At 46.1% G+C, this 104,182-nt stretch overlaps 5 protein-coding genes and 1 long non-coding RNA gene across 6 annotated transcripts; 4 read left to right on the top strand and 2 right to left on the bottom strand.

Annotated features, from left to right (window-relative positions):
* The first annotated feature begins 3,640 nt into the window (after window positions 1-3,640).
* On the top strand, window positions 3,641-16,421 carry TDRD6 (tudor domain containing 6). Its single transcript, XM_074989005.1, has 5 exons — window positions 3,641-10,385; window positions 10,875-11,014; window positions 11,578-11,667; window positions 13,076-13,136; window positions 16,110-16,421. The coding sequence occupies exons 1-5, from the start codon at window positions 3,641-3,643 to the stop codon at window positions 16,184-16,186; spliced, it is 7,113 nt and encodes a 2,370-aa protein (XP_074845106.1). The 3' UTR covers window positions 16,187-16,421.
* Window positions 16,422-19,687: 3,266 nt separating this feature from the next.
* On the bottom strand, window positions 19,688-51,599 carry PLA2G7 (phospholipase A2 group VII). The gene is made up of 11 exons (XM_074989004.1): window positions 51,471-51,599; window positions 32,780-32,904; window positions 30,530-30,686; window positions 29,300-29,393; window positions 27,323-27,391; window positions 26,569-26,716; window positions 24,779-24,892; window positions 24,439-24,530; window positions 23,801-23,971; window positions 21,349-21,497; window positions 19,688-20,869 (listed from the first exon to the last, which is right to left on the bottom strand). The coding sequence occupies exons 2-11, from the start codon at window positions 32,876-32,878 to the stop codon at window positions 20,757-20,759; spliced, it is 1,206 nt and encodes a 401-aa protein (XP_074845105.1). The 5' UTR covers window positions 32,879-32,904; window positions 51,471-51,599; the 3' UTR covers window positions 19,688-20,756.
* On the top strand, window positions 37,612-40,306 carry IMP3 (IMP U3 small nucleolar ribonucleoprotein 3). The gene has a single exon (XM_074989003.1). The coding sequence runs from the start codon at window positions 37,717-37,719 to the stop codon at window positions 38,272-38,274; it is 558 nt and encodes a 185-aa protein (XP_074845104.1). The 5' UTR covers window positions 37,612-37,716; the 3' UTR covers window positions 38,275-40,306.
* A 100-nt stretch (window positions 51,600-51,699) lies between the features above and the next one.
* LOC142010609 (uncharacterized) lies at window positions 51,700-60,118 on the top strand. The gene is made up of 3 exons (XR_012644844.1): window positions 51,700-52,702; window positions 55,183-55,327; window positions 59,326-60,118. It is a non-coding gene; the product is annotated as an uncharacterized LOC142010609 (long non-coding RNA).
* Window positions 60,119-75,905: 15,787 nt separating this feature from the next.
* On the top strand, window positions 75,906-82,610 carry ANKRD66 (ankyrin repeat domain 66). Its single transcript, XM_074989002.1, has 3 exons — window positions 75,906-76,305; window positions 78,808-79,036; window positions 82,378-82,610. The coding sequence occupies exons 1-3, from the start codon at window positions 76,167-76,169 to the stop codon at window positions 82,553-82,555; spliced, it is 546 nt and encodes a 181-aa protein (XP_074845103.1). The 5' UTR covers window positions 75,906-76,166; the 3' UTR covers window positions 82,556-82,610.
* A 12,849-nt stretch (window positions 82,611-95,459) lies between these two features.
* On the bottom strand, window positions 95,460-97,548 carry LOC142010604 (taste receptor type 2 member 40-like). The gene has a single exon (XM_074989001.1). It carries the CDS (start codon window positions 96,414-96,416, stop codon window positions 95,460-95,462), a length of 957 nt encoding a protein of 318 aa, XP_074845102.1. The 5' UTR covers window positions 96,417-97,548.
* Between the last annotated feature and the right edge of the window lie 6,634 nt (window positions 97,549-104,182).

Here is a 104,182-nt window from a genome sequence, read left to right as displayed (position 1 = left end):
ACTTCTGGCTGTTTTTGTGGATACAGACTAACACGGCTACCCTTCTAATACTTTTCACAAAGGAAAATACATCTTCATAAAGGTCTGTCATTTCTTAGCAAAACAAGCATTAGGTGCTGTAGTAAGTTAATACAGTAGACTCAGTTGTGCAGACTTAGCCTTAGATATGTTTGATATAACGTGAAAGAAGTTGATAGACTCAACTTATTTCTCATTGGATGTATACCCACTTCACACTACCACTTCCTGTAAAGCAGGAATCACAATGATTATAGATGGCATAAGTGCCACAGCAGGTCTTTTGAGAAATCCCAATGGTAAGTTAGCAGGTCAGGACTAATTTATAGTACCCGAAATGCATGTAAAAACATGTATAGTCCCTGCCCAAAATGTTTTCAAGCTACAAATTTTAAATGATATGAACATTTTGAGTATCTTTATCAGGATGGATGGAAACTGAACAACAGCTTGCAATGGGAAGATCAAAACTGTATCTTGTCTAACCAACCCTCTACCAAATGCTACTTGTATTGCAGAGGAGGTGTGAGGATACAACCACCTGATACTGTGACTGCCAGCATTTGGATACTGTGCTGGAACACAAAGCACAGTCCTGCTCTCTAAAAAATGTAGGGTCCCATGTTCATGTCTCAGTGACTTTCATGTCAAATATTTTCTGCTGATAAGTAGAAATTTCTTCTAACGGTTCTGAAAAATCAGTCCAGGTTTCTTATTTCTCACACATCATAATTAATAATAAATCTGCAGGCAAATTCTGCCCTCAACTTTAGGGGCTCTGCAAGTCTTGCGATCCAAGTAGACACCACAGTGGATACTCATAGGTAGCTATCTTTTCAGAGGCTATTTTTACAGTCACTTTTCAGTGTATTGCAGCATTTGGATGAAAGACGAGATTTGGATTTGTAGTAAGATGGAAGGCCTAAGCGCATAAAGCACATGCCTGGTTTGAGGCCTAAGGCCTAGCAACAATGGACCAGACATGGCTAAAAGCAAAACTAAGCTGTGAACAGGAGGCAGGCCTCACCTAACAGAACTTAGCACAGACAAGGCTGAGAGTACAAAACACTAACTGGTAATTGGTCCAGGTGCAGAATGATAATTGGTATAGTTCATAAGCTGAAATCACAGAATACCATCAGCTCATTAAAAAAGACCTACTCCTCACAGATACAGACCTCAATTAAGGAAAGGATCTAAAATGACAGCACGGTGGAAGAGATGATCTAACCAAACCATGAGGTACAGGGTGATGAGTGCTATCTAAGAAGTGTCAAAAGGTAGTAACCTGACAACATCAAAGGGTAGCAACTTGATATGTCAGCAGTAAATTGTGCTTTGTTTGTATCTCTATATAATGTGATGTCTTGAGGGGTCTTGTCTGACCTAGGGGAGCAGTGGAATTCCCACTGGCTGTGTCAGTCAGTTGTGGCAGGTGCATATATACAGTGTATCAGTACAGTATACTACACTTGCTAACTGTTATTTCTGCCTTGCTTGACGATAAATCCTGGCTGGGTGCCTTCAGTCCTTTCCTGGTCTTTGGTCCTTGGGGAACCTCTGCTGTGGTCACTGGGCCCGCATCATTGAAAACATACACATGCACACAGCCTTCTGGTTATCATCACTGATGGAGCCAAAGAGCCATGAGGACACCACAGCAGTAAATCCGCTGGACTACAGGATTTTACTAGAGCTCTTACCTGAGCAAGAAATATTATTTAATATTAAATAGCAGGAGTCTGACATGCTTTATGTTTACAAATAAATTAAAATGTATGTATTAAAAATTGTAAGAACATTAAGTGCCAAATACACTAACATTCAGTAATCAAAACACTAGGCCACTATGTACAAACACTGGTGCTCAGAATTAGACACCCAAATCCATTGGCAATCTGAATAAATTGCCAGATGTTCAGCCACATTAAGTGATCATAATTTTTGTTAACTTCAGTGGAAAACTAAGTAGCTGTGAAAACCAGCCCGTCTCATTTAGATGCTTTGTTTTAAACACCACATTTGATCATTTATTGTAAATTTATATGTAAACCTACAATTTTTTTTCACAGAAGTGACAGAATCTATGACTTCCAGGGCTTTATGAAACTGTAGCCTGCAACAGGCAGGAGCTCCTGGCCACCAAGCATAACGGGTCCCCCAGAGCTCCAGGATGCTATGGGCAGTGGGAAGACACTGGAGCTCCAAGCCTGCATAGGTGCCTAGCTCGTCCCCACTGCTACCTAACGACTGCTGGTGCTCTGGGGACCCTGCAACTGAGCTCCCCACAAGTCACAAACAGGTAATGGGTATCCATGATTTTATTACCCATGTACTGTTCATGACTTTTATTAAAAATGGCCCTGAAAAAAATCTTAAACTTGATTATACACATTGTTTGGTTGACACTTCCAATTACGCCGTGTATAAAATTGCTTGAAAGTATATTTTAAAACATGTTTAGACAAGCTGGCTTCATTTCTGAGCTGCATCTTTCCTCTGTGCCACGGGAATACAGATGGACTATGAGAGATCACAGAAGTGGTGTAATACCTTAAAACTCACTTGCTCCAGTTCAGCCCTGCTGCAGGGGTGTATCAGGACAGCTCTGGGGTACAGTTTGTTCTTCTATAATGACTATTCTGGGTTGGTGAAGTGGTCCACAGACAGGTGTAGGCAGCTGTTTAAGTTCTAGCTGTCTCCAACCTCCTAATTTGCAAAACTGTACTTTGGACACCTAATGGCTAATTTTAACTTTGTTTTGGGAGAGCTGCGTTTACCACCCACTCCTGGCCTTATATGCCTTAAAGAGATTTCACATGCAAACTGTAGGATCCCCTAATAGAGGTGTAACACAGATTCCACCCACACAGAAATGCACTTCTCAGCAGAGGCAACCCAGGATGTAACCCTTGACCCTAAGTCCAAACTCCCACTTGCTGAGCCAGGTCCCAGCATGAAATGCTCCTCCCCAAGCTTGACTAGTGACAAGTCCCAGCATGCAACACTTCACCTTGTCCTTCAGCAGCCTGTATGCAGAGGGGAATCCTGCGCCTGGAGCAGGTCCCAGCAGGCACTGCTTCCCCCCAGGCCAGATGCCAGCCCACGTGGCTTGCCTCAGGCCCCAAGAGCCCCGGACGCCTCTCACCAAACAGCTTCCCCTACAGCTGACTGGCCTGTGGAGACAGCTCGCACAAGCCACGCGTCACCCTGCGCAAGGCCGAGGGGCAGCGTCCACCTCCCAAGAACAGGCCTCGCACACACCTTGCGACGGGCCCCACCAATGGAGTGAGGGGTGTTTCCTGCCCTCCCACCCTTCTTTTCCCGCTGACTGCGCCCTCCAACCTCTGTGTCCCTCCCTCCCCCAGCACAAAATGGACTGGACCGACGCTTCCTCTCCCCCGCCCTAGCCCAACCGTCCGGCCTTTAGCGGCTTCTCTTTCTAGGGAGTTCTCAGGGACCTCCCGTCAGAAGCGGCGGGAAGGATCACGTGAGCAGGAACAGCCTATGGCCGCGCAGCTCCAGGGGCATAGCTGGCCAGCCTCGTGTGGGACTGTTTGGGGGTGGTCACGTGCTCCGCAGGACAGGAACGGCAGCTAGCGCGTGCGGTCGGAGCTGTGCGATGTGCTCGGTGCAGGGCATTCCCAGCCCCGGCACCACCGTCAGCCTGCGGGTCTCCTTCGTGGACGTCCATCCGGAGGTGCCGCTGGTGCGGTTGTGGGGCCTGCTGGGCGAGCGCCGGGAGGAGTATGCGCGGCTGCACCAGGACATCCAGGCTAAGGCCGGGCCACGCCTGGGCGGCGCCCCGGGAACCAGCTGGCCGGCGGCGGGAGGCGGGCTGTGCACTGGGGACCTCTGCCTGGTGGAGGTGGGAGACCGCTGGCACCGCTGCCGGGTGGTGAGCCGCCAGAGCCAGCACTACCGAGTCTTCCTGCTGGACGAGGGGCGCACGGTGGTGGCCGGCGCCTACTACCTGGCCCGGGGCAGGGACGAATTCTTCCACTTGCCTTCCGAGGTGCTGGGCTGCGTACTAGCTGACCTGGTGCCGCCGGGAGCTGGATTAGCCGTGGGAGGCAGCGGGGAGCAGCCAGCCTCAGGCTGGACGGTGGGCGCCCTGGAGTTCCTTGGCTATTTGCATGCCAAGGAGGCGTCTGGGCTAGTGCGGGAGGTGCTGATGCCGCAGCGCCTGGTCCTGCTTGAGCTGCCTTGGCTGCTGGCCCAGATGCACCACCTGGGCCTGGCCAAGCAGGTCACCCCAAGTTGCTTCCGAGCCCTGCTCAAACACTGCCTGACAGCACCCCGCCTGCACACTCAGTTCAAGCCCGAGCCTCCTGCCTGTGCTCTGGCTCCACAACTGCCTTTTCCCACTGCCCCACAGACCAGTCTGGCCACCCTGGATTTCTTCTACCCACGGCTGCAGCTGGGGGTGACTGAGCCTGTGCTAGTGACCCAGATCTCCGACCCACACCGCATCTATTGCCAGCTGCAGAGCATGTCGCAGGAGATTCAGTGCCTCTCAGACTCCTTGCACCAGATGTATGAGGCAGTGACTGGGCGGGAGGAGGATCCACTACCCACACCGGGCTCTCCGTGCGCCGCACGCGGCATAGACGGCCGCTGGTACCGCGCGCTGTTGCTGGAGATCTTTCCTGGGGCACAGGGTCGGCTCGTGGCCCAGGTGATCTGCGTGGACTATGGCAGGAAGGAATTCGTAACTGGGGCTAACCTGCGCCGCTTGCCCATGGAGTGTTTCCGTATGCCTGTAGTGACTTACCCCTGTGCCCTGCAGGGCATCTCGGACGGGGGCTGTGGCTGGTCCCGCTCCCAGCTCAGCGGGCTCAAGGCACTGCTGCTGGGGAAGGCAGTGGGTGCTCGTATTGAAGCCTATAGCCCCTTCGAGCACCTCTATTACGTGAACCTCTACGGTGACAATGGCCTCAACCTGAACTGCCTCTATGGGGTGCAGGCCAGCTGCCTGGCCCACAGCCTCCTAAAGGGGGCCCAGGGAGCTGCGCAGGAGCAGCTGGAAGAGCAGGATGCTGCCCCTGCTAAAGCGCTAGAACCGCTGCCAGCCACACTCCCTGCAATGGCAGCCAAGAGGCACGCAGCGGCTGCCCCTCTGCCGGGCATACGGCTGAAGGTGGGAGTGTGCTACGATGCCCAGGTGTCCTTCCTCCGAGATCCGGACGAGTTCTGGCTGCGTCTCAAGGAGCACCAGCTGCCCTTCAGCCAGCTGATGCAGAGCATGAGTGACTTTTACTCTCAAGCCCAGAAACTAGAGGGCATCATCCTGGAGCCCCAGCCGGGGTCCCTGTGCTGCGCTAAGTGGAAGGAGAATGCTTACTATCGAGCTGTGATCACCAGGGTGCTGGGGAATGGTGTGAAAGTGCACCTCGTGGACAGAGGCAATACTGAGATTGTGGACTGGTACGAGGTGAAGGAGCTGCTGCCTCAGTTCAAGGAGCTGCCTGTTGTTGCTCTGAAGTGCTGTTTGGCAGATGTTTCTCCCCTAGGAGAGACTTGGAGTAAAGAGTCTGTGGCTCACTTTAAAAGGATAGTACAAAGCAAAGAGTTGTCAATCCAGGTTTTGGGCCTGCAGGGTGACAAACAAGTGATTGAAGTTCTTGACCACTCTCAGTCAGGGGAAAAAAATATAAGCAAAATCTTGTCTCAAGCAGGCTATGCAAAATTCCAGGGTGCTGAGATTCTAGAGACGCATCATAAAGTATATACTCAGCCTCTGGGGCAGGGTGCCAAAGAAAGTATGGAAGAGGGGAAGATAGTGAGTTCAGCAGCCAGGAAGAGGGGAGTGGAACCTAGGGCAGTAAGAGACAATATAGTGCTGAATCCCTCTGTGCCTTTGAAAGTCAAAGGCCAGCCTACTGCAGAAATTTGCCACTTACGAAGTGACTCTACTCCTGATGAGAGAAAAAATAATAGAAATGTAAATCTGCCTTCCTGTGTTATGCAGAACTACTTGGAAATAAAGCCAGGATTTACTTGTGAAGGTCAGCTGGAAGTTGGCAGTACAGTTCAGGTGGTAATATCCTATATTGAAAGCCCTGGCTACTTTTGGTGTCAGTTGAGTGAAAACAGTCAGCAACTTAAGACATTAATGGCTGAAATTCAGGATTATTGCAAGACTTTAGCACAACCATATAGTTGGTCAAATCCAGTGTGTTTAGCTAAGTATTCAGAGGATGAGAAATGGTACAGAGCTTTAATTATTAGTGAAGAGCATTCTGAAGAACAGGTTGAAGTAGTATATGTTGACTATGGGAACAAAGAACTTGTTTCTGTAAAGAATCTGTGCTCAATTAATGCTAACTTTCTGAAACTAAAGGCTCAGGCTTTCAGATGCAGCCTTTACAACTTAATTCAACCAAAGGGTCAAGATCCTTTTATTTGGGATGAAAAAGCAATCCTAGCTTTTCAGGAGTTTGTTGAAGCCACAGCATATCATTTGGAACTGAAGTGTACAATATTTGCTTTAGCTGCCATAAACAATAAAGAGCTATTTAATATTGTGGACTTAATTACACCTTTTCAGAGCGTGTGCCATTTCTTAACTGAGAAAGGGTTGGCCAGATCTGTACCACCTCAGAAACCTCTAGCGTCCTCTGTTCAGCTACATTCTTACTATTATTCTACACATGATATCAAAATTGGAAGTGAAGAAGAGATTTATGTAACACATGTTGACAACCCCTGGAAATTTTACTGCCAACTGGCCAGAAGTGCAAATGTCCTAGAACAGCTCACAAATAACATTAGTCAAATTAGCAAAGTACTGCACAGTTTAAAAACATCACAAAACCCTGGAAACCTATTTCTTGCAAGATATACTGACAATCACTGGTACAGAGGAGTAATTTCAAAAGGCAAACCTAATAAGGAAATCTTCTTTGTAGACTTTGGGAATACACAATTGGTGAATAAAGAAGACTTGATTCCTGTACCCAGTGAGGCATATGATATCTTGCTTTTGCCAATGCAAGCCATAAAATGTTCACTGTCTGATATCTCTAATGTACCAAAAGAAGCTACTATGTGGTTTGAAAGAGCTGTTTTGGTTAAGCCTCTAAAGATGATTGTGGTAGCAAAAGAACCTGATGGAAAACTGATAGTTGAACTATATGATGGTAATATTCAAATTAATGCAAAAATGAAAGCGGGTTTAAGCTTACCAAAAGATAGAGGGTCTAATAAATACGTAGAAAATGAAATTCTACATTTGGAAAACATAAATGCTAAAGACATGAAGAATGAAAACATGAAGTCCTCAGAAACATATGCCTGTGAGTCTCAGAATAAAACTTGGAGATCTGAAATCCAAAGAGAAGAGTGCAATACTAAAAGCAATAATACTACAACCAATGTTGTATGTAAGGATGCAAAACATTTTCAGCCTGCTGCAAAAAGAGAGTTGTCAGTTAAGCGTCTAGACTCTGTGGAAAGGTTTAACAATGATAAAGCCTTATCCTCAGTAAGTAGTGTCTTAGAAGGTGGTAAAATATGTAAGAAGGAATCTTTACCCTTTATAAAGAAAGACACAAAATCTGATATTGTTCAATCTGCTACTGTTAAAAGTAGATATCAGGGAGAAAATAGTTCACTCTTTTCCCTTAAAAGCATATATGATCTGCCTCCAAAGAACTTAGTGCCTGGTTTGAAAACTTTAGTATACGTTTCTCATGTAAATAATCCTTCAGATTTTTATATTCAATTAGCAAGTGATGAGCCTCTACTTAACAGTATTTCGGAAGAATTAAACAGTAAAACAGAAACAGAGGGTCTCAGTCAAGAACAATTGCAAGTAGATGATTTAATTCGTGCAGTTTTTTCAGAAGACAGCTTGTGGTATCGAGCTGTAGTAAAAGAGAAGCTATCTGATAAATTGATCAGTGTACAATATGTAGATTATGGCAATACTTCTGTAGTTAATGTATGCGAAACAAATAGACTGCTTGAAAAACACTCATCAATTCCAATGATGAGTATTCATTCCTCCCTGGCTGGAGATGAGTCGAAACAGCTTAAAAATTGGACACAGGAAGCGGTGAGTTACTTTTCAGAAAGAACAAGTGAAGTTCAAATAAACTGTGAATTTGTAGAGAAAATCAAAGATAGATGGGCAATTCATCTTTATGATGAGCAAGGTATGATAGCCAGGGATTTGATTAATGAAACCTTTGCAGTGAGAAAAGACTCTCATTCAACAGAAGCACTTAAAGGAAGAGAGTGTGGTGCTGATGTGGCAGATTGGTGTGACCCTCTGCCTTTTGATGAGAAGAATAAAGCTGCTAGTGTAACTGACATTAAATCATTTTTCTGGAAGGCTCCAGAGGTAGCTCAGACTGTAGGAACTTATGTCACTGTTGTAAAAGGTCCAGAATACTTCTGGTGTCAACTAGCTGACTCAGAAAATATAAACTATGTAGAAAAAAAGCTAGAGGAAACTGGAGAGCTTGACATTAGCAATGTGAATGACTTCAGATCTAGTGTTACAGTTGGTGATATTTGCATAGCAAAGTATAGTGAAGATGGGAAACTTTACAGAGCAGAAGTTAGAAGCATAGCAGGTAACAACCTAACAGTCAGACATGTGGATTATGGATCTGAGGAACTTGTTGGCAGAGAGATGATTAGACAAATTCCTGATCAGCTGCTTAGAATACCTATGCAAGCATTTCCATGCTGTCTGTCTGGATTTAATTCTGCAAAGGGCTCATGGAGTAGTGAAGCAAAAGATAAGTTCTATGACATGATTGCAGAATATTTACTAGAGGTGACAGTAGCAGAAATACAAAAGGATAACTCTTCTGAAATTCCCTTATCTATTGTTAAACTTCAATGTAATGGAAAAAACATTAACGAGGAAATGAAACATTTTTGGATGTATAACACAGATACTGACGTGTGTTTGGCACACATTGAGAACGCTTTCAGTGAAAAGCATGAAGGTCCAGGGAAAGGTAACGCAGATGATTTTTGCCTTGAAAAAGCTGCTGCTTCTAGTGGAGATGCTGAACAAGAAAACAGCATTCTGCAGGATGTTTTGCTCTGTGCAGAACCATTACATGTGACAGGGAATGGATATATAAATACTGCAGAAGTCAAAGAAAAGATGGTACTCAGAAATGCTAATAAGCATCAGACCAATTCTGAAATACTAAATGAAGTAGAGAATCCTTTATTGGGAAAGAAGAATAACAAAACAAAGGTACCTGAACCACAGCTTCTTGCCAAAAGCAAGGTAAAGAAATTAGATCTTGAGCCGTTTGAAACACAGTTCTTGGAGGAGGCTGAACTGAAATCAGAGATGTTAGAATTATCACTTGAAGTACAGCCTTTCGTGGGTGAAGAAAGAGAGGAGCTGTTGGAACTGCCATCACCTCAGGTGCAGTCTTCCATGGATGAAAATGTGAAGCTGTTGGAAATGGAGCAGTTACAAACACACTCTTCAGGTGATGAACTAGAGGTGAAACTAGAGTCACTTGAAGAGTGCCCTTCCTTGGGTGACAAAACAAAAGAAAAGGTGCTGGAACTAATGTCCCTAGAAATGCAGACGGGCTTGGATGAAACAAAGGGAAAGTTGTCAGAACTGGAATCTCTCAAAGCACAGCTTTTAGGTGATGAAACGGGGGAGCTAATGAACCAAAAATCACTTGAGGTGTCATCTTCATTTAGTGAGACTGAGAATTGGTTGGAAATGGAGTCATCACTTGAAACACAGCCCATATGCAGTGATGAAAAAGGGGAACTACTGGAACTGACACCATGTGAGGCACAGCTTTCCTTGGGTGAAGAAACAAAGGAGAGATTGGATTTGGACTTACTCAAACTTCATCAAATGAAAGCTGAACCAACTGATTTGGAAGTGGAGTCATCTCTAGTAAGAACTTTACTTGGTAATGGAGACAGGAAGGAACTGGAGACAGAGATACAGAAAGTACAATCTTTGTTTCTTGTTGAAAGACAAGAGGTATTGGAACTGTTGCAGTCTGACGTGCAGTCTTCTCTGGGTGGTGAGACAAGGAAGGACCTGCCAGAGTTGGAGCCATCTATTTTAGAGCTTTCTGCAGGCTCTGCAGTTCAGCTTTCATTCCCCAAAACTGACTTAAAACAAGCGTCTCGTTGCCCTGTAGAGCTGGGAGGTGTAGAAGAAGATGACAGTAGAGGTGAAAAATTTAAGAAATGGCTAACTCTGCAAGAGAAGAGTTGTACAGAACCGACTAGACCAGACTTTGATGAAGTATTCGGAGAGTATAAAAACACTCTTGTGAGTGGGGAGTCCTTCAGTTTTAAACCTACAGATGAGGAAGGAAGAGAAAAGGAAGACACAACTTTAGCTGGTCATGGTGCAAGTATGTACTTTAATTATTTTAAAGAGCTTGAGGCTCAAGCATAGTAATGCTTTGTTTTAAAAATCAGTAGTTACAAATGCAAAATTTAGCTTAAATGTTTTAAAAGTACCTGAACTGGGGCATATTTTTGGAGAGGAATTGTAAAGCTTACATGTTAAGCTGAGCCTTGTGGCGAAGGGTTGGGGGAGTGAGGACTGTGAGGTAAGGTGCATAACGTGGTGGAGTTGCCAGAAGAATGATACATGAACAGAGAGTTTGTGGTACATGCGATGCTCTTGATTTAGATCTGTTCCACCCTTTAAACCTCTTAAATTCTGGGACTCTAGTAATAAACTAGCATTTTACAGGAACGTCTCCTGTAAAACTTATTGATTACTAACTTGTAGCAAATAGGATTAGTTGCTTACCTGCAAATGGAGACATGAAAAGCAGCAAACGCGGGCAGTTAAATAACTTGACAGCTTTCAATAAAGTGTAAACCTGTTACAGCAAATTCTGGTGACCTCTCAAATCTTGTAGAGCATGCCTATAATCTAGAAGGTTTTGCTGTCGGCTCCAAATGTATGGTGTGGACATGTCTGAAATGGTGTGAGGCTCAGATTTTGGAGATATCTGATGAAGGCACTAGGGTAAGTAAACATGGAAAAAGCTCTCAAGTCCTAAAATTCTATATTTCATGTACATTAGAAATGCTTTGGTTGCTCCACGTGCATCCCACAGTCTCCTGAGGTGGGTCAATCTTGGGGATGCGGGGGGCACATTTGGGGCTGAGAAAGGTTTACACCTGGGGATGGAGGGCAGGCTTGTGGGATAGTGTGGTAAATCTTGAAGATATGGGGGTGAATTTGGGGGCTGAGGGTTGAGGGTGGGTGAAGTCTGTAGATGGGGGCAGGTTTGGGGATTAAGAGGGGTAGAGCCTGGGAATGATGTGCCGCAAAAATCTTTCAAGTTCAAAAGGGGTTCGTTGGCCAAAGAAAATTGGGAAACACTGGTGTGGACAAATAAATGCCTAAACTAGAAACTGAACACTATTACCTGTACTTTTTCTTCCTTCTTTCATTTTAGAGGCATTATAAATTTAGTGTTCTACATGACACACCAGTTGTAGACTTTTTCAATAAATGTGTTAATTTATGCATTCTGTATAAATGATAGTGCCTGCTAGATTACAGTTAATATTTTATCTATACAGGTTTTGAACCTATCTAATGGTACTGAGGAAGTGGTGAGTCCTGAGAATGTTTGGAACGGTATTCCTGATGTGACTAAGAGTCCATATGAGGTACAGTGTGTAAGTCTTTGTGAATATTTAGGGGAACCTAATGGAAATGTACTGTTAAGTATCTGGAATTGTAAATTGTAAACTTTTGTGTGACATCAAGGGGTGTTTAATATACTTAGAACTTTATCTGCAAAATCTGAATGTTGAAGTTTATCAACTGCTTTTCCTTCTTTAAAAACTGAAGAGTGGTGTCTAACTGTCTAACACAGCAAATTAGTTGAATGAGGAATGTTTTGGTTTGTGGGAAAAACAGTTCTAGAGAAAGTACTATTGAAAATTGAGCCAACACAATGTTAAGCTGAAGGAAATAAAAGCAGGTGTAGAAAGCTGCTTATTGCTGCTGGATTTGGCAGGTTTGAATGATGTTATTGGTCCATCAGTTCTGAAAATATAATGCTAATAAGGAGTTTGCGCAAGGAAGAACAATGTAAAATATTTCATGACTATTTAGTAACTGAAATGATCTTAAAAAGGTCCAACATTTGTATTTTGCTTTGTAGGCAGTGCTGTTATGGTAAGACATATGTCCAGGAACCTAATATTGAATTATGCCAGAGTAATTTCTAACATGTTGATTATTATGAAGATGGAGGAATCAATTTTCAGCTTCTTCATCCCTGGAACACAAGATTCATTTGAATCATAGAACACTAGAACTGGAAGGGACTTCAAGAGTTCATTGAGTCCAGTTCCCTGCTGTTTCAGCAGGACCAAGCACTGTCTAGATCATCCCTGATAGATATCTATCTAACATGCTCTTAAAAATCTCCAGTGATTGGAGAATCTATGACCTCCCTAGGTAATTTATTCTAGTGTTTTACCACCCTGACAGTTAGGGAGTTTTTCTTAATGTCCAACCTAAGCCACCTTGCTGCAGTTTAAGCCCATTGCTCCTTGTCCTAGTCTCAGAAGTCAATGAAAACAATTTTTCTCCCTCCTCCTTGTAACCCTTTTTAAGGTACTTGAAAACTGCTATCTTGTACCATCTAAGTCTTCTCTTATCTAAACTAAACAAGTCCAGTTCTTTCAGGCTTCTCTGATAGCTCATGTTCTCTAGACCTTTAATCATTCTTGTTGCTCTTCTCTGGACCTTCTCCAGTTTCTCCACATCTTTCTTGAAATGTGATGCCCAGAACTGGACACAGTACTCTAGTGGAGGCCTAATCAGTGCAGAGCAGAGCAGAAGAATGACCTCTTGTGTCTTGCTCACCACACTCCTGTTAGAATCGTGAAGGAATAAGAGGGATACAAAACCATTTTGTGGTTAAGACTGGAAAATAATTCTCATACCTGAGTATGAGTGGATACCTGAGTTTTAATGTAACAGTCTACTTTTAAATCTGATGCAGATGCTCTCTGGGTAGTGTCTTTGTGCTTTTCAACAAACTTGGTTTTGTTTCTGCTTCAGAAAGCATTCCATGTGACACGTAATGTTCACTCGTTCCAAGAAGAGGACTCAGAGGTGAAAGGTAGAATTTCAGTTTTACTTTCTAAGCTTTGTATGGCAGGAGAGTTCACTGCTGGATGGATAAGTACCTGTCCTATTCTTCACAAGTTTCTGAAGCAAGATATTCTAGTATATTATAAACAGTAACTTCCAGCTGTGAAATGCAGTTTGAATAACTGGTAATTGTAGAATAATTTTGGGGTTTAGGTGGGGTGCAGCACAGGCAGTAACATTGCAAGCCTCCACATATTGCTTTGTCTAGAAAGACCATTCCTAAGGGGAAATAATAATAATTCTATTTCATGCCTGGTCAAAGCCTTGGCCTTTCTGCTTAAGGTGCCAATTGTGGTGGAGTGACTGACTTACTTGGATACTTTTCCACTTGGAGAATTGAATCATGATCACCAAGTCTGGTCTTGTAGGCCCCCAGTCTTTCTAACGTGATGGTGTCTGTCACATTGAAGTCTTTGTATCCCTTCCTGAGCTCTTCCTTTATTTTTGTTTTTTTCCTTACCAAAAAGTATAAGAAACTTTGTGGTGGTCTGTTTATTCTCTGAAATGACAGAGTTTAGCTTGCCAACCGGAAAACTGATGCGAGGAATAAAAGGTTAGCTAGGGATACTTTCTTCCTGCTTCTTTACCGTGTTTGAGAAATCTAATCTATTTTTCTCATTTGAGTCATGGATGTATAGACCTTCCTATTATCAAAAACAATAAGTTCTGTGGCACCGTATAGACTGACAGATATTTTGGAGCATAGGATTTTGTGGGCAAAGACCAGATCTGACTAAGTGGGTCTTTGCCCACGAAAGCCTATGCTCCAAAATATATGTTAGTCTATCAGGTGCCATAGTCTGTATTTTCAAAAAACAAGAAGTTCTAACTCAGCTACCTCTCCGATAACCTTGTTTTCCTATTATCATTGTTTTACTTTAGTTTGGTGTATTGCCAGGCTTCTTTATTTTTTCAGTAATATAAAATATTGTCACAAGTTTGGGAATTAACTTTTAAAGATCTGGTCCAGTAAATTCTTTGCAGAGTTGTGGTGTTTTGAAAGGTCACACTTGTCAATTTATGATAGATAGGAATGGTAGCCCCAGGGAAGTGGCAGCTGCCTGTGCTCCCCCCCCCCCACAGGGAAGTGGCAGCTGCCCCGCCCCCTCACCCACCCACCCAGAGCCCCAGGGAAGCAGCACTGACGTGGCAGCCAAGTTCTCTGGCCAGCAGTTGCTGGTGGGTAAAGTTCAGTAGGTTGGGGGGTTCAAATATGGGACAGTTAAGCCCTTTGAAAAGATAAGTAGGGATGCCTTTTTGGCATCCCAAATACAGGACGGATGATCACCCTGTCAAGAGGTGATTGAAAGTCTCTAACTGTTTGTGTTGCACGTAAATGTGAGTGTCCTGTATGAAGGAATTTATCTTTTTCCCCCTACTCATTTTTCTGAAAAGCAAAGAAATTACACCCACATCTACATTTGGAAGAGGACAAAAGGCTGTAATGTCAAGCCCTCAGAAGAGAAGAAATGCCACCGTTGAAGTGCAGTCTTAATTTGGCCCCCTTGGGCACATGCGTTTTGATGGTCTTTAATTACATGATATATTACTTGTTCCTGCAGGCCTTTTGCCTCATTCATTGTACGGCGTGGTCCTGGCTTGTGGTAGGGGAGACTGTTGTCTACAGCAAATTATCAAGACTTCACAGAAGTTGAAAGGAGTGCAGTGAATGAGGCAACATATTGTAGGAAGATAAACTAGGTCTGGGGAAACAGGGAGCTGAATGCTACCCTGGAGAACTGGATTCTGTCCTTGCATGTGCTGCAGAGTTCTTGTGTGATGCTAATGGTATATTGGAATGCTCTTAAACTAAAATTTCTACAGGCGGTTGCTAATTGTGTTCCTCATTTTCTGAGTGTTCAAACTGAAGCCCTGGCTTCTGACGTTGAGCATTCATATTTCCTAGTGAAATCAATGGGAACTATGCTTTGAACTTGTAGAGCACCATAGAATGCTAAGTACTCTGACAAATCAGATCCTAAGTGGCTTTGTACTCAAAACTAGGTGATACTTTGAACATATTCTCTGTCTCAATTCCCCATCAGTAAAATTGGGATATCACCCACAGAAAATGCCTCTCTTGAGAGTAGGTATGAATAACGTGCAGTATATGAAGTATGACCAAACAGTGAGAATAAAACAAAATATTAGATATGTCATCATTGAGCACCATGAATCTTGTGCATAGAAGGATGCTTCTGTGGAAACAATAGTATGTAGTCTTGTAATTACTGTTGGTATGTGCATACATAAGTGCAGAGATCAGTAAGCTTCATGCTTGCGTTTCCTAACTTTTGAGTGACTTTGCAATGTTCTTTTAATAGTTTTTCTGTGTGCACGCATGTCAGTGAGCTCTAATTGGAATATCTCAGTTGTGCATAAGTGTGCAAATGGTAGCCTGTTCCACTTCACTCAATCCTATTTGTGACTGTCTTTTTACTGATGTAACGTCACAAATGGATCTGTCCACAGAAACTGTATCTGAATGTCAGATACAAACTGTATAAGTTAATGGATTCAGTGTTCTATCGATTTTTAAAACATTACGGAAACTACTTGGTAAAGTATCTGCTGTGACTGTCATTCCCCCTGAAGGTGGAATGGGTTAACTCTCAAACTGAACAGTACAATACAACTGCAAACTGTCTTATAAATGTTGCACACTTGTATCCAAATGAATAACTTGACCCTTGAGTAAAGTTCCAGTTTGCCTTAGTTTAATAGTTATACATGTTTGGAAGGCCATTGTGTACAATGAAATCTTTGGGGTAAACTTATACAGGACTATAATGTAGACACTTGGTCTGAAAATGTCCTGCAATCTTTCAGACGAAAAAAAAAAAAATGCTGGTCACACTCTTCGGTGACCATTATTGCATAATTTTGTTTTTGGGTCTTCGTGTTCCTACTCTCACCTCTCTTTCTTTTTTTTTTGTCCTAGAAAAAGCTAGTTGTGGCTCAGATGTAATGGTTGATCCATATATGCTGTCCAGCAGTCCTGCAAATGCCACAGAATAAGACTTGTAGTTCATTAGCATCCCATTTTTGGAGAAGTGAAGTTTTGGGAAAGTACATGTTCATAAAAACTTGATATTAGCGAATTATACTTTGTAGAGGTACTCTGAGCATGGTTTTCAAGCACCTGAGCAAGTAATGTCTAACTCATATGCCATATTTCTGTAGTAGTTCTTCAGATTTGTGATAAGACTACAAAATGCCTATATGGAATGCTTTGATATATGCCAGCACTAACTTCTTCAAATTGTGCTGCCTTCTTTTGAGTGAGACTTTGGGTAGTCCATGATCAGTAGAGTTTCAGCTATTAAATGTTTTAGTCTGTTGCACCAATAGTTGCAATAACTACATTGTTAAACTTTTTGCATCTGTAGATTGCTGAAGCTCTGTAGTTCTTTTGGAACTATACTTGCTTTAAGTTTGAATTTGCTTAAATGAAGGTTACTCAGATGTATACCTGCCACTGTACATTATGCAACACTACTTTCTTATGAGCACTGAAAATATTTTTGTTAGAATACCTCTCTTAAAAATGGAGGTTATTTTGCCCCAGTTACTATGAATGTTTTCCTCCTTTATGGTAAACAATATTTACTTCAGCTTGTATGTGTACTACTATACAAACAGTGGAACAAGAAGAATAAAGCTGATAGTGGTACATTATCTGGTCTTCATCTTTCCTATATCTCTGCTACTTTAGTTAGTTTATAAGGGATACATTCTTTAGCTATAACTAAATCTGTTGGATGAAAAGTCTTTATTTTTAAAATAGGACCAATACAGGTGGAGGACTCCAGGCATATTAAACATAAGAGCATAGGAATGGTCATAGGAGGTCAGAGCAATAGGTCCAGCTACATTCTTTGGATAGTTTGCCACTACATGCTTCCAGAATTCATGTCTCCTGCAGATTTCTTAGCTTCCCCACAGAAAATGATGGGGAAGCAAAGGAAAGCTAATTGAGTGGTCTTGTAATTCTCCCCAACAGAGTGAGTATGTTGTTGCAGGCACTTGGAGCAGTTGGTGGACAAGTAAATCACTGAGGTAGAGGTTTTTACCCTACACTGGACTTGCTGCTAGTCCTGGCTGGGCTGAGGCAGGGAAGAACTTTCTCCTCCATTACAGGGCATAGCTGGTGCCAAATGAAACCCACCACCCAGAGGCCTCCTTGGGTTGCAGGAAGCTCCACACATTGCTGCTTGGCCCTTCACTCATCCTACATGCATCTAGACTGCCCCCATACCTAGAGTGCTGCTACAGAGTTTCCGGCACCCAGCCCACTGAGCTTAAGCATCCAGAGTTTTCCTGCAGCTGGATCCTGTCCTCAAGGCCCTCCTCCTCCCCTGTCTTTCCTTTATACCCAACCTCCCCCCAACCCACCTCCCACACAGCCTTTAATCTTCTGCAGGTGGACAAACCCAGTGTGCTATGTGCCTACACCACTGAGCCTAACCAGCTGCAGGTGGACCTCCACCCCACTAAGCCCCCCTCCCTCAGCACCTGGATCCTCCTGCAGAGTCCCATTCTCTTCACCTTGTACCCCTCAAACAACCCTCCATGGCAAGATCCCACCCCTGCAAGTCACCCACACCTAGGTTATCTCATACAGGAAAACCTCACCCTGCACCTGCATCCCCTCATACTAAGTCCCTCCACATTTGGATCCTCCTGGGCTGAGCCATCTTGCCCTACACCTGGGCCAGGGGACTGTGGGACTGTCCCTCTTGCTTACTATTTTGGCACACCTGGCAGGGAGAGGCAAGGCCCTGGAGCGTTTGTAGAGCAGGAATGGCCCTTGCACAGTGTCAGTTGAGTAAAACCTCATGGCCAAGTGCAGGGCAAGAGGGAGAGGAGGAGCACTGCGGGGTGATCTTCCACTCCTGTGTAGCGGGTGGATTATGCTCTTTCCTGGGACAGGGCAGGAATGCTTAAGCACGTGCACCGTGGCTTCTGAAAAACAGAATTGTTCATTAAAGTATAGGTGGGGTGACAGTCGGTCCTGTTCCTAACCAGATTGTCCCTTATTTAAAGCCTCTTTCAACTGCCCTAACTCCTTCAAAAAAAACCCACCACCATATTTTCAGCTTCCCCCACTACCCCAGCTGGGCAGCTGTGATCAGGGCAGCTACAGCAGCCTCCTCTTTGGGAGGCAGGGTGTGGCCAGCCAGTGATGCTCTCAAGCAGGGCTAAGACACAGCCAGACCGGAAGCTGGGGGCAGGGGGGTGTCAGGGGCAGCCTGTGTTGGTAGCGTTAAGGTGTGTCACCCCCCCATGTGCACCTTCTTGCAGGGTTTCTCGGGGGGTGGGGGATGGAGTCTGTCAGCCCTTTTAAAAGGCTGGGGGGCTGAAGACCTGATCCCTGGCTTCCCCTTGTCCCCTATTGAAGGTGGGAGCAGTGGAGTTGAATGCCCAAGTTGATGACCCTGCAGGGCTGAAGTCAGAAACAGTGTGCCTGGCCCCAGTGCACTATGAACTCCCCTGCCTGAGGCTGGATCCCCAGGCCCTAGCATGCTGCTGCTCCTAGCCCTGGTCCCTGTTTCCTCTCTCTCCTGCCAACAGAGCTGGGAGCTGCAGGGCTGAATGCCCAAGCTCTGGTGACCCCTAGGGGGCAGAAAGCAGGAGGCAAGGGGCTGAAGTTCCAATTCCCCCAAATTGAAGGCAGGAGCAGCAGGGCGGAAGCCAGGATCCCTGGTGCTCCACATGCAGCAGGAACCCAGCCCATGGGCAGAGCTTGGGGATACTAGAGCCATGTCCTTCCCAACAATTTATTTAAAAAAAGTGTAGGGTGGTCCCAAGGACAGATCCACCCTTCCCCTCTCCCTGCCTCTGGCCAGCTCCCAGACCCCCTTTTCACATAGCCAGTTAGAGCAACAGGAGTGAGAGATCCAGCTCTGTAACTGGCAGAGCCTTCTGCTAACAGGTGCTGCAGGGGAGCCCTCCTGGCACAGCCTACACGTACCTCATCCCTGCCCCCTGAGCTATCCCCTGCCCACACATAGGCCAGGAAACAGAGGGCAGCGTGGGGCTGTACACAGGGAGGGGGTCGTGACAGGCTATCTCCTGCCTGCAGTCTGAGCTAGCTGCCTGTACACACACAGCCCCTAGCTACCCTTCCCTGCGACTTTGAGCTGAGCCTCCCTTCCAACCCCCCACCGCCACAGCCAAGATAGGCTGGGTGGCCTGCTGGCATGAATGTGGTGGAGGTGGCGCTGCCTCCCTGGTCCTGCCATACAGGCCCTGCACCCAAAACAGAAATCATACTACACCTGTACCTGAGCCATTCTCCCATGCCCCCATCTTCCTCTGCCCAGACACCCATGACCTCACTGGCCCCTGAAGTGTTTAAAGCATGTTGGGGGCAGGGCTTCTCACAGGTCTAGAGATACCTGGGCCACTCCTAGCTTCTGAGTCCCTTCACCATCATACACAAAATAAATGATGCAGGAAAACAAAGTTCCAAAAAACCAAACCAAAACCAAAACAAAACACCACCACCAAATTGGAATACTTTATTATTTAACGAATGCTTTCTAGCCAATCAAATGCCAACAAATTAACAAGTGTCTAAATTTAAGGCCGCCTTTGAGCTTGAGGCGAAGGTCAAATGGCCCTCCTGGTCTCCATTCTGATTGACTCTGTATGCAAGAAGGATATCACATAGTTCTGATTGATGGCATTGAACTCACTTGAATTTGAGCAATTTTACCAGGTATCGCATATTCACCATAGGGAAATATGGTCACCCTAAGTATACAGCTACTAAAATTACATTCCATGTGGCACCTGCAATCCAAATTGGTGTAAATGTTAGGAGGCAAGAGTGTGATTAAAGTCCCTAGAAGCCAGTCTGTCGTTGCACTCCTTGGTTCTGGCTCAAATCCAAAACTAGAAGGAGCCTTCCTTCAGTTTGCAGCTCAGATGAACCTTCACAACAAGAGTCAAATTTCCAGAAATCTTACAGGGAATCTCCTAAGAACAACTGTTCCAAAGGGGCTTCCAGTGTTGCTGGTGGGCAGTGTAATGGGTTTTACAAAATATCTTCATTTGGGATCAGAATCTTAAACTGAATCAGGGCTTCCTGTTGGCTATTCTTGAAGTCAAGCCATCTTAGGCTTAGTAATAAAGAAAAAAATTAGCACTTATGTGGCACTTTGTATACATTGTCTGATAATGCTGGGTAGGTATCTCCAGGTTAAAGAGAGAGCTGCTGAAGAGCACAGAAGGTAGACATTTTGCATAAGCTCTTGTCAGAACAAAAGTCTCTTGGTTTAAACATTAGCCAGTATTGTTTCTTTCCTAATTTAGAACCAGACCTCCATTTATAGATGATTTAATATTTAATTATTAGAACAAGTTATTACAATATTTAAAGAATAAGTTTATTTGTTGGTATGAATTTCAACTTCTGCAAACTCTTATCAGTGTGCAATGAAGCTAACAGTCACATGTCTTGATGAGTAAGTTAAAAAACAGCACCTGTAGCTGTGGGTAGTAGCTGGCCAGCAGTATTGTACTTCTACTTCAACTTGTTGAAGACTTAAGTATTTTAATATACATGGTATTATCAGTTTTGTCAGTCTGATGCTTCTAGTGATCTTGATGGTAGATCAATGTTGGTGTCACGAATGATGTTAGGTCCTTCGCCATCTACAAGAGTGTTCCACTGGTCAAAATCTTTCTCCAGTCCTGCGAAACATGGGAGCAAAACAAATGTGACCAACTACTCTTTGAAGGAGTTCAATGTACAAGCTAATTACTTGCCATTCTTTTAAATCAATGTGGTTTGGAAGATTTTGGGAGTGGGGAAATGCTAAATTGTTTATACTGCTAATGAATCAGAAATTAACAAAATTGAGAAAATGTAAGTGTTCTTCACTTGAGATGCTTTAAGCTGATCTTGCAGTTGGGAGAAACTTTTTACAGTCTGGTTACAAACCAAAAAAAATAAATTATTAAATTATTCATACATTTTCAGCAAGAGGCAGGTCAGCAGACACTGACATAATTCACATTTTAATTTATGTTCTAAGTAAAATAGTTGGCTAATTTGAATAAGGGATATAAAGGGCTGCATGGAAATAAAGTGTTGATTAACGCTCATTCATATAGGACGTGAGTCACCTGAGCCTTATAAACAAAACTAGTTTTTTAGTACTGCTACTTACCTAAATGTTTCTGTAAGAAGGCTAATGAAGCTTTGTTGCTAATGTCTATAGCTGTGTTTGGGTTTATTTCTCCCTTTAATTTGAAGATCTTTCCAACAAAGTTATCAGCCAGGAAAGTAAAATCAGGAAAACTCTGATGAACTGATCCCCTGTAAATAGAAAAGAGACAATTTTAAGCAAGTTCCTAGGAAGGCAGTTTTGCAGTAAAAGGCAGTGCAATGTAGAGTCATTTACAAATATAACCATAGAGTACATACTTAATTGGGTTAGGAGACTTGTATTCATCTCTTTGTTATTGCTACCTTGGGACTTGTCTATACCCATGTTATTTGGGAATGGATAATGTGTGTTAAATTCAAATCCTTCCTTAATCAGAAGAACTTCCAAGTGCAGAAGAACCTTAAAGGGGTCGATTCTACATGACTATCCTTGTAGTCAAGGACAGCACTTTTGTCTACAAGTCAGAGATCCTTAGAGCTGAAATAGTCCTCTATCCCTAAAAGTTCTTGCCCAGTTGGTTGGGACACATTTACTGCATCTGTTCCCCATACCCTCCAAATGCCCTTGAAGGACCCTTGAAATTCACAGAGTGATAGATTCATGGTCCAGAAGGGATCATGTGATCGTCCAGTCTGCCCAATATAACACAGGCCATAGAACTCCCCTCGCACACCCAAAAAAATTTCCTAGTGTGTATATCATAGAAAAAACATTCAGTCTTGATTTAAGTGCTAGTGGCGAAATATCCATGACCCTTGGTAAATTATTCCAATAGTTAATTGCCTTTCTTGAAAAATTATCCTCTATTTCCAGTCTATATTTGTGTAGGTTCAACTTTCAGGCACTGAATGAGGTTGTACCTTTTTCTGCTGAAATGAAGATCTTTTTATCAAATATTTGTTCTACATGTAGATATTTATTATAGACTTGGATCAAGTTACCTCTTCTCCTTTGTAAAGCTAAATAGATTGAGCTTCTTGGGTTTATATCTGTATGTCACTATTTTCTAATCTAATCTGTTCAGGTCTCTGAACCTACTTCTCTTTACTGACATCCTTGTTTTCTGTGTCACTCAAAGATAGCCCCTTTCTTTGGGTTTCTTATGTTCTCATCCCCATCCTTTTGTGCCAATGGATGTGTCATGAATTTCTCCTCTGTACTGCCTACAGAAGTGCTTACTGCTTTGGCAAGATGAAGCTCTCAAAAAAGGCTCCTTTTAATGGCCTTGGGCAAGTCACATGGCCCAGCTCAACAAACATATGTAAGCACCTAACTTCACTTGAAAGGATATGTGAGTAGGCCAGGAAAATGGCTGAAGTTCCCTCTAAGCAGTGTTGCTGGGTGGCTTTCCATCAGGCTATCAAGGACTGTACGCTTCAGATGTACCTCACCTCAATGTCAGATTTCTTCTGCCCTCTGCTTCAGACACCCTGGTCAGCTGCTTCTGGGAGACTCTCACTTTCTGTGTAGAGCAGGGAAGGATGTCAGGATTGCCCCCCGCCCTTCCCAGAATCCCATCTCCATTTTGTGTGTGTGTGTGTGTGTGTGTGTGTGTGTGTGTGTGTGTGTGTGTGTGTGTGTGTAAAACGGGGTTCAGGAATGGTCAAACAGCTGGCAGCTACTGCTGTGTTTAAACAAACAGACTTCAGACTGCTGATTGTCAATGTACTAGAAAGGGGAAGGTTCAAAAACAGAGCATAGTACTTAACATGTCTCTCACACACATGCAGACACATCTTTCACACTCATCTTCAACACATACTTGTGGTGTTGTTACTTCTTGGTGCTGCTTTCAAAGTATGTTATTTTAGGTTATTGACTGGTCTATGCATTTCAACATTTTTATTTCTCTATTATGCTTAATTTAATTCTTTGAGTACAGAATTCTAAGATGCCTATCCTGCCCTGGCTGTAGTAATTGTCCATCTGGTAACTTTTAAAAAACGTACCTAGTTTTTCATTCCTATTAGTGGCATACGTTTGCACATTACCTTGATACAGTTCATATAACACAATTCATTTTGCATGGATGGAAAAATTAGAGGGGACCCTAGAGGTAGCTGGGGTCTGCAGATCCACTGGTCACAAATTCCATCTGGGTGTTGCACAATTGGCTGCATTTGTTACTCAGGCCCATAGTCTCATGGTCAGATTACACAGATACTGTGGTGATGGACACAGCATAAGAACTTGAACACAGTAGAATAGGTATCTTGCATTTTTGGGTGGATGCTGTGAGAAGTTTGTGTTGTTTCTGTGTATAAAACCCTTTACTATGACACCAAATTGTAAGGTGAAAATGCACTGTCTGCTTAATACTTCTCTTGTGAGGTTGTAATAACTGGAGAAACACTCCTAAATTCCTACAGGTAACCACCAACTCTGGTTAGAGCCCTGTAATTTTCCCTACTGTCTAGAGAGGAAAACAAGACTAACGTGCTGCAATACTTACTTGATAGTGATCATTTTTCTTTCTGTGGAAGTGGAGTCAAGTTTCTTCATTTTTAGAACGTTTGAAGCCCACTGGAATTTTTCTGAGTTGATAAACAGCAATGGCTGGTGGACTCTGGGATAAACTTCATCATCTAGAGGAAGCATCCATGCATCCAAGGCAATGCCACATCTGTAGAAAAGGAACTTTGTGATCATACCTCAGTTGTCGAATGGTGCATACGGTTGTCTCAGTAAGCTTTCAGTTACAATGGATGTGGATAAGGGCTCTGTGAGAGAATTCCTGAAGGCATAGCTTGCTTTTATTTTAGACTAGAAATCCATTTGGTATGGCAATGGGCAGGCTCTTGTTCTACTCAGTCCTGTCTCTGCCCTACAAAGTGTCTGCAGAGATGCATCCACAAGGTACCAACAAATGAGGAAGTGCAAGACTCTGCTCCAGATGTGGGCTCCCTGGAGCTCACAGAAGAAGGAGTAAATACAGGAAAAATCTCCGTGCAGGCAAAGCCATTTTGTTTACAATTGCTGTAATAATTACAATTAGTACTAGTTAAATGAGATCTCAGCATAGCCAAGAAAAGCAAAAAGCTTAAATGCAGAAAGATGTCCTTGGGCTTGCCTTTGCTTTTTGATACTTACTTGAATCTGGTGTCTTTGCTAAGTGTCTCAATGGCTGTGGCAGCACCAAAAGAGTGTCCCATCACTGCTATTCTGTCATTATCAATAGAGTTCTGTAAAAGAAATAAAGACACCATAAGGAACATTTCTTTCCCAACTTTTAATCTTTACTGAACTTCTATTTTAAAAGCTAGAGATTACTGAAATGGAAATAACAGCAGCTATAAAACCACAGGTTCAGGATCACATGAGATGAAAATGTCATACAACTAGTATACTTAGCTGATGTGAGGATCACAGAAAGAGAATACAGAAGGATGATCAGGCTATTATTAAAACGAGTCTAGATCTCTTCACTCACCTCCAAGAGAGTCCAATCAAAGTCTAAAGGCAGTACATTCACTACACGTTTTCCAGAATTAATATCAAGAATGACATCAAGAGCTTCGATGCACTCCTCTCTTCGCTGTTGCACCTAGACATAGATAATAGACAACCATTATCCTGCTGAACAGAAAGAACAAGCTTCCAGGCATTCTTTTAAAATACTTAGGAACAAATCTTAGAAACAGCTAGAGCTTCAAGTCAATGGTATTTCCCTTACTTTCAAAAATAAGCACTTTGCAAAATGTGAGTTTGGATCCATAAATGGGAAAAAAACCCAATGTAGCTGTATCGTTTTTACATCAGTAGAGAATATGGTCCTTAGGACTAAAATGATGTGGTGGCCTTGAGGTCACTCTCTGCACAAGACTTTTCAGGAGCAGGCTTGTCTCAGGACTTGAATAAAAGGTGTACTTAAAACTTGGCGGTTTGGATGACCCTTTGCCTCTTGTGGGGTTTGCCTGAATGATCTACTGTGTTACAGTACAACTTGCCCTATTTCTACTAGAGCTTTAAAGTGTGTTAATGTGCTTGTTTGTCTTCATATAGACAAGCCTGCAATGGAAAATTGTCAGAGAGCCCTTCTTGTGTTGTATTCACATTACGAAATGACAGCCCTGAGAAAGTTTTGCATTCCTTTTATGTTTATATTGTAACAAACAGGAAAAATAGTATTTCTGTCTCTTTGGAACTAGATTTCTATATGACAGTGAAATTCACTGCAGTGCAGATGCCCAGGACAAGGCCATGTGCCACTGACATCCTTGTGAATCCCTGAAAGAAACATCTGTTGAGCTTCTCCAGAGAGATTGTTCCAATGGGCAATAACTCTGCAGGTTACTCTGAACATTTCTTTAATTGTCATGAATTTAGGCTCATAAAGAGGATGTTAGGTACGTCTGTGACATGTCAGTTGTTGCCTTATTTATGTGTACACTGTCACCAGAGACTCACTAACCACCTCACCCAAAGCCTGTGGAAGTCAGTGGAAAGACTTCTACTGACTTAACTCAGGACTGGATTAAGAGAAGAAATTGCTGGCAGGCTTCTGAGGCTAGGTCTGCACTTGGAAGGCTTTGTGGGTGTAGCTGTATAGGTGCACCATACCAATTAAACATCCCTAGTTTGGACACAGCTTCTACCAGCAAATCTCACTCTTTTGCTGGTATAACTTATTGCAGGCTTCCCTTTTTCTCCTACCTCTGAACAAAATAAGCTACACTGCCAAAAGCAGTTTTGCTGGTATACGTACATCCATGTGAAAGGCTTTTGCAGGCACACCTGTCAGTCACAAATCATAACTCATCACACACCTGAGCCACATAGAATAGTCTGTAATGAAGACCTGATGGGTTATTGGCCTTGCAAATACACCAGCCACAATCAGTCCCTTAACACATATTGGTTGCTTCTTCCCGATTTGGTAGATCATCATTCCAAAATATATACAGGTTGAACCTCTCTAGTCTGGCACCCTCGGGACCTGAGTGGTGCCAAACCAGAGAATTCATTGAACCACGGGAGGTCAATATTGTCTAACAGGATTACTAACACTTCTACTGCTAACTGGGCTCTAAGAAGACATTTGGGGTAAATTACAGCTAAATAACAGCACAGAACACTCAAAGCCAGTACTGGGGGCTCTAAACAAACTTTATGGGACCACAGAAAACTTGCATGATAAGTGAACACCTGGTTAACTAAAATCATGCTAGACCGTGGACTTTACTGGACCAGAGTGCCGCACTTGAGATGTTCATCTTGTACCTGTTGGTGGCGTAGAGGAAATTCCTCTTCACCTCGTTTTAGTTGTCTATAATAGATCCATTCCTCTTCCAGATCTCCTGTAGCCTCTTCTCGTGCTTCAGAAGCAAGATTCTTTTTATAGTAATAAGTTGCAGAAGAAGATTTATCTCTGTAATACAGAAAAAAAAAGTTATTTCTGAAAGCTAGTTCACACTCATGCCACAGTAGTCAACTAATATGAACTTTTGCAGTGAAATTGTGGATCCATTGAATTTAATGGGGCTGGGATTTCCCCCTATATCAAAAAAGACTGGCTCCTGGCACCAAGAAAATAACTGGAGTAGCATTATAACTAAATGCATATAATAAAGGATAAATGAAAAAGAAACAGATCTTGTTTTTCCAGAGTAAAATATTAAATGACCACAAATAGTGTGTTTTTAAAAATGCATGGAAAACTGACAGAATTCAGAAAACTTCCTCTTTGTTTAGCTTGACCTTTGAGCTACGAGAATTACTGCGTTTTAAAGAAAATTAATACTATTTTAGTCTTTTAAAATAAATCTAAGTTATTCTGTGCAATAAACACTAAATTCTTTTTGTATCTTTTAGACTCAGAATGTTGTTGAGAAAAATAATCTCTCACAGTCATATGTGTTTTTTTCAAGTTTAAGGTCTTAGGTTTTGCCCATATCACCTTGCATGATCAAATCATAAGCTTTGTGAAATAACTCTTTGCCTCTTGTAAGCCAAAAATCAGATGTATTGTATTTACCTGTGCTCTACAGCAGCAACAATAAAACCCTGAGATGCCATCTCAATGCAGATAGCAGAATATAAAGTCCTGAAATAAAAAGCATACAAAGGTTAATACACACAGTTTCACTATCTTGCTCCTGAAATAACACATAGGCCATATTTCTACTGCACCTAATTTAATAATATACTTTGTATATCAATGCCTCCTTTCTTTCTAAAGTTACTAGTGGACTGATTTTTACATGGAAGTCTGTAAACCACATTTAAAGTCCTACATGAATAATAATACCTAGCTCTTATATGGTGCTTTCATGAATAGAACTTAGTATTTGAGAAAGGATGTCACTAGCATTATTTCTGTTTTGTAGATGGAGAAACTTAGGTATGTGTCAAGGAAACAACTTGCTTAAGGTCATCTAGCAAGCCAATGGCACAGCCAGGAATCCACCCAAGGCCCCCTGAGTCCCAGTCCAGTGTTCTATCCACTAAGCCAGAGTCTCCTCCCTTCACTTCCTCCCCCGGCCCTCCCGCCTGCCAACTTCTGTTGCCTTCCTGGCTGCCACTCTGCTCAGGTTATGCTGATCTCAGCATAGAGTTGTCTCCTGGCAGTTCCCACTGGGTGTGTCTCCTGGGAGGAGGGTGTGGCCTTGCTGCAAGACAGCCATGTGATTAATGACCCTCCCTGCTGGGCTGGGAAGTGGGCTGTGGCTGAATGTTCAGATGAACTCTGACTGAGCTTCTGACTGCACACAGCCTGGCCCAGCCTTACAAAAGGCTCTGGTTGCAGCTGCCAGCAAGAGAGGCTGGGGAACAATGTAGTTACAGAAGCAGGAATGCTTCACGTTCTATGCAGACTAGACAGTTTGGTTCCAAGCCACGGTGGATCAGCATCTGCTGGCTACTCACTCTCTGCTCCCACCAGGCAGGGACAGCAGGAAAAATAAGTCCCCCTTCAGAAGCGTATTGGAGCACAGGCTCTGGGCTCAAGCTTCACCCAGGGCTTTGCTTTACAAATGCTAATTCTAAATCGTATTTAGACTTAATTCATTGAGATACCCTAAGCTGGTGCTTCTGAGAAGCTTCTGAGAGTCTGACTATAAAGAGAGAGGAACGTATTTTGTTTCAAGTTTCATTGGTACTGAGAATCCCTTGCAGTAAGAAGCAGCGTGAGTTACAAAACTAGCACAATTACTATCATCCTCTTTTTATTTCGTGCCAGGGTCAAAGAACTGATCCTGTGGGTCCAATTGATAAAAGAGGAAATTTTACAAATTGCTGGTCTCTTTTCTTTGAATGAGCTAAAAATAAAAGTCAAGCTTTTTGAAGGAGTAAGTGGCATTCAGAAAGATGATTCTTCTGTTGCCTATCCTCCTTGCCCCCGTGGCCACTGTTGCTGAGGGAGTGCACAATGTCAGTTTCGGGAGAACATGGCTCACTTCCACAGCCATGTGGGGTGCAGATGATGGGGTTGCTAATTTTCAGGAACAGAAAGTGGGGCCCGATGTAAAAAGTTTGTTCACCCCTGCACTAAGCCACAGCCTCTCTACCTTTTTCTATCAATGCCCAATTTAAAGAGGATTTTTTGAGGAAGGAAATTACACATATAATAACAGCTGCATAATACTTTATATCTCAAAGTGCTTTAAAAACATTAATCGATTCTTACAACACTTGAGGAGCAGTTATTTTCAAATAAGGAAACATAAAGGTAAATTGGAGCAGGCTCTCAGTTTTTATAAAATTGGCATTGATTTCAGTGGAGACCGAGCCTACACCCGCTGAGGATCTCACCCATTGTTTTTAAAAACCAGTTTTAAATAATACTTTGATGAATCCAAAACAACCTTACTGAAATAGTCTTCAAAATCATTCTCAAGAACTGTCAATTTCCTGGGCTAAATTCTTCCCTAGCATAACTTCACTGATTTTAATGGAGTCATATTGGAGAGTCACTTGTTCCCATGTGGTCTGAGGCCATAAACTGCAGAATTACCTGAAAGCTCCAAGTCCATGGGAAAAAATAATGAGGGGGTATTTTTCTCCAGGCTTGAAAGCAGCATTCCATTTTGCAGGGCATGTCACTGAGCCTAAATAAAACAGAAAATCAGCAATTAGCATGGCTTCTCATGTAACCACTTCTTTGAAACACTTCCTTATGCCTTCTCTTGCTTTATTTCTTGGCTTGTCCCACTGATTCCAATAGACTGAGTGATATACGCAAGAAGAGAAAGAGAAAAGGCCTTAGCTGGTATTCCGCACTATAAGGCCTGATCTTGTAAACACACATTACCAGACAAGAGGTGGAATTCTCCCATACAGAGAGCTGGCATAAGGGCTGTGAATAGAGCCCTGGAAATCCATCAATATCCACTTTATGTCCATAGGTACCTACATCCCTGGATATGGATGCAAATAGCCACAATTAATTTTTGTAGATGCAGATACAAATGTATCGTCATGGGCCCCTACCTATGTTCCATTTAAATTATGTAGAGAAAGATTTTCAAGAGCACAAAGACACACAGCCAGCTCTTTCTTACTTTCAACAAAAAGCTTCCCTGGAGGGCTTAAGTGATGACCCTTCGCACAAGGATGAATTTTACCCATAGTGTTTACTACTGGGAATGTTCCCAGACACCCCTCACAGTGGCATTTGTACACATGGGCTGTGCCTACACTTGGCCAAAACTTTGAAATGGCCATGCTAATGACCAAATTGGAGAATACTAATGAGTGAATATTCAGTGCCTCATTAGCATGCTTCCCACTATGGCACTTCAAAAGTGCCGCATTTTGCTCATGCACAGCTCATCTACATCAGGGTCCTTTTCGAAAGGACCCTGCAAACATCGAAATCCAAAAAGGACCCCATATATATGAGTCGTGCGTGAGCGAAATGTGGCACTTTTGAAGTGCTGTGGCTGGCAGCATGCTAATGAGGCACTGAATATTCATTTCAGCGCCTCATTAGTATTCTCCGATTTGCATTAACATGACCTTTCGAAGTTTTGGCCAAGTGTAAATGTAGCCATGGTGCAGTGAAGCACAGTCACCTGAATGGCACCACCCCACAGGAAAAGGAGGAGTAGCATAGTTCTACAAAGGAAATTCCTTTGAACTCCTGCAGTATTAATACATTCCACACATGTAGGTGTCATAACTAAATTGACCATAGCCACACAATCTCTCACCAGTAATGTTATAAGAAATAAAGTTGTCCTACCAACATAGTACTGCAAAACTCTCTCTCCTAACATCCGGTACATGTTGAGGAAGTCAGAAAGTCCACGATAATATTCCTTCCTGGGGATCCATTTGGTGTCTTCACTACTGGTGCCATTTTGTGAAGGATAATACAGACGAAAGAAGCTTCCCTGTGACTGAATCAGAAAAAGAAATAGATTTTATCATGGAAGCTGCTAAAAAGTCACTTTGCGTTTCCAGATCTTATCCATCACCTTCAAATTCACACTTGTTTTCACTATTATATTTGGTATTTCCTTCTGACAGTCTAGCTTATATGCCATGTTGCTTCCCAGATACGTGAACTTCTCTACGTTCTCTAGTTCCAGCCCGTCTACACTGATCTTCCTTCCTATTTCCTTATCTTCAAATACCATTGTTTTTGTTTTATCAGTGTTCATAATCAGTCTGTACCGCTTCCCTTCCCCATTTAGCACCTGCACCATTCTTACTCGCTTCTCTTCATCTTCCTCGAGGATAACTATATCATCTGTGAACCTCAAGTTGTTAATTCTCATCCCTTCTATCTCTGCCTTGATCTTATCCATTGCCCTAATCCTCTCTATACCTTCACACTGTTTCTCTAACCATTTCACATTATCCATTCTGGCCTCTTTCCTTACCTCGTTGCATTTCTCTCTATATTGCTATTCCACCTGTGGTACCTTGTAGACTAACAGATTTTTTGGAGCATAAGCTTTCATGGGCCAAAGGCTTTAAAACACATTTCAGAGGGGTAGCCAAGTTAGTCTGTATCCACAAAAACGATGAGAAGTCCTGTGGCACCTTATAGACTAACAGAGTTTTTGGAGCATAAACTTTCATGGGCAAAGACCCATGAAATGCATCTGACATGCATCTGACAAAATGGGTCTTTGTCCATGAAAGTTCATGCTTCAAAAAATCTTTTAGTCTATAAGGTGCAACAGGATTTGTCATTGTTTTTTGCGGCTGTCGACTAACATGGCTACCCCTCTGAGATGTATTTTTAAAGCCTTTTGTGGGCCCCCAATTTCTGCAATAGGAGTGCCTGAGTTGGGAACAGCCTTGGCATTACTCAGCACGCGTGAGCAGCTTATCTGATGAATATCTTCTTTGTTTATCCAACACACTGTAATGAAAGATCATTTGTGACAAGTTGTTTAGAACCAAACTGCAAAACCCTAATGATGGGGAATTATTCACCTGAATAGCACCTACTGCATTATTCACATGAATAACTGGTTACTAGCGTAAGAGGTTCACAATTTAGATTTTAGAGAAAGGAATAAGAGCTAATTTGAAGCTGTTAAACTCAATCATGTCAACTGCCCAGTCATTGTATATTGTAGGCACATAACAAATCCTTATAAAACTCATAGACAAAATACTCCTAAATGATTCCCTACTCATCACAATCACTATAAGCAAATTCTACCACACTAGGTTTTCTTGGAGCTTAAAAATGCATTGCAAATGCTACAGGAAATTCCAACGGGCAAGAGTGTTTTAGTAGAAACATTGAGAGGCTACTATGTTTGAAAATGCAAATCAGCATTGAATGGGCCCCAGGTCCATTAACTGCATATAACTTTATCTGCATTCTCGAGAACTTGAGAAAAGTAATTACTTGGTTCTTTTATGGTTTATGAAGAGACCTTGATGCAAGTGGCTGGGATTCTCCTATTTCTTTGAGAAATGAGATCAGCCTAACACGGTCTCCATTTTCACCATGCCAAATGGAACGCTTCAGAGAATGCACCATGGTGAGCTGTGTGAATTCAGTGGACGATAGGAGTCTAAATAACTTGGAGGGTCTGAACGAAGCCTTAGCTAGGAAATCCAGATCAGGCTCTTAACTTGTACTTAGAGATGGGTGGGTGTATGTATCTGGACATTTTTTCCTGTCAGTTTATGAAATCTGTATCATACTATCTGACAAAAATCTAGCTATCTACAGTATATCTTTATTACAGCCTTCCACTTCGAGTGATACCTGTGCCATCATAGTCATCCTGGGTCATGATCCTTACAGAATTAATTTGAAATATTTTGTACACAAAAAGTAAAACACCTGGGGGCTGAAGCAGGTTTTGTCCTGCCCCTCTGCACCCATAAAGATCCACCTATCAGTAGCAGGGGAGCTTTTCATTTAATTAGTACCTAATAGTAAGATGAAGGGTGCAGTGTTGGATCGCTGATTTATGTCAAAATAAAGCAGGGAGTGACAGGGAAGTTTGATCTGTCATACCTCAATCATGTGATCAGTCATCAGATCTGTGCAGCCAACTGAGTAAGGCCCCTTCCCCTCAGGGATTCTATGAAAATGTGCAGAGCTCGTGCTCTCCATTTCCTTCTGTGCATTAACAGGCAAGCCTGGGGATAAAAACAGAACAGGAGACCCTTACCTCCTTTTCATACCACCATACCTGCTGAAAAGGTCATCATGACTGCAAAAATGATCTGAGGAAAAAGTTCAATTAGGACAAATGCAGAGTACTCCACTTCGGGGGGAACAGTTTCACACATACAAAATGGAAAGTGACTCCCTAGGTTGGAGTACTGCAGAAAGCAATCAAGGGGTCGTAGTGGACCATACGCTAAGTATGAGTCAACAGTGTGACACTACTGCAAAAAAAGCAAACAGGATTCTGGGATGCATGAACAGGAGGGTTGTGAGCAAAACACAAGAATTCTTCTGTTTTACTCTGTGCTGATTAGGCCTCAATTAGAGTAGTGAATTCAGTTCTGGGCATCATGTTTTAGGAACGATGTAGAGAAAGTGGAGAGGGTCCAAAGAAGAGCAACTAAAACGATTAAAGATCTAAAAAATAAGACCTATGAGAGAAGATTAAAAGAACTGGGTTCGTTTAGTTTGGAAAAGAGAAGGTTGAGAGGGGATATGCAGCTCTCAAGTATCTGAAAGGGTGTTACAAAGGGGGGGGAATTCATTCTCCTTAACCTCTAAAGATAGGACAAGTAGCAATGGGCTTAAATTGCAGAAAGGGAGGTTTAGGCTGGACATTAGGAAAAATTTCCTGTCAGGGTGGTTAAGGGTGGAATAAATTGCCTAGAGTAGTTATTAAAATCTCTATCATTGGAGAGATTTGAAAACAGGTTGGATATTTATCCAACCCCCAGCATATGTGCTAAGATTGGCACGAGTCGATTTTCCCTGGCATGCGGAGAGCTTAGCTCTGCCCATCCTCCTCTCTCTTCCGTGTACTCTCTCTTCAGTGCTCTCCTCCTCCAAGGGTGGGCTGGAGACGGTAGAGCCAATGGGAGGAGGGGAAGGCACAGCATATGTCTGGGAAGGAGGGAGCCTTGGTCCTCCTCCCTTTCCCTTCCCCATCCAGAAGCAGTGAGTGTGAGAGAGTGCATCCTCAGGAGTTGTGTTGGGGACATGGCTGGGGGACAGGGACCTTCCTCATCTGGTGGCAGCAGGTGTGAGAGCACAAGTTGCTCAGTCACCTTGGCTGGCCGTGCTTAGCCCAGAGCATCAAGAGAGCCAGGCTGGGGTGTGAGGACCCTGTAGTGGCACATAGCAGGTAGGGTTACCCACTCAGGGTCCAAGACAGGTCTTCTAGGGGCGCAGGGAGACACAGTATGGGGTGTCTTGCCAGGGCAGAGGGAAGGTGTAGCCTGGGCTTTGAGGATGGTTAGAAGGATGGGCCTCAGCCCAGGTTGGCTAGGAAGTCTGCAATGGGCAGCTCAGCTCTGGGTGGCGGGGTCTATGAGGCTCCATCTTGCCATCCCCAGAGCAGTCATGAGAAGTTCTGCGGGGAAGAGGGGAGAAAGGGTGTCCATGCAGAGACTCCGTGCCCTGGCTAAAATCCAGTGTAACTGCTATCCACAAAGCTTGCCAACAACTTCACCTGGAAGTAGTATTCTTTCCTTCCCTCTGCAAAATCTTGTGTACTCTTGATGTGTGTGTGTTTTTCAGTTACTGCAATATTCCACCCCAAAGAAGGTTGCATTGCAGTGGTGGTGGGTGACACGATTCCTTTTTGTGGAACCTGGCCACGGAGAGGGTTAAAAGCAGGATATTTGTATCATGAGGAAGCAATTAAGGCTGAAATTATTAGAAATAATATGAAAACAAAAAAGCAGCCAAGTAGCACTTTAAAGACTAACAAAATAATTTATTAGGTGATGGGCTTTCGTGGGACAGACCCACTTTTTCAGATCATAGCCATACCAGAACAGATTCCATATTTAAGGCACAGAGAACCAAAAATAGTAATCAAGGTAGACAGATCAGAAAGAAATATCAAGGTGAGCAAATCAGAGAGTAGAGGGGTAGAAGCGTTTTACAGAAGAGGAATTTTCACAACATTCTTCAAAGAAAGGCTGCTGAGCTCTCTTTTATATTCAAATATAACACATTAACACATGCTGTGAACTGGGATGTGTATTTTCTGGGTCATTATGGGGGCTCTTTTGCATACTTGGCTTAATCTAATTCTTGACCCCCCCCATTCTACCCCTCAACTCCCTGTTAGTCTTTAAAGTGCTACTTGACTGCTTTTTTGTTTTGATAGTATATAGACTAACACAGCTTTCTCTCTGTTACTAGAAATAAGATGTGAGAGCTCTGTCACTTTCTCATCATGTTCAGCTACTTCCTTCAGATCACCACAGTTTAAAGTCCAGTAAGAAATCCAACCTGGGGCTTTATTTATGACTTCATTGCTCCAGCTATATTTATAAGTATTATTTTCTGAGCACATAAACATGAGAATCTGAACCATATCCCTTTTAGGGACCCTGGCAGCAGCCGATCTGCCTACTACCTGCTGTGTCTCATTTATCTTCTTGTTTAAGGCTGGGCCAAATCCACATTTGTAGCTGTTTAATTAACAGTTAATGATTTCCTTTTGGCCTTCTTTCCTTCTTCACCCATTACATCCAAGCAGGGTCTGTTCAGCAAGCCCTCAGGTAGTTGGTTTCACCTCTAATACTGGAAGAAATTGAATAATACGCAAATTCTGGCAACAGCTGCTGCAGTGTGTTAAGAATGTGAATGTCTACACAGTGGTATCCTGTCTTGCTGCATCCACAGTAAAAAGTAGCACCTGCACTCTGCCCGTAGATAGAGGTCACAAGGTCAAATTTCAGCACTTGGCCTTGGAAAGGTTGTTGATCCCTGATATAGATGGTGCTTGATCCTGCCGTGAGAGCAGGGGACTGGACTTGATGACCTCTTGAGGTTCTTCCCAGTTTTAGTATTCTATGATCACTTAACTCAATGGGAGAATTGCTCCCATCAGCATACATAGTGTCTACACCAGGGGTCAGCAACCTTTCTGAGATGGAGCAGTGAAATTCAACTTTTTGGCCTCTAAGTACAGTCCAGGTGCCAGTAATACTTTTTAAAGTCACTAATAATCCTATTTACAACAGCTTCATTAATAAATAAATGAAGATGCAGAGCTTTACCATTTAGGTGGTAGTTGGTAGCACTAGCTGGTCTTTTGTTAATCTACAGGCTGCATGGCTTTGAGCAAGCTCAGGATTGCATTGGGGAGGAGGGGTAGCGCATGTCAATCAAAGTCAGCTCACATGCCGCTCTTGGCTCCTGTGCTTGGGGTTGCTGACCCCAGTCTGCATTGAAGTACTACAGCCAGAGTTGAAAGTAACAATGTTTTACAGGTACTCTTCTGTTGCAACCCACCCCTTTGGGGTGGGGATTAGGGTAGGGGTTGTGATAGGACAGTATCTGTAAGAAATTTAAGTGTGGGATGGAGAGCAAGGGTCTCACGGTAGGGGTGTGTGTGTGTGTGGGGAGGGAACCCAGTGGAGTTTGGTGGGGGAGGGAGTTTGTGGGGGCCCAGGGCAGGCATTGGGTATATGGAAGGTATGAGTCACAGCAGGGGGTTGGAAGGCAGGAAGGGCTCAGGACAGGGAGTTGCCGGGTATGTGGGGTTTCAGGGCTGGCACTGCACTGCACAGTCCCTAGATCCTTGGGGCTGGCTGGGGCAGTGGCTTCCCGCTGCACAGCCACTGAAGCACCAAGTGCTGGACGCATCCAGACCCCACTCCAGCTGTCCAGTGTCTTACCCATGCACCAAGGCACACTGGCTTATTTTCAACTTTGATTACAGCCATTGTAGTATTTTAATGGCAGACAAGCCCTTATTTTCTAGTTAGCTTGCAGCCACAGCCTACAACTGATCATGATGTTATGCCTAAATGAAACAAAATACTGCTAGGTGATCAAGACGCATATTTATGAGTCAGGACATCTTCCTTCTTTTTGTGGCTTTGCAAAGGACTCGCTATTCAACGTCAGCCCAGTCACTAGGGCACAGATCTACACAGGTGCTTCGGGACCTAGATACTTTTATGAACTGAACTGCTGGTCCCCAATCAGAAGATATTTAAATATGTTCCTAACTTCAAGCACCCCTGACTTCAGCTGGACTGTTCAGGAGCTGAACGTGCTGAGTTGGGCCCTACCTCTCGCCAGTCTGAGATCCAGGCTACACTAGGAACCGGGCCAGCAGAGCCAGGGGGCGAGCAGAGGGACGGAACTGCCCAGGGCTCCCAGCGATCTAAAAGTGGCTACAGCAGTCCCCGCCCCGCGTGCAGAGCAGCCGACTGCCCCCCGGCGCACAGAGCCCAGGCCAGGGCCGCCCTCTCTTCTCCGAGGCACTCTGCATACACCCTGTACGGGCTCCTGCGCCTGCGAGGCGCCAATCCCTTTGGCTGGCACTGGCGGCGAGCGAGCGGGCGGGGCTGGCCACGGGCGGCTCTTCGGGGAGGAGGCTCTCACCACGCTGCGATGGGCGGGGGGAGGCGCCAAGCCCGGGCAGGCCCCGCTGCAAACGCCCCGTCTCTCTAGCAGGCGCCCCCCCTCCCGTTTCGCCTGAGCGGAGCCTATACTGTGCGCAGGCGCACCACTATCATCACAGATTTCCAGCGCGGCTCCTCACGTCTCAGCTCCCTAAAGTCCTTCTGTATCCCATCATGCCCCGCTTCCCTTCCCCATAGCAGAAACGTGACTGGCGGACGGCCATTTCCCGTGGCCAATAGGAGCGAAGGGGGGCGGGAGCCCGTCCCCAGCGCGGACAGGCGGAAGTTCCGGTTTCCCGGGCTCGTGGTTGTGGTCCATCGCTCGCGCCGGCAGAGGTCCCGCACCTTTTCTCGCACCAGCCTCGCCCGCCGCTGCGGGCCCCTCGCGCCGCGATGGTGCGCAAGCTGAAGTTCCACGAGCAGAAGCTGCTCAAGCGGCTGGACCTGGTGGCCTGGGAGGCAGCCTCGGGAAACTTGGCCGAGCTGCGAGTGCTGCGGCGCTACCGCCTGCAGCGGCGGGAGGACTACACCCGCTACAACCAGCTGAGCCGCGCCGTGCGCGAGCTGGGCCGCCGCATCCGCGACCTGGGCGAGGCCGACGCGGCTTTCCGGGCCCGCTGCACCGCCGCGCTGCTGGAGAAGCTCTACGGGCTGGGGCTGGTGAGCTCCAAGCACTCGCTGGAGCAGTGCGAGCGGGTCTCGGCCAGCTCCTTCTGCCGCCGCCGCCTGCCCTGCCTCATGCTGCGGCTCCGCATGGCCCAGAGCCTGCGCGATGCCGTCACCTTCATCGAGCAGGGACACGTGCGGGTGGGGCCCGAGGTGGTGACCGACCCCGCCTGCCTGGTGACCCGGGCCATGGAGGATTTCGTCACCTGGACCGACTCCTCCCGCATCCGCCAGCACGTGCTGAACTACAACCAGGAGCGGGATGACTTCGACCTGGCCTGCTAGGGACCACGAGGGCTGCTAGCCAGTCCACCCCACCGGTCTGGGAAGAGACTGTGGGCCCAGATGTACTGCCTCTCTATGCCATGGGGTGGTACCTGACCCGCATGTTCCCTATTGCCTAGCATTGCAGAGGGACACCTGGGCCTGATATCCTGTGTCTACTTTCATTAGCCTCTTCTGCAGAGGGACTCCAGGCTCAGATGGGTCTTGTCTGTTACCACCCACTGTATAAGGTGCCACAGGACCCTTCGTTGCCATCTCTGTAAAATGACTTCATGCACTGTTGCATCACCATGCCTGCTACTTCCTTGTGAAGGGGTACCCAGGACAGATGGGCTGAACCTGTAACCATCCACCTCCTATGGGAAGGGACTTCTGATCAGATCGGCTATTAAGCAAATGTTCTAAGGAGCTGTTCTGAAGCTTCTGCCTCCTTGTGCCATTGTACTCTCCTTCTACAGAGGCCATTTGCAAAACAGCCAGAAGGGACAAACAGCCAGAGAGACTGATGAAGAAAGGCTCTGCTGGCTGGAAGATTAGTTGCTCAAGTGTGGTGTTAAAAGGTCTTGTCAAAGGGCTTCCTAACCCACCTCTCTTTGGCTTCTCACAATAGTCACTCTTTCAGAAATAAATCAACCAGGATAGTTCTGTTTCAATTATGCTAATGTTATCTGCAACAGTACCTAAAACAGTCCTCATTACTTTCTTGTATATTTAATAAAATAAACAAATTCAAATTACTTAGAAAACCTATTTGATTTCTTGAAAGCAAGAACTGAGCTCTTCCTCAATCTCTTTCCACTTCCTGTCCTAGCATAACATTGAATATGTTCTTGTTTCACTTTGGAGCTTGAATTTAACCAGAAATTAAACCAAACTAAATTTTAAATCTGTCAATTTTTGTGGATTTGCAGACACCTGTTTTAGGTATGTTCTGCTTTTCTAAGGATCATAAGTGTATCTTCTGTTGTCTTTATTGTTAGTGTTCTGTTGCATAGTACCTTTTATGGATTTATATGCTAGGTACTTTGCCCCAAGGAGCCACAAAAGCTGAATCTTAAAAGCCTGATCTGGTAGATGTCAATTTAACTGGAGAAAAAGATCAGACTAACTATGCAGACAAACAAGTACTTTTACTTAACTTTGTTTGTGAAATTAGTAGCATGTGGTCTGTACTCAGAAGTAGAAATATACCAGCTAGTACTTTCTAGTGTGGAATAAGGCCTTAGAATGAATAAATCTGCATGTCTGTGACTTGTTTAAGGCACTTATGTGTCCATTACTATAGAGTATGGGTATCCTTCTGTATCTTCATAACACTGCATCATGGTGGGGGAAGTATGAGTATACTCATTTTACAGAGGGAAATTGAGGCACAGAAGGTACTAAGAGCTTATCCTTATGAACACACGTTTGTTATAGAGCAGGAACTGAACTCAGGCCTCCTTGGTTCTAGGCCAGTGCTTCCTTTCACATATTCCTTATCACTTGAAACAAGTTTCACACATACATCAGGGGATTAGAATGACATTCTGGCAACAAAGTGCTGTCACTGTTAGGGCAGTTGAGTTGCAATTCTTCAATATTGATGTGGTTGGAAAATTGAGAATGGGCTTAGCTTTCTGCTGATAGGGAATAATGCACCAACAGCTGGTGATGGCAAAGTGGGAGTTGCTTTCACTCTGCCACCTATTACAAAGTACACTCTTGTTCAAAGGGATTCCCAAGTTGAAATCTAGTGACTTTCAAGCTGAGTTGAAAATACCTTTGCCCCACCTGATTTTTCTGACAATCTGTGTGACTTTAAGCTATTTAAAGTTTTAACAGAAGGAAACCATAAAGTTGTCTTCACTACATGTTTAAATCCATAATATGAAATTCAAATATAGTATCAAATTATTAATTTTTTGTTTTAAAGTTGTTCCTTTAATATCAAAGGGGGAAAATATTAAATACAGGTTTAATATAATGGAAATAACTACATTTTTCTGCCAGAGTGTTAGTCATTTATGTTTTTGAGAAAATCTATTATGTAGGATAGTACTAAAACTTTTTTTAAATAAACCCTAACCAAACTGAAAAGTGCTTTGGAAATCTTAAACCTAACCATGTGAAAAGCATCCAGCAAATCGGTGTCTCTATTACTTGATGCCATGAAGAAATTTTTATGTTTTCCTCTATTGAAGCAACTATCCTTCAGTGACACTGGTAAACTAGTGGTATGGAGTTTGAGAAAAGGAGCAAAACATGTAAAGTGGTGTATAAATAACAAGGGGTGATTTATTTTTTGCCTACTAAATACGAAAGGAAGCAGTATATGGAGTTGGATTAATGGCCTGCCTTCCTTGTCTCTGGTCCCCACAAACATGCTAATAGGCTTTGTAAGTTTCATGGCTATGTGCCCTCTTGTTACAATGTCCATGTGGTATAACTACCATGTAGTGCCAGGACTTAAGGAAAACCTCATACTTTTGCTGTTTCAGTCCTTTGAAAATTAGCTGTTCTGCCTGTGTCACACATGGTCCGGCTAACATCCAGGGTTAACCTACTGATGTGGGAGTGTCTAAATGGAGCAGGCCCAGTTCCCCCCTAAGTCCCTTCCTCCCACTCAACTATGCCTTATGTCCTTTTAGGAACCTTTCATATCCTCGTCTCACTCTGTTGTGCGCCATCCCCTTTTACTTCAGAATCTTCACTACTTCCACAGAAAAGGCATCTGCTGCTAACTGGAGAGGTTGGTATGCATGGCTATCCCAGGGCATGCACAGCACATGGGAGCTCATCCAAAGAACTGTGCATAGAAGAGGCATCTCAGTAAGGCACACATGAAAGACCCTTTGACGAGATAAGGAACAGTGCAAAAGATCCTTCAGGGCCAAGTGGTGAGTACGAACATGTGCTCATTGTCCTATGGGCTAAGCTACAGGTAGACCTGAAAAAATGGAAACAAAAAATAAATGTTCCACAACTTTTTAGTAAAGACTCTAACTGGCGCCTGAAGAGAAGTTTGACTTTAGAAGCACTAGTGTCTTTGATCTAGCCACATATCCAGCAAGCTCAAGAGTTAAATCTGTTGCCTTCACTTTTACACCACTGATTTAAGAATTTTGTGAATTACTGGTGAAACTGGACACACATGAATAATTCAAGACAAGAAATCTAGTCTTAGTAAGACTCAGATTTATTATTAAAATAAGCTGAATTCAAAATAGCATTAATAAGTTACCTTCAGCTTTCAAATCTGCTGTGAGCTGTCAACTTAAATTTTTCTGGGGAATGGGGGTGTATGCTAAGCCAAATTAATAAACCAGGTTGTTGGAGCCATGCAAGAGAAGGGAATGTGTAGTTTTGAACATAATTGAACACCTGCTTTTGCAATTTAGCACAGATCATTAAATGAGTTAGCAGAATCTATTGTCTTCCTTTTGTAGGATCTTAAAAATGTAGAGTAAAACTACTGATTGTTAAAGGGATACTGATTTCAATGTATAGATATATATATGTTTTTAGTAAACATGACAGTAATACAGATTTCCATCTTAAGGGCATTTCCTACATCTTTAACTATGGATGCACAGGAAATTGTTGTTAGGATTTCTTGACGTTTACTTCAGCTCCAACTATGCTCAGAGCACTAGCCCACACTTCTGGTCCAGTTCTGAATAAAAATAGAAAGATTCACACAAATGTTTTAAGGATGGCATATTTTGAACGACCCAGTGTAGCCCAGCCATGTGTGTTTGAAAGTGGCACTTTTGAAGCACTGCGACTGGCACATGCTAATGAGGTGCTGAATATTCATTTCAGCACCTCATTAGTATACTTTGATTTGGCCATTTCAAAGTTTTGGCCAAGTGTGGCCACAGCCTTGGTGTTGAGGAATCAGCCCTTCTCCGCGGCAGGGAGCTGCACTTGCCGGAACCCTACTTACAGGAGGAAGAGATCAATGATGCTATTAAATCTACCTAATTCCTAGTATTAATCTGGAGAACTGTCAGTGTTGGTGGGGAAGGCACAGTTAAAGTGGCCATTTGCCCCGTTTTGGCTGTGACTGTCCCGTTTTTAAAGGCAACGATCCAGTCCTCTATTTTTTTTTTTTTTTTTTTAAAAAAGGCTAATTGTCCCATAGTTTCAGCTCCAGCACGCCTCCTGCTGGGCTACCGTGGTCACTGCAGTTGCGGCAGTCCCCTGTTTCAAAGGGATAGCTGAGTTAATCTATCTCCAAAAACAACTAGAAGTCCTGTGGCACTTTATAGATTAACAGCATAAGCTTTTGTGGGCAAAGACCCGCTTCATCAGCTGTTTGTGGCTGACAGGATAGCTGGGCCGGCTGCAGCCACCACGTGGCTCTGTCAGGCAAGGGTCAGAGGCAGGCACACAGCCGGTCTCTGAGAAAGAGGGTTAAGGTGATGGGGGTGTCACCCCTTCCCATGTGCACCCTATAACAGCATTTCTCAATGCGGTGGGGGTAGAGGTGGGGTCTGCCAGCCTTTTCAGGCTGTGGGGCTGAAACCCAAATCCCTGGCACCCTCCTGCCCTTCAGTGAAACTGGGAGTTGCAGGTCTGAATGCCCAGGTTGGTGACCCCACAGGGCCCAGGACACGAACTGAGGGCTGAAGCCTTGATCCACCAGTGTGCGTGTCCCTGCAGGCTGAAGCCCTAATCCATACTGCGCCCATCCTCACCCTCCAGGCTGGACCCTCAATGCCCAGCATTCTCCTCCCCCTAGGCTGAAGACCTGATCCCTTCTGTTCCCTTCTCTCCTGTCAATGAAGCCAGGAGGACTGAATGCCTGAGCCCCGCCCCCTCAACTTAAGTTCAAGTGCAGTGCAGTCCCAGGGACAGACCTCCACTCCTCTCTCTCCCGGCATCTGGCCAGCTCCCACCCCCTTTTCTTGCATAGCCAGTAAGAGCTGCATGGGTAGGAGCCCAGCTCTATAGCTGGCAGAGCCCTCAGAGAGCAGAGGCTGCAGGGGGGGCCGTCCTGGCACACAGACTCCAGTTACCCTGTCCCTGCTCCCTGAGCTATCCCCTGCCCACGCACAGTCTCTAGCTATGCCTGCCTGCTCACAGCCCCAGCTACCCATTCCCTGCCTCGTGAGCTGCCCCCTGCCTGCCCACAGCCCCGAGCTACCCCTTCCCTGCATCGTGAGCTGCCTCCTGCCTGCCCACAGCCCCAGCTACCCATTCCCTTCATCATGAGCTGCCCCCCGCCTGCCCACAGCATCTGGCGACTCTTTTTTCCACACCCTGAGCTGTTTTAAAACTTTTTGAGCTGAGCATCCTCTGCCCTCTCCCCTGTCACCACACTACAGACAGGTCAGGCTGATTGTCCTGCTGGCATAAATAGGGTGGAGGTGGCACTGCCTCCCTGGTACTGCCATATGGAGCTGGCTTGAGTCTGCTGGGACCTAACCCAAAACAGATGTCATACTACATCTATACCTGAGACACTCCTCAGCCTAGACCCTGTAGCCCCCCTACCCTACTGGGCCCTAGAGTTTTTAAAGCATGTTGGGAACAGGGCCTCTCACAGGTCCAGAGAAGCCTGGGTCAATCTCAACTTTTGAGGGCCTTCATCATAATATAAATTTAAAAAATGATTATAGGATAGAATTCTGAAGTAGGCCATGATATTTGCTAAGAACCACTGTTCCAAAATGGAGTCTGGTAATCTGGGCAGAGCATCCCAGCTGGTGTAAATAAGTCCCTAGGCAGCCACATTCCAGGAAAGGACCCTGCGGAGAGGGGAACTGGACTATAGTTAAGCGAGATTGACATGATTCTTTCACTTACTTCTGCTTTGATCCTGCATTGCCCACTTGCTTTGATTCTGTAGAGATAACACAAATGGTCATGTCTGTGTGAAGATGCCAGATGAGACATTGGTGTATTACAGACGAGACATGACCGCTTTGCACATTGGTGTGGGCGACTGCACTCTTCAAAGGACTTGTTGTTTATAGATAAAGGCCATGTCTACACTAGCCCCAAACTTTGAAACGGTCACGCAAATGGCCATTTCGAAGTTTACTAATGAAGCGCTGAAATGCATATTCAGCGCTTCATTAGCGTGCGGGCGGCCGTGGCACTTCGAAATTGACACACCTCGCATCTCATCCCGATGGGGCTCCTTTTCGAAAGGACCCCTGTCGGGATGAGCCGCGCGGCGGCGAGGCGCATCAATTTCGAAGTGCCGTGGCCGCCTGCATGCTAATGAAGCGCTGAATATGAATTTCAGCGCTTCATTAGTAAACTTCGAAATGGCCATTTGTGTGGCCATTTCGAAGTTTGGGGCTGGTGTAGATGTAGCCAAAATGTTTTGTAAACTGTGTATGGAATCTCTTTGTAACTCCCGGATTGTTCATTAATTCATCTGGATTGCTCACTGACTGCTCATTTCCTTATTGTCTGCTTCTATTTCCTTTGACTGTTTCAGCTCTCTATAGAACCACTCATAACTTGATGCCTGTCAGTGCATTCTGAAACTCAACCAAGTTCAGAATTGCTCCACCAGCTGGTTGTAATAAACCTTTGTTTCTTCACATACAGTATCCAGACTTTATTCCAACAATGATATATGAAAACAAAATAAGGATCCAAAAAAGAATGAGCTAGAGTTGGAATACTTTGTCTTTTTAATTAACATATGCTTTTCTAACCTATCAAATACCAAAAAATTAACAAGTGTCTAAATCTGAGGCCCCCTTCAGCTTGAGGTCAAGGTCAAATGGAACTTTGCTGCCACCCCTGACTGGCCCTGTTGCCTGGGGGTGGGTGTGTGTACCATATTGATTGCCATTGAACTCACTTGAATTTGAGCAATTTTATCAGGTGTCCTGTATTTATCATAGGGAAACAAGGTCACCCTACAGTTAAACCCTGAAAGATGATGCGGTACTTTAGTAGTCACTGTGGGATGGAAGGAGCTTCCCAATCAGCCTCAATCCCATAAGAAAACCCCTCGTATTTCCTTACAATACTTCTCGGTGGCTTAGTAATAAAATGGGGGATTGGGAGTCTAGAAAGGCTGATCCTTAACTTTGGTATCATTTGTGGCTATCGGTCTGTTTCATTATTATCATATTACCACTTCTGGGACTTACCTTACTTCGTACCTTTCTCCTAAGCCAGGGATAGCCAAAATACAGCCAGCGGGCTGGATCTGGCCCGCCAAGCTGCTGGATCTGACCCATGGATGCCACAGGGAGCCCTGTCCCCCGACGTGCCACTCAGAAAAGTGGCTATGGGGTCCTCTTTTCCCTTCAATAGTAGTGAGCCTCAGGGGCAGGGGGAGAGGCTTCAAGCACTGCCCCTGCCCACAGCACACTCCCATTGGCTGGTCTCTGGCCAATGGGAACTTCCTATTTGAAGAACGCTTCCCTTCTGAGTCACAGGCACACATAGGCCCTGCCAGGGCCCCACAGGCAAACAGCCTGCCTGCAAAATCAGCCGGGCTGCTGGCTGGGAGTCACCTAGGCAAATTTCCCTAGACAAAGGCTGCCTCTGACACCCCAGCTCCCCCCATTTCTGGCCCCCTACCCCACATACCCCAAATCCTCTCCCCTCACCCCACATAGCCCAAACCCTCTGCCCCTCCTCCTCTACCCATATCCCTCCCAGATCCTGCACTCCAGACCCCTGCCTCAGATCACAGCCCAAATCCGTGCACCATAGTTCCTTGCCCCAGGTCACAACTGCATCCTTCACCCAGTCCTGCTCCTGCACCCAAATCTCTGACCTCAAGCTCACTTCTGCACCTAACCTCTATCCCAGACCGCACACCTCCAGGTCCCCACTGCTGTAGCCAGTTATATTAATCTGAGGTGTAATTATTTCAAACTGATTTCTCCAGAAAGACTCACATGTTATTTGGGAATGGTACTCTGGTCCTTTAGCTACTGCTTCGGATACTTTCAGTATATTCTGGGACTTACCTGTGTGTGCCCAGGGCATACACAATATATTAAATATATCTGAAGTTAGTTGAGCCCCCATCTATAATTCTTCCATGGATCATGTATGTGTGCATGCCACAAAAACTGCGCTGCATAAATATCCTATGTCCTCTAGCTCCAACAAGAAAAATATGCACAACTGCAACTTAACAAAATATCTGTTGCTAGTCAAAGGAAATGGTAGCAAGCAGATAAGCTTCAAGTGTTATTTGCAAGTAGTCTTCTGTATGTGAACCAATCAGGTTGATACTTAAGTAAAAGGCGAGTACATTTGTGGTATTGCAGAGGAGGAAATGTGTAGGTAAAGGAAATCAGTGAGGGAGCAAAAAGAAATAAACACCTTGATTTGATCAGCAGGCCTTCCTTTTAGAATGATCAAAGATGTTGGACTTCTTGCACTGTGGTGGCAGGGGCCTTGGGCATAAGCATCTTCTAGCGCACTGTTTCCCAAACTTAAAAGATTTGGGACTTCAGACTTATCAGCATACCCCCTCTCCTAGTGCCATACTACTGCTTATCTTTTGATTTTTAGTAATGTATTTTCTGTCATTTTCCCCTTGAAATCCTTTTGTGTACCACCAGTGGTATGCGTACCACACTTCGCAAAACACTGGCTTAATGTAATGCTCTGTTGCAAACACATTATCCACACTATTACTTGCAAGCCTGAAGTTCAGAGGAGCAGTGAGCATACAGATGTACAATACAGCACGATGTGCCTGCAGCTAAATGCCATGCAGCAGCATAACAGGCCAGAAGAGGAATAAGTGGGGTAAGTGCGGAATGGAGAGAGCTGGGGCCAAGTAGAGAGGAAAGTCAGCTGGCAACAGATGCAGGAGGAACCAGAGTGTTCATGTTCCATGTTGACCATTTTGCAATGTCACAAGTGGCAAACCACTACCCACTCATCTGGAAAGCCTCTGGGAAATGGACACAAGAGCCCCTCAGAAAGGAGCATATCAACTGGGGAGGGAGGCCTCTCCTTTATGTACTCAGAAGACAAAGCTGAAGATAAACAATTCACTTCTAAGCTACAAGAGACTAGACCCAAAGCTAGTGTGAATCAATGCTGATTTCAGTGAAAAGGAATCAGCTCAAGTTCTGACCTCACTTGATTGCTTTAGGCCTCATCTTGCAGTTCTCTTGCATAAATCTCCCATCGGTTCCAGTAGGAATTACACCTACATCAGAGAGGCAGGATCAGGCCCTAGATGATTAGCATTAGAAGCTCCCTTGTCCCTTTATTTCTATGAAGTATGCCAGCTACTCAGTGTATTATGGACAAGATGGACAATCATCAATGTCAGTGAGCGACCCTGCCTACAAAGAAATTTATGAACACAGACAGGCTAACGTTGTGCAAAGCAGTTTAGTGCCTGTCACTGGACTACAAAGGACAAGAACTTTTTCCAAAGTCCAAATGAATAGCAGCAGCAGCAGCAAAGGATGCTGGAACCAAGAATTTCATTCTGAAACAGTGTCAAAGAATGTGTGCCAAACCTTGTCACAGCATGGCATGTGTCAGCATGGTTAAGGTCAGGCTGAGTTAGGAGTGCATATATCAAAGATAACAGCAAAAGTGGGGCTAAGGTAAGTGTCTGATGTCTCTTGCAATTAAATATCTATGCAAATAAATTCTGAGCAGGCCTCTCCCCACATTTGTCCAGCAACTGGAAACCTCTCACACTTTTAATTTTATTCAGTTGTACCACCATAATCATAATCTTTAAGCAAACACTGTCAGTTTCTCCTCCCTTGACCTTGTCCAGAACCCCCATTCAGTATGTGCTATTCAGAAGGCTGACAAAGAGGAAGAGTTTAGTCAGAGAGATTAAATATTTACTTAGGGGATAAGTGTGGTGAATCAGCCTGAGGACGGGGAGGAGAAAGAACGTCCTTAAAGCAAAAGCCTTTTGTACTGCAGGAGGTCACACGCAACTGACAACACACATGCAAGGCTGCTCTAGGCACCATGTCTGGTAAACAGTAAGACTTGGCGCTTTCATAGGAACTTCTAGACAATGTTTGGAAGCATTTTACACAAAGTGACTAAATTAAGCCTGAGTACATGTCTACTGCCATTGCTGTAGCATTAAACTGTATGGAAAAATAAGGAAGTAATGTTATCTCCATTGTACACAGGAGAAAATGGAGCTCCAAAAACAGCTATGACTTGTCCCAGGTCAGATCAGGAATTGAGCCTATAACTACTACTTAGATGTGCTAACCTGAAAAGCAGCTTTCTGCCCCTTGGAAGTAGCTTCCTCCTTAGGCACAAAGATCCCTTACATTTGAGAGGCACCTATCTAACCTAACACATTGGCTCTATTTCTAAGGCACCTGATGCATGGTGTGTAATGACCCCTCTCTTCTTCGGGGCAGAATGGCAAACTTTTCACCTCTTGCACAACCGAATAATCATCATAATTACTCATATCAAATCTTCTGCTTGCTTAATGACAAACTTTCCATGACAGATGATGCCAGCAGGTCCACACAATGCATCATAAATAACTCTTACAACTTCCTTCTTCTTTGGGAGCCTTGTAGCCCACATTTGGGCACTGAAGTGAGTAAAGGACCATTCTAATACTGCAGATTAATGCATCTTCAGATTACATTCACACACGCCACTCTTAACAAAACACCACAGAGGGACAGATTCTGAGCTGGTGTAAATCAGCCTTGATCTACTGAGATCGGCCACTACATCATAGTCATTCATATCACGCCTTAAAATGCTCGTTTACTATGATGTCTGCTACAATCTGATTAAGGCGAAGCAGCTGACCTGCTGACTCCACTGCCTACCATGCTGAGCAATATCTCATCATTTTCTCCCACCTGTCATTTTACACTGGGGTGTCCAACACACGGTCCGTGGGCCAGAATGCAGCCCGCGGAGGCAGCAGCGGCACCCTTTTTAAAAGCAGCTGAGCAGCACCAAGCTGCATGTGGTTCTTTAAGGAGCCATTGGCAGCTCCCGCCTCTGCCACCTGACTCTTCCTCTGGCTCCCATACAGCACAGCAGGGGAAGAGAGAAGCAGCAGTGGGTACGTGTGGAGCCGCATGCGGCTCTTTGAGCAATAAAATGCTCAGAGCCACAGGAGCACCGTGTGCTGCTCAGCACACACGTCCCTCCCCAGCGCATGGAGGGTGAAGCATGTGAAAGTGGCGATGGTGGCGGCGGCGGCAGCAGCGGCTCCAGTGAGTTGCTGGCATTGGATTATAGTGGGGGGCGAGGCTGGCTCTGGAGGACAGGAGTGGGAGACTGGGTTAAACTAGGGGGGCTGGGGGTGCTTGGCCCTGGGGGAATGGGGGGAATTGAGTTAAAGTGGAGGGCTGGGTCTGCCTAGATGGGGAGGGTGGGTTGTGGATTTTGCATGCCTGAAAATTGTAGGTACTGGGGCTACTTACTTTTTTTTTTTTTTTTTTGAAAATAGGCACTTTATAAAAAAAGTTGGAGAAATACGAGAGTAGAACTCAATTTAATTGGTTTGACAGCTGGCAGGAGGGATCCAGCCATTACATCAATTAAATTGAGTCCTGTTCTTTCAGTGAGGCAGGGTGCTGGGAGCTGCCCCTGCTGCAATGTTTGTGGGGGGGAGTAGGAAGGTTGGGAGGAGCTGTGCAGCCACGGCGAAGAGGAGACAGACCGGCAAAGGAGCAGCGGGGGGGAGTGGGGGTAGCAGCACACAGAGCTCCTGAGTAATTTAATCCTGGGATTGATGGGGGGCAGTTTGGGGCTGCAAAGGGGGGTTAAGCCTGGGGGGCGGCGTGGTGGTGGTGGTGAATTGGGGCTATTTTGTGTTCAGCCCCTGGAACATGTACAAAACTGCCATGTGGCCTCCAATGAACAAAAGTTGGACACCCCTTATTTACACCCATCTGCTGTTTTGTGTCTGGTGCTTAGATTGGAAGCTCATCTTTTTGTTCTGCTTGTACAGTGCCTAGCACTATGGGGTATGAACCAGGAGTTAGGTTCATAGGTACTATGGGAACACAAATAATATAACCGCTGTAAATCCAGCGGACACCTTTGCCCCTGTTTCTATTTACAGTAGCTTCCACTCCCAGTACCTGCTCACACACCAATGACATATGCTATAGGTGCCCACAGTAGGGGTGCAGGGAGCTCTGCAGTAACCCCCCCCCCGATTTTGCACCCCACACTCAAGACCCAGCCTTCAGCCTACATCCAGGGGCCCTACTGCTGCCCAGAATACCAGCCCCAACTGTTGGCCCCTCGCCTGGGGTTCTGGTCACCAGTGCTCCTTGTAAGCCATGCTCTTGTGCATTTGCTCGGGAGAGATTCAATGCCATTCATCTGATTAGCAGGCCCCACAGCTAATTTTTTTGTTTCTAGTGGCAGTACACATTCACACGTGCTGTGGTGCACTTAAAAATTATTCTGCACCCAGATGGAAAAAATCCACACATGGATGGCAAAGATTAGATGGAACCTTGCTGGCCACAAGCGCTGCTGCCTCTGGGGGGGTCCAGGTTGCTGGCTCTGGGGGTTCTGTCCCCAGCCCTGGAGGCTCTGCTGCAGCCCCCAGGATCCCAACTTGTCAGCTATGCAACCACACCCAGCTGCGGCCCCCGCCTGGGCGAGTGAGGATTGGGGACAGGGGTCAGGTGGGTACAGCTCAGCACCCCCATCCTAAATATTATCCGGGTGCCACTGCCATGAAAGGCTGGGTACTTTGTGCACAGTTTGGTGCAATGTAAAGTCCTCTGAACTCCCAGGCTTTTTCCCTGTTTACACACCCCAGCCAGAACAAAGTATTTTCCCCGGCTCCCGGACGCCTTCACCCACCCTTACTCCAACCCGCTCTGCATATCCACGAGATACAAGCCTGTCCGCCCTGCCAGGCCAACCGGCCGGACTCTCCCCTCCCAGCAGGTAGGGCACAATACGGGGTGGCAGAGGGGGGCACACTGATCCCGGGGGGGGGCCGGAGTCGCCCTGGGAGATGGGGAGATGCTGGTCTGTGCAGGGGGCGGGGTGAAATGCCAGGCTGGGGGCGGGGAGCAGGGGAAGGGGCAAGGAGCGGGGGAACACACGAGTCAGGCTAGAGGCGCGGCAGCTGCACGAGGACGCCGCCTCTGGGCGGGGGACCAGGCGCTCTGGCCTGGAAGGGGGAGACGGCAGCCGGGACCGCTGCGCTCCGACCAGGCTGCCAGAGCCCTTCATAGAGCCCCCTCCCCCCTCAGTCTGCCCCTCCACGCGCCCCTCACCTCCTGCGCCGGATCCCGGGGAGCGGCTGCGCTGCGCCGGGTCCCTCTGCCGGGGCAGCCCGGAGCCCGGTGGGGCGTTCGCAGACGGCTGCTCAGGGGTGTTTCTCCGGCCGCCGGGCGCTGACTTGCTCGCCACAGGAGGCAGGGGCGTGTCGTGCCCGGCTCCTCGCGCACGCGGAGCTGCTGCTGCTGCTCCTCCTCCTCGCGCAGCGGCCCCCGCCGGGCAGATCACAGAGGGGCCTTTTCCAGGGGAAGCGGCGAGTCCGCCATTGAGATCCCCAGCAAAGGCTCCAATGCTGCCTCCGTAGCTCCGGCTGCATGCGGGCAGGTGAGCACAGGGGCTGGAGCTAACGTGCGGGGGGCGGTGCTGCACCCTCGTTTTGCAGCGGTTCCCATCATATGCAGCGCTTGCAGTTTTGATCAATGGCCTGAGCCCCCTCCCCCCACCCACTGCATACATTGCTCCAGCACCCCCGCCGCCAGAGCAGCTTTCGGCTCCAAGTCAGGGCCACATGGCACTTTGTGTGTCCCAGCCGAGTCCTGGTCTTGTGTGTCACAGCACGGGCGCTGGAACCATGGGGTAGGGGGGGTGCTGTGAGCCACTGAACCAAGCCGTAAACCCCTAGGATGGAAACCAGCTCCAGCTGGGGGTGCTGTAGCGCCCCTAGTTCCAGCCCCTAGGAGGTAACGTGGATGGGGAGAGTCTGAACGTCACAGACCTCGCAGACTGCTTCCTGGGAGCGTGGCCGAGGATGTGCTCTGGGATGGTGAGCCCCACGCCCAGCGTGTATGGCTATTTCTCAGGGCGCCCTGGACTGGAAAGCTGGCAGGCACTGGAATGATCCTTTCGTTTGAGAACGAGATCGAAACTTGCAAGCGTTTTCCAGATTTCTCCCTCTTTTTGGACCAGCTCTAGAGCTGAATGGGAGCCGGCGCCAACTGAGCACATAGTTTGTGTGGTAAAATTTAATGTCAGTAAAAAGTCCTAGACTGACAGCTCTGGGGACTGTTTATTCAAGAAACAGGTTCCGCAAGGACAATAGCGGCGTGGGAGGGGAATACACTCATCCCTCCCTGTACCAGTACAATGGGTTCCCAACTTTCTGCTCATCGGCAAAAACTCATAAGAGGGACGCTACATTCCCATTGAAATACACTGAAAAGTCTCTGATTCGTTCCAAGCGCTCCTAACTCGGGGAAGGAGTGGCAACATGGGGCGCTGCTTTTGAAAGGTAAGTGAACCTTGGGGTTGAGGGGGTTGGAGAGGATTAAAGGCTGGGGACAGTTTAGCTGTGTCTACACGTGCACGCTACTTCGAAGTAGCGGCACTAACCTCGAAATAGCGCCCGTCGTGGCTACACGCCAAAGAGGGAATAAGAGGACTTCGAAGTAGGCGGGGCCCTTTCGAAAAGGAGCCCTGTCTGGACTCACCGCGCGGTGGCAAGGCGCGTCAATTTCGAAGCGCCGCTGCCGCCCGCATGCTAATGAAGTGCTGAATATGCATTTCAGCGCTTCATTAGTAAACTTCGAAATGGCCATTTGCATGGCCATTTCGAAGTTTGGGGCACGTGTAGACACAGCCGTAGACACCCCTTCCAGTACAGAACGGATGGCTTTATAATACAGAGATCTTAAAAAACAAACAAACAAACAAAAAAAAGAAAATTGAAATAAAACTGACAAATCAGCTTCATAGAACTGAAGGCGGGGGAGGGATGCAACATACTAAGTGTCTTGCCTGAGATCATTACAAGTATCAAAGGTAGGGAGACTGTGAGGTAATTCTATCTCTATTAAGGCCAAGAGTCAATGTAACGAATTTGGGCTCATGTTCCTGTACCTCGACTAATATTATATATGCCATCTCGTGCCAGCCACGCCCCTTTGCTGTGTATAGTGGACAAACTGGAAAAACACGTCACCGAAGATTGAATGGGCACAGTGCAGACACTGGGAATGTGAATACACATAAACCTGTCAGTGAGCATTTCAGTGGAGCGGGCCATTCTGTTAAAGACCTGGAAATATAGGTCCTACCACAAAGTGACTTTAACAGCAGATAACAAAGGGAGACCTGTGAATGGGAGTTCGTGCTCTAATTCATTACTTTGACTCGTGGTCTTAATACAGATAGAAATTACCTCACACATGACAAAGACAGTCTCCTTACTTTTCATACCTATGATGATCTCAGGCAGGACGCTTCGTATTTCGCCTCCCTCCCCTCTCCTCTTCAGTTTTATTTATCTGATTTCACAATTTTTATTTCAATGTTTTTTATCTCTGTATTATAAAACCATCAGTTCTGTACTGGTCTCCAGATCTGAGAAAGTGGATCTGCCCCATGAAAGCCCATCACCTAAACAATTATTTTGTTAGTCTGTGAAGTGCTACATGACAGCTGGTTTGCCTTCATAGTATGTGTGGTTTCCTCAGATATAAAATGGGGATAATAATGTTGAGCGCCTTTGTAAAATGCTTTGAGAACTACTGATGAAAAATGCGAGATAAGTGCTTGGCATTTATTAAGATGATACTGGAGATGTGCATCTCAGAGAAGTCATATCTTGTTGCCATATGAAGTCACAGAAGTGTCATTGGTTTTTGGGTTTCTGCAGCAATTGGCGTCACGTACTCCCCTATACACTCATCCCTCGGTAAATGAGTACTTTACTTACGAGTGCTCGCTAAAACGAGGTACACGTATATTTACCTTAGTTCACTAGAAGAGTAAACTCCCCCACTAATATGAGCCTTACCCCGCCTCCCTGCAGCTCCAATCCGCCTCAGCCTGAAACCCTGTTGGCCATGCAGCCCCAACCCACCACAGCCTGACACTGTGCTTGCTCCAGTCCCAACCTGCCATAGCTTCACCCACCCCCACTGGCTCCGCAGGCCCAACCTGCTGCAGCCTGACCCCCACCCCCGCTGGCTCTGCAGCCCCAACCTGCCATAATCTGACCCCCCGCCGCCAGCTCCACAGCCCCAACCTGATGCAGCCTGAGCCGTACCCCGCCAGCTCCACAGACCCAATCCACCACAGCCTGACACGCCCCCCACTGGCCACAGCCCCAACCCGCCACAGCCCCAACCCACCACCAGGTTTTATTCAATATTCAATTCAGCACCTCATTAGTAATCTTTGAAATATGGCTGTTTCAAAGATTTGTGCCTGTGTAGACACAGACGAAATGTTGTATCTCCAGATCTGAGGAAGTGGGTCTGCCCCACAAAAGCTCATCACCTAATAAGTTATTTTGTTAGTCTTCAAAGTGCTGCATGACTGATGGTTTGTTTTATTAGAATCCCAGCTAACATGGCTACCTCTCTGTTACTGTAGTAGTGGAGTCCAAATAACCTTGTTGACTCACTTTCTACAACATGCACAGACTACCGACATACATACACACTGCGCCGACAAGGTTCTGGTAGCTTCTGAAACACAGAAGATGGACCATTAGGTAATTAAGAACATAAGAACATAAGAATGGCCATACTGGGTCAGACCAAAGGTCCATCCAGCCCAGCATCCCATCTGCCGACGGTGGCCAATGCCAGGTGCCCCAGAGAAGGAGAACAGAAGACAATGATCAAGTGATTTATCTCCTGCCCTTGTTATGAAGGCTAGGGCACCATACTTTATCCCTGGCTAATAGCCATTTATGGACCTAACCTGCAAAAATTTATCAAGCTCTTTTTTAAACCCTAATAGAGTCCTGGCCTTCACAGCCTCCTCAGGCAAGGAGTTCCACAGGTTGACTGTGCGCTGTGTGAAGAAAAATTTCCTTTTATTAGTTTTGAACCTACTACCCATCAATTTCATTTGGTGTCCCCTAGTTCTTGTATTATGGGAAAAGGTAAATAATTTTTCTATATTCACTTTCTCCACACCATTCATGATTTTATCTACCTCTATCATATCGCCCCTCAATCGCCTCTTTTCCAAACTGAAAAGTCCCAGTCTCTCTAGCCTCTCCCCATATGGGACCCGTTCCAAGCCCCTAATCATCTTAGTCGCCCTTTTCTGAACCTTTTCTAATGCCAATATATCTTTTTTGAGGTGAGGAGACCACATCTGCACGCAGTACTCAAGATGTGGGTGTACCATAGTTTTATATAGGGGAAGTATGATATCTTTTGTCTTATTATCAATCCCTTTTTTAATAATTCCTAACATCCTATTTGCCTTACTAACTGCTGCTGCACACTGCATGGATGTCTTCAGAGAACTATCCACTATAACTCCAAGATCCCTTTCCTGATCTGTCGTAGCTAAATTTGACCCCATCATGTTGTACGTGTAATTTGGGTTATTTTTTCCAACATGCATTACCTTACACTTACCCACATTAAATTTCATTTGCCATTTTGCTGCCCAATCACTCAGTTTGCTGAGATTTTTTTGTAGTTCTTCACAATCCCTTTTGCTTTTGACTGTCCTGAACAACTTGGTGTCATCTGCAAACTTTGCCACCTCACTGCTTACCTCATTTTCTAGATCATTGATGAACAAGTTGAACAGGATCGGTCCCAGGACTGACCCCTGGGGAACACCACTAGTTACCCTCCTCCATTGTGAAAATTTACCATTTATTCCCACCCTTTGTGTTCTGTCTTTTAACCAATTCCCGATCCATGAAAGGATCTTTCCTCCTATCCCATGACCACCTAATTTACATAAAAGCCTTTGGTGTGGGACCGTGTCAAAGGCTTTCTGGAAATCTAGGTATATTATGTCCACTGGGTGCCTCTTGTCCGCATGTTTATTAACCCCTTCAAAGAATTCTAATAGATTAGTTAGACACGACTTCCCTCTGCAGAAACCATGCTGACTTTTGCCCAACAATTCGTGCTCTTCTACGTGCCTTGCAATTTTATTCTTTACTAGTGTTTCTACTAATTTGCCTTGTACTGATGTTAAACTTATCGGTCTATAATTGCCAGGATCTCCTCTAGAGCCTTTTTTAAATATTGGCGTTATATTGGCCGTCTTCCAGTCATTTGGTACCAAAGTGGATTTAAAGGATAGGTTACAAACCACTGTTAATATCTCCGCAATTTCACATTTGAGTTCTTTCAGAACCCTTGGGTGAATGCCGTCTGGTCCTGGAGACTTGTTACTATTCAGCTTATCAATTAACTCCAAAACCTCCTCTAATGTCACTTCAATCTGAGTGAGTTCCTCAGATTTGTCACCTAAAAAGGCTGGCTCAGATTTAGGAACCTCTGTAACATCCTCAGCCGTGAAGACTGAAGCAAAGAAATCATTTAATCGCTCCGCAATGGCACTGTCTTCCTTGATCGCTCCTTTTATATCTTTATCGTCCAAGGGCCCCACTGCTTTTTTAGTGGGCTTCCTGCTTCTAATGTATTTAAAAAACATTTTACTATCGTTTTTTGAATTTTTGGCTAGCTGTTCCTCAAAATCTTTTTTGGCTTTTCTTACTACATTATGACACTTAATTTGGGAGTGTTTATGTTCCTTTCTATTTTCCTCACTAGGATTTGACTTCCACTTTTTAAAAGCTGCCCTTTTCTCTCTCACTGCCTTTTTAACATGTCTGTTTAGCCATGGTGGTTCTTTGTTAGATCTCTTACTGTGTTTTTTTATTTGGGGTATACATTTAAGTTGGGCCTCTAGTATGGTGTCTTTAAACAGTTTCCATGCAGCTTCCAGGGATTTTAGTTTAATTACTCTACCTTTTAGTTTCTGTTTAACTAGCTTCCTCATTTTAGTGTAATTCCCCTTTTTGAAATTAAATGCCAGAGTGTTTGACCGCTGCGGTGTTCTTCCCAACACAGGAATATTAAAAGTTATCATATTGTGGTCACTATTTCCAAGCAGTCCAGTAACAGTTACCTCTTGGACCAGATCCTGCGTTCCAGTCAAGACTAGATCGAGAATTGACTCTCCCCTTGTGGGTTCCTGTACTAGCTGCTCCAAGAAGCAGTCATTTAAGGCATCAAGAAATTTAATCTACGAATCCCGTCCTGAGGTGACATGCACCCAATCAATATGGGGATAATTGAAATCTCCTATTATTACTGTGTTTTTTATTTTGATAGCCTCTCTAATCTCCCTTATCATTTCAGCATCACTATCACTGTCCTGGTTAGGTGGTCGGTAATATATTCCTAATGCCATATTCATATTAGAGGAATGGATTGTTATCCATAATGATTCTATGGAACATTTTGATTCCTTTAGGATTTTTACTTCATTTGATTCTATATTATCCTTCACATATAGTACCACTCTGCCACCCGCACGACTTGTTCTGTCTTTCCGATATAATTTATATCCCGGTATGATAGTGGGACCCATTTGTAACCTTTGTATTTGTAACATTTGTATCCCGGTATGATAGTGGGACCCATTTGTAACCCATTTGTAACCTTGGATGGCTTGTCATTACCCAGAGACCCTCCAAGATGCCCCCAGACCCAATTTCCCCCTATGCTCCCCCTGCAGAGCAGGGAGCAAAGATTCCAGATGCCCTGGCCAGTTGTGAACATGGGGGTACCCTTGCATTGGCAGTTGGAGGAGAATGAACTGAGAAACCCCCAAGATATACAGCCCCCATATGGACCCTCAGGGTGAGAGGGCGAGAGCGGGGTGGGGATTTGGGGCCTGGAGTAAGGAAGTGACGGGAGCTGCAAGACCGCGTGACGTATGAATAAATTATAACACGTCAGTCTTGTCAGGCCAGAGCACCAGTGACTTAAAGGCCTTTACCCAGCGCTCCCAGGATTTTTACCCCGCAACCCTGCCGTGTATCACGATGGGTCTGATCTCAAGGGGGTTATTCAGGTTGTGTGACTGGACCATAATGCAATTAAGCGAGTTGCCCTGGAAAAAATGACAGACCGGTTTATTCTTGAACAAAAACAAGGGAATTTATTTGAGCCAAGAAAAAAGGATATGTGGAACACTACTATCCTAGCTTACAAATCTAAGGTTACCCCTGCTATTCCAACACTAACACAGGATTTCTTATTCTTCTTCAGCATTTAGCCCTTAGACAATGTGTAGTGATATTAATATGATCTATCTAACCCTTTCCTGTCGCTCACTAAAGTGAACCGAGGGGAATGGTCTTCTTGTCGTGCTAGAAAGGGCAGAGATTACAACAGAGCTAATACTTTATTTATTTAGTTATTCCCAGCTCTTCCTTAGGTTCGCTGGGTCGCTCAACCCTAGGCCGACTACCTCAGGGGAGCAGATCTTATTTTTATAAGAGAAATTTGCCTGCCTTTGACTAAGCTATTTATCTCTTGTTTATTTAATTGGGCTGCCCTGCTGGCCTAGCAGGGGAGAGCCCTGAAAATAGTGCGGGGTTTCCTTCTGAGAGGTTGTCCCCTTAGGTGCTGCCTATTTCGACTGCCCTCTTATGAACAGCCCTTTATTGCAGACCTTTTTATCCCAAAACGGGATTAAAGTTTTACCAGGGTTTACCCTTTATTGGCTTATCCCTAGCCACTCAACCCTTCTATACAGAGGGGAGCTAATAGCTGTTATTCAATGTAGTTTAATAATAACAAGACATGAACCTTTCCAGTCTTCTATTTGCATGAACTGTTCTTAGGCTAGGCCGTTGAATTTGGCCTCCTGCGTTTTACATTAAGTATTAGAATACAGGGTTTACAGAATGTAAGCCGCAATGAGTAGAGTCTGGGGAAGTCCCAGCCCACTATACTAGTCTGCTGTACGAACACTTAGCACATATAACAACATGCAAAAATACAGCAGCAGCAATAAAAACTACACATTAGCTTACTCATATTCTACAGCAACTTAATCACTTCTATTTCTAACCAGTATTTTTATACCTCTTTCTTCCCGCTCTGTGTCTAGGCGCTGGGCCTGCAGGTCTCTTGGCACAGGAGCTAGGAAGTGATGGCCAGCACAGGCGCGCTTGTACAGCGCCGTGCAAGGCCTGACAGAAAGAAGGAAAAAGGAAGCCAAGGAGAAAAAGGCCAGCTTGGTTTAACAAAAAACCCCTTGGAAGAGAAAAACAGCCTTAAATTCAACCACCAGCCCAGGCAAGGGTCGGTGGTTTAAAGTGCGGGGCTGCTGCCGCAGTTCCCCCGTGCAGGGCACCGGAAGGTGCGGTCTGCCGGGCGAACTCTCTAGGCGAAGCACTGGAGCCTTTAGTGATTTTAGTTCTCAATGCTGGAGCTCTTCTGGTCTTCTCTTCTTTTCTTTGGCAGCCCACGGCGGCTAGCGAGCGACGACTGACACGACACTTCAGCTTCTGCTCTTCCGCCCGAGGATTCAGCCACTGGCAAAGTCTGGCTCTTAACTCAGTCCTTTGTTGCAGTCTTCCTTTTTCTGTTCTTCTCTCCTCCAGGGTCAGCGTCGCACTGCCCCAAGCAGCGCTGCTCCCCAGAATATATGCAGCCTGGGTGGACCTGTTTGACAACTTCTGCCTGCTAGATCCTCCTCAGTGCCACAATGTATCAAAGGGGTATTTGACTACTACATATGTATAAGGATTCTAAATTGACCAATCAGTTTGAAACATTTCAAACCATAACTTCATACATATTCATAGCCTGCCGAATATTAATTGTAACTGTCATTTTCTAACGGCTACCCTCTATGCTTTTGCCTATACAGTATTCTGAGGCCTATTGTAAACCTATTAATAAATGAACTTTGAATAAATTCTTTGATGATTTTATTGGAGTTTGTGGGGGAAGCATGTCACCACTGCTGACAAAGCAGATTGTTTAATTTAAATGCTTGGTTTCTTGGGCCATCTGGTCAGGGTGCAGAGGGACCACACAGACACCACAGCCCATGTACAGGGACATATGAAGCACCTCAGAGGAGGATTTTTCCACAGGAAGGAGGACAGGGGAAGGAATTAGGGGCCCCGGGGCATGGAACTGCTGCCTTGCCTTGCGAGGGGAAGGATATGGAAACAGAAGAGTCTGGCAAAAGAGCAGTGAGCTGACAGCAGCCAAAAAAACCACACAGCCCCCACCCACAGCACAGGTGATGGAGAGATTTGGGGTCCTGGGCATAAAATGTGGAGGTTGTGGGAAGGAGTTGGCAGCAGAAGGGGCTGGGGGGGGTGCAGTGAGGGAAGATCTGGGGTGTAGGCTGACCTCACGGCAGTAAATACCAGCTATGTAGTGTATAGTATATTAATATAATAATCAATGTGGTGATTTATGTAATAACAAAATGGAGATGGTATAACAAAATGGAGTAAACAAGTCATGTGACCTTTGACCAGAGAGGAGCAGGGGGCCTCCTCAAACGAGTAAACAAGAACCAGCTATTTACCACCTTTTCTTCTGGCCCCTGTGGAATTTTCCCCACCCCTGAGGCTTTATATGTCTGGACGCTGCCTGAGAGTCCATGCTGTCCGTCTGAGCAGCAGCGTACAGGCAGGTTACCAACTTGGTACAGGACAGCCTATCCACTACTTACCATCCTGTCTGTCATCTACCTGTGATCCTCTTTGGGGTTCCAGCACTACCAACATGGGACTCCTCCAGCGTTCCTCCCTGCAGGCTCTAAATCAGCCCAAAGGTAGAAGGTCCTGGGCAATTTCCCTCTGACCCTGTCAACTCCAGTCCAACAGAGTGGTGAAATAACCATAATTTGGGATATAACTTACCAGTTTATTTTCACATGTTATCCAGTTTGGATTTAAGGGGTTGGTTTTACTGTTCACTTTCATCGATTAGTTAAATGTTATTAGTCTGCAATGGGTTTTCCCCATTTTTCCCTCTTATTGTAACAAATCCCTCAGTACGATTTACCTTGTTTACACCTTAACTTGAGTCTGTTTCCTTTCTTTTTCGAGCCTATCCTCACAGGTCATAGATACCCGGGGGGCGGGAATCAGATTTATTCTTCTAATGGGGGATATATATACCTTGTTATCCAAAACCGTAAGGGTAACAAGGGTGCTGGGGCCCAGGATTAATGCTATGACTGAGATTGAGTCACCTTTCTTTGGGGGAGGTATGCATCATGGGAAGGTCTGGGGAGAGTAGAACAGGCAATATGTAAGGTGGGACGACACCTGGGTGTGGGGCAGGGGTACACCAGGGAAAATCAGTATGTACCAGGTGTTACTTTAATATGACACTAGAGAGGCCACCCCAGGATTACACTGATATGTCTTTTAATAAATGCCACTATTGGGTTAAAGGAAAAAGGGAACTAGCTTTCAAGCATCTCCCCTTCCCGCCACACACACTCACGCCCTCCTGCACTCATACCTTCACACAGATGAATTCACACAGGTGAAGAAACAGTGGAAGAATCCAAGGCAGAGTGGGGGCCAAAGTGTCTGGCTTCAGTCATGAATCCAGGGTGGTAAGCTGCTTGTATGACCTCCTTGTCAGCTTGCTCTCAGGAGCAGTCAGGACCATCCATTCTGAGGAGAGGGGCCTCCTCCTGTCTCTGGGCCTCCTCCTGTTTCCAGCTCCTACCTCCCCACACCTTCCACAGATACTCTTGCAGGGTGCTGATGATAGGAAAAAAGCAGGGGGGAAAAAAGAGAGAGAGACTCCTATAGCTTTCATCTTTTATCTGTTTTAGTCCAATAGTGATTGTCCTGTCTCACTGCCCCACGGTGCTGTATGACCATGAGTCATCACCACTGTCCCAGCACAGCTGGCAGCAGATAGGACTTGGATCTTCTCTTGATGGGGCTCCTTTCTCTTTCTTGGATGGATTCTTTCTCAGGGCTCAGTTTGAATGGTTCTGCCCAATCTGTTGGCAGCTGATTGTCCTGACAGGCTGGCTTCAGGGACTGATTCCATTGCACACATACCCCCATTCACACTTTTTTCACTCACGCAAAGGAAAGTTCACTTTAGAAACAAAGAAATGTCTTTTACAAAAGGAACAGCCAGGATTTCTTACAAGACTTATGGTTTTTATAAACACTTACTTACTAACTGATAATACTTACACCTAGCCACTGCTACAAAACATTGTTGAGAAACCCTGCATCTAAGGGCTAACAGACTAATTAAAGGATCACTACCCAGTTCCTACAAACTACAGTACCTCTCTGCCTAGCTGAGAACAGAGGTGGCCAAGTGAACTTTGCTTTTGGTTTCAATAAACCCGCTGGAGTACACCCAGTCATTATAATGGGAGCATCTAGAATTAAGGCGTGTGAACGACGTAAGTTATCTTGCTCCACTATTCCCCTGATGTGGTCTGGGCAGTCAACTGTTGTGCAGGAGTATCATAATGGTGACCTCTATTGTGTCTACCTCCTGAGACTGGTGCACAGATTGATTAAAAGGTGGGTACCAGCTAGCAGGTGTTTTCTTAACTCAAGTGGTAGAACTTGTGCTGTTGATGGTGAAGGTTCTGGTTTCTAACCATGGGGAGAATCCATGCTGGAGGATGGTACATAATTTTTTTTTTGGCAGGGGGAGGTGGGACGACAACCAAAATAAGAGTGTAAAATTTGTGCCTATGTCGAGGGGAAAACCAGCAAAAAATAGCGTGAAACTGGTCCTCGATAACTATGACAGCTGCTTTAGTGATACTTTAAGCAGCATGCTGGTGTCAGTTAAGGATAGGACAGATTGTCTCAAACTTCTGAGTTCTATTCTGGCTGCTGAGGCAATCTGTGAACTTCAACAACTAACTTCACTTTGCTATGCCTCATTTTGCCAGTCTGTGAAGTAGGGATGATAATACTTTCATATTGCCCAGACAGGTTAGTTAATATATATTTAAAACTGTGAATGTTTACAGTCCTGTTTCTGTAGCTGCTAGAATGGCTTCCTGGCTTATAGAACAGCAAGGCATAAATTAGAGCAGCTATGAGGTGGTTCTAGTTTATTCCAGGGATTTGATTAACCAATCCATGGCCAGGCTTGAGACAGGAGGAATATAAAGACAATTCCAGTTTCACAGCCCTTTCTGGGTAGCATGTTGCTCAATCTGACCAGAGAATGTGCCCAAAGGACATTTGCATCCTTCTGGAAATTTTTGTTTAGAAAGGAGGAAACTAACATAAAAGAGCTTTTAAAGTAACTCTAAAGGGTTGATTTAAATAAAAAAAAAGTCTGGCAGGTCATTAGCAAGACAGACATTCTGCCCTAACCTTTTGACTTTGCTTTTACCCTGTCACTTTTTCTCAGTCTTTTTGTTAGCACAAAGCTCAGTACAGCTTGGAAAGTCTGTTCATGTCGGGGATTGTTATCAGAAAGGCCATTAACTTGTAAAAGACGTTACTTCACACTGCGTCTCCCCCTCCCCCCATGGCCCACCTTCCAGTGAGCCCCCTCTGTCAGTTCTCTGGCCATGGAACCAATCCCTCTGCAGTTGGAGAGAAGTGTATGTGCTCCTTACTGGCAGTGGGACAGTCCATGTGCAATGGTACTGAGTGAATTGAGAGATTTTGTCTGACAACTGTTTCTCAGCTGATGTCAGAGATCCCCTGACAACTCATCTCCCACTTTGCCACTTACATCCCCAAACGCCTTGTGTCATCCCACTGACTGGTTTCCTTCCGACTGGCTTTGCTCTGCAAAGCATGAGTATGGGGAGGTGTCTGGTAGGTTAATTGATACACACTATGGCTGTGTCTACACTACAAGATGAATTCAATATTTAATAAATATTTAACCTCGATATTATGAATTCGAATAAAGTGTCCACAGAGCTTCTTGACATCTGTCCCACCTTTTTGCCATGTCAAATCTCTGTGTCCCCATTGCCCTGTGCAAGTTCGACAGTGTGAACACTGCATTGTGGGTACCTATCCCACACTGCCTTAGCCCCAGTTGCTTACGGGTTTTTCATGTTGGAATTCTGGAATTCCAAGCACTGTCCCAGAATTCACTACATCGCTAACCACGCAAAAAAAGAACTGGAGACCATGCCAATTCCTGTTGCAACATTCCAGTGCAAGCATGGATCCATGAACGCTCCAACTCATAGCACAGATTGTTTCAGCAACCACAGCGGCTGTCACGCAATTTGTCCTTTGATTCCAAAGCTCAGTGACACTTGACTATACTACTTGTAATGCTGCTGCTGCTGATGATGCCAAGGATGATTTGGAAGAGCAAATCTCCCAACTGCGTTCCAAGAACTTAGAGCTGCTGGCTGCCATGACTGCATTATTGACAGTGGAGCAGTGGTTTTGGACTCGAGTGACCAGCACACACTGGTGGGACCACATAGTTTTGGAGTCCTGGGACAACCAGCAGTGAGTGCAGAACTTTCACATGTGCAAGCCCACCTTTATGGGAACTTAGTGATGTGCTGGCGCCTGCCCTGAAGCCCAGCAACACAAAAATGAGGCCGGCTTTAACAGTTCAGAACGGAGTGGCAATTGCACCGTGGAAGTTTGCAACCCCCGACAGTTACCAGTCAATGGCAAAGCAGTTCGGGGTGGGAAGATCTACAGCAGGGTCCATGGTGACGGAGGTGGCCCATGCAGTCTGTCAGCATCTCCTCAGGGAGACTGTGACCCTGGGATGTGTACAGGCTTTGCTGCCCAGGGATTTCCTAACTGCGGTGGGGCAACAGATGGCACGCACATCCCCATCATGGCCCTGGCCCACCTGGCCTTGGAGTATATTAGTTGAAAGGGGTACTTCTCCATGGTCATGCAGGGGTTGGTAGATCACCAAGGTTGTTTTACTAACCTGGTAGGGCTGATCAGGGAGGGTTCACGACACATGCATATTCCGAAATTTGGGACTGTATGGAAATCTCCTGGATGGGACTATTTTCCCTGATCAGAAAATCAAGATTGGTGATATGGAGATGCCCATTGTTATATTGGGTGACCCTGCTTACCCTCTGCTTCCCTGCCTGATAAATCCCTACACGGGAGCCCTGGACCCCAGCAAGGAAAACTTTAATCGCAGATTGAGCAGGTGCAGAATGGTGGCGTAATGCACCTTTGGGTGTTTAAAAGCAAGGTTCAGAAGTTTATTGACCCATTTGGACATTTCTGAAGCTAATGTCCCCCCCCCCCCCGGTTATTACAGCGTGTGCTGTTTTGCACAACATATGTAAATCAAGACGGGAGACTTTCCCATATCTCTGGAATTCTGAAGTGGAGGCAATAGGCAGGGCTTACTCACAACTGCCTACACTGCCGTCCACCAGCAGCCATGCTCAGGCTGCAGCAATAAGGGACAGCTTTAAGACTGATCTGTAGTGCACATGCTACCTATGTATTTCTCTGCCATAATGCCAATAAATTATACCGTGCCATAACGAATGAATGCTTTTACTTGGTGGGAGGGAGTTAAGTTGCAGTAAATAGAATGCATGTGGCGGGCAGCTGTGCTTTCAGCGCCTCCCCAGCCTGTCTGGTTCCCTCAGCTGTGCGTCTGCTGCAGACCAGGAAGTATCACTGGACAGCTGTTCCTTCAGCAGCACTCACCCTCCCTTCACCCACCTGGTTCCCTCAGCGGTGTGTCTGCTGTGGACCAGGGAGTATCACTAAGCATCTGGGCCTTCAGCAGCACCCCCCCGCCCTACTATCCATTTTGATTTGTGTTTTCCCCCCTGCTCCTTCAGGACAAGAAATCACACCGAGCTCAAAGGAATAATTTTATTTTGTGGGGAGGAGAGGTTTAAGTGACCGTGAAAAGAAGCCTTCTCAAGGGTGCTTTTGCATTGCCCTTTGGGGCTGGAGCAGCAGCCTAGCTTTGGCCTCCCTCCCCATGTGTAGGGATCATGACGACTGGGGGTGGGCAACCTCTCCTCAGGGGATTCTGGCCAGTGGGTATCAGCTGCTGCCCTGCAGGTTTGGGAGGCCCTGTGCAGCTGCAGCAGGGAGTGCCGGATCTCCGTCTGCTCAATAACGGCTCTTACAAGCTTTGCCACAACCTCAGTGTGCTTTGCCGCGGCCTCACTCATCTTTGACAATTGCTGCTGGCGGAGGTCAAGCATTCTCTTGTTAAAGTTTACTTTATTTTGATGCCACTGAGCAGTGTCCTTTGTCAGGTTCTTGTGCTCTGCCTCAGTGTTTTCCATGTGCACCAGGATCAGATCTTGTTTGCATTTCTTGCATCTTCTGGTTTTCTCTGGAATGCTGGGCACTGGGTCTGGAAAATGAAGGTCAAAACTAAGATACAGTTCATATAATGTATTTTAAAGTGCAACAAATGGGCTTTCTGTGTACTATTACTGAAAGTATACTTTTGAAGGACACATGGGTTATTAAGGATGGGACAGTAAAGCTACGTCTACACGTGTATGCTACATCAAAATAGCTTATTTCACGAAATAGCTTATGTAGCGACATCGAAATAAGCTATTTCGATGAATAATGTCTACACGTCCTCCAGGGCTGGTGCCGTTGACGTTCAGCGTCAGCCTACATCGAAGTAGGCGCTGCAGGGGAGCATCTACACACCAAAGCGGCCCACATCGAAATAAGGGTGCCAGGAACAGCTGCAGACAGGGTCACAGGGCGGACTAGCACTTCCCGGGCAACAGCAAGCCGCTCCCTTAAAGGGCCCCTCCCAGACACACTTGCAGTAAACAGCACAAGATCCACAGAGCCGACAACTGGTTGCAGACCCTGTGCATGCAGCATGGATCCCCAGCTGCAGCAGCAGCAGCCAGAAGCCCTGGGCTAAGGGCTGCTGCACACGGTGACCATAGAGCCCCGCAGGGGCTGGAGAGAGCATCTCTCAACCCCTCAGCTGATGGCCACCATGGCGGACCGTGCTATTTTGATGTTGTGGGATGCGGATCGTCTACACGTGCCATACTTCGATGTTCAACGTTGAAGTAGGGCGTTATTCCCATCTCCTGTTGGCGATAGCAACTTTGACGTCTCTCCGCCTCATGTCGATTTCAACTTCGAAATAGTGCTCGCCACGTGTAGACGTGGCGGGCACTATTTCGAAGTTGGCACGGCTACTTTGAAGTAGCCGGCTCGTGTAGACACGGCTTAAGTGTGCGTTTCATAATACCACACTTGCCATCACCTATCCAGCACTTCGCTTTGTGAACATGGTAAGCTATAAGCAACTATCCTCTTTTGCAGGGAATGGGAATGTCTGCAAAGCAGGGGAAGCTGCCAGGTGTGCTGGCCAGGTGTCCTGAAGCAGGTCAAAAGTGGACAGCTGTGTGTGGGGGTTTGATGTACAATAAAAATAATGTAAAGAAAAAAATATCCAAAGAAAGGCTGCATGTAAGGGAAATCACAGAAGAGCCCAGCAGGTGTGTGGTGCTGTGGGGAGTCGAAAATCAAAAGAAATGCTGGGGGAAGGGGGAATGGGAGGGGAGATGCCCAGAAGAGCCCAGCAGCCATGGGGCGCCATGGGTGCCCAGCAGAATGCAAAGAAATGGGGGAAAAGAAATGCTGGGGGAAAGGATCATGGGATGGGAAAATCCCAGCAGAGCCCAGCAGCTGTGTGGCATGGGGGAGTCCTGAAAAATGAAAAGAAATTCTGGAGAAGAAATGCTGGGGGAAAGGGACATGGGACTGGAAAGGCACAGCAGAGCCTGGCAGTGGGGGAGTCCTGAAAATTGAACAAAAATGCTGGTTGGAAAGGGACATTGGGGGGGACCCTGGCAGAGCCTTGTGGGGTGGGGAATGGAGCGCCCACTGGCTGCTGCCAGCAAATGTACAGGGGCAGGAAACGTTCAAAAAAAAAGTGAATTCCCATGCTTCTGCAGGTTGCCAAAGAAGACATCACCCTCCTAAAACTAACAGATATGGAGAAAGAACAGCTATTCCTGTTGTGTGACCAAAGCCGCGTCTACACGTGCCACCTACTTCGAAGTAGCGGCGCCAACTTCGAAATAGCGCCCGTCACGGCTACACATGTTGGGCGCTATTTCGAAGTTAACATCGACGTTAGGTGGCGAGACGTCGAAGTCGCTAACCCCATGAGGGGATGGGAATAGCGCCCTACTTTGATGTTCAACGTCAAAGTAGGGAACGTGTAGTCGTTGCACGTCCCGCAACATCGAAATAGGGGGGTCCTCCATGGCGGCCATCAGCTGAGGGGTTGAGAGACGCTCTCTCCAGCCCCTGAGCTCGATGGTGGCCACGTGGAGCGGCCCCTTAAAGCTCCCTGCCCCCTGCCTTCCTGTGCAGGAAGCTGAGAGAATGTGCAGGCGCCAGCCCAGACATGCGGCCAGCTTGCACGTCCCTCAGCAGCCCCACACACTCCCCACCACTGCAATGGCCGCCCGACAGCCCCCCAAGTGCCCCCAGGAGACCCCCCCCCAAAGGGAGCCAGGGCTCCCAGCCCAGCAGCCAGGTGGGGAAGCGGCAGTGGGGCCCCTCCTGGATGGAGGCCGAGCTTCGGGACCTGCTGGGGCTCTGGAGCGAGGAGGAGGTGCTCTAGGTAATGGGGAGCAAGAGGCGGAACGCAGATGCGTTCGCTCGGCTGGCCGAGGGTCTGGCCGCCCGGGGTCACCCTGCTCGCACTCCGGATCATGTCCGGAGGAAAGTGAGGGAGCTGCGGCAGGGTTATGCCCGGGCCCGGGATGTGGCTGGTCGATCTGGGGCCACCCCCCGTCACTTGCCCCTTTTACAGGGAGCTCAGGGACATCCTGGGCCCCCAGCACACCTCCTCCCCTCTGGCCACTCTTGATACCTCGGCCGACGAGCCCCAGCAGGCCCCGGAGGCAAGCCCCGCACCCCAGGGGCCCCCTCAGGAGCCCACCCCCGGGGCACCGGAGGAGGAGGAGGAGGAGGAGGGGGAGTCCTCCTCCAGCGACACCGGCCTCCAGATCGTCCTGCCATCCAGGAGATCCAGCTGGGCGTCCACCCCCCGGGTGTCCCCCGACCATGGGAGTGGACTGTCAGGTATGTACCCCCCTGGTGCACACCCCCGGGGTTGAGGGCCGGGGGTAATAGATATGACCAGGGCCCTCCACATGCCCAGATGACCATGGCCCCAAGGACAGCAGTGGCATGTCCCTCAGAAAAGTGCATCAGCCCCTGCCCCCGCCAGCATGACAGTGCCATGCCCCATCCCCAGGGCTGGGGGGACCGGAACCTCTAGGGTCCCCCGGGGGTGGGGGTGGGACACCCAGCAGCAGCAGCAGCAGCAGCAGCATGTGATGGAGGGGGGGGAGTGCAAATGTGAGTCTCAGGCTACATATGAGAAACAAGCAGAATAGCTCCCAATGGCTAAGGATGACCCTGGGGCTACAACTGGCAGGTTACACCTCTGCCCTGAACAAAGAGGAGGGAGGAGCCGAGCTGGGTTTGAATTGGGGGCGGCAGTTAGAGGCTAGGGGAAGGGAGAGCTAGAAGGCAGCCAGCCTGAGGAGGGGGAAAGCTACACCCCAGAGGGGCACCCCTTGGGGTCTTCTCCCCAGGATGGGTTGGAAGGACCATCTCTGACTGCTGTACTGTCGCTTCTGTGAGAAACTGGGCATCTGTTGCCAAATAAACCTCCTGTTGTACCTGCTGAGTGAGAGTCACTTCTGCCAGTGGACGGGGTGCAGTTCAGGGGGACCCCTGAACTCCATCACAGCAGCATCTCCCGGGGATGGGGATGGGGAACCTGCAGCAGAGGGGTGGGGTGACAAGGGCCACAGCTCGGGGCCCACACAAACGGCTGTCTCCACTCTTCTTCCCCCACTCCTGTGTTCCGCAGCTGCACCATCGGAAGGACCAGAGAGCGCTGGCGAGGCGTCAGTGGTCCCGGACAGACCCCTGGGGCCATCACTCCAGGCCAGCCCCTCGGCGGAGGACCGACCAGCCCCACGGCGGGGAAGACGGCAGACCCAGCACCACCACCCTACAGCGACGGACCCCCCAGCTGCTGGCCCTCCACCTGGCACCAGGAGGCATGGGGGGCCTTCATGCGGACCTTCAACCATATCGCCGACTACCTGGCCCCCCACGCCACGCCGGCCGCTGCTGCGTCCACCCTGCCTGCTCCACCTGCTGCTCCACCCGCTGCTCCAGCCGCTGCGCCATCCGCCGTCTCACCGCCACCCGCCACCGAGGGCCCTTCTGCCGAGGGGGACCTGGGGCCAGCTGACACCCGCCGGCCGTATCTCCTGGTCTGCGCGGCACCCAGCTAGCCCCGGCCAGGGCTGAGGCCGAGGTGGGGATCCCGGCCACCCAGCCCCAGCGCTGGACATTAGGGGTGTAGGGCCCAGGACGTGGGCCCCCCCCTCCCCCTTTGTATATATTCCCCCCCAGTTTTAGGTTATTTTGTAAATAGTTTGTATATTTGACCCCTGTTACTATGCTGATCCTTGCCCCCCCATGTACATAGTTCTCCCATTCCTTGTCTTCCCCTTTCATCTTATCCCTATTTATAATACATATAGGCTGTGTCTACACGTGCCCCAAACTTCGAAATGGCCATGCAAATGGCCATTTCGAAGTTTACTAATGAAGCGCTGAAATGCATATTCAGCGCTTCATTAGCATGCGGGCGGCAGCGGCGCTTCGAAATTGACGAGCCTTGCCGCCGCGCGGCGCGTCCAGACGGGGCTCCTTTTCGAAAGGGCCCTGCCTACTTCGAAGTCCCCTTATTCCCATGAGCTCATGGGAATAAGGGGACTTCGAAGAAGGTGGCGTCCTTTCGAAAAGGAGCCCCGTCTGGACGCGCCGCGCGGCGGCAAGGCTCGTCAATTTCGAAGCGCCGCTGCCGCCCGCATGCTAATGAAGCGCTGAATATGCATTTCAGTGCTTCATTAGTAAACTTCGAAATGGTCATTTGCATGGCCATTTCGAAGTTTGGGGCACGTGTAGACATAGCCATATATATATATGTTAGATTTTGCCTGTAAATAGTTAGTCTTGTTGATAATAATAATAAGAGTTCTACAGATATTTGATTTGACGAACAACTGTCTGCTTTTATTTACAAGAAAAGTGGGGGGGGGTGCTCTTGGGTGCTCTGTGGTGTGGGCGTAGGGGCAGGGAGTGTTGTGGAGGATGAGGGGGGCAGTGGGGGGCCTGCCAGCGTTCATCTCATAGCCTCATTGAACTGGGCCCGCAGGGCCTCCCGGACCCGGGTCCCTTCGGGGTCCACCTGGCGACTGGGGGGCAGTGGGTGGCTGCACATCGGCCCTGCCGGCCTCCACAGCCCAGCCCTGAAAGAAGGCCTCCCCCTTGCTCTCCACGAGGTTGTGTAGGGCGCTGCACGCGCCCACAATCTGGGGGATGTTGGTGGGGCCTGCATCAAGGCGGGTGAGGAGACACCTCCAGCGCCCTTTGAGGTGCCCAAATGTGTGCTCCACCACCTGACGCGCATGGTTCAGGCGCTGGTTGAAGCACTCCTGGCTGGCGGACAGATGGCCCGTGTACGGGTGCATGAGCCAGGGCCGGAGGGGGTATGCCGCATCTGCGATGACGCAGAGGGGCATGGTGGTGTCCCCCACAGGGATCTCCCGCTGGGGGATGTAGGTCCCTGCCTCCAGCCGGCGGCACAGGCCCGAGTTCCGGAATACCCAGGTGTCTGGGTGCTGCCAGGCCAGCCCACATATATGTCCAAGGCCTGGAGGACCACTGAGTGGTAGCCCTTCCTGTTTAAGTAGTGTCCTCCACTGTGTTCCGGGGCACGGATGGGGATGTGAGTCCCATCCAGAGCCCCGAAGCAATTGGGGAAGCCCAGGGTGGCAAAGCCCACGATGGCGGCATCTGGGTCCCCCAGCCTCACGAGCCTGTGGAGGAGCAGGGAGTTGATGGCGCGGACGACCTGCAGGGCAAGCACATGGGAGAGCACCAATGAGGGGTGTGCAGGGTGTGTGTGGCCCTCCCCTGCCAGGGCCCCCCTCCCCTCCCCTCCCCTGCCAGGGCTGCCTCCCCCTCCCCCCGTGGGTCCTCTTACCTCCATGAAGACAGCCCCGACGGTGGCCTTGCTGACGCCAAACTGCTGGCCCACGGATCGGTAGCTGTCTGGAGCGGCCAGCTTCCAGACAGCGATGCCGACCCGTTTCTCGACGTTGAGGGCACGCCGCATGGCGGTGTCCTGGTGCCTCAGTGCGGGGGTGAGCCACTGGCATAGCTCCAGAAATGTCTGCCGGCTCATGCGAAAGTTCTGGAGCCAGCAGTCGTCATCCCACTCTCCCAGCACCAGCCGCTCCCACCAGTCGGTGCTCGTGGGGTAGCTCCACAGCTGGCGGCGTGTGCGGCGGGGGGGGTGGGGCGGGGTGCTGCAGGGTTGGGGGTTGCGTCCTCCTCCCCTGCGGGCAGCTCCTCCTCTGTGACAAGGAGGTGCTCAGCTGCCTCCTGCATGGCATGGATCAGGGCAAGCAGTGCTCCTGCAGGGATGGCTGTGTGGACCTCTGGCGGCTGCTGCTGCTGCTGCTGCTGCTGCTGGGGGTCCATGACTGCGTCGCTTGAGGTGTGCGTGCCTATGGCTCTGCATACCGCGTGCTGTGCAGGCTGAGTGTGTCTGGGAGGGGCCCTTTAAGGGAGCGGCTAGCTGTTGCCCCGGAAGTGCTAGTCCGCCATATGACCGTCTGCAGCTGTGCCTGGCACCCTTATTTTGACGTGTGCTACTTTGGCGTGTAGACACTCCCTTGCAGCGCCTATTTCGATGTGGTGCTGCCCAACGTCAATGTTCAACGTCGACGTTGCCAGCCCTGGAGGATGAGTAGACGTTATTCATCGAAGTAGGCTATTTCGATGTAGCGTTCACGTGTAGACGTAGCCCAAAAGATCAAGACTCTCCTGGTGGGTCGAAGCTGGTGCTCTCTTGCGAGCCTGAGAAGTGCTAGTCAGATTGCTGCCCTGAGTGCTCATGATTGCAGTACTGGGCTACCAAAAATTTGCGACCTATGCTATTCGATGGCTACTGAAGCGGTGCAACGTGATGGGCAGAGGGATCTTTTTCATAATGGATGCCCTTTATATTTGCAGGGCTGGGCTGCTACATTCCAATGCAAATTTTAATTCAAATTCAAAATCAATCAAAACTTTGCAGGCTTACTTTCACTTTCCCGCACACGTGACAGCCAGGCACAACGAAGTGGACATACTTGGAGGGTCACTGCGTAGCTTTGTGGGATGCACACGGGACACTACTGGAGGCTAATAAATTTGAATTAAGGACATGGTGCTTCCACACTAGCCTTGATTCAAGATTTTAAATTCAATTTTGATGCTGTGCCCATCCCATAATATTGATATTTTGAAATCAGTATTACGGCTCAATAAATCAAGTTAACAGCATGAAGTGTGCAGACGGTCATGATTTAATATTGAGCTAACGCCTTGACATTCAAATTTTTCTCCTAGTGTAGACGCAGGCTGTGTCTGAGCTGTCAAGGCTTCATTCTTCCTATGGCTTCTGGATGAACTGCCTCACTCAGCTCAACTGGTTCATTTCCCCTGTGGATGAAGGGGTGACTGTCACCCTTTACAATAAAGGAGACGATCCTTTTACCCCTTCTGCTTGGCCTATGCTTGTAGTCCCTGCATCTGTCTCCCAAGCCTGGCCTGTAGCTTTCCTTGGATGGTAAGAGGGAAGTACTTCATTCTGCACTTGAGTAACTGTAACTGCCCACAGGTGGACTTGAAACTGGGACCCCTGGAGTTTAGTGGAGGACCCTCTACAGTTTGAGCTAAAAGCTAGCTGCAGCTCTGCTAAGGCTGTGGGGCAGACTCAGTCTTTCTCTTTGTGGCTGTGTCTACACTAGCCCCCTCCTTTCGGAAGGGGTGTGATAATGAGGGATTTCGGCAGATGCGAATGAAGCGCTGCCATGAATATGCAGTACCTCATTAGCATAATGGCAGCCACGCCTGATTCGAAAGTATTGCATATGCATGTCAGTGCCTCATTAGCATCTGCCAAAATCCCTCATTACCGTGTCCCTTCCAAAAGGAGGGGGCTAGTGTAGACACAGCCACTGTAAGTGCTACTACATGTGATAGTGAGCTGCACGCAGTAGGTTTGTGGGTTGCACGCCTTCCCAGCTCAGGGGTGAGCAAACATTTTATGTTGGGCCCCACTGTTTGTTCCTGCAGTTAGCAGCCCCCTCCCCCTCACCCCCAACCTGTCTAATGTAATCCAAACAGATGGAAATTTTCGTTATGTTTATATGAAAAAAAATTGGCATGTGTAAGAAAATAAGCCTGGAGAATGTAAAAAACTTTATTAATGGGTATATAAATGTGAATACACATACATAAAAACAGTAACATATTCCAGCATTTTTAATGAGATGGATGAGCCTGAGACTCAGCAGCCAACTGTGCGGCACATGGCTTTTGAAATTCACCCCACTCTCCGAGGGGGCCCATTCCCCTCTTTGTGTGCCATTGCAGGCCTAGCCGAGGAAGCACGAACTGAACTTTGCAGACCCAGTTGGAATCCCTGACAAGCCCCCAGCTTTGTATCATAACCACCATCAGACAGACCCAAACCTGGGCTCTCTGGAGCTCTGGTACATGAGCTTCTACAGCTTGAGCTAAAAGCCAGCTGCCGCTCAGGTAGGGGAGACTCTTCTTTCTCTTGGTAAGCTGTCTAGGTGCCACTACCTGAGACTGAGCCACACCACAATAGATGTGTGGGTTGCACTTGCAAGGAGGGAGATCTTTCCTTAGCAATGACCTTTCAAGCTGGGTACAGCCCTGGAGCCCTTCCCTGTGCTCCCAGAAGAGAGAGTTTTGTTTTCTGGGAATGCACGTAACTTGTCAGCCAAGCAGATGCTGAGTGATCTCCTAGCACAGGGGTCTCCAACCTTTTTAAGCACAAGATCACTTTTTGAATTTAAATCAGTCCAGGGTCTACCCAAACCCTTGCTCTGCCTCCTTCTCCAAAGCTCCACCACACCCTTGTTCTGAGGCCTTGCCTTGTGGAGATGGGGAACAGGGGAGGAGGACACCCTGAAATCAGTGCCCTCCTCTTCAGCCGCCCTCACCCTGAACAGGAAGTGGAGGCTTGCGGAGGGGAGGGTGGGGGCTGGGATGGGGAGCGGCAAGCTTCAAGGCAGAAAGCAGGAGCAGCAGTGCAGTGAGGGGGGTGGGGGGCAGCTGAAGTGCCAGCATCTGATAGCTTCTCTGTCAAACCAGCAAGGCTCACCTGTCAGAGGCTCCAGGATCTACCAGTAGATCCCAGTCTACTGGCTGGTGATCACTACCCCCTAAGATGTGTAGGCCATTGCTTGTGCATGGAATAGCCTCCAGGCTCCTGCGCCAATGCAGAGCACACCCATGTGGGAGAACAGCTGACATTTTATGAGCAGTGTGACTGTGCTGAATCCAGGTCTGCCTAGAGTAACATGGGAAATAGCTGAGCTTTAACCTCTTTAAAAAATGTCTGTACAATAAGTCTGCAGCTTTAACAAAGGAGGAGCCAGTTTCCATAGTAAGTAAGTAACAACAGACTGGGAGGTCACTTTGTGTTGTGAGCTGGGAGATCTGTAGCAACATCCTTGAGAAATGCACCGTAGTTTTGTTTGTGTTTGGTTTTATATGCTCACTTGCACTTTGCAACAGATTTCTCTGAACTCAGAGACTAAACACTTAGCATGTCTCCTTCAGACTGTAATCAGAGACTGATTTAGATTCAGTTCACAGTGGATGTTAGTTTTCTTTCTGCCTTCCATTTTGGCCTTCAATAAAAGCTTGATAATGGTCATTAATGTCTTAATTTTCAGTAAGGACACCGCCTAAGACATTCCTATTGTCTCTGGTGTGGTGTGGCCTTTCTAAGCCTAGTGAAAGCTGCTATAGAGAGCAAGTGAAGGAAGGTATTAATTTGTTGTTCTCGTACCACGGGTTATTAGAACTGTGCAACATGACAGAGCTGCATGAAGCTGTAGCTCTGGGTGATTACAATTTAGTGAATGAGCTTTTGAAAAAAGGGCTGTGTGATGTGAATTTTAAAGACACAGACTGGAATGACAGGACACCCCTACACTGGGCTGCTGCTAAAGGTAAGAGAGTTCTGTATTCAACATTCCATGCGCATGCTGACATTAAAATCGGAGAAGACAATTCTTAATATTTATTACACTATGCAGCACAGGTGTTGGAACTAGGAATGCTGGGGTTGCAGTCACAACTAGTGGCTTTCAGGGGTTTCCATCATATACAGGCTTTGCAGCTTGGTTCCATGGCTCTCAGCACCACACTGTACAAACTGTTTCAGCACTGCTGCTAGGCAGGCTACTCATGGGCTGATGCAGTATGCTGACAATTACAGAGAGCTTCTGATCCTGCTCTCATTGCTCAAAGGGGCAAAATATTGAACTAACAGGGAGTTTTGCCTGTGAAAGGACTTGTGGGATTGGACCCCAAATGATCGATTCTTGTTTATATAAAGTTTATTATTTTAAAGGGTTAATGTGCAGTGTTTGTAATGTGTGTATATATGTATTATGATGGCCCACAGATGCGGAGGGCCAAAGGAAGCATTTGTCCCTGGACTTGTCTTTTCAAAGGGGCCCAGAGGGCTTTGCCCCAATCCACATGTGGCTCTGAGGGAGCGAGGGGGGGCTCCAGGGCTGATAGTCCTAGGACCCCCCCCTTTCTGCTCTTAGACCCTCCCTATGCACCCCTCCCACCTTGCCTCTGGGCCCATGGCTGCTCACGGCTTATTACGGCCCTGTTTCTTTCCCCACTTTAATTTAATATTGAAGTACAGGTTGTACCTCCCTTGTCTAGCACTCTCGGGTCCTGAGTGGTCCCGAATGAGGAGATTTGCTTGGGTCGTTTACTCCTACATAGCCATCCCTGAGAATCATTGCTGATGGATTTTTTATTCTTTTTGCCATGGAAGTGTCCCCTGACTGGCTTATCCATCTCCAGTGCCATGAGGTCTGGGTAATTTATTTTTAAAAAGGTACTACAAGTTGAACCTCTCTAGTCCAGCACCCTTGAGACCTGACTGACACCGAACCAGAGAATTTGCCAAGCTATGGGAATTCAACATTATCTAGCAGTTTTATCAACACTTCCACTGCTTACTGGGCTCTTAGAAGGCATTTGGGGTACATTACAGCTAAATAACTGCACAGAATACTGAAAGCCAGGACTGGTAGCCGAAAACAAACTTTATGGGACCATGGGAAACTTGGCCACATCCAAGTGGACCCCTGGTTAACTAAATAGTGCTGGAACATGGATACTGAGACTAGAGAGTGCTGGACTAGAGAGGTTCAACGTGTAACAATAAAGCAGTGTTTAATTATACTCGTGTGTGTCCCTAATTATTTTTAAAAATTATCCACACCCTGAAAAGAAAATCACAGGACTCAGATTTGCAAGCACTGTCAACACGGCTACAACCAATCACAGTCATAACCAAGGCATTCCTGGGCCCCCTAAAGCTTGTATACTTGGCATTGCATTCAGTGGGAATGATGCCTCGCTGCTGGGATTTGAATTCCTGTAGTCCAGATGCTTGGGGACAAGATGGCCGCACCTACACTACCCCTCCCTTTCGGAAGGGGTATGTAAATGCAGCAGATTGAAAATGCTAATGAGGTGCCAATATTCAGTGCTTCATTTGCATAATGATGGCCATTCACTGCATCAAAAGTGCTGCTTTTGAAATGCAAACTAGCTGTGTAGACAGGGTTCCTTCCAAAGGAACCCCATCTACATGGCTAATTTGCATTTTGAAAGCAGCACTTTTGATGTGGCAAGTGCCCCATTATGCAAATGAAGTTCTGAAAAGTCATGGGTGCCTCATTAGCATTTTCAATCTGCTAAATTTACATCCCGCTTCCGAAAGGGAGGGGTAGTGTAGACGCAGTTGATCTGGTTAGCTAGAGAGAGTATGTAATACAGTAAACTTTTTTATATCTGGCAGCCTTGGGATCAGGAGTTTGCTGGATATCAAATATTCTGGATAATAGGTATATCTAGCCATGCATAACACTGAAGCAAAACAAGATTAGATATTAAGAAACAAACAAAAAATATATGCAGAGTACTTTATTTACCAACAAAAGCAGTATTGTACACTTATACTGTATTTGCTGCATTTATTTGTATTTACTTTCACTATACCGTACTTATGGAAAAGGTAACTAAAATTTACTCATGGTTAAAATGCCAGTTATTTGAGAGTTCTGGATGACAGAATGCTGGATATGAAAGAATTTACTGTATACCAGTTTGTGTGGATATGAAGCTTAGAATCACTGTCCGGATGAAAACTCAGACCTAATCAGCCGTATATGCTATATTCTGTCTACAGAGGGTATAAGACCTAAAGGTAGTACATCTAACAGAGCATCAGCACAAATGGCAGTGGCTTGTGCATGTTGGAACTAGAGTTCTTGAGTATGTGCAGCTTAGCTGATGACATCCCTGCAGTGCTTGTAGTCAGTGGCCACAGATTCATGGCACTGCCATGTAGTTTATAGAACAAATTGAATATATCCCTTTTGAACCATTTTTTCTTCCTTTGTTTTCTGCATATTTACAAGGGCAATCAGAGATGGTAAAACTACTTGTGCAGCATGGTGCTCGCCTCTGCTTGAGAAATGACGTGGGTTGGACTCCTGCTCATTTTGCTGCTGAGTCCGGAAGACTCGGCGTGCTAAGGACTCTTCATTTTTTGCATGCTGCTATCGATGCTACAGATTTCTATGGGGACACTCCGAAAAGGCTTGCAGAAATCTATGGGCACAAAGACTGTGTGAAATTTTTAGAGATGTGAGTATTGACCGAGTTCTGAAAACAGCTGCAGTAAACGGAGGGGGAAGCCAGTGACAGTGAAAGTCATTCTGGTATGGGGCTCAGTGCAATGGCCTATGCACAATTTGCATTTGAACCTAAATCCTGTGCTAGCCCTAGGGCAGGGGTAAGCAACCCTTGGCTTGTGTGCCACTGTCAGCCCTGCTCTCCCCGTCCCATGTCTCCCCATGCAGTTAGGAGCTTGTGCAAAGCCATGCCACCTGTGTATTAACAAAAGACCAGCTAATGCTACCAACCACCATCTAAACGATAAAGCTCTGCATCTTTATTTATTTATTAATGAAAATGCAAGTAGGAGTACTAGGCTACGTCTACACGTGAAGCCTACATTGAAGTAGCCTATTTCGATGTGGCGACATCGAAATAGGCTATTTCGATGAATAACGTCTACACGTCCTCCAGGGCCGGCAATGTCGATGTTCAACATCGACGTTGCGCAGCACCACATCAAAATAGGCGTAGCGAGGGAACGTCTACACGCCACAGTAGCACACATCGAAATAAGGGTGCCAGGCACAGCTGCAGACAGGGTCACAGGGCGGACTCAACAGCCAGCCACTCCCTTAAAGGGCCCCTCCCAGACACACTTGCACTAAACAGCACAAGATACACAGAGCCGACAACGAGTTGCAGACCCTGTGCATGCAGCATGAATCCCCCGCTGCAGCAGCAGCAGCGAGAAGCCCTGGGCTAAGGGCTGCTGCACACGGTGACCATAGAGCCCCGCACGGGCTGGAGAGACAGCATCTCTCAACCCCCCAGCTGATGGCCGCCATGGAGGACCCCACAATTTCGACGTTGTGGGACGCGGATCGTCTACACGGTCCCTACTTCGACGTTGAACGTTGAAGTAGGGCGCTATTCCGATCCCCTCATGAGGTTAGCGACTTCGACGTCTCGCCGCCTAACGTCGAAGTTAACTTCGAAATAGCGCCCGACGCGTGTAGCCGTGACGGGCACTATTTCGAAGTTAGTGCCGCTACTTCGAAGTAGCGTGCACGTGTAGACACAGCTCTAAAGACTTTTAAAAGTATCACCGGTGCTTGGACTGTACAAAGAGATCAAAAGGTGAAATTTTGGCATTCCACCTTGGAAGGGTTGCTAACCCCTGCTCTAGGGTTTTCGTGACGTATAAATCTGCTCAGACCTTCTGCTGGGCTTCTGCACAGGAGCGAGTAAATGGAAAGACCTTCCTTGATTTCAGTGAATCCACTGAACCAATTATCTTAAGAGACTTGCTTTCATTGAATAGGACATCATCATTTCAAGCTATTCTGGTTAAAAGTGCAGGTTTCCAAGAGGTAAGCACCCAAGCACAGTCCATAACATTCAAACGAAAATTTACCCATTCAAATTTAGCCAGATCTGTCGAGTAGGTGTACCATTACATAATGTTTAATGTTTTCACTGTTTCTTGTCTTTGGAATACAAACTTCTTAAACTATTGCGAAGGTCTCATTTGCATAACTGACACAATTGGCCTTTTGGTATGCTGGCAGTTTGTGCTTGCTTGTAGAATTGTGGTAACTGCACATGCAAATTTTATGCAAGTTGTTCCAAGACATATCAGATGTTCAGCTTGTGAACATTAGTGCTGACTTCCGTGGAGTTATGCAGATTTACTCCTGCTGCAGGAAATAAGCCATGATTCTCACTGGGATCTGAGAAAAAAATTATCCTTCGGCTTTACTAGTTTAGGTAGATCTCAAAGATACAATGCAACTATTTAGAATAGTTGATTTCACCCAGATTGTATCCCAGAATGCCTCAGCCACTCCAGCCTGGTCACTATTGTGCTGCCCCTTCTGCAAGAAGGGTATCAAGGTTTCTGCTCTCCAGCCCTTTCCGGCAGGTTCCCATTTCACTATTTCACAATGGAAGGGGAACATGGGCTCACCCTCCACTCCAAGATGAGGCTCAGGGACCCTCTACACAGCAGCTAAATGCCATTCCCTGCACTTTCCTGCCTTTTCCTGTGCTATTTCTCTCCTTTTGGGTTTTGCAGTATCCCTCCTTCCTGGGAGTAATTTTAGGGAACTCTGCCTCTGAGCCCCCAGGGGTGACTCCAGAGTAAGGTGGGAGGAGAGCCCAGCTCCATGCCCCAAAGCAGTGGGGCCAAGAGCGGAAGGGGTGGAACCAAGGGCAGTCAGCCCTCAGTGCCGTCTGGACTGTGTCATTGGGCCTCCCTCCCACACCCTCACTGCCACTTGCAACTGCCCCCTTTGCTCCTGCCCTTGGCAGGCCTGCGCCTAGGTCCCATGAAAGGACATTTTGCTTTTTGGGTCTTGGATGCAGGCCTTTGTGTTGGGGTTCTTGAAACTAGCTGACTTGTTTTACACCTGGCGGCTGTGGCACCGGAGAGAAGAGGAGAAGGGGGAGAAACGATCAATGTGGTGAAAGCAACAGAAAAGTCTGTGCCATTGAAAAGAAAAAAAACAAATTTGTCACAAAGATCAAGTCTTTTGTTGGGTTATTTTCGGAGAGCCTGGAAACAGAATAATTACGGTGCTTTTGTACACATCACAGAAGAGAGTGGGGCTTCGACTAAGGATAAAAACACAGGTATGGAGTGCCACCATGCTGTCAGCTTGGAGATTTGCAGGTTTAGGTGGCTGAAGAAAGGCAAGTGAAATCTGCCTGACCAGCCTGGCCAGGGATAACCTGGGGCAGGGTGTAGCAGTGGCAGCAATAACAGGGGGTCACCTCCCTTCACCTCCATCCCCACCATGCCCTCACTGCATGAGCAATAGTAAACAAAGTATCTTGTGGGCCACCCACAGAACCCCGATGGGCTGCAAGTTGCTCCCCCCGCCACTGGTCCAGAGACTAGAAGAGCTTAGAAACCGGCTGACATCTGTGATTGCTTGCTATGTATTTGTGCTAGAATAGAAGCTAGAAGAGGCTGCCATATAGAAAGCACTTTGCATTGTTGTGCGCAGGAGGCAAAAGCTGGAGATTCCCAGAATGGTCAGAAGGGTATCATGTGAGTTGAGGTTTGGTTCAGCACAGTTTGGAGACACCACCAGCTGCAAAGGGTAGATTGGAACTGAAACTTCCCCAGATATTTGTGCTGTTCTGATGTGGAGTTTTGGTTCTGAATGATCTCCAGGTCGAAATAACAAGAGACAGCAGGAGGAGTGGGAATTGATAGGCTTCGGCTGATTGTATGCGACTGAAAGTTTGTGTGTGACCTCTTTTCAATTCTGTTTTATTGGATAGGAAGCCCCTAGCAGTCCTACAAGTGTGGTATAGCTGTGCAGCATGCAGTGCTTCTTGTAACACTTCTCTTTCTTCCACAGAGCTGAGGTGGAGTGCAGGGACTACCGCTTGATGGCAGGATTGAAAGGAATTCAGCTGGACCAGACGGACGAAGACTGGGAACTCAAGAAAAAAGAGCTCGAGGAAAAGACACCCTGTGCTCAGGTGAAACATGCACGCTCAGCTCAAAAGAAAAAGAGAGGAAAGAATGTGAAATAATAGAGTCTTCATATTCCCTTGACCTAGGGAAAGTCTTAGAGAGCTAGTCAAAGACATTAATGGACCCCAGAGGTATCTGGAGCATGAAATATAGACTACATGCCTGTTTATGTGAGGCTGTCGTCCACCTCCGAGGAATGGATCATAGTCTGCCCTAGCATGCTGTGTGCACCCTGCTGGCATGCCCTGACAATTCTCTAATGCAGGGGCGTGCAAAATAGACTTGGGGTGTGTGAAATTTCATAAGTGGGGGCACAGTACGCTTAGTTGCTGGGTCTTAGGCTCATCCATCTCATTAAAAATGTTGAACTATGTTACCATGTTTGTGTACATGTAGCCACATTTATGAACCATTTAATGAAGTTTGTACATTCTACAGACTTATTTTCTTACACGTGCTGAAAGTTTTTTTTTTCCCATAGGAACATAAACTGAAATTTCCATCGGTTTGGATTATATTGGACAGGTTGGTGGTGGTGCTGGGGAGGGCAGGGGGCCCTGCTAATTGCAGGAACAAAAAGGGGGCTCAACGTAAAAAATTTGCTCACCCTTGCTCTAATGTGCATTACCCTTGCTCTGTTTCAAAGACCTATGTTTTGTGTATGTCAGGGGGTCCACGTAGGTTAGTCTGCACGACATGCTAGTGTGGACTAAAACTAACAGCCTTCTGGTGTGAATTAAACAGCGGGGTAACGAAGCCCTAAGAGAAAAAGCACGTGGTCAGTGTGCAGGGTCATACGTATGGCAAGTGACTGGAAGTAGCGGATCCGTCTATCTATTGTGACGAAGACAGTTTTGAGAGACAAAAGAAAGTGACAGAGGGTGGTTATGTCAGTCCTACAATGGAACAAAGGGTTACCAGAGGTTACCTGGAGACACTTGTGGCCAGTTAAGCATGGCCAATGGTTAACAAACCCCTCTTCCAGTAAGCGTGGGGGGGAGAGATGAGAGACAGGCTGCAGCAGGTAGTGCTTTCCCGAGAAAGGAAAGGCTTAGTGGAAGGCTGGCTCTCCTCCCAGTAGGGAAAGAAACTGTGTTAATAGCTGCCTGGGGGAAGGATGGGCCTAGAGCAGGGCACGGACAAGTCTTTCCACCTGCATTGTGAATTTGGCTTTATTTTTCCTTATTGACGTGGTAGGCCTCAAGGTAGGCCCAAGAAGTTCTCGTAAGCAAAACCAAACAAACAAAAAAAGAAAAAAGAAATCCCAACAACCCAGAAGTAAAAAACAATCCTCAGGACTCAGAGGCTGTGTCTACATGGGCACCTATCTTCGAAATAGCCATATTCGAACTGAATGTTCAGCACCTGATTAGCATTAGGACGCTTCCGGCTGTGGAGGTTCGAAAGCACCGCTTTTGAAAGCACACAGCTCGATGCGGCTACACGGGGGTCCTTTTCGAAAGGACCCCCCTCTTTCAAAATCCCCTTATTCCCATCAGTGAGCAGGATAAGGGGATTTCGAAAGGGGTGGGTCCTTTCGAAAAGGACCCTTGTGTAGCCACACGGAGCCGCGTGCTTTCGAAAGCGGTGCTTTCAAAGCACCGCAGCCGGAAGCGTCCTAATGCTCATGTGGCACTGAATATTCAATTCAGCGCCTCATTAGTAATCTTCGAAATGGCCATTAGCATGGCTATTTCGAAGATTTGTGCCCGTGTAGATGCACCCAGACTGATTTACTGCTGCCAGTGCCTAAGGGAGAACTGCTGTAGCTGATGAGATGAGGGAGGGACCCTGCAATACCGGTTGAACCTGCCTAGTCTGGAACACTCTCGTCCAGCAACATCTGTAATCTGGCATGATTTTAGTGAGAAGAGCGACCACTTAGCATGGTCCCATACAGTTTGTTTCCAGCCACCCGTCCTGGCTCTCAGTGTTCTGTGCTGTTATTTACCTGTAATTTACCCCTAAATGTCTTCCAAGAGCCCAGTAAGTGTTGGTAGTGCTGCTAGACAATGTGGACCTCCCGTGCTTCAGCAAAGTCTTTCATTTGGCACCGGTTAGGACCCGAGGGTGCCAGACTAGAAAGGTTCAATCTGTACTATATGTCTAATCTAATGAGTGATCTAATCTGTCTAGTGACCTATCCTATCTAATTAGGGAAGAGAATCAGAAATCTGGCAATTTCATGCAACCATCCTAATACTCTAAGTCAATGACTATGCATAATTATGTTCACATAAATGACAGGCATGTGCCTCTCCTCCCCACACTCTGCCCGAGGGGCAGAACAGCAGAAAAAAATAACAGAGACTCCAGATGTTAGAATCAGATGCAGCCTTGGTGAGAAGGGCAGCCAGAGCCACATCTGTCCTAAGCTTGCTCCAGAACCAGACAGGGAAGACCCCCAACCTGGTGTAACCCAGACACCTCAGTGTGGTTAACTCTCCCATGTAGTGGCACCTGGACCACCTGCACAGTGAAAGACTGACACTTCTCTGTAGGGTGACCATCTGTCCTGTTTTAGCCAGGACTGTCCATTCCTGGAGAGGGGCCAGACTATTTTTGAAAAACAGGCTAATTGTCCTGTATGTTGCAAAGCAGGGACCTGAATTTTATAGAGACACCACTTTAAGCACCAGGGGCTATCTGTTTAAATAGCTAGCTACAGGAGGTGTGTGGGCTCTTTAAACAGATTGTTTAAACACGCTGTTGCCAGCAGACCCCTGGGTGATGCGGGGATGGGGATGGGGAGGGATGAAAAAGGGGCAAGGCTGTCAGTAGCCAGAATCAGGCTGCTGTGCATTGTTTATTCACACTGTCTGATAAATACAGAGGAGGCCGTCTCTGATATTTCCCCCCTTGGCTCCCCAGACTCTGCTGGCATGTAATAGGATTGGGATAGGGTGGACAAGGCAGGGCGCTATGGTGGGAAACAGCGGAGCAGCCACCCAAGGAAAAGTGGGGGCAGCTCCTGAGGGGGTTGCACTTAGCTTGGTAGTCCACAGACAACTCAGACAGGCAAGTCTCTGCAGTAAAAGGCAGCTTGACCGAGGCCAGGGTTAGATAGGGGATCCTGGGTTTGGAGGAGTCCCATAAAGGGTGGGGGACAGGGCTCAGGAGGGTGCAGAGACAGGAAGAAGAGGACAAAGAAAGTGAATCATGGGTAGGAGGGCTGGATTAACTCTTCTGGAGGCCAGGGCTATTTGATTTTGTGTGGTTCCCCTAGGACCTGGGGTGAGCACAAAAATCATGGGTTCAGAATATGGGATAGGGTGCTCCAGTGTGGGCCAGAAGGCTCAGGTGTGAGGGAGGGTGAGGGTTCTCCAGCTAGGAGTGCATGCTCTGGGGTAGAGCCTAGCAAGAAGAGGTTGGGGTGCAGCAGGGGAGAGCTCCAGGCTGGGGTCCCGGGGTTTGGAGTATGGAAGGAGCTCAGCCTGGCCCACTGATGGATGGGAGGCAAAGGGAACAAGTGCCCAGGACCCCAGAAAATTTAAAATGGCCTGGGAGCCCCAGACTCCTTTAAATTGCTCAGGCAGGTATGGCAGGTGGAACCCCACCTTTGGGAAGAGTAAACCCCTGCTCCATTCTTCCTGCCTGTGCCTTCCTTCACAGGCCAAAGCCACAGCTCCCCACACCCTTCAAGAGGAAGTGGAAAAAGGTGAAGTGATGGGAGAAAGAGGGTGGGGGTAGGGAGTTTGGCTGCCCCACTTTGTATGGGTGTTAATGGCTTAGAAGGGAACTAATTCTTTTTCCAACATAATTCTCTAGGGCCGTGTCTACACTAGCCCCAAACTTCGAAATGGCAATGCCAATGGCCATTTTGAAGTTTACTAACGAAGCGCTGAAATGCATATTCAGCACTTCGTTAACACGCGGGTGGCCGCGGCGCTTCGAAATTGACGTGGCTCGCCGCCGTGCGGCTCACCTACTTCAAAGTCCCCTTATTCCCATGAGCAGATGGGAATAAGGGAACTTCGAAGTAGGCGGAGTCCTTTTGAAAAGGAGCCCCGTCGGGACGAGCCGTGCGGCGGCGAGCCGCATCAATTTTGAAGAGCCGCTGCCGCCCCCATGCTAATGAAGCTCTGAATATGCATTTCAGCGCTCCATTAGTAAACTTCGAAATGGCCATTTGCGTGGCCATTTCGAAGTTTGGGGCTAGTGTAGACATAGCCTGGGAGTGTTGTAGCTATTAGAAACTGATCAATAATTTAAACAAAATCCTGTGTTACTCTACTAACTGACGCATGGTAAATTGAAAACTGGAAGACATTTACCATGGATCCTGTTCATCTGACTTTTCAGTTAGAGTTGGATTTCTAGATAAGTGATTTCCATCAAGTTTTAGCATTTGTCTGGGAAGGAGTATTTGAACCATTTGGCTTCAGCCCTTATTTTAATCTGGCCCTGCCCACGGGAATGGGAGAACTAGCGAAGCCAGGACTGTAGGTGGGTGTTGGGAGTGGCGGAAGGAAGAGGTGCCCTGCAGGCAGCACCAAGGAAACAAACAGGCACCATGTGGCTGGACATCTCTGGAGTGGAGAGGGGCAGCTGGGCCCAGTGGTTAGATGGGAGAGAGAAATCCATGATGGGGGATTTCAGTGGGAGATGGCAGGAGGCAGCATCAGGGCAAGGAATGAGGATTTTCAAGCCTTTCAGTGCTGTACTTCTCATGGGGACTTATGTTAGAAGCTCTGAAAATCCTGTTTACAGAGTGGGGTATTAGAGTGTAGGTCTGTTGTATACAGACCGGTGGCAGGTTGGAAGGTTTCGCAATGGGCTTGGCACAGTATTTACAGATAGTAGAAGGCATGCTATGCTATACTGAATACACTGAGTTATTGAAAGGTATCAGGTGTAGAATAATATATTGTTTTGCTTTGAAAACTAGGGGTATAATTTATCTGTTATAAATCCACTGACTCCAGTGAAATTAAATGGAGCAGGGGGGTCGGGGTAGAGAGGTACTGACCTAGTAGGTTTGGTTCTCTTTTTATACTGCTGCAAAAATATCAAATGTCTTACATTGTTCCAGAACCCAGCCCCAGGGGTCCATCCCACCCTCAGCCTCCTGTCGTGACTCCTGCCCTCCTGCACTTACACCCAGCCCTGATTTGCAGCAGCTCACTCACATACCCCAGCCTTCCCACACATTCCCCCAGCCCCTGCTCTGGCTGCTGCACCTCTCTGTCTCCCTACCAACCTCACACTACAAGCCCACACTCTGGAGGACAGCAAGATGAGGACAAGGCAGGCACTTTTATAGAGCAATAACCACTTAATAGCAGGTATATATTTTTAATTTTTACCTATTTTGTTATAATAATGCAGTACATCTTTTAAATGGGTGGCTCAGTCAACTTAATGTTATATTGAATGTTTGCTTGTACTGCATAGTTCTGATATATTTCCACTGAACTTGTTTAACTCCAAGAAATTTTACCAGGTGTCATGTATTTCACTTAGGGAAATATAGTCAGCCTACTCCTTTACAGCTTTAGCTGAGAGCCAGCTGGCTTTTAGCACAACCTGTAGAGGCTCCTGCACTATGCTCCAGGGGTCCCAGGTTTGAGTCTACCTGTGGCTGATTCCACTGGCAGCACAAGGGCCCTGTGTGGTGCTTTATCTTGAGAAGGAGAGTTAGACCTGAGCAGTTATCACCATGGGCCAGTTTAGTTGGGGTTTGTGTTTTAACTCAGAGGCTACGTCTACACTAGCACACTACGTCAAAGTAGCCTATTTCGACGTAAGAACATTGAAATAGGCTACTTCAAAGCGTATCATCTACACGTCCTCCAGGGCTGGTGCTGTCGACGTTCAATGTCGAAGCAGCGACGGAGAACGTCGAAAGGAGCCACCCTGGAAGGAAATGCGGAGCGTCCACACACACAAGTGCTCCCCATTGAAATAAGGGGCCAGCAAAGCCCCAAGCTGCTCCCTTAAAGGGCCCCTCCCAGACACACTCAGCCTGCACAGCACGAGATCCACAGAGCCGACAACCGGTTGCAGACCCTGTGAATGCAGCATGGACCCCCAGCTGCAGCAGCAGCAGCAGCCAGAAGCTCTGGGATAAGGGCTGCTGCGTGCGGTGACCATAGAGCCCCAAAGGGGCTGGACAGAGCGTCTCTCAACCCCTCAGCTGCTGGCCGCCATGGAGGACCCCGCTTTTTTGAAGTAGCGGGATGCAGATCATCTACACACGCCCTACTTCGACATTCAACGTCGAAGTAGGGCACTATTCCCATCTTCGGATGGGAATAGCGATTTCGATGTCTAGCCACCTAACATCGATTTCAGTGTCGAAATAGTACACAGCGCGTGTAGACATGACGTGTGGTATTTCAATGCTATGCTGGCTGCTTCGAAGTAGCCGGCTAGTGTAGATGCACCCAATGTGTAACTCAGGTCAAAAAAGTAAAGATGTTAGGACACTGGCAGAATGAAAGCGTGAATGACACAGAGAGAGTTATAATGCCTTTATGTAAACCAATGGTGTGGCTGCCTCTGAATGAGCAGTACTAGTCACCCCATCTGAAATAAGACAACGCAGAACTGATTGGGGTTCAGACATGATCAACAACCATGATGGAGGGCTTTGAAATTCTCTAACATGGAAGAGATTGGAAAGATGGGGGTTGTTTACTTTAGAAAGAGTGGGGACACAATAAAGGTATATGAAGTAATCACTAGTCTAGAGAAGGGACATCAGGGGGCTTCTGTTCTCCTTGTCTCATAGCATAAGAACAAGAAGACTGTAAAAGTAATAGGTGGGACATTCCTATTTCCCAGTCAAAGGAAATATTTTTCTATATATCATGAAATTAAACCATGGAACTCCTACTATGTACCGCACACAGCGTAACGGGGGTCTCTCTTGGTTGGCTTTTACTACTCACTGTCAGAACAATCACAGTTCATGAATAGCAGATTAGTTGACTACTGTACATATGTATTTATGCAGACTTGGAAAGCCACAAGGGACAGTTCATGGCTTTATTTACACATCACATACTGTGGGAGCAATTGCTGATACTTGTTACCCAGTACATAATGTAAGGAATTGATTACACCATAGTAAAGGGTATTATGTGTATAATTCTGCCATGAAACCTCCAGGGGTCCAATGCCAGTCCCAAGCTTGGATAAAGGAGGAGGGTTGGTCAGATGAATGACAATACGCTGACCATGAAACAACCACACAAATGAAATCTGATGCCGTTACATGTGTATTCAGCAGCATGTTGTACGGATGTCAGACAAGGGTGATAACGAAAGATTCAAATGGCATTTGAGAGGAGTTGTTATAGAAAGATTCTGAGAATAGGCTGGATGCAGAATGTCACTAATGAGGAATTATGTAGGAAGACACAACCAGAAGAGAACCTACTGGAGGAGGTTATACAATGCAAGTTACAGCTGTTCGGGCATATCTGCAGAATGAACAATGAACAAAAAAATCAAGACCCTGGCATTTGGCATCATGGATGGTTCGAGTAGGAGAGGCAGACCCCACAGAGAATGGGTAGATGATATAGCAGATTGGTGCAGAGCTAGTCTACAGAAACTAAGCCACTCTGCACTGGACAGGGAGATATGTAAAGAAATAGTGAGAGAGGCATTGTCTACCAACAGGCGCTGAGCCCATAGTTGTTGATGATGATGATGATGATGTGTATAGTATTAATACAGTGGGGTGCGATACCATGGGGTGGGGAGATTACGGTAAGAAGGTATGCTAATAAGCTGTCCACAATTTTGTTCACCTGTGTCAAGTATCACACAAAACTTTGCACAACTGAAGTCAGCATTGGCATTAGAAAATGCGAAGCTTGTCAAAAATCTTTGCATAATAGTATGCCCTTGCACAAGTTGGAATGTACCTCTATGTCCAGTTGGCTTGGAATGTAATATCCAAAACAGAAATAAAGTACAGAACAAAAGAACAAGTTCAGGAATATGAGTGGGGTGGGCTGGATTTTACTGACGTGTAAAAAGTTTTGTAACTTGTAAAATCTCACTATGACTAGTGCTATCTGAAATGCATCTTTGACGCAACCATCTGTAGAAGGTGAATATGTCATGATATACAAAGAAGGGTATGAATGTAAATTTCACTAAAATGGGTTATTTGATCTTTATAACTTTTTTAATAAACTGCAAGTGTAATCAAACAATTGGCACACCTTTTACTCAGTACACGTGAACTGCATTTCTATCTGTCATCATTAGATTTCATGGAAAATTCCCCATTGCAACTTTTTTCCATGAATTTTTGTCAAAAATTCAATTGAGTTCAATATTTTTCATTTTTGATGGAAAGATTCAAAGTGAAAAAAAGTTGGTTTTTAGTCTGGGAAAAAACAATTCCACTCTTTTTTTTTTTCTCCCATGGGAATGATTTTCACTCTTCCTTCTCCCCTTCCTCTTTTCTAGACAAAGAAAAAAGTTAAATTGCTTTTTACCCACCAAAATTAAAAGAAATGAGAGCCCCCATTTAAAAGAGTTAGCAAGGATTAACTTTTATTTCAGTCCAGCATTGAGTTTGCACCTGCTGGCCCATGAGTCATGAGTTCACTCTGAGCAAAAGCTATTTCTTTAATATATACAACAGTTCATAGATCTCAGTAATCCCTTGATGTTGTTGCAATGCAGTACATTATTTCACTCTGAAATGCTTTACAGAGTTAATAACACAGTAGCACCAATAACAGCAGAAAGGAACAGCAATTGAAGAGCTGTTTTTCAGCTGAGATATGAAAAGGGCTGAAGAGTCAATGAGGCCACTGCCACTGCTGGAAGGAGGGGATCCATCTAACCGAGCTAAGGCTAATCTTTTCCAGTATTCCTACACTGCATAACCCCCTACCTGTAACTGATTTGACTAGAATAATCCACCTAGTAACTACACTGATAATAATGATCTAAACTCTTTAACATAAATTATGAATCAATGGGACTTTAGGCAGAGAACATGAGAGTTCATAAAGAATTACAGCGCAATGCAAGATTAAATAACATTATAAAGCAAAACATTATTAACATTGTAATAATACTAGCTCCCTTTTACTGAGTGCTTTTCATCACAAAGCACTTTACAAAAGAGGTCAGTATCATTACCCTTGTTTTACAGATGGAGAAGCTGAGACATGAGGGGGCAAGCGACATGCCTGAGGTTACCCAGAAGCCAGCAGGAGAGTTGGAAACTGAACAGAAATATGAATCTGGAGGGAGATGGATAACTAATGTTTTTTTCGAAGACTGATGATGGATCTAGGCTATGAACACGTTGCATTTAGCTATGGGCAAAAAGCAGCTAGCACCGCCATATGCAGTTTAAAAGACTCAGACTTTCAGGCCAGAATAGACCTTTTTGACCATTTAGTCTGACCTCCTACATATTGCAGGCCACAGAACCTCACCCACCTAGTCCTGGAACAGACTCCCAACCTCTGACTGACTTACACTAATGTCCTCAAATTGTGGTGTAAAGGTTTCAAGTTGCAGAAAATTCACCATTTGCATTTATTTTAACCTGCCATGGACCCATGCCCCAAGCTGCAGAGGAAGGCAATTCCTCCTCTTCCCCCGCCCAGAGTCTCTGCCAGTCTGACCAAGGGAGAAAAGCCCTTCCTGACTCGAAATCTGGTGAGCATGTGACAAGACCTACCAGCTAGACACGTGAGAAAGAATTCTCCATAGTAACTCAGAGTTCTCCACACCTAGTATTCCATCATGGGCCACTGGAGATATTGTCCACTAGCAGTGGCAGCGTGGCTACGTGCATTTGTAGGCTGTCTCACCATCCACCCCTCCATAACCTTAGCAAGTTTGGACATGAAGCCAATGCAGTTTTGTGCCCCCGCTTTGCTCCCCTTGAAAGGCTGGTCCAGAACTTCACTCCTCTGATGGTTAGAAATCTTCACCTAACTTCAAGTCTAACGTTGTGGCTGGTCAGTTTATATCTCTTTATTCCCATGTCCACATTGGCACTTCATTTCACTAACTTCTCTCCCTCCCTGGTACTTATCCTGCTGATGTATTTATCGAAAGCGATCACATCTCCCTTCAGATGTTGGTTAGACATCTTTCAGTCACCTCTCATAAGATAGGTTTTCTGTCTCTTGAATCACGCTAATACATGTTGAACCTCTCTAATCTGACGCCCTCAGGACCTGACTGGTGCCAAACCAGAGAATTTGCTATACTATGGCATATCAGTATTGTCTAGCAGCATCACCAACACTTCCACTGTTTACCGACCTTTAAGAAGACAGTTGGGGTAAATTACAGCTAAATAAGCACACAGAACACTGACTGGTGGCTGTAAACAAACTTCATGGGACTGCGGGAAACTTGGCCACACTCACGATAAGTGGACATCCAGCTAACTAAAATCTTGGCAGACCACAGATGTTGTCAGACCAGAGAGTGCTGGACTAGGGAAGTTCAACCAGTAGTCCTTTTCTGCAAGTATTCCTGTCTGAATTCATCTTTCTCAAACATCGGAGACCAGAATTGCCCACAGTGTTCCAGAACAGTTTGCAATGCATTCACAGAATGATTTCTCAATGCAGACGGATCCTCCATTGACATAAAGCTATTGTGGCACACCACTCCTTCCCCTCACAGGTGTGTGGGTAGCAGAATGAGTGCCTGGCTGAAGTATCACAGCATTCTGGACACTGCTGCTATAAAACCCATAGGCAGCAAGTATGATTGGAAGCAGCTGTTCAACTGCTATAATGCCAAGGAACTGTATCAGCTCAAAGCCAGCCTAGGGAAGTGCCAAGATAACAAAACTCTATTTATAATGCTCCGCTTGTGAGTCTGTTTTGTGATTTTCAGCCACTACTTGTCATCTGAGCCAGTATCTTTTGCAAAGTCTGGTATTCTCGTCTTCAAAGCCAAGTCTGATGATCTCATTTCTAAGGGGGAAATCTAATTTACAAGTGAAGTTATCTTCCTTTGAGTCTCTTAGGTCCTTTCCCTGAGAGATGCTGAGCACCTGCATAATTTATAGGAACAGGATCTTGCTAATTATCTTTTTTTTTGGTCATCAAGCTTTGATGACATGGAAAACCATAACCATTTAACACAGAGGTGGCTTCATTTTATGTAGCACGCTCTACCCCAGCTTGGAAAGTGGTGTGTCAATTACAATGAAATAAATGTGCCTAGAGAGCTGACGGTGTTAATATGACCCTGTCACTGCACGTTGCTAAACAGCCAAACATTGCATGGCTTTTTGACTACAGAGGTCTTGTTCTGGTTAATCCCATAGCAAGATCATCATCAAAATCCCTTTCAAACACTTCATCAAAGATACAAAAAAGCAGGAAAAACAGGGGATGTAAGTATGAGAGAGGTGTTAGCCATGTTAATCTGTTTCTTCAAAAACAATGAGAAGTCCTGTGGCACCTTACAGACTAACAGATTATTGGACCATAAGATTATGGGGGGCAAAGACCCACTGCGTCAGATGCATCTCTGATGAAGTGGGTCTTTGCCCACGAAAGCTTATGCTCCAATTAATCTCAGAGAGATAGCCGTGTTAGTCTGTATCTTAACAAAACAAAAAAGCAGTCCTGTAGCACTTTAACAAAATGATGAACTTTCATGGGACAGGCCCACTTCTTCAGATCTGGAAATTAGTTTATAAAGTGCCACAGGATTTCTTGTTGTTTTTAGGGAATGTATCCAAAATGTGAGCTATTAGGTTTTTATTTTACCAATACCCCTTATTCCCTTTCCCTTAAGCACCAGAGAATTTTTACAAGGAAAATTGCTCTTCTGATCATCTTTTACATGGCATTAAAGATGACTAATTACCCTTTTGCAGGAAAAGTGTAGTTAGTTGATATAGACTGAAGCTGTTGCCACTTTTTTGCTAAAGAATTTGGCCCGGTTTCCCTGAAGACAAAATAAAAGCAACAGGCACAAAAGGGAACAGTAAAGATCAGGACAGACAGAAAATTCACCTTCTGTCTTCAGTGCTGATTCTTACCTGCACCCTTACTGTTGGAGAAACAGCCTCATAGCACATGGTCCAAACAGCTTTTCTAAGATTAGTCAAATCTGTACCAATATCAGATTTACAGCATTTAGCCATCTCACGGGTCAAGGGCCCACAGCAGGATGGGAAGAGAAAGCCCTGGCTGGCTAAGCAAGACTCTTTCTAGACAGAAGGCAAAATGGAAGAGAATTAAAAAAGGTGGGGAAAGGAAAAGGCACATAAGAATGGCCATACTAGCTCAGACCAAAGGTCCATCTAGCCGAGTGTTCTGTCTTCTGACAGCAGCCAAGGCCAGGTGCTCCAGAGGGAATGAACAGAACAGGTAATCATTGAGCGATCCATCCCATTGCACATTCCCAGCTTCTGACAGAGGTTAGGGACACCATGGGTATGTCTAGACAGCAAAGTTGTGATCTCAGCACAGTCCTTGGATGGTATCCGTAGGCTCTTTGTTGGACTAAATTCAGTCTGGTACTTGCAGATTCATTGTCTAAGACATCACAAATACGTTTCCAAAATAAACTCAGAAGTAGTCTCTGATCTCATTCAAAATTCAAGGTACGATCAGCTGGAGTGAGAGGCATCAAAACTGTCTTTGGAGAGATTAATTTTTATTTCCCAGATTGCTCCCATGAGAAAGTGACATCATAGAATCTGTGTTTATCTATGAGGCCTTTTCAAATCACTACCTCAAATCACATACCAGGACACGTATTAAATAGGGGCCCAAATTATTCTTTCATTTACACTGGTTTTACATCAACGCAGTTTGATTGCTTTCAATGAAGTTTCTCCTAAATTATTCTAGTTTGGAAGAACTATCTAGGTGAAAGACACATGGATTTGTGTTGTTTCATACCAGTAGAGAATTCAGACCCCAGAAAAGATTAGGTTTCTTTTAATGAATTCCATCTGAAGGATAAACATAGATTCTGTGATGTTTCTTCTCATATTCAGCCCTTGCACTTTGCATTATGCAGAACATTAATCAATGTTTTTTTCAGTTTGGGATTGCTCAGAACCAAGATAATAGAATGCGTTGTTGGACAGATATCTGTGATGAGTGTAAAGGCAAGGCCCCCAGCAGACATTTCTTCAAATGTATTTGTCAGCAAGATCAGCAAAGCTATAAAGTTAACAATGTTGATGAGGCAGAACGACATGATAGCTTTCATTGCTTGAATGTGGGCCTCCACACTAGGGCTCCTGAAATGACTTGAGTTGCTCTGCATCTGCTGGGTGTGTCTCCCCAGGGAGAACAATAAGAGAAAGGCTGAAGTGATGAATATGGTGAAAGCCATGGAAAATCCAATGCCACAGATAAAAAGTACATAAGAAACAGATGTTTCCACTGTGACATTATTCAGCTTGTAAGTCTGTATGAGGCTGGAATTTAAATCAGGACAATGTATTTTATAAATTGTACTAAGGAAAGGGATGCTGCTGAAGAAGGACAAAAGCACAGAAGCCAGGAGCAACCAGGGCACCAGTCTGGAGATTTTAAATTTTAGACAGATGAAAAGAGGGTGGCTGTAGTTTGCAACTTTCACACAGTAAAATACACACAAACAGGCAGCAAACCATTGATTGGAAGAGTTCAGAAACCAGGTAAGAGCTTTGAATGCTTGGAACACGGAGTCACTGTAATAGATCTCTGGATAAAATGCTGAGCAAAATGTCTGGGAGGTTGTTTTGAGCAAGAAGCAAAATCTTGAGAATGCCACAACAGTCAAGATGTTGTCACTCAAGGACAGGCTCCTGTGCTTGACACGTTCAAGGCAATTCACAGCCACAATGAAAGACTGTATCCACATCCCACCAAAAGTCTCAGCTACTAAGATTAGCAGCACAATTGTACTGGCTACAGTGATGTCGTACTCTTTTCCAATGTTACAGTCACGGCCTCCCATTCTTCAAGAAGGTCTTCTCTCTGAAAGAAACCATTCGTCATGCAGCTTCTACTGTTGGCATGTGGCAGACAGAGGCACTGTCCTTTGTCTCTGCATCAGCTACAGAAAACACAGCTTTATAGAGATGGGAAAACAAACCCTTCAGAACCATGTCTCTTTATAGTGAAGAAACTGCTTAAGCAGGAATGTAAATGTGTGGAGTATTCTCTTACAGTATATCAGTATCACTCATACATATTTGCATTTTCATTCTGGAGAGCTGCACATGGAATAAAAACAATTTGTAAATGTTTTTTTAAGCGGCCTTCTATTTTCGCCAGAATACAAACAAAAGCTATGTCTACACACAGGGTCGATCTTTCAGTGTTCGATTTTGCACATCTAGTATGGATGTGTGAAATCGTCCTCTCAGGGGTCACAGTCAATCCCTGTATTCCTGGTGAGATGCCGGGAGTAAGGTCGACCTTCCACAGTATAGACAGCAAAGTTAGCCGAGTGCAGATACATGGATTTTAGCTACACAGATGCTATACCTAGAATTGCATAAATGTGGTCCACTTACTTTGCCAAATTCAGAGGTAGCCTCAGTAAAGCATATGCTTTAGAGCCCAGTCATAGACTACATTTGTGCTCATTAATTTTCCGGTCTGAGATGTGAATTACTTCAGTACGTATTACAGCTGAAAAAGAAAGAGGACTAAATTCATTAGTATTATGAAAGAGAGATGGGACTGAATTGCCAACTTCAATTCTGTATTTAGATGTTAGTATTCCTGTAAGCTCAAGGGCATTTGAATCCAGGCCTTGGTTCAGACTATTCAAAAGACAGCTGTCAGCTGCTAAGAGGTCAGTAGGACAGGTCCAATCCTTTCCAGATTTCAGCTGATGTTCTGATCAGATGATTTGGTTTTAAATAGGGGATGTGCATCACCTACTTGCCTACATGCTTCACCATACCAGACTGAGACCTTACACTGTTTATGGGTGGTGTTTTGGGGACACTTATTCACTGACTTTTGAAAAACCCACCTATCTCAATCTGTGACAATATGGGCTATGCTTGTTACGTATTTTGTTAACTGTCTAAACTCACCCTGTAATCTCCCTCAACCCAAACTTGACTCTGGATCCACAATGGCTTTGTTCCTAACTTGTACCTTGTATGACTATCTTTGAAAAGTATGCTTCAGTTAAATATCTAGTATTATATAATAGTAGCAAGAGAGGAAACTGCATAGGTCCAATTTTATTATTTCAAAGTAAAATTTTCTGCCTGGTCAGTCTGCAATGTGTCTAGTCTGTTTCAATGAATGAAAAGACCACCAGGGCTGGCTGCCTTCCCACAGAACATTCAAATAAGTTCAAGATATGGTGCTCAAAGGTGCTTCAAGGTGCTCAAATTCCAGAACCTAGTATACCTGAAAGTTTACCTAAGAAGGATTCATGATGAGAACTGTGGTTGATAACTCCACTCTCCTTGACCTGCCTGCTCTAACACCAAGCTGTATGTATGCATTAAAAATTCCTTACTAAAATGTCACAGAACACATACTATTTCTCCCAGCAGGATGAAGATGTGATCAAAGAAGGAACCACATGTAACACATTACTTACTTTGCTGAATATACAGTTGGAAGGCACTCAGATGTTACAGTGATATTGTGGCACAAAAACCAATATAGAATTCAGTGGCAACAAACTACATTAATGCAGAATTAAGGTGACCTGGTGATATGTCATCCCTTTGCAGAAGGTTGAGATGAGCAATATTCAAACATAAAAAAATCAGGAAATGCTCATGTGACCTTAGGTCTTCTCTCTTTCAGCAGTACCCCAACTCACCCAGTAACACACCCCTTTACTCTGCCAACCTGACAGTTGCTGAAATGTACACATTCTCCACTTCCTTTTTCAGCTTGTTCACCCTCACCCACAGAACTCCCTTGAACTCTATTAAAGAACAGAAACCCAAAGCCACCTCAGTAATGTATCCATGCCACTTACCCTCTGTTCTCCTGAATCCACATCTCTCCTGAAATGTGGTACCCAGAAATGGGCACAATACCCCAGATGAAGCCTAATCAGCATGGAGCAGAGCACAATTACCTCTCATGCCCTGCTTACAGCACTCCTCCTAATATATCTCAGAACGATACTCCCTTTTGGTCTTTTGCAACAGTTTTACACTGACTCTTATTTAGCTCATGGTCCATTATGATCCGCAGTATATGTGTGCAACTGCTTGTTCCTTCCTAAATGCAGTACTTTGCATTTGTCCTTTCTGACTTTCATCCTGTTTGTTTCAGGCCATTTCTCCCGTTTGTCCAGATCATTTTGAATTTTAATCCTATCCTCAAACACATTTGCAGCCCTTCCCAGCTTGGGATCATCCCTAAACATTACAAGTGCCATCTATGCAATCATCTAAAGCAATGGTGATGTTCTCAAACAGAACCAGACCCAGAACTGATTCCATTTAATATGCCCTTCCAGCCTGACAGTGAACAATCAATGGTTACTCTCTGGGAACAGCTTTCCAATCAGTTATGCAACCACCTGATAGGACCTCCATCTAAAGTGTTTTTCCGTAGGACATTTATGAGAAACTCTTGTGTAACAGTATCAAAAACCCTACTAAAATCATGGTATATCACATCTACTGCTTCCCTCCTACCCATGATCTACAAGACTTAACACTCTGTCCAAAAAAGCTATTATGTTGTTTTGATATGATTTGTTCTTGATAAATCCATGCTGATCGTTACTTAACACCTTATTATCTTTGAGGTATCTGTAGACTGATTACTTAATTATTTGCTTAATTTAAATTAAGTTGTCTGGTCTGTAATTCTCCCAATTATCCCCATTTTACTTTTTATAGATGGGAAATATATTTGACATTTTCAAGTCTTCTGGAATCTCTCCGCTCTTCAGTGACTTTTCAAAGATAATTACTGATGACTGAGATAACTCCTATTCTTGGCTGAATTTCATCAGGCCTTTCCCTATCTTAGGGCTTGTCTACACTAGCCCCCTCCTTCGAAGGGGGCATGTAAACGAGCCCACTTGGTGAACAGGAATGAGGCACCCTGCTGCATATGCAGCACCTCATTAGCCTAATTCCCACCATGCAAACTTCCAAGTTGCTACCTTCAAAGTGCCAGCAATCAGTCTAGCTGTGGGCGTCATGTGTGTAGCTAGTATAATCTCATTTTCAGCATTTCTAATTTTGTCATTACATACTTGTGTAATTTGACCTACTTTCTACTTTCCTACACAGTGAGATAGTTTGCTGTTATGCCTGATTATATCCTTTTGAAAAACTTTCAGCTCTTTCAAACTGTTTTTTCTCTTTAGATTTGCTTCTCATGGGATCTTACGTACCAACTTTCTCAGTTTGCTAAAGTCTGCCTTCTTGAAATCCAGTGTCTCTAGTGTTCTGGTTTCCCTTGTATCATTCCTTAGCCAGAATCACAAACTCTACTATTTCATGATACTTTCATCCAAGCTGCCTTCCACTTTTAAATTCTCAGCCATTTCTTCCCTATTTGTCAGTATCCCAGCCTCTCTCTTAGTAGCATTCTCCAGCCTCTGAAAAACATAATTGTCTCCAATACATTCTAATAAATTGCTGGATAATTTGTGTCCTGTCATGTTTTCCCAAAAGGTAGTGGAAGTCCCCCATCATCACCCAGTCCTATGCTTTGGATGATTTTGTTGCTGAAAAAAGGTTTTTCTTCTTTGGTGGTCTGTGGCAGACTCTTACCATGATCTTTGTTTTTTCCAAACCCCTTTTCTTTTTACACAGAGACTTTTAACCCATATGTTTCCTATTTCCATCACAGCCCTAGTCCCATGTGGGGAGAATATGCAGAGGCAGCAGGTGGGCAGCAGCACATGGAGATCCCTGCTCCTATGCAAGCCACTGCCAGATTCACCTGCCTGTCTCATAGAGCTGGAAGGGACCTTCAGAGGTCATTGCATCCAGTCCCCTGCCCTCGCACCAGCACCTGTCACCATCCCTAACAGACTTTTTTTAAAATCTGCTTGTCCCAGATCCCAAAACAGTGCCCTCAAGGGGTGAGCTCACAACCCCAGGTTTAGCAGGCTAGTGCTGAAACCCCTGAGCTACAAGTGCAGCACCCCAAACTCTCTGCCCCTGCACACACCCCACTCCCTCACAGAGCCTGCACCTTTCTCCCAACCCAGCCACCCTTCTGTTTCCAAACACCCACTCCCTCCCCAACCCTCAAACTCCCTCTCAAAGCCTGATACCCTCACCTCACCTGCACCCACACCCCATGTCCCCCCAGAGCCTGCACCTAGAACCCAGACTCTGTCCCAGATCCTGTGCTCAGACTTACTCCTGCACCCACATTCGCTCCCTAAGCCCAATCCCCTCATCCCATCTCACACCCACATTCCCTCCCAGAGCCCAGTTCTCACTCCCTCCTGCATCCAGATACCCTCCTAGAACCTGCACCCCCTTCTGCACCCCAATCCGCTGATCCAGCCCAGAGCCTGGACCCAGCACCTAGCCTCCATCCCAGAGCCTGTGCCTAGACTCCCTCCTGCACCCAGACTCCCTCACAGAGCTTGTACACAGCATCCAAAATCCATCCCAGAACCTGCCTCCTACACCCTGCCCTGCATCCCAATTCCTTGTCCCAGCTCAGGCCCTGCGCCCAGAACTCAAACTCCCTTCCACAGCCCACAGCTGTCTCCCACCCAAACTCCCTCCCAGAGCCTGGACTGGGGGAGTGTGTGGTGAAGGGGTGTAGGCTCTGAGCACTCTGGGCACCACCAAAATTTCTGTAAACCTGCTGGTCCCTACAAGGCAGCAGAAAGAAACAAGGCTGTTTTGTGGGGAGGGCTGTAATCACCTGAGAGTCCTCAGGTCAGGTGCCCCAAAATATGATTCACCAATGCTACCCCACTCCCAGGAGTTACACCAAATTTCAAAACATCCGAGGAACCATTTGTCTTTTAGAGCACTCACAGGAGTGGAGTTTAAAGCCTATAAAATGGTGGCAGTGGGAATTTGCTAGCTGTTTTTTGGCTTTGGTACATACACAGGGTAAAATTGTACATTTTCTCAAATACCATTCGTATATTGGTTCCCCGGTATGTAGTGGGTGCCATGCACTACCTGTGGCTAACACTCAACAGATTGATAGTATTTGATCCACTAATAATTAGCTTGATCTTTAGCGTTTGGTTTTTAAAAAAACCTACCTAGAAACTTTTTAAAGAAAAGCCTAGTTTTTCAGGGGGCTTATATCTTCAGAGCTCCTTTCTCAAAAGACTCCAGATGTGCATCTCTGACCTGCCTCATACTCTCCTAGGGCACACCAAATTTCAAAGGAATCAGGAATGCCAACTTTAGGAGTCTTTGGCTGTGTCTACACTACAAAAATAACTTTGAAGTGGCTTACTTCAAGATACAACTTCGAAGTAGAGCATCTACACACACCCTACTTCGAAGTTAAACTTCAAAGTGGAACACTACTCCATTCCCGGAAATGGAGTAAGGACTTTGAAGTTGAGCTCCCTACTTCAAAGTTAACTTCGAAGTAAGGGAAAATGCGTGTAGACTCTCTGCTGGTTACTTGGATGTAGTGTCTTACTTTGAAGTTAACTTTGAAATTAGTTCCTAGTGTAGACACACCCTATGGCTGTTAGGCCTTTAAACAGGTATCATGGCACCACCTTAGCTATAATGGAGCTCCTGCTGCACCATTTGAGCAGATAAAGTGAGAGCTGGTGTGATTTATTGCAGCTGCAATGTGTAACAAGGCATGAGCCCTTCAAGGCTGAAGGTCTACACCAGACCCTAGGGGCCTCTAGACGTTGAGGGAAGAAGATGGCCATTGAGTGAGGGGAAGACAGTCTCAATTAACATCTGGGCAGGAAAGCACAGTTTGAAACTCTCTAGTCCAACACTCTCTGGTCTGGTAACATCCAAGGTTTGGTATGATTTTAGTTAGCTGATGATCACTTACCATGGGTGTGGCCAAGTTTCCTGCTATTCCATTAAGTTTATCTACAATCACCCACCCTGGTTCTCAGTATTCTGTGCTGTTATTTAGCTCTAATTTACCCCTACAGTGTCTTCTAAGAGCCCCGTAAGCAATAGAAGTGTTGGTAATGCTGGTAGACAATACCGACCTCCTGTGGTTCAGCACTGGTCAGGTCCTAAGGTGCTGGACTAGAGGACTGGTCTACACTAGGGATCAAAGGCTGAAAGAACTGGGCTGTTTAGTTTGGAGAAAAAAATGAAGATTGAGGGGGAACATGACAGCAGTTTTCAGGTATCTAAAAGGGTGTCATAAGGAGGAGGGAGAAAACTCATTCTTCTTGGCCTCTGAGGCTAGAACAAGAAGCAATGGACTTAAACTGCAGCCAGAGAGGTTTAGTTTGGGCATTAGGAAAAAGTTCCTAACTGTCAGGGTGGTCAAACACTGGAATAAATTGCCTAGGGAGGTTGTGGAATCTCCATCTCTGGAGATGTTTAAGAACAGGTTAGATAAATATCTATAAGGGATGGTCTAGACAGTACTTGGTCCTGCCATGAGGGCAGGGGGCTGGACTCGATGACCTCTCAAGGTCCCTTCCAGTCCTACCATTCTATGATTCTATAATATGCAAGGCCAGCCACGGCATTAGCGTAGCTAGAATTGATGTATCAGGATCAGCTTTGTACCCTGGTGCAGATCAGGGCTCTTCAAGCTCACACTGACATACCTGACTCCACGCAACAGCGTGGCATACCAGGATTGATGGCTGAGCCCAGAGAGATTGATTTTGTTGTGTCTTCACTGGTGTGGCAAAATCAAACTCTGGCAGATTGATGATGGCACATCAAACCCACAGGAAGTACAGACATACCCAGAGAAGTTCAGCCCATGGTAGGAAAACCCAGACCATTATTTTTTAAGGGTCTGGGACAAAGTGCCTTGTAGTGAGGGTGACTAGTGCTCCTTCTCTACAAGCTGGCCCTAATAGGTGCTTGAGGCTATTAGACCTTCAGACCTACCTGAGAAATGATGACCGGGCGGGTGCATCAGAAAGGAAGGCCCAAACCCAGTCATACAAAGCCTGACAAGAGAAATGATTCAGCTAGAAGGAGAGCTGAGAAGCCCTTCACTGAGGGGGAAGTTTGCAGTGTGAAGGTCAGGTTGATATCACCTAGTCCCAATGATTGTATAGCCCTGAATGTGAATGAACTGAACTTTCCTGAAAAAATTAGATCTCAGGTGAGAGAACTGCTGTTCAAAGACTCAGGTCTCAGCAGATTGGAGGGACAGCAGAGTTGGGGGGACAACAGTAACATGCCGTGACAAAGGTGGTGAGCTCACTTCATCCCTCTTACAGGATGCTCAGTGCAAGGTATTTTTTTTTCTTCTCCAGAGTTCAGGTGGAGGGCGGAAGCAGCCAACCTCATTCTGGCAGCAGGATGGAAGGAATTACGATGGAAAAGGACAGGGAGAGACTGAGAACTCACTAGAAAGTTTATGAAAAATTGTGGCCTCTCTTGAGTGTGAAACCAAGTGGCTTTCTCTGAGTGCGATGTGATGTGCTGTACACAGGGCTTTCAACAGGAAGTGGTTAGGAGTGTCTTATCTATTTCTCTATCTTCTATTCGAATCTAATGAGTCTAGAATGTGGTATCTAAACTCTGCAAAAGTTTTTAAAGTACATTGCAGACTGCTAAAGTGTGAGACTGGGCCACTTATGCCTACCAATAATGGAACTAGGAGCAGGTT

The sequence above is a fragment of the Carettochelys insculpta genome, chromosome 3, assembly GCF_033958435.1.
Source record: "Carettochelys insculpta isolate YL-2023 chromosome 3, ASM3395843v1, whole genome shotgun sequence".
NCBI lineage: Eukaryota > Metazoa > Chordata > Testudines > Carettochelyidae > Carettochelys > Carettochelys insculpta.
This window is presented reverse-complemented; position numbering and strand designations above follow the sequence as displayed.

Bases quoted from the DNA above. Each gene is read 5' to 3' on its own strand.
- TDRD6 (XM_074989005.1), top strand. From the start codon at position 3,641: ATGTGCTCGGTGCAGGGCATTCCCAGCCCCGGCACCACCGTCAGCCTG. The intron at 10,386-10,874 runs GTATGTACTTTA...AACCTGTTACAG, and splicing joins TTTAGCTGGTCATGGTGCAA to CAAATTCTGGTGACCTCTCA. The intron at 11,015-11,577 runs GTAAGTAAACAT...TTATCTATACAG, and splicing joins TATCTGATGAAGGCACTAGG to GTTTTGAACCTATCTAATGG.
- PLA2G7 (XM_074989004.1), bottom strand. From the start codon at position 32,878: ATGGAGAGCACGAGCTCTGCACATTTTCATAGAATCCCTGAGGGGAAG. The intron at 24,531-24,778 runs GTGAGTGAAGAG...TTTCTTTTACAG, and splicing joins TTGATTGGACTCTCTTGGAG to AACTCTATTGATAATGACAG. The intron at 21,498-23,800 runs GTAAGTATTGCA...TTCTATTTACAG, and splicing joins AGAAAAATGATCACTATCAA to GGGATCAGTTCATCAGAGTT.
- IMP3 (XM_074989003.1), top strand. From the start codon at position 37,717: ATGGTGCGCAAGCTGAAGTTCCACGAGCAGAAGCTGCTCAAGCGGCTG.
- ANKRD66 (XM_074989002.1), top strand. From the start codon at position 76,167: ATGACAGAGCTGCATGAAGCTGTAGCTCTGGGTGATTACAATTTAGTG. The intron at 76,306-78,807 runs GTAAGAGAGTTC...CATATTTACAAG, and splicing joins ACACTGGGCTGCTGCTAAAG to GGCAATCAGAGATGGTAAAA. The intron at 79,037-82,377 runs GTGAGTATTGAC...TTTCTTCCACAG, and splicing joins TGTGTGAAATTTTTAGAGAT to AGCTGAGGTGGAGTGCAGGG.
- LOC142010604 (XM_074989001.1), bottom strand. From the start codon at position 96,416: ATGGGAGGCCGTGACTGTAACATTGGAAAAGAGTACGACATCACTGTA.